The sequence below is a fragment of the Ostrinia furnacalis genome, unplaced genomic scaffold, assembly GCF_004193835.3.
Source record: "Ostrinia furnacalis isolate ACB-3 unplaced genomic scaffold, ASM419383v2 OfSCF0606, whole genome shotgun sequence".
NCBI lineage: Eukaryota > Metazoa > Arthropoda > Insecta > Lepidoptera > Crambidae > Ostrinia > Ostrinia furnacalis.
The window spans coordinates 522,834-667,012 of NW_021130845.1; the positions used below are offsets into that span (position 1 = coordinate 522,834).

At 37.3% G+C, this 144,179-nt stretch overlaps 6 protein-coding genes and 1 pseudogene across 20 annotated transcripts in view; 5 read left to right on the plus strand and 2 right to left on the minus strand.

Annotated features, from left to right (window-relative positions):
* The first annotated feature begins 7,804 nt into the window (after window positions 1-7,804).
* On the plus strand, window positions 7,805-10,006 carry LOC114366273 (splicing factor U2af large subunit A-like). Its single transcript, XM_028323103.1, has 5 exons — window positions 7,805-7,914; window positions 7,997-8,066; window positions 8,157-8,229; window positions 8,320-8,360; window positions 9,762-10,006. The coding sequence occupies exons 1-5, from the start codon at window positions 7,820-7,822 to the stop codon at window positions 9,942-9,944; spliced, it is 462 nt and encodes a 153-aa protein (XP_028178904.1). The 5' UTR covers window positions 7,805-7,819; the 3' UTR covers window positions 9,945-10,006.
* An 11,672-nt stretch (window positions 10,007-21,678) lies between these two features.
* Window positions 21,679-47,683, plus strand: LOC114366259 (zonadhesin-like). Of its 5 annotated transcripts, XM_028323085.1 has the most exons (18): window positions 21,679-21,834; window positions 22,382-22,579; window positions 22,956-23,153; window positions 23,451-23,648; window positions 27,111-27,263; window positions 27,623-27,814; window positions 28,333-28,533; window positions 29,200-29,388; window positions 33,199-33,342; window positions 33,685-33,873; window positions 34,381-34,578; window positions 36,232-36,429; window positions 37,430-37,576; window positions 37,998-38,186; window positions 43,999-44,196; window positions 44,591-44,788; window positions 47,523-47,556; window positions 47,595-47,683. In XM_028323085.1, exons 1-17 carry the CDS (start codon window positions 21,741-21,743, stop codon window positions 47,552-47,554), a joined length of 2,916 nt encoding a protein of 971 aa, XP_028178886.1. In that variant the 5' UTR covers window positions 21,679-21,740; the 3' UTR covers window positions 47,555-47,556; window positions 47,595-47,683. The 5 variants fall into 5 exon arrangements, with proteins under 5 accessions (XP_028178886.1, XP_028178885.1, XP_028178884.1 ...); XM_028323084.1 differs by having other exon boundaries at window positions 47,523-47,683; XM_028323083.1 differs by lacking the exons at window positions 43,999-44,196; window positions 44,591-44,788; window positions 47,523-47,556; window positions 47,595-47,683 and adding exons at window positions 39,572-39,769; window positions 40,156-40,353; window positions 40,895-41,117 and having other exon boundaries at window positions 21,682-21,834.
* Window positions 47,684-51,302: 3,619 nt separating this feature from the next.
* On the plus strand, window positions 51,303-56,999 carry LOC114366272 (venom peptide BmKAPI-like). Of its 2 annotated transcripts, XM_028323102.1 has the most exons (5): window positions 51,303-51,410; window positions 52,761-52,841; window positions 53,234-53,344; window positions 55,931-56,113; window positions 56,498-56,999. In XM_028323102.1, coding segments are annotated over exons 1-5 (438 nt in total). In that variant the 5' UTR covers window positions 51,303-51,349; the 3' UTR covers window positions 56,500-56,999. The 2 variants fall into 2 exon arrangements, with proteins under 2 accessions (XP_028178903.1, XP_028178902.1); XM_028323101.1 differs by lacking the exon at window positions 53,234-53,344 and having other exon boundaries at window positions 52,761-52,952.
* A 6,310-nt stretch (window positions 57,000-63,309) lies between these two features.
* Window positions 63,310-86,670, minus strand: LOC114366254 (zonadhesin-like). 10 transcript variants are annotated; one of them, XM_028323070.1, is made up of 28 exons: window positions 86,541-86,670; window positions 85,297-85,482; window positions 84,437-84,625; window positions 83,858-84,043; window positions 83,198-83,392; window positions 82,600-82,794; window positions 81,845-82,048; window positions 81,154-81,327; window positions 80,178-80,345; window positions 79,456-79,635; window positions 78,946-79,149; window positions 78,385-78,567; window positions 77,453-77,650; window positions 76,850-77,050; window positions 76,261-76,383; window positions 75,878-76,054; window positions 75,379-75,567; window positions 74,716-74,892; window positions 70,173-70,373; window positions 69,536-69,727; window positions 68,043-68,213; window positions 67,399-67,587; window positions 67,047-67,244; window positions 66,501-66,695; window positions 65,538-65,681; window positions 64,735-64,920; window positions 64,178-64,381; window positions 63,310-63,753 (listed from the first exon to the last, which is right to left on the minus strand). In XM_028323070.1, the coding sequence occupies exons 1-28, from the start codon at window positions 86,629-86,631 to the stop codon at window positions 63,548-63,550; spliced, it is 5,106 nt and encodes a 1,701-aa protein (XP_028178871.1). In that variant the 5' UTR covers window positions 86,632-86,670; the 3' UTR covers window positions 63,310-63,547. The 10 variants fall into 10 exon arrangements, with proteins under 10 accessions (XP_028178871.1, XP_028178873.1, XP_028178872.1 ...); XM_028323072.1 differs by lacking the exon at window positions 80,178-80,345; XM_028323071.1 differs by lacking the exon at window positions 76,261-76,383.
* A 16,512-nt stretch (window positions 86,671-103,182) lies between these two features.
* Window positions 103,183-105,155, plus strand: LOC114366268 (chromobox protein homolog 1-like; annotated as a pseudogene).
* An 11,584-nt stretch (window positions 105,156-116,739) lies between these two features.
* LOC114366264 (angiotensin-converting enzyme-like) lies at window positions 116,740-138,282 on the plus strand. Its single transcript, XM_028323092.1, has 12 exons — window positions 116,740-116,890; window positions 120,407-120,611; window positions 123,253-123,417; window positions 126,942-127,026; window positions 129,060-129,194; window positions 129,622-129,798; window positions 132,610-132,707; window positions 132,784-133,072; window positions 135,762-135,918; window positions 136,492-136,668; window positions 137,003-137,116; window positions 137,203-138,282. Exons 2-12 carry the CDS (start codon window positions 120,414-120,416, stop codon window positions 137,375-137,377), a joined length of 1,770 nt encoding a protein of 589 aa, XP_028178893.1. The 5' UTR covers window positions 116,740-116,890; window positions 120,407-120,413; the 3' UTR covers window positions 137,378-138,282.
* Window positions 138,283-144,157: 5,875 nt separating this feature from the next.
* LOC114366269 (cadherin-99C-like) overlaps window positions 144,158-144,179 on the minus strand; it is a 10,560-nt gene continuing 10,538 nt past the window's right edge. Inside the window, exon 10 of the mRNA XM_028323095.1 lies at window positions 144,158-144,179. This exon is cut by the window's right edge and continues 1,452 nt beyond it. The gene's annotated coding sequence lies outside the window, so the exon portion shown is untranslated.

The following is a 144,179-nucleotide window of genomic DNA, read 5'->3' on the forward strand; positions in this document are numbered from 1 at the left end:
AATTCTTTTCGCAAAGAAATCGCCATCGAGTCCTCCTCAGTCAAATTATGGCATTCTACTATTCCCAATTTTAAACATTTTATCCACGTACGGCCCATTAATGGCGGCCCGCCGTTTTCAATAACAAATAAATTTAACTTTGCTTGTTTTTTGCCACAACTAACGTTGACCATAATAAAGCCCAAAGTCTCAATGACGTCACCGGTATACGATTTTAAGGTAATTTGTTTCTGTTCAATTGGTAAATTAGAGAAATTTCTGTCATAAAACTTTTTAGAAATAACAGACAATTTGCTTCCGGTGTCAATTTCAAATTTACATAAAATGTTTTCTACTTTTAAATTTGCAAAATAAGGCCCATCACCGTCACTGCTAACTACTAAATTATAAAAATTACAACCTTCATCGTCCGAGTCCGATCCATTCAAAAAGAATTGATTTTTCGTTGCGTTCTTGCCACTCACTTTATTGCCTTTAACACACACTGCTTTTATATGGCCCCGTTGACCACATTCATCACAATTGTAGTATTTGAAACGACACTTGCCCTCGACATGCCCTACTTTACCACACCGTGGGCATGCGCGCTGCGGCCGGGGCGCTCCCGCGTTGGCCCGGGAGCCGCCGGCGCCGCCCGCGCCCAGCCGATGCAAGCCGTCGTCGCGCGCCCGCGCACCGGCGCCGCCCGCGCCCTGCGCGCTCGCCGTGGCCGCGTGCCGCTCCGCCGCCTCCAGCGCCTGTGCGAGCTCCACTGCGCGCTTGTAGTCCACGTTCCTCTCCGCGAAGATCCTCGATCTCATGTCTTCATTGCACAAACCCGATACGTACTGGTCGCGCAAGTTCTCCTCCAGCTTATCTCCAAAGTTACAGGTTTTTGCCAAATGTTTTAGCGCTTGCAAGTATTCACGAACACTTTCTCCTTGACGTTGCGTTCGCTGTCGGAAAATATGCCTTTCCGCAATTTCCGATCTGTCAGGTTCCAGGTGCTCTTTCACTAGCTTAACTAGATCCTCAAATGATTTTGATTCCGGGGTATTCGGGGAACACAAGTCGCACATTAATTCGTAACACTCTGCGCCTACAATGGTTACTAACGTGGCCACGTGCAATGTGTCGGCGATGTTATTTAGTGCTATAAACTGCTTCCTGTAGTTCTTCGTTTCACTTATGTTATTGCACGTTACGACGCATTATCCAACAATATCGGAGAACATTTCCTCAGTACGACTGAATCGCGACTAACCTGGCGTCGCGGGCGATGTTCGTTTCTGGGCATATCGCGGAGACACGCGCCACGCCCCCGTTTCACATCTATTCCCTTCTATGATCTGAGAATTCAACCAACTGTAACTTAACTCTGTGATTACTTAAATTCTAAGTTCTAGACCCAAATCTATTGTTAAGTGTAGATTCATAACATGGTCCCTAAGTAATCATTTCTCCATTTATCATCAAATATTATAGATCCAGTAGTAAATGGAAGAAAATACGATGGAAGTATTCTTTACTTTCTTTCATTGAAGAAAAACCGGGTCTCGCTAGATTTATTGGAAAACCAGCCAACCATGTCTAAAATGATACGATAGGGCTTGTTACGCACAAAAATCCATTCACTCACTAGTTTCTGTAGGTAATAATGTAATGTAATAACATTAAAAGTAGAATAAAACTGAGGGTAAAATACAGTTTATCTCATAAGTTTCATAACGTAGCTTTAGTAGGTAATGTAAATAAAGCTTTTAGCTTCATCAACAGCCCTTTACAGTCCACTGCTGGACTATGAGCCTCCTCCACTATAGTGGAGGGTTTTGCCATAATCTCCACGCTTGGCAGGCGGGTTGGAGATCGCAGTTTAAAAGATTGATGTTTTTCAGAGAGCGCTGCTGCCCATTCTCTGTTTGATGTGTAGTCCCTAAGTCGCCTCTTACGACACCCGCGGGAAGAGTAGGGGTTGGTGACAAATGTATTCTACTCTGCCGTCACCACACGGCTTTTAGCTTACTTGTAGCTTAATTTTCCATTGTGTTTTTGGCATCATTACTTAGTAACTCCAATACTTTTCCAAAACACTTAACTTTAGCCCTTTATAAGTAGTATTAATCTTGAGTTGGCAAAGAAGGTGACGTCATCATAGGTTCGTACTGTTGTATTCGCATTTTGACAGATAATTAATATGGCAAAAAGCTGTAACGCAATTCACTGGAGTCAATAGCCTATTGTCTAATCGAATAGTAAAAAAAACCATCCTTTTTCCAAAGAAAAGTCTGTAAATTGGTCAGTTTGTTTGAATATTTACAAACAATGTTGACTGGCCCGTATTAAGACTGTAACTTTAATATTTACATTTAATTAAAGGCTCCAGCCGATCTGAAGTCAAACAGGACGAATTACGAGCAATAAAAGCGTCGGCCGAATTTGTTGTTCACTTAAAGCTTAAGTATTAATAATACCTCTAACAGGGCTAGCTCAAGCCAGTTGAATCCGGATGAAACTAGTTCAGTGGCGCTAGTCTTTAATTGTTTCCGTGCGGTCCCTCTGTCTCTGTCTTTTGTACTTGCAACTCGCTTTAAATGAGAAGGATAGAAAGAAAACTGCTAAAATCAAGTAGTGATCGATGCCTCCTATTATGCTTAAAGAAGCCTGTGCCAAGAGACATTGCTTTTTCTTGGAATATTATATACCTACATCATCATCATCATTTTCAGTCATACGACGTCCACTTCTAAACATATCATAGATACAATATTATACATACAATGTGCTTCATTTTGTACAATATTTTGACAAAATAATAATTCACCAAGTGGTAAATTGCATGTTCTACTAGGTGTAAAGTAAAACATGCAATGCTATGAACCTCCCTCCACTCATGTCTTTACTTTTATTTTTTTATTCACAATCGAGAAGCTCTTGGCAAACATACACATGGTGATAATAAGACCGAAGGTGGAAGCGAGCTTCACCCGGAATCCTCAACGATAGAGGAACAGGCTATCTTCAAGTGACAGCCCTAACTGTAAAGGGTTTAAGTATTGTTCCCTCGTCCCTGCAAATGAGTTAAGGTCCAACAAGGTAATGTACAAGATTTAGTCCTTACAGCCGTCTTTGAAATAATCATTTGTAACAAGATATGAGGGTACAGAACACAATAATAATAATTAGACGCAAATAAGTTGTCTCAGTTAAAATTTACGTGATAAACCAACAAGCACTGACGGAAAATATTTTGATTAGGAATAAGTCAAAAGTTTCTTACACAATTTTTCCCTAAGTGTAAAAAATAAAAGCTGTGCATCATCATCATCATCATTTCAGCCACAGGACGTCCACAGCTGAACATAGGCCTCCCTCAATGATTTCCACATCGCTCGGTTCATCGGTTGGTAGCGGCCTGCATCCAGCGCCTTCCTGCCACCTTTATGAGGTCGTCGATCCTCATAATGCATTATAATAAAACTGTACAGTTACTAACGAACTTATGTTGTTTTATGTTATTTGACAATTTGTAGAAAAATAGAAAATTAACGCGCAAAGGTGGATTGCTGATGAAAATCTTGATGAAAGATAAAATAACATAAAAAGTTTTTCTATTCTCTTGTAATTATTAAGAATTTTCTTTTGCGAGATTGAAAAAAAAAGCTTATTAATTCAAAAGTCTGTTTTTGATGGGTCATATCATGCAGCTCAGTTCATACGAAAACGTATGACTACATTTTAAACACAGTAGCCCATAAAAAATTCATACTGAAAATGTTACCTTTACCATTTCATCGCATAACTTTAAATCACACTAAACTCTATTTACATTCACTATTCGTGAATTCTGAGCTTAAACTAATCCCACAGTTAAGTTCCAAATAAATCCACGCGTCCGTCCCATTCACACGATCCAGTACTTCAGGGATTCAGTTTTAATTAAAGCCTGCTGTTTTACCTCTAACATGACATGCAAAATGCAAACGCATTTTTACTGAATCGTACGTAGATCATCGAACAAAAGTTTATCAATATTCATACGTCCATTCACCATAATGTGCACACATATCCGGCTCGAAGGACCAAAAAAGTGGTGGCTCGAATGGGTCAGAGGAGTGGACTATAAACGGACTGTAATAAATATTAACGTTTACGTTTTCCAAATTTCCAATTTTCTGGATATTGAGTCATTAAGGAAGCTACTATAAAAAAGGTTTACCTACTCAATTAGAAAATCACCCAAGTCAGTCTCAGATGATTTTGGTACATTACATATTACATCTTAAAAATGTAGAGGATTTTTTCACAATATTTTTATGAAATGACCGCAGGCGGAATAACGTGTGCGCAAACTAGTGTATTCATGAAGCAATTTAAATAGCTGGCCAGCCACAACAGTTTATGAATAACACAAAATATTTAGACCTAGCACGCACGAATGTGCCAGATTGTAGTCACAGTGTTATTTCAAGCAGAAAATGTCTTTTAATAACGAAACTCTCGACACCAGACACCAGTCAGTTTAAAGTTTAACAGGATGGTGCAAACTGGCAAAATCGGATGTTGTCTACTTCACTGATGAAAAACAAAATAAAGTAGATACATACGAGTATTGAAAGAGCATTCAGTCAGATTTCCTATAAATTAATCAATGACACCTTCATAATTCATTCATTTATAATATTTATATACCTATCCATGAATTCATTCAACACTCAACAATATTTAAAAATATGAGTTTACTAGCTTTTGCCCGCGGCTTCACCCGTTTGAAATTTAGTTTGTCACATAATCGTCGTAAATTATAGCCTATGTTATTCTGAGTTATTGTAAACAATAATACTGTAAGGTTTCATCAAAATCCGTTCAGTAGTTTTTGAAAGAGTAACAAACATCTATCCAGACATCCAAACTTTCGCATTTATAATATTAGTAGGAAGGATTATACTACGACATAATACAGTGCAAAGATTGCTATGTAATCTTCTTAGATTTAAAAATGCTCAGGCAATCTGACACTCTTAATAAGCAAACAAAATAATGACAAACTTACGCGCCAGTCAAGCAAGAAAAATATTTCACCGACACACCAACTCCATAATGAAGAAAAACAATGTTATACGACTATCAATTTGCTCAAACAAGTCTCATGCCATAAAATAGAGTTACTCTTTAACTTTTCCTTTTATGAACGCGCGCCCATATAAATAATCCCCGTATTATAACAGAAGGGATATACGGAGTTTTACAACTTACTTTACGCGTTTGTAATAAAATAACAAGCGAATTCTTACATAAAGTTGCAATCTTGGAGAAGATGACACAATAATGGTATCGTAGGTATCACTTGGCAATTTCTTCGGCAAAATCCATTAGTGTTATGACAAACGAGGATTCAATTGTTACTGGAAGAGACCTGTCTAGTAGACGACTGCATTTTATTATCTCAATGGTTGATCAATCATCTATGAATCAAGATCATCAATCGACTAATCTACTAAAAGAAATCACAATCGAAATACATGCAGAGCATCTCATATAGTCCAGTCAATGAATGCCTTAACGACGGTGTAGAGAGAAATCCGTGGAACACAATTTCTGACCTCGGGACTTTGTTTAGCCTAGTTAGGTGGTGAATATAGCAAAAGTCCCCGCCCTTAGCCCTTGAGCCGGCGGGGAGAGGAGGGTTTAAAGGTACCACTTTTCGGTTTTTCGCTTAATCCTCGGAAACTATGCGTCCTAGTGACATGACTACTATGAACCAAAAAAAGCTTAATCAATTTGCTACAGGTGAGACCGTCAAGTTTTTCTATATCTTGTATAGTTTTTGCGGCATCTGCTCTAGAAGGTCTGTAAAATTGGAAATTTTATTGTTGTCTTACATGTTCCTTTGAGGAGAAAATTGACTAAATCAACATTGAGCAAACACTATAGACATGCGGGAGCATGTTAAGCCTAGTTCCAGGGAGGGGACTGCACCGTGCGTATATTTAGACGAACCAATTAGAGCCACTTTTGACTCCTCATCATTCAAAAACTGCTGTGCATTAACACTTCAAATTTGGCTCATGTATTGAGACTTGCAAGATATACATCAGCTTTAAATTTCATAAATATACCTCAAACGGTTATTTAGGTATTGACGTTCAAAAATCGATATTTAGAGCACTAAAACCTATNGCAATAAGACAGCGGTTGAACGTAAACTGATTTATTAGCGCCCAGCGGCGTAGCTGCGAGCCTAACTACATAGGTGCATAACTATACATACATAACAGTTGCAATAAAAATAGCCTAAGATAGGTAGCTAAGTAATACATTATTATTATTCTGTGATGATAACACTGAATGCCGCTGTTTTGGCATTGGTGTGTATTCGTAACGTATTCACAGTAGGTAGGTATTTCATTGTATTATTAACTTACAATTAGTGTTAAAAGTCAGAATACCACGTAAAGAAGTACGTAAGTGTAATGAAACACTTATTAGAACTCAAAATTACTTGAAATGTTGCATTAAAATGGTCTAAGTTAGTAATAATAACACTGGAAGCGTGGTCAAGGCGTGAGCGAGACAGACAGATCAATGTGCGAGCGCGTACGACTACTCTACTGAATGAACGAGCAGCGGAGTGGCCCAGCTGCGACGCGTAAAATAGGGACTAAAGAAAATTTAATAAAAAAATAAACTTTAAATTTTTTTTTACCTTATAATTTTCACACATTTCTACATAACCTGTTAAATTTTTTCCGGTGATAAAAAAGTAGGGGTGTATACTATATTTCGAGTAGGTACGGTCAGCCTCAAATAGTTCGTGGCCAAAAAGTTGACAGCACAACCTTATACCAACTGTAACAAAGACGTGTTGCGAACTTATTGGCTACTTTGGGTGTCACGGCCTATTTGGCGCTGACTGTATATGAGCTTAAACGGTTATTCCATAATGAAAATCGAAGTACCGTTTCAATCTTTTGGTTGGGACTAGGCATGGAACATTTCATGAATAGCAGGTGAAAAATCATATGAAATGAATTTCATTAATCACACCTGCTATTTTACTTCACATAGACTGCTATAATTTCACAGTCAACGAAATCACGAATCACATGAATTTCATTCATTCATTCGAGCGAAGTCCGTGAGCGCAGCTCTGCGAAGCGACCGAGCGAGTAAGAAGGAATGATTTGATCATGTGCGTGTTAGAAAAGGACGAGAGATGTGATGACGGACAAACTGGGCATTTTAAATATGAACTTTAAACTCAAAAAGGTGTAAGGTTTAGATTTCCTTGTCACGATTCGTATGATTTCATTAGATAGCAGGCAGATGAAATGAATGATTTTTCACTAAACGCGCGGTTATTGATTATTGCATACATATACTGTGCTGTAAAACTGTTTGTTTTTTGTTGTGCGACATAAAATGAAACAGATATTGTTACATTTCAATTTAGCTAATTAGCAATCGTTCATCATAATTCACACTTAATTGAAAGTAGCACATTATATGAAAGAGCTACATTATAACACTGCGAATAAAAATCATTGCCTGTGAAATTTCACATGTGAAATCATATGAACAAAAATCATCATTTCATACAATGAAAATGAATGAAAAATAGCAATCATTTCCATGCCTAGTTGGGACATCTCCACTCGCGTTCAGGTTTTGCGCCGTAAACTACTAAATTAGGTACTTGTTATCCTAGAGTTTTGAATTATCTAAAGAAATAACTGGCTTTCTAAGATAGTGATTGTTTGTTTAGTAAGACAAACTGATATTTGTCTATGTATGTAGGAAAACTTTAATACAGAATGGAATTGGCAAAATAATTTGAGGCACCATGTATTTTATAGATGACAAACGCGAAGCTCGGAACAGTGACCGGCGTAGAGAGGAAATTGAACGCGAAAAGGAGTCTAAACGGGAATCGCGAGCGTAAGTTCAAAAAACCTTTGTAATTTAATTACACTTCTACGCTTATCGGTTCGATATTTCTGTACTACAATTTTTTGCACAGAACTGTGAAGGAGCGCACGAAGGAAGAGATCAGAAGCAAAGACAGATCACCTCGAGAACGATCACACAGGGTAAATAAATTGAATAATAAACAAATGTAACAAAATGAAAAATCAAAATCGAGGACTTTTGGATATGTATTGATTTATTCCATGTTTTAGGAGGAACGTTACCTGGAGACCGTATCCCCTCCGCATGAGCATCGTCACCCCTCTTCCGATGACGTTGAGCGAGGTACAGATTGCCCATTCGTTTTTACGTAAAGTTCGTTTCAAAAAATGTATTGTTTTTTACAGATAATAATAATTAATGTTATCGTTACAGATGTGAAGCGTCGTAAAGTAGAAAACAGCGGCAATGGCAAGGTGAGTATCGTTGTAATAAGTCGCCGTGGCGCAGCGCTCGCGCCGGACTGAGGCTGGGCTGGATCGCGACCACGCACACGACGCTCTGTGTATCTGCTGCCAGAACACACTCCAACTGCGCGTCACTGTGAAAAAAGTGAATGGAAAGCGACAAGAACTCTAGAAATAAAACAGTGTAAAATTAAATCAAAACTTGATAACGACGATCTGATGAAATTATACGATGGAAATCAAAGCCAAGATTTATACAACTTAATCAAATGCACGAACTTGCTTGAAATCATAAAAGTGAATCGGGAGCTAAAATCTTATTTCTTCTACTGATTGTTGATTGAATACAAGGAAACAATGATACAAACCAAGGAAACAAAATTATATGGATGAATAATTATAATATGAACACCAGAATTTAATTAAAATGTTCAACATTCTCCCGAACTAAACACGTTTCTACTATTAATCGAAGAAGACTACTCTACCTAGCACATTAATCAACTAAGATTTCACAAAATTATTCCCAAAATATTTACATCCACAAATATAAAGCTTGCTGCAAATCATTTTAAGATACATCTACTTACTCATTTTGAGAAGATACTTTGGAGGAAATTCAGCTCTATCTATATCAACAAGTCAACTGAAACAAGAAAGAATTCAGGAAGATTTTACTTGAACAATACTCAGGAAATGGGTTCAACGGTGTGTTGGAAGATTTCAATGAAGAATTAGAAACTTGAAGACATGAAGAGAGATTTCAAAATATAAATGCATTCTGATTATCATGTATTTATGAAATAAAGTGAGGAATCACAAGCGTGTTGTGAGTCAGTTTATTCAGCCCAGTCCATTGTATTCGGGTAAGATTATTATTTCTATGAATCAAAAGCTGCACTGAATGAAGTTTAACGTAAGGACAAAAGGAACAGGCGATAATTCCACAATAGAGATGGCGTACAAGAAAGAAAAGGGAAACCACTGAAGACACAATCAAGCATATTATGTGAAGATACTATGTAATAAGATAATATTGAAAGTAAGAGTACGAGTGATGGAACCTTAGTGTTAGTGGGATATAAAATGAATTTAAAGGAAGACATCTTGCAGACATTACGACAAGGTTAGCTACAGAACAAGAACAGAAGTAGCCACATCAATGCATCTTCAGAAAGAATACTAAGACCAACTACATTGGATATTGTGCGCGTCAACCGTAGATCAAACGCCAAAATATCAAGAGCGAGCTGCACGTGACCTTACGTTATCTTCACTCGTTGTCTCTTTTGATTCTATTAATTGCGTAATCTTTTTTTTCTTAAATGTATTTATTTAATATCTTAGTGTTCAATTTGAATTTACGTTTTTTTTATATTGTATGCTAACATGAATTTTCTGCGTGAGCAGGGTAGCAAAGAAATAGAGGAACGTTCGCCTGAAAAAGAAAAGCGGAAAGCTAAAGTCCGAGGAGATGAACGTAAAGAGCGTAAGATGAGCCGAAAGAGGGTGAGTATTCACGCAATTGCTTTGATAAATATGTATTGTATAGATTACGACGGTTTCCGGCCGCTCGTTCAAAACATTTTGTGATTTTATACATGTCTGACTCATTTATTTTACACCTGTTGTAAACAAATATTTAACTTGACTAAGTCTTTCGTAATATCACCTTTTTAGGGTTCCGTAGCCAAAATGGCAAAAACGGAACCCTTATAGTTTCGTCATGTCCGTCTGTCCGTCTGTCCGTCTGTCCGTCTGTCCGTCTGTCNGCCACGTAATTGTGACAAAACACCACAGAAACAAGACTCGCAGAGCGAGGGCGATAAGCTCGAGGAACTCGGAGCGCAGCGAATGCGAGCGGGCGGGCGAGGCGGAGCGCACGTCCGTACCGTGCGAGCGATGCGAAGCGAATGATGCGAGCGATGCGAAGCGAAGCCTGACTTCTAGGCCGGCTCGCACGCCTTTTATAGCCAGCCGGTGAGCGCGTGTGACGTACGCGGCGGCGTGCGGGGTCTCGGGGCAGGGTAAACCGGCTGCGCGCGCGCGTAGTCCCCTCGCTGTGACGTAGTGGCAGGCTCGGCGCTTGTCGCTCGAAGTAAATAAAAGGGCGCGCCGTGTTACAACTGATAATTATTGGAACCTGCTTTGTAAACACAATGTCATAAAGGTCTTTGGTTTAAAAAAANTTCACCTCCTAACTAGTCTAAATAAAGTCCTGAAGTCAGAAATTGTGTTCTACAGTTTTCCATCTATAATGCTTTATTGACTGGACTAGACAAAAACGTCAAGTAATAATAGCTTGAAAGGTTTTCCCCATCGGTTCGGCACGTCCTGAAAAAGCATGTAGAATTTACCTAATAATAAGTAGCATAAGAAAAGCTCAACATTGTGTATTCTTAAGCCTTGATCACACGTACCGAGTGAACGGGCGAGACAGTAAAATGTTTACTCGATCGAGACAGTGATGTAAGCGAGTAGCTGTTCACACGTGTTTTGAAATTAGCACAGTCAGTTCAGTTCTATTGAGACTTTTCTTTTTCTCTAATCTGTGGACGTGACGTCAATCATTTGGCCGAGTAGCGAGTGGCGAGACAGTGCACGTTCAGACCTGCCGAGCGAGCGAGCGAGACAGTGCGAGGCAGCGGGAGCGTGGATACTCGGATACTCGGCCTAATAAGTTGAACGGGAGTCGAGCTACTGTCTCGCCGCTTTGCTCGGCCGAGCACTCGGCCGATCACTCGGCGCTATGTTCATACGCACCGAGTACTCGGCCGAGAGCACTGTCTCGCCCGATTACTCGGTACGTGTGATCAAGGCTTTACAGATCTTCGTAGCTGACGCCTATCCTGATAATGACAACGAAACTTTAAGGCTGGGTTGCACCATTTTACTTTAACTTTGACAAATGTCAAAAATCTGTCAAACTCGATACCATAAAACACCGGTTATCGTAATAGTTACGGTCAAAGTTAGGTGGTGAAACTCGGCCTAAGTGCAATTAACAATAATTTAATAATAAATGACTTCGTGTTTCTATTCACTGATAAACCTTTAACTAAATTTAAATCTCATCAGTATATTCACCTGCTTTCAACTCACATTGTACAATCTAGATTAATTTTATACTTACAATCATATAGGCATAATTATAGATTCTTAGTAACGAACTCCTATACTTCAAATTTCAAAATTAAACAAGTACGGTTTAGGCTGAGCTTAATTTGAGAAATGAGTAATACAGTAACTGCTAACTTTTAGAGTTATGTATCAATTTAAGTCACAATGTTTCTCATTATTCACGTTTACTCACCTGCGCCACATCTAGTTATATCTTATTAAAGTTCCATATGCTACAATTTGTCGCTGGTAGACGCATTAAAAGGAATATCATTTCACTAATGGACTACATGAGCCCACGGAAAGCAGGGTCCCACGGCGCTGTTTTGTTTTTGGGGCCGTGACGTGTGAGGAATAAAAATATGATGTTCCCGGCATAACTGTCAACATTGTCAGGTGTCAACGTTAAACTGTGTCGACGGAATTTAATGGAGCTTAACTAGAAGACCACGTTCTGCTTTCACGAAATAAAAGGTTGATAAAAAATGTTAAGGTGTTTTGATTGCTGATTTTTTATTTTTTTTGTACACGTATTGCCTCCCACATCTCGTCAAGAGGTTCACAGATCCCTGCAAGGATTCTTTGACTTTCTTCAGGTGTACGTTAAGTTGGATGACGGATTGGGGTCTGGTGCCCTTAGTGGATGGTTAATATTGAAATATTGACTTAAAAAATAATATTGTCAGCACTTCAACTTCTATTAGTCTAATAGCGTACAGTCGGGATAGCGATACATATTAGTAATAGCGTCCTTTAGTGGTAGGTGCCGGCATTAAGAACCATTGGCCCGAAATACCAAATGAACCACAATTTTACAGTTGGATTATTCTTAAGCCAACTTTAGGGTTGGATTGGGGCTAGTTATAATTAAAATATCCACATCCTTTCCTGGAAATTATTACCTTATCTAAACAAACTTCACGCAAGTAACGTATATTCCGTGGGCAATATAATTTGTCTTCATTACAACATACGCGGGAGAAACCGACATAATTAGGAAATTCTGCTCGATTATAATTATTGCGTAATTTCACAAATTATTTATTTATGTGCCTTATTCATAGAAGTTTACGTGAAAGTTAAAGTAAACTGAATTAAATTCATCGCTTTGACTCGACTCGGTGTTTCTACTGATGTGGAACTACTGACCTTTTTAAGTAAGTACTCGATTTTTTCAAGCAAAAGGACACTCAATTATTTACACACTCAAAAAGCTGCTTAGTTTCTATGAAATCTTTCATTGAAAGGTAAGGCTCGTAGGTGAGTGAAAATTGTGATTTTTAAATAGACATAAAGATAGATAGTAGTACATACATAGATAGATAAACCATTCAAAAAAAAATAATCAATAAAGAATGTTTATTAATTTATCATCTTTAAGTTTTTGGAAATCGCTCATTAGAAGGGGAAATTTTTCCGTGGTATCTAGAATAGTAAATAATAATAATGTATTTTATACATTCTGCAATGAACCACTCCACTTGCTCTTATTATAAAAGACACTCAAAAGCATAATTTTATTGTTGTTATTCTGATGACGTAGTTAACAACAAATGTCCCATCGGTATTGAATCGGCACAAAATTCTGCTTGTCTCTGTCAAAGCTTTGAGAGCCTTCCAAGGAGTAGCGACGCGACCACAAATAATTTACACTTACCACGGTATTCTCACCCTTATATCTTCGACGCTTAGTGTCAATTTCGCTCAGCAAATCTTAGAGGAAAGTAGAACATTTTGGGACTTGATAAAGCGTTCGTCACAAACAATGGCAGAAGAAGTTTGACAAAACACAAGATAAAGATGAAATATAATTTTGATAATGGAGTCAAATTTGTTAGATCTCGTACCTAGCCCTCGTATTTACTCGACTGCGCCAGAAGGAGGTTTATTGTTCATTATGTCCATTATACGTAGCTTAAATGCATTCAATATACAATTGAGAAAATATTAATTTAAACGCTAGTATCCCAAGTATATACAAAGAAAGCGTAAAAAAGAACGAAATGAAAATCTTAAGCCTTCTACTTTTCAGTTGAAAAAAGTGTTTTTTCATGACTGGAAAAAAATGCGAAAGTAATATAGTAAGAAAATTGTTCCCAACTTAAGTACGACAGTTCGTCGGACGCCAGAGACTAGTACGACGAAACTTTTTAATAAATCTCCTAAGAAAATAAAAGGGCACTAGCTTACCTTTTCAATTAGGTTTTCATTATACACTCCCTAAGGTATCCTTTGTTGGACATTAATATTCGTCATAAATTGTAATTTGTAATGCCTATTTTGCAGGTATATTAAAGAACTTGCCAATACATAAATAGGTAGCGTTAAAATTAATAACGCAATGGAATTATCGTATTTACCTACCTAAATCATTCAATATTTGAAATGCAAAAGAAATTACTCACTATAGTAGGTAAGTTTCATGCCTAAACTGCAAATTCAACCAGGTTTTAGTTGCTCATTGTTACATTACGAATATCTTAGGTAGGTATTCGTTCTTAGTAATTTGATTTGCTACAAAACCCAATGAAATGCTAGAAATTTGTTTGTTGTACCAAATAAAGAGAAAAAAAACCACTTTCAATATGGATTATGGATGTTCCTAATGAGATGACGCGAGACTGGGTGTCTCTCTTGCAATGGCCACGTGTATACCTTATCGCAATATTAGTAATAATAACATTAGCAGTTCATTCAGTTAAATAACAAAACAACATTCAATGTCTCATTGTGATTTCTATCCTCGTATTTAAATCAAAAGTAGTAAAGTTTATTTCTAAACTAGCGGCCGCCCGCGACTTCGTACGCGTGGATCCCGTTTTACCCCCTTCCTCTATCTTACGCGGTTTAGATTTTTTCATACAAATGTTTTTTCCCGGTAACTCCCGTTCCCGTGTGAATTTTGCAATATCCTGTTGTAACTAAGCTTTAAGTTTACTAAGGTACCTGCATGCCAAATTTCAAGCGTCTAACTTATACGGTATAGATTTTTCTTATAAAAGGATTTTCCCGCTAATTCCCGTTCCCGTGAAATCCTAAGTATACTATAACCTGCCCAGGAGTATGAAAAATAATTGTTCCAAGATTCGTTAAAATCCGTCGAGTAGTTTTTGTTTCTATAAGGAACATACAGACAGACAGACAGACAGACAAACATTTTACTGATTGCATTTTTGGCATCAGTATCGATTACTAATCTAATCACCCCCTGATAGTTATTTTGAAAATATATTTCATGTACAGAATTGACCTCTCTACAGAACAGATTTATTTATAAGTATAGATAAATATAACAATACTTAAGAGTCACTTTCCCTTATTTTTCCTGTAAACAATAGGTACATATTAAAGTGACGACGATGTTTTTGAAGAGGCGGATAGACGCAATCAAAAACAAAACTTATTACTGACCAAGTTTCAAAACTTTTTCCATGATAACACAACGAAATATTATTTCCACTTGCATGTCATGTATTTATACATGTGACATAACTGAATTGGGCACAGTAAGCTTCGCGTTGTAAACTAGTGAAATGCCCACTTATTACTTTCTACCGAGAATGGCAAGCAAAGCGTGGGACTTCCTCCTACAAGGTGGACAGAGGACGTTTTAAAGGTAGCAGAAATTAGCTGGATGCAAGCTGCTACTAACCGGTTCATATGGAAATCATTGGGGATGATCTACGTTCAGCAGTGGACCTCCTTTGGCTGAAATGATGATGATGAACCACTGTGTTCCAAAATCGCTTCATTGAGGTACGGAGTCTTTTTGGCAAAAAAATTGCTGGCACCAACTCCAAAAATAAGAATCATAGTAAATTATTGTTTAAAAACGCCTACTCTTTCATCCTCTATTGTATAGCTGGCTATCAAGATCCAAGCGCCCATATATTAGGCTTATCTAACATCATATCAAACCACAATGTACCCTGTTTATTTAGCCTTTCCACTAATCAAAATGAAACAATACCTTCAGAATGGGGAAGTTTGTCGCAAACCATTTCAAACCTAATCTTGGGAGTTATAGAATTTGAATTCATTTGGTAAGTATAAGCTGTATTTGTTTTCTGAAATTTTAGGAAAGAATGTTTTGTACAATTATAGTAAAAATGATTTGTTTCTTCGCTTTGTAAAAAAAAGTGCTCCAAACTTGTAAAAAAAAGTGTTTTAATGCCATAGAAATAAACACCAAAATACATTATGTGACGGACAGAAAAGGTAATAAGGATTTCAGGGATAAAAAAAATTAAAACCAAACTACAAACAAGGAAGCAAAAAAGACAAGACAAAAACAGAACTGTGGGCTGAGTGTGAGTTTATATCAAACTTCCTCACTAGTGAGCGCGTTAAAAAAATGTATGAAAATTTTAGTTCTTGAACGTTTCCGCTAGGGGCGCTGTACAATCCGTCATACATTTAATGTCATTTTCTGACGCGCTCTCTAGTGAGCGTGTTTGATGTAAACTCACACTAGGCCCTCTGGCCATAAAACAAATGAAAGATTAAAAATAAAGGAGGTTCATCCACGACAGATTACTTCTGGAATTAATTATTTACCCTTTTTGAGTTAGGGATGTTGGAATATACCTTCTTTTTATACTCGTGTAAAAACTCTACGAACAGCGAGGCATTTTCCAGACACCAAACGTTTCGTTTCAAAGCGCTAATTGGACAAAAACTAAGCGTTCTTCTTTCCCTTATTCTTAACAACTTGAAAGTGAAAAAGCTGGACAAAGATTTTTTTAATTACGTAGATACTTTATGAAACACTGCGAGCATAGGTAGCAAAACAGTGGACAATATTGCCTGACATTACTAGGAGCAATGGGAAACCCTTTGAAGGTAAATACTATTATTATTGAATAGTTCCATTCTGGGACTGGGTAGTCAATGCGAAAAAACGCTCAACGGTTGGAATGTGCAGGTGTCAAAATGTCCATACGGACCGGCTGTTAGTGTGGCAAAAAGTATGAACGTCGAAATGAGCAATGGTTAAAATGATCTGAAGTTAAAATGTCTTCGGGTTTATTTGAACAAGCGTCTTATTGTATAAATAGCTAACGTGAACACGTGTTTAAATGCATCAAGGTAAAAATGTCCAGAAAAACTTTATTGACTAGACTACAAGAACATTGAACATTTTGACATTTAATTTTATTAATTTATTCATGAGCACAATATATCAGATCATTTTATCTATCACACCTTTTGTTGTACTTGTATTTTGTGATGTGTACCATTTGTCACTAAACCATTGTAACCATGGTAACAATGAACATTTTGGCACTAGGACTTTTTGACGTTCATACTTTCTGCCACACTAACAACCGGTCCGTATGGACATTTTGACACCTGCACATTCCAACCGTTGAGCGTTTTTTCGCATTGACTACCCAGACCCTGAATGAATAGTTCATGTTTTAAGATATTTTTATACTTTAATCGATGAGATTAATTAGAATTATCATTTACTGGTAAAATCAAGCACATTCGTAGAAACAAGTTTGTATGAAACTCACTAAAATTAATTAACCCAAAGTACAATCATGCTATTAAGTCCATCTCAACTCCAACTGTAATAGGGCAATTACTTGAATAATTGCGGTCGCCTGCAGACCGGTGAGCTCGCTGAATTATTATGAACCACCCATTTTGGTCGGTTATTACTGCAGTTAATGCGTATTTTAGAGAGGGCTTTTGTATTCGTACATTTGAATGCAGCTGCAGAACCACGTACGAGGATATTGTAGTGCACAGAGGAATTAATTTGTGGCGAGTTTTGGGTCTAGGAACAAAAATACAGTTCAGATTTTAGACTCTCTGAAAGCAAGAGATCGCTCTGGCAATAATAGGGTGCGGATAAGTCGAGGACAGGGTCATCATTATCAGAATCATCTCAGCAATAGGACGTCCACTGCTGAACATAGGCCTCCCCCAATCCTTTCAATGTTGCCCGATTGGTAGCGGCCTGCGTCCAGCGCCTTCCTGCTACTTTTATGATGTTGTCGGTCTACCTTGTGGGTAGTGTCCTACGAGGACAGGGTAAAATGGACCATATTAAAGGAGGCCTATATCCAGCACTGGACTTCTATAATTTGATTATGATGTTTTAGCTCATTAGCAGCAGCAGCAGGGCTTTTATAGTGACCGTCAAAGTTATGCAACCTACGATGCATTCGTTAATGAATGGGGGATCAGTTCTAGAAACGTCGGTCTATATAATTTAAAAGCGACGACCAACTTCCATCGAAGCTCCATATCGTCACCAATCCCAAAAATCTACCCCAATAGTAATGAATAGTTAGCATTCTTCACCCAGAATCCTCGCAAACAAAACTTATTATCCGGTATGCAGTTAGTGTAATCGCCAGACCACACGAAGGTTGAACCACACACAAAAGTTCATTCATTCTTGCACACAAATTGTGCGGCTTAAACTTTGCGTATAATTACAGCGGGGAGCGCGGTTAGAACTGTTAAGATCCGTAATGAAATGTTTGATGTGGATAACGTTCAAAATTAAATCAACAAATAGATGTTTTAGTAGAAAGTTAGAAAGACTGCTCCAGTAACTAGATTTTTAGAAGTAAAATTGCATAGTAATTTGTAAGTAAATTGCTCTGCTGTATTTCTAGAAGACTATAATCCAAGTTTTTTCAAGGCGAGAGTGAATAGGTATGTACCATCCTAGACTGCATCCCACTTAACACCAGATGCGATTGTGGTCAAATCGTCGCTACATTCTTGGTAGAGTGGTCGTGGTCGTCACACCTGGTTTGGTGGCAAGCTTCACAATCCGTCGGCATTCCTCCAGTATTGCAGCCTTTCTTGTAAATTCGTGGAGTGGACCATTGAGTGTGGTTTTGACCAGATCGGTCCAACGCATGGGCGACCTGTCTCGCGCTTTTTGCCTTCAACCTTCCCCTGCACGACAAGTCGTTCAACATAGGGGTTTACGTATATGTGTGTGTACGCAATATTATTATGTAAATCTCTGTACACACTGTTTTTAAACAATGATTGATAAATCTGTAGGAGAGCACCAGTGTTCTAAAGAAACACTACATGTAATTTTGGCATCGTATAAACAATGAGCAGAAAGCGCCATCGATTAACAAGTTGAGCAAGAAATAACTAACTTGTTAAACGGAGTTACGAAGAACTACAGATCTAGTTACGGTTGTTATTCACCGCCCACCACTTTGAGATGAAGTCCGCTATTCAGTAACTTTGTGGGTCTGTCGAAACACACTGGCAGATTATTTGATTTATTTATTATTGTACTATTGATGGGAAAATGCATTAACTTCTTCTTGATATATGAAAAATATTGAATGACGTTCCATATGATTTATCTGATGCAATTGTCCGTTGTTCAGGAGTGACTTTAGTTTTTTTATAAACTCAAAATAGTTACATATAAGTTGTAGTATTTATTTGCGAATGATTGTTCTGACTGAGGCATGAATAACTCTCCTAAAAATATAAATAACGCTCAAAATGTTAAAAGTTACAAACATCGCTTCAATTTCACCCAAAAAGTTACCTCCATTCCACAACCAGATTAAAACATGCTTACGTTAAACCTCTACGAACCAAAAAGGCGGCGTGTAATTCACCCGAATTACAATAAAATCCAATATTCAACATCCAACTTCACAAATTCCATCCAGTGTGACGCAAATTTTCACCCGATTTGGACAGAGACGCCTCTTGTCGCGGGGGATTATTAAAACTTTTCATCGCTCATAATAAAGTTTCATATCGAAAGCCGAGTTGGATTTTTCGCTGCGTCGGATCCGTCTTTAATTGCGTCTAGTGATGCAATTTTGTAACGACCTAGTTTTGGAATAAAAACGCTGACGGAGCGCTTATGTACTGACCAGGTTATTCCAGTTGGGAAAAAGTTGTTGAGGGAAATATTCAGATGTGATAAAATATTACGTTACTGTGTCGTTTTGAGCAGTAGTTTTGGTTAGCAATTCGAAACTGACATCACTACACATCGTCAATTGATTAACATTTTATTTACCACGAACAGTGGAAATATACAGGGTGTCCCAAAAACAATGGATAACCCTGTAACCATCGATAGGCCTCGCCATGGTCTCCCTAATGTCCAATTTTGACCCCAGTAAAAATATCACCGTTTTCAAGATTTTTAAGTTTTTGTGCATTTTTAGAAAATTGCCACCTGCGATTACTTTTTCTCATGCCATTTCTACAAATGAGGATACTTTTCAATCTAGTTTTTTTCCTTATCTCAAGGGATAGTTGGGCTATCAAAAGAAAAGATTAAAGTTCAACAATCTAGTTTAAAAAAATGAAAATTTTAAGAAATTGCAGAGAAGAAGGAAAAATTAATTCATTGTCTTGCACTTTTCATCAGCCATCGTGTAAAAATAATGTAGGAAGACCATCGTGCCCATTACCTTAAAAACTTCCTTGGTTAATTGAGATTCTAAAAAGGTATCACAAGCCTATGTATTCTGTATTATTTTTATCTTATGGCTACTTGAATAGCAACTAGTATGAAAACTGCAAAAATGAGTTTTTCTCGTAATAGTTAAACTAGGACTGCATAGTGGCATTAAATACAAATGGATACTTTTTAGCGTAGGAATTTAAATAAAGCAACATTTTATCATCATCATCATCATCATTTCAGCCGTAGGACGTCCACTGCTGAACATAGGCCTGTACCCTAATGATTTTCATAATGACCGCTTGGTAGCGGCCTGTATACAGCACCTTCCTGCTTATCTTTATGAGGTCGTCGGTCCACTTTGTAGGTGGACGTCCTACGATGCGCTTTCCGGTACGTAGCCTCCACTTGAACCCTGTTGCCCCATTGGCCGTCCGTTCTGCGTTTTTGTGATTACTTATTTTTTGTTTTACACCTTATAAATGTGCCTATAGACAGATGCCCGTGATGATACACGGCTCGGAAACGTGGATTTTTTGCACAGCGTGCTATGGAAGGGGCTATGCTCGGGTTTCTTTACGAAACCGTATCAGAAATTAGGAGACCTGTAAACGAACTAAAGTCGCTGACATAGCCCGACGGATCAGCAAGCTGAAGTGGCAAAGGGCAAGGCACAGTAGTTCGCAGAACTGAGGCAGCAGGGTTCAAGTGGAGGCTACGTACCGGAGAGCGCATCGTAGGACGTCCACCTACAAAGTGGACCGACGACCTCATAAAGATAAGCAGGAAGGTGCTGTATACAGGCCGCTACCAAGCGGTCATTATGAAAATCATTAGGGTACAGGCCTATGTTCAGCAGTGGACGTCCTACGGCTGAAATGATGATGATGATGATGATAAAATGTTGCTTTATTTAAATTCCTACGCTAAAAAGTATCCATTTGTATTTAATGCCACTATGCAGTCCTAGTTTAACTATTACGAGAAAAACTCATTTTTGCAGTTTTCATACTAGTTGCTATTCAAGTAGCCATAAGATAAAAATAATACAGGATACATAGGCTTGTGATACCTTTTTAGAATCTCAATTAACCAAGGAAGTTTTTAAGGTAATGGGCACGATGGTCTTCCTACATTTTTTTTACACGATGGCTGATGAAAAGTGCAAGACAATGAATTAATTTTTCCTTCTCTTCTGCAATTTCTTAAAATTTTCATACTTTGAAACTAGTTTGTTGAACTTTGATATTTTCTTTTGATAGCCCAACTATCCCTTGTGATATGAAAAAAAACTAGATTGAAAAGTATCCTCATTTGTAGAAATGGCATGAGAAAAAGTAATCGCAGGTGGCAATTTTCTAAAAATGCACAAAAACTTAAAAATCTTGAAATCGGTGATATTTTTACTGGGGTCAAAAATGGACGTTAGGGAGATCATGGCGAGGCCTATCGATGGTTACAGGGTTATCCATTGTTTTTGGGACACCCTGTATACCTACGCCAAGTAAATAAAATACCAGTAAACAAGAAGTAATATGAACGTAAATAAGCGATATTATAACATGGATCCTTTGTAATAATGTACAATGCAGTGCAGTGTGTGTTTTCTATTGAACATGAACATACAAATAGCAAAATTTATTATACCTCTAAACGGGAAATACAATAATTTATAGTACATTAAATAAATACAGTGGCTTTAATAACAAAGAAGAAAGTAATTAACGGTTTAATTAATTCTTGGTAAATAGAGGTTTTTGCATATAATATGAACGAGCCAACATTGTTAGTTATTCTGAAGAACTGGCTGCATAGGTACCTAGTAACAGAACAATACGAGTGTAATGTTTTTCTTATTATCGTTGTTTTTCTACACTGTTGGTGCTGTCATTGTATCTCCACCGAAAACACCTACGCAAATATGTCCAGGCTCTAAAGGTAATTAATTATAACAATTTATACTTAAGCATCTTTTATTGGTACAATAAGCTCTTTTCTAAAGAGGTAATGAATGTAGGTTTTATACAAATCATATTATTCTTCAACCCACATTGTAAACATTGCAACAATGGTAATTTTTTTATATCGTTAGCTAACGACACATTATTGTTATTGTCTTATGGGAAATTAGGCAACATTTAAGTCCCCCGCAGACTAAAGACTCTATATCGATAGTTTGGTCGACTTGTTTTGGGTGAGTAACGTACGTAGTACATTATAACTCAATGTGAGTAACATACTACTTGTTCATACTTATTAATAGCCCGAATAAACTATCGGCCGACAAAAAGTATGTAATCTGTAGGGACTGCAATTTGTGTTATCATTATTCTTATTATTGTACAAATCAGTCTTCTTCTTAGTCGGACACTCTTGTCAGAGTGGTCGTGGTTGCGTTGACGAGGTACGAGGAGGTGATGTCATCTCCGAGGGTAGCTCTCCTGGAGATGTGACAAATAAAATTTATTAAAACTGTGTGTTACAGAGCTTATCCATCCTCCCTACTGTGGACCACACGCCCACTATGAGAAATGCCCAGATAGATGTCCCAAATTCTGTTCATCTCTTCTGCGCCAAAATGAAACTTGCTTACCAACACTGTGTTGTGCTCCATCCTGCCAATGCGATAGTGGATACCTGAGAAATGACAATACGTGGGCTTGCGTAAAGAAAGAGGACTGCCGTATGTATGCAGCTTTACAATAAAAGATCTAAGAAATATTCAACTACTTCTGAATTTCTAGGTCGTGAAACCCCAAGCCTCCGATTGACGATCGACGAGTAGGTCTAGGATGCGCGCCGCGATAAGCTTTTATCGCGCCGCTTTATCGATTTTACGTGATAAGCCCATACGTTTGTCGTCTAAATTCATCGATAAGATTTTATTATGGCGCGCATCCTAGCCTGGCTGGTGAAGTTTGCAACTAAATGCGGAGAGCGCAGCAACAGTCGTTGTCGACATATTTGGGGGAGGCCTTTGTCCAGTAGTATATAAAAATGTATTTTGTTTGAAACAACGAGGCACAATCTTTCTAAACATAATCATCTTCATCTTACAGCCCAATATAACAACATCAAATGTAAAGTAAACGAGCATCCAGTGGTCAACATGACAATCTGCCCGAAGACTTGCGGGAACCGGTTGCTTACGTACCCTATAGACCCTTGTGATCCTTTCACTGGGTGCGCCTGCAATGAGGGATACGTCAGACCGTTTGACAACGCAACTGGTACTTGTATACCTGTAGGAAAATGCCGTAAGTCTCTTTTTTATATCTTTTCCTTCTTCTTCTGTGCCTTGTTCTATTTAATTTGGGATCGACCCCCCCTCATTCTAAGGCCCCATAACATTCTGTATTGCCTCTTCTTATCACTCTGTTTTCTTATAATTTGTTTAGCCTATATTTGCTTAGTCTCATCAGTATCAGTTTGCTTACGTATCATGAATATCCTTATGGTGCATCTGCAATCAGGGATATGTCACTTCCATGTTCATTCCATCAAGTATTGTAATATTCTCTTCTAGTAGGTATTTCATTAGAAACTTCTTCTAGCTCCAATTCCAAAGAAGTGTGGCTTCAACGAATTGCCAACGAGCTGCGCGTTCGTGTGTCCGCCACAAGTTTGCGAAATAGCATACACCGAGTATCTATGTCTGCCACATGAATGCCAACCAGGATGCAACTGCCGGCAAGACTATCTGAGAGACTGCAACAACATTTGCATTATCAACACTGACTGCCCTTTGCCTGGTGAGTCTCCGAACGCTAATAGGTACATCCTAAAAAAAATTTGTCATTCCTCTGAGATACAAATGCTTGATTTTATAATTTTATGAATCTCTCAATTTCACTTTCATGCAGAATTGAATTTTCATTAATACGAGTAGGTATAAGATGTTTTTTATAACATAGGTACAATACAGAAACGATGCTTGCTTAAGTGAAGCAGCAAATCGAACGCACAGCGTTGAATAGAGCTCTGTGATTGGTTCATGTGTCACACTGTGCGTCCACGCGCACTGTGAGACCTGATACTAATGTTTGTGAATACGGGCGATAGGATATTTTTGTGTTAACTGAATAATTTCAGTTCCAACTTCTGTAGACAATTCATAAACCGTACTTACTTACATGTGAAGAAAATAATAAATAAAAACCTTTATTACCAAAATTGCAATATCTTACAGCTTACTAGTATTCCCCAAATTAGCTAATTCTGTGTCTTGGGGACTGAAGTAGACCTCGTAACTTATTTATTTATTATTTTGCTACGCAAGTGGATACTAAGAAATTTTGGGGAATTCCCTTAACGTTAAACTTTGCAAGGAAACTTAAGACAGGAATTTAAAATGTCATTGGACCCAAAACAAATTAAACTGAAGAAATCAGGAGGTTTACAAAAGTAAGGATCGACTTTATGATGACAAACAATACGATTAGGTTAGTTAATATAAGGAAAAGTTGTAAATAAAACAAAACAGTTCATACAGCACCATCTATACAGTGTGAGTCACGTTAAAAGGTACAGTCACGGAATGAAAAGGTTCGTCAGTTTTCAAATTGATTCCTTCAACGAATCGCGAGCACATATTACCTTTTGAAACTATGTTACAAAATAATCTCGAGTTAGAGAAAATAATCTTTAACTATTCGGCAGTAAAGTTCAAAATTATTCAGATCAAAGTTGTTTGACGATTTATCTTGTCAAGAAGATTATTATGATTGATAAACTAAAACCTTCTTGTTGGTTCAACCTGCCATTATTATTTCTATAAAAAAAAATCTATTGTCAATTGGTCAATGTCATCATTGCATTGCACTGATGGGATAGAAAAATAAACAAGCAAAACCTTATTCGTAAGCAAACGTCATATTTATTTAAATGTTAGCAGCACTGTTTCTTGCACTGTTATGTTGGCAGGTTTGACTCTTACAGTACCTAGTGCAAGCGAAAACCGACACTAAGGTGACGAACCTTTTCATTCCGCGACTGTACATATGAAAATAGATGAAACTAGACCTATTTTTGTCGACAAAAAAGAGGTCAATTTTTTTTTTTTCAGATTTTTAAAAAAAATTATAGAATTTTTTTTCTTCCAATTACTCATTGTAAAGAAAACGTAATAACTTTTAAACTAAGCGGTATATCCTGATAAAATAAAAACAGTAATAATGCTAAATAACAGGCGATACTAAAATAATACATAAAATACAAAAAAGGCCAACAAATAATAAAAAATGATACTTTTTGAAAAAAAGTCTCTATCCCTATCACAACATTTGCTATGATCGTTTGAACTAAGCCTCTCCGGGCGCGCGAGACATGCGATTTTTGGTTTTACAAAGATAATACGATAGAGAATAATACGAAGTAATAAAAACCACCTGTTATAGGGGCATTTTTGGAGAAATTTATCAAATAACCAAAAAAACATGAATTTAAAAGCAGATTTTTTTCAAAAAGTATCATTTTTTATTATTTGTTGGCCTTTTTTGTATTTTATGTATTATTTTAATATCGCCTGTTATTTAGCATTATTACTGTTTTTATTTTATCAGGATATACCGCTTAGTTCAAAAGTTATTACGTTTTCTTTACAATAATTAATTGGAAGAAAAAAAATCTCAAAATCTCAAAAAAAAATTGACCTCTTTTTTGTCAGTAAAAATAGGTTTAGTTTCATCTATTTTCATATGTACACTTTAACGTGACTCACACTGTGTAACATTCAACTACTCAATAATTTATTTAGGATCTGATTTGGATGCTTAGTTCCCTTAGTCAGTGCCTGAGGTATGGAAGGTTACGGAACTATTCCCACCTCTCGTTCCCACCACTGCGACTCCTGTGTAGCCAGGATCTACAGCTTGACCGCCATAAAAACCCAACCAATGAAGGTTAAGTTAGTCCCGGGGGAAAGTTAAACTGTTATTGGACCCGCAACGAAATTAATCAGAAGAACATAGGAGGAGTTCGAAGGTATGGAAGGTTACGTAAACGTCAGCGAGACCTCAGATTCTCATAAAATTTATATGATCTATCTTGTCATTGTCATAATATGTCAAAATCACCCCCCTCCAATATCTCAGGTACTGAATGAGCTAAGCGTTAGAATAAAGTAAAAATAAATTTTCCATAGGTAAATGTTTACGTTAATGATTACTCACCACTGTAACAATAAGTAAACAAGTCATGATCATCGTGAATTGAGGGTAATCAGAGTTTACGACTATTTTACTGCTCTTCCTTCCGATCCAAATGCAGGAGCAGTCCATGAATCCTCTATAGGTATTCATGTTTATTTCAACACATTAAATTTGTTTTTATTGCTTAACCATCAACCGTGTATAAAACTACATAACAATAAAAATCCACATAATGATAAATCAAAATATTTAATTCACACATAAAAAACAAGGTTGATTTGTCAACGAAAAGATATATCGATGTGTAAAAAAAAAATTGATTTGCATCGCTAAGACATTTACGCCGGTTTTTGCATACAAATGGGATTTTACGTAGTAGATACGTTGCATGGTGTTCTTTAATCAATCTTTGTGTGATTCGCTTTGTACTATTCTGTTTTAACTGTAGTTCTTTTAATTGGTTTAATTTGAATATTTTGACGACTCTACAATATGATTAAGCCCAAGTGGTTGGTCTAACTAAATAATATAATTTAACCTAATGAAAAGGACATGCACAATGCAAACAAAAAACAAATGACAAAGAATATTTATTTACTTGCACTAATGCCCTTATCAACATTTTGAAACACGTTTACAATAAAAACAATAATAAAACTAAAAAATATAATAAAATTAAAAAATATATCACGTGCATTTCTTAGTCAAAGACATACATTTGAACACCTGGCCGTTTGTCAAAGGCAGAGTAAATAATTATAGCGATATTGTTTTGAAAAACAAACTGTGTTGTCTCGTCCTTATAAAATAGGTTTTTGTATGCACAGTGGTTATTCTGCAAGTTGTTATCATGTTCTTTGCTACTTTCTTTGTATTATTCGCTGTGGCTTACGGTAACTTATCATCATTTTGTATTTTTTTCAAAACTTTAGAACTGTTTAAAAAAAAATACATAATTTATTTTAAGGGTTTCCTTGGAATTAAACATCAAAAAGTAAATTACCTTCTCATCGAAAAAAGGAACTCAATATATCAAATAGAAAATAATCAGTAAATCTTTTCCAGGTGAAAAATGTGTCCCCATCTGTAGGCCTACTTGTGCCGTCCCCAACCCTCAAGGCTGCCGACCTCCAAGTCCAAAGGACCCTAATGCATGTCCAGACGGGTTTGTTTTAACCGAAGAAGGAGGAAATTGTACATATATTGAGTCGTGTCCAGGTAAATATTGATACAGTTCAAAAAATATTAAAAAAATGTTTCATCATCAGATCATAGTTCCCCCAGGAGCAAAACCCTCTACTTCTCCAAATGTTGTCGTGCTAGCGATATCAGCAATAACTCTATTTTTGGAAAAACTATAGTGAGCTCTATTTCAATGAGCTGACGGGAGTTTTCTTAAAAGCAAAATATTAAAGTTACTGCTAATATCACTAGCACGGCACATGGTAGCCTACACTTCTTACACTACCCAATCGAGTTAGGGAGCCTGTACCATAACCTTTTTACGACACCCACGAAAAATTTGGAGCGGTAAGTAGTGAAATATTCTGATTGACATATTAAACTCTTGTTTCCAGAAAATCAAGGTTGCAATGGCGACCCCAATGCGATCATAAGACGGTGTCCATCGCCCTGCCCATCCACTTGTGATGCGCCTAATTCAAACCTGGCGAATTGTAAGAAAGAATGCCAATTGGGTTGTGAATGCAAGGATGGATACATTCGGCGAGAAGAGAACGGACCGTGCATCTTACCCGATGACTGTCCATGTAAGTTTTTTGACCATGTGACAAAGAAAAGTTTTACAATAACTTTGAGCAGTATTCAAAGTACTTACATTAACGATGCATGTAAATCTAGTAAGCATTGTTCATCCATACCATACATCATCCTTTAATACGTAATCTGCAATACCGTAACTATGAAACGTAACGTAACATTTTCGGTCTATGAATATTTTCCAGATATTTTCCTGCCAGGCAAGTTCTTAGAGGTTTTTGTACCATGTCTCTATTACGGGACTATTCCCACCTCTCGTTCCCACCACTGCAACTCCTGTGTAGCCAGGATCTACAGCTTGACCGCCACAAAAAAAAACCCAACCAATGAAGGTCAAGTTTGTCCCGGGGGAAAGTTAAACTGTCATTGGACCCGCAACGAAATTAATCAGAATGTCCATTCCATAACTTTTTTCACTAGGATGGTGCGATAAGAAAGATTTAAATTGAAGTTGAAACGAAAACAAGTAGACAAACAACGTTTCTTTAATATTAATCTTTGTTTCAAGGTGGAAACCCTTGTAACCGGCCTAATGAGGAATACTCATCGTGTACAGTATCGTGCACGGATACGTACTGCCCGACGGATGACGAACAAAGAATCAAAATTTGCGATTTCCCATCGCCATGCGACTCTGGCTGCGTCTGCAAACTCAACTATAGAAGGTTAAGCACCTGTAATGACACTTGCATCCTAGCAGAGGATTGTCGTAAGTATCTCATCATCATCATCATCATCATTTCAGCCACAGGACGTCCACTGCTGAACATAGGCCTCCCCCAATGCTTTCCATGTTGATCGATTGGTAGCGGCAGTATCCCAACTATATATCCCAACTAATATTATAAATGCGAAAGTAACTCTGTCTGTCTGTCTGTCTGTTACGCTTTCCCGCTTAAACCTCGCAACCGATTTTGATGAAATTTGGCATAGAGATAGTTTGAGTCCCGGGAAAGAACATAGGATAGTTTTTATCCCGGTTTTTGAAACAGGGACGCGCGCGATAAAGTTTTTCTGTGACAGACAAAATTCCACGCGGGCGAAGCCGCGGGCGGAAAGCTAGTCTACAATAAAAATATCAAGAACTCCAGTAATGCTACTTGATAGACTAATTTTGAATAAACTATGAGATCAAGTCCCATGAAATTTGATGACAATTACAAGTCAATATATCAAGATAGATTTAGATTATACAAGTAGTCCAACAGTAATAATATCAAACATTTTGCAGGTAGATATTGAAATTTTCAGGTAACTACTACTTTTAGAAACTACCCATTATTACGCCCTAATGAAATTAATGATACTAAAAATTATACCCTCCTTTATTTGAAGTCATTCGGGTCTTAAACTAACGTCCATATTATTATTTCAGCTCCAGTTGAGTGCACCAGGCCGAATGAAGTGTTCTTCGGGTGCCGTCCATTTTGTCCAAGAGAACATTGCTCTTTTGTCGGACAACCTTGTTCACCACCTTTCGTTAGAACTTGCGATCCTCGGTGCACTTGCAAAGATGGCTACTACAAAAACGATAAGGATGTGTGCGTGCCGGAGTGCGAATGTTGTAAGTGAAAAAAAAAAATGAAAAATATTTTATTGACACTTAGTACGAATGTTACAAGTAGTTGAGGAATTCCTCTCTTTAAGTTTAAGTAACCTGTATTGAGAGGAATCCACTCATTCGTTACATCCATAGATGTTCTAAACTAACATTATGAAAATATTACCCACTTAATAACAAACACACAACACAAAATAAAAAAAGGTTTACATTACCGAGGTTCGGGATAACACAAACGAAAATATCTAAACACATTACGAAACACCGCCACGCACTCCATCACATCCAATAATAAAATTTAAAAGCGATAAAATGGGTAGCAATGCCTAGTATGGACTAAAACACGTTTGACATTTTATACATTACACTATTACACTGCACGAAACATTTCTATTTTACAACACCACACCACATAGGGTACGGTAGGGCTAAATGGGTTAAAGACAAAAGACATTCGGTATCACAAGCGCACCAAGCGAAACACTTCAAGAGTACCCTCATTAAGCAATAATATTTATTCAATAATAAGTAAGTGAAGAATGAAATTCTTTTTCTTCTTTTGTTTAATGGCAATCAAAACAAAGAGGTTTATTTTGTGCCAGTGTCAAGTGGAAGAATATTGAAATTCTTTTAGGCTGAGTTGCACCACCATAATTTAACCGTAACAATAACCGGTGCTTTTTGTATAGAGTTTTACAGAGTTTTGACGTGTGTCAATGTTAATGTAAGATGGTGCAGCTCAGCCTTAGTCTGTAAATGTCGGGGTCAATTTAAAGTTTAATCTTTTACTTTTAATTAAAAAAACAAAGGCCGTGTTTTTGATGTTGTTCACATTCTTTTGCAGAAACCTTCCTGAAAGGCGTTGGTGAAATTTTGTAACATTTGATAAGAAATCATTCAATAAAGACTACCTATTTGGAATAATATTATGTACTAATTTATTTATTGAACGTACCACAACCTTATTTCACACACACGTGATCAGGCTTAAATAAAATAAATAAAAACCTTTTATTTCCACAGAAACAGTTTGGTTACAATAAATGAATTAATTAAAAATATTTTTTTTAATTTCTTGTGGCACCCTATGTGGGAAAAAGCCTCCTCCATTTTGCTCCACTTTTGCCTGTGCTGGGCTAGATCAAACTAATGAGGGTTTTCGCGATTGAAAAATCCGCCAGATGGCATTACGTAGACGCGAGGTCCAAATGCTGCATGATTGGTTATTTTTGACATGACATTGACAGATATGTCAAAATCCACCCATCACGCAGCATTTGGACCTCGCGTCTACGTATTGCCATCTGGCGGATTTTTCAATCGCGAAAACCCTCATTGTTGCCTGCTGTTCTCATTATGTCATCAGCCCACCTTTCCTTGGGCATCTTGGGCATTCTTGGGCATCAACATTTCTCTTCCCCTTTGGTCCTTTCCACTCTGTTGATGCTAGAGTCCATCTTAAAATAAAATATTAACTACTAGCTTTCCGCCCGCGGCTTCGCCCGCGTGAAATTTTGTCTGTCACAGAAAAACTTTCAAAAACTGGGATATAAATTATCCTATGTCCTTTCCCGGGACTCAAACTATCTCTATGCCAAAATTCATCAAAATCGGTTCAGTGGTTTAGGCGTGAAAGCAAGACAGACACAGACAGACTTATTTTCGCATTTATAATATTAGTATAGATGATCCTTTGAGTAAAGATTAAGTGGTGAAATATTTATTTGAAATTAAAATCTTTAAAATTATTCATTTGGGTGCATGAATTAGGTAGAATAAAAATATATTAAAAACAGAGTCATTTGAAGTTTGATAAAATAAAATATGATAGGTATCTACTATTAAGGTATTACCTTGCCTAACTGTTATCGAGATAAATGTGAACCACCTTCGTTAACATCATAGTGATTAATATATTTTCTCAGTAAAATATCATACTAAGACAATACTTATTTTTTCTTTTATTCTTAAAAGGACTACATTCTTAAAGGATGTATAATATTATGTATAATTTTGCCTGCGGCTTCACCAGCGTGAAATTAAGTTTGTCACATATCGCTATAAATTATAGCCTATATGTTATTCTGGGTTATAAACAATAATACTGTAAAGTTTCATCAAAATCCGTTCAGTAGTTTTTGCGTGAAAGAGTAACAAACATCCAGACATCCAAACTTTCGCATTTATAAAATTAGTAGGATTAATTGCTAAGCGTGGGACTTCCACCCACAAGGTGGACCGAAGACATCATAAAGGTAGCAGGAAGGCGCTGGACGCAGGCCGCTACCAACCGGGCAGCATGGAAAGCATTGAGAGAGGCCTATGTTCAGCAGTGGACGTCCTATGGCTGAGATGATGATGATGAAATTGCTAAACAAATGTGAACAATAAAAACTCTTCATGACAGTTAACGCCAGCAGACATGCGCAAGTCGTATGTTTGTATGGAAAAAAATGCCCTTGTCTAATGCCAAATCGTACCTACTTACATTAAATCAAAAAGGTAAAAATAAAAATATAACACAATAGTAGGTAGGTGGTACTTACTATCTTCTGAATTTCTACAGAGAAATCTTATATGAACAACATTTGCATCAAGTCAAGATCCTCTATTAGATTGAATCGTTCATGAGTCAGAATAATAACCAAATGAGTGACGCACTAGGTACTACTTATTTTTCATTTACATTTCAAAAGGCAATGAAAGGACACTATAAATTTATTGCTAAACAAACGTGAACAATAAAAGCTCTTCGTGTCAGTTAACAACAGTAAGGCTAAGAATTCACGGCGCGATTCTCACCCGCGCCCGCGGCGGTTGCGGGCCCGCAGCTTCTGTAGAATGCAGATAAAAAAATAATTCAAAACTCACGACGCGGTATGCGCCCGTAGCGTGCGCGGTTGTATGCAGGTCCCGCTGCACCGGCACGGGCCGCGGTAACCACAGCCTCGGCGGTTTTCGCCCGCGCGCTCTGCGATCGATCGGCGGGCGACCATTTTGTACCAGTGACTTTGATGGCGCATTTTTAACCACACACGCGGCGGCTGCAGGCTCGCAACAGCCGCAGGCGCGGCGCGGCGCGTGAAAATCGCACCGTGCGTTCTTAGCCTAACCGCGTAAATAACCGCTCCCGTGAGTTTTGAAATAAAACCGCAATTCCACAACCGCCGCGGGCGCGGGTGAAAATCGCTCCGTGAGTTCTTAGCCTTAGCCTTACAGTTGTTTGCAAAGCTGTTTTTCAACCTTAAATTGTTTTGAAAAAACATTGGTTCATCAGACAACTATTTGTCGACAGCCAAGACGGAGGTGTGAAGTAGGTTTCAAAAGTTTTGGTACCATGTTATTATTAATATTTTCTCTGTTAATAGCAGGGACGATAGCCGATTCACCGAAAGCAGGTATTTTTAATAATGGTTTTTTTTTCATTCTACTATACGACTTATTATTCTCTTTAAATTGATTTTTCCACGATTTTCATTTGACGCTCGTAGACTTTTGTGGACTGGAAAAATACTTTTTGATCTTTTTTAATTAGCAAAGAACGAGTATTTAACCCAAAAACGATTCTTAAAATATCCATTTTAATATAAAAGTAAATAACATTTTTGTGTTTAATTGTATTTTCAAAACCATCTTTATTGAATATAATTTTATATTGTTATTAATTTCCCCAACTGCCTGGGTAAATACGCTCCAACTGGCGAATTTTGTTCTTTGTTTTTGAGACGTCATCGCGTTCAGTGCCTATTTTCCTCATAGTAACTTACTTGTTTCAACTAACAACAGTTCATATGATAATTTATCTGTTTACAGCATCATGTCCCCTGAAATGCAAATCAACATGCCTAAATCCTAACCCCAAGAGCTGCAGTCGCTCCTACCCTAACTGCAACTGTAAAAGAGGAACGATCTGGTCATCGGATGGGAGCAAGTGCATTCCTATAAGCGAATGTCCATGTAAGTAACTTACTTTGCACACACACACAACGACGATGATGGGATCGCAAACAACTTGCCAAAGATTTTGCATAGTTTATATAAAAAAAAAACTAGACTTTTTTAATTCACCTGAGGGAATGAATAATCTATCATTTAAAAATTTCTGTTTATAAGCCACTCATTTGATTCAAGTTAATGATACTTTGTTACTCGTAAAAACTGTATAAAATGCCTACTTCTAGCCTTTATCATTGCTCTTTAATAAGACTCTTAAAAAAAGATTAATATTTTATCGTTATCATCCATCGAACGTCTGAGGCTTTACAACCATTAAAAAAACTTACTATAATACACCTTCAGATGGCCCCAGCTGCAATGGTGATCGCAACGCCCACGTTATGGAAAAACCGCCGGCTTGCCCATCGACATGTGACATCCCAAATGGTGCGCCTCTTTGTAAGAAATTGGGATTGGCTGTCGGCTGTGTCTGCAACAACGGATACATCTTGAATAGTAAAGGAAACTGCATCGACCCCGACAAGTGCCCATGTAATGATCTTTTAATGTTTCTATAGACCTGAATTTTCTATCAGCATTATCGAATTATAAGCCAAATCTTCTTTTTGGTTTCTGGTGAATTAGGTAGTTTTCTTCCTGCTGCGAAGACTAAGTAATCTGATGATGATAAAATTGGAGAAGGTCGTCCTCCTGCAATGGATACTAAATGACCTGAAGATAATAATGATGATGATGATACCAACAACGTAACAAACAAACAAATGTTCCACAAAATTCAATTTTATGCTATTCAACTGGCCTGTCTATCGTAGATGTACGCTCGTTACCCATATTCAATCCTTGTCAAATTTAAATCTGTTTTCGATCCAATTTTCGATCCAATATCCAAATTTTTGACACTTTAGTAGTTTAAAGTCTTTTATCAATGTGTAAAAACATCGAAAACCGTAGATATTTTATAACATATTTAAATAATTGACAGCAACGGACGGATTTGAATCAGGATTAAATATAAAAAAAATATTACTCACGTTCTAGGTGGTAATCCATGCGGTGTCAACGGGACGTTTGTGTCATGCAATGCCGACTGCCCTAACGATATTTGCCCCGTGAATGACAGTCGGGGCGTCATTGCTTGCGATCCTCCTTATCCTTGCCCTTCTGGATGCGCCTGCAAACACAACTATCAGTATAGGAGCGAAAAGGATCGAACGTGCATTTTGGGACAGGAATGTCGTAAGTACATTAATTTGTTTCTGCAACGAAACAACAAAGATTAAGGCTAAGTGAAGTTAGGTGGTGCAACCTAACTTTAGCCGTAACTATGACGAGAACCGGTGGTTTTTATATGGAATTTGACAGATTTTTGACGTTTTTCAAAGTTAAAGTAAGATGGTGCAACCCAGCCTTAGTGTAATAACATGACATTAAATTTTGCTACTGGAATTTAACAAAATTCTTCGCCTACACTCTTCAAAATTATCAATTTCCTCCTTTTTTTGCATAACAAGACAGGTATTTGACTTTTTGTACTCGTTGATGGTTACAAAAAGTAACAATTACTTATTATTTGTTCGTTGTTACTATCTTTCACTCGTAGCATGTCTAATTAAGCAAATGTTACTGCACTAGCAATCACCAAACATGAATAATAATTATAACTTGTACAGTACATACTCCCAGTTTTTTGATTCATAGTTAAAATAACAAATTGTTAAATTTTGTTACTAATGGTTAAATATTAACAGAATGTTAACTAATAGTTAAAAAATGTACTAAAAGTCAAGCTAACCATTGTTCGAAAAACATTTTTTTCTGATATTTAACCACTTGTCATTTGACATCTGTCAAATTTGACTATTGGTTATTTTAACTACGAATCAAAAAACCGGGCCTAAGTCTAATGAATCCAACTAAATTATTTTTTATTGGCGGCGGCCCGCGACTTCGTACGCGTGGATCCCGTTTTCAACCGACTTCAAAAAAAGGAGGAGGTTCTCAATTCGACCCGTATGTTTTTTTTCTATGTTTGTTACGCGATAACTCCGCCAATTATGAACCGATTTGAACAAATCTTTTTTAGGCGTATAGGTAATACCTCAAGGGTGGTCCCGTTTAAATTTAATAATAAAAAAAACAACCCCCAAGGGTGGAAAATTGGGGATGAATTTTTTTATACGCAATATCTCCGCCGATTATAAACCAATTTGAACGATTGTTTTTTTGTTGAATAGGTATTATTAAAAGGGTGGTTTCATGCGAATTTGAAGAAAATATTTCACCCCCAAGGGTGGAAAATTGGGGATGAACTTTTTTATACGCAATATCTCCGCCGATTATGAACCAATTTGAACGATTATTTTTTTCTTGAATAGGTATTATTTGTGTTCACGCATTTTAAGTCGGTTTTATTTTTAAAAAAAAGTTATACCCCCTTCATCTATCTTACGCGGTTTAGATTTTTTCATACAAATGTTTTTTCCCGCTATCTCCCGTTCCCGTGGGAATTCTACAATACCCTGTTGTAACTAAGCTTTAAGTTTACTAAGGTACCTGCATGCCAAATTTCAAGAAAGCGTCTAACTTAAGCGGTTTAGATTTTTCATACAAAAGGATTTTCCCGCTAATTCCCGTTCGCGTGGGATTTTCGGGAATTCCTTTCTTAGTGCACCTCTAAGGTACCTAAGCTACGTCCCTTCCAAATTTCAAGTGCCTACGTTTAGCCCTTTAGGCTGTGCGTTGATATGTCAGTCAGTCAGTCGGTCAGTTTCTCCTTTTATATATTTAGATACATTTCCGTCATACGTGATTTCTATCTAACTTTAACCATTAATGCTGCACACGCAACGGAAGCTTAAAAAAAGGAGTAACTTCTCCCGTTTTTCCCAGCTCCTGTAAACTGCACCAGACCCAACGAGGAGTGGAATATCTGCCCTTCACTTTGTTTCGACGAAAGCTGCAGCGCCTTCAACAGTCCACCTCCCGTTTGCGACACATTCCCTCTTCCAGAGTGCTTTCCAAAATGCACCTGCAAGCCTGGCTTTGCCAGGGATGAAAACGACGTTTGCATTCCTGGGGAAGAATGTCGTAAGTATGAATTTGGTAGAATAAAAATAAAAGAGAAAGTAATTTAGCCTAACTGATAACTTTTCATCAAACCCAAATAACCCAAACGGGTAAACCATCATAGTTAACAAATCATCTAGTAATTCATACATTCTCTCAGTAAAATATCGTACAACAATATTTTTCTTTTGCATTTAAAAAGGCAATGAAAGAACAACAAAATTAAATGTGAACAATAAAATATCTTCATGACAGTTAACAACAGATAACAGACTTGCAACGTAATACGTTTGCGAAGCTGTTTTTCGACTTTATAATCTTTTGAAAAAACAGTGGCTCACCAGACTAGTATTTGTCGGCAGCCAAGACGGAGGTGTGAAACAGGTTTCAAAAGTTTTGGCACCATGATGTTATTAGTGTTTTCTCTATTAATAGCAGACACGATAGCCGATTCGCCGAAAGCAGGTTTTTTTTTTTCATATTATAATCTCCTCTCTCTATGATCTCCTCTTGAAATTGATTTTTCCATGATCTTCTGACTCTCGTGGAATTTTGGTGGACTCGTGGACGAGATTCTTGGAGATTTGTGGAATAAAGTACTCTATTCAATACCGTCTATCTATATACTCGTATTATTAACTAAATATTCGTATAACTTTATACTATAACATAAGGTTCGAAGCCAACATACTGAGTAATTACGCTCTAACTGGCCAATTTTGGTCTTTGTTTTAAGACGTCATCGCGTCGTGCTTATTTACCTATTTTCCTCATAGTAACTTACGCCCGTATTCACAAACGATGCTTGCTTAAGTAAAGTAGCAAATATATAATAGCAGTGTTGAATAGAGCTCTGTGATTGGTTTATGTGTCACCCTGTGCGTGACTATGTGTCACCAATCACATATAAGTCTCATAGTGCGCGTGGCACTATGAGACTTCATAGTTATATTTGTGAATACGGGCGTTACTTGTTTCAACAAAACAGTTCATAAATGATACCTACCATATCTGTTTACAGCAACCTGTCCTCTGGAATGCAAATCAACCTGCCTAAATCCTAACCCCAAGAGTTGCAGCAGCAGCTTCTACTCAGACTGCAACTGTAAAGAGGGGACAATCTGGTCATCAGATGGCAGCAAGTGCATTTCTATAAACGAATGTCCATGTAAGTTTTTATGTTATTTACTTTGCACACATTTAACTATGAAGATAATGCAAAAAGTTCTTAGAATAAATATCCTAGCTAGACTAATCACTTAAGGGTATTAACCCATCTATTAATTTATAATATCACAATCTTTATTTTTCAGTTACCCATATACATAGTTTTTGTTTCTCCGGCACTCATAAAAATGTACAAAATGCTCTACATTTCGATTCATAAAAGAAAATAGTCAAAACGGGACTATTCCCACCTTCCATTCCCACTACTAAAAGGTGAGAGAGAGGTGGGAATAGTCTCGCAGTACACAGGAGTATAGCCAGGACCTACAGCTTAACCGCCATTGTAAACCCAACCAAGGATCAAGTTGTCCCAAAAAGTTTGCAACCATTGGAAGTATAAACAAAGTTTTTACGACCTTCAGATGGCCCACCCTGCAATGGTGATCCCAACGCCTACGTTATGGAAAAACCACCCGCTTGCCCATCGACATGTGACAGCCCAAATGGTTCGCCTCATTGCAAGAGATTAAGATTGGATGTTGGTTGTGCCTGCAAGAATGGATACATCTTGAATAGTGAAGGAACCTGCATCGACCCAGACAAGTGCCCAGGTAATGATCTATCAATAAGAATGTCTTTAAGAATAAGAATGTCTTTATTTGNTCAAAGAATAGACCGGTTGTGAGGCGATTTTTGTTAATATTATCTAAATATATAAAAGGAGAAACTGACTGACTGACTGACAGATCAACGCACAGCCTAAACGGCTAAACGTAGGCACTTGAAATTTGGAAGGGACGTATCTTAGGTACCGTAGAGGTGCACTAAGAAAGGAATTTCCGGAATTCCCACGGGAACGGGAATTAGCGGGAAAAACGGGATTCACGCGTACGAAGTCGCGGGCGGCCGCTAGTCTATTATAGAATCCAAGAGTGAAAAAGAAGCTAATGTCGTAGATTTCTCTTTTTGGAAACCGAATTGATCATTTGTTATGATCTCAAATTTAGTACAAAAATCTAGAAGCCTTCTATACATGCACTTTTCAAATATTTTGGAAAATATCGTAATAAGTGTAATAGGACGATAATTGTTAACATCGTCTTTATGACCTTTTTTGTAAAGTGGCTTTACCACCGACACCTTAAGTGCTTCTGGGAAAATTCCTGATTTAAAAGATATATTTACCAGATGAGTCAAGATGTCTGCTAATTCATTCATACTGGATTTAATTATGTTTGTACTGATCCCGTCATATCCTTCTGAATTTGTATTTTTTAATGTCAGTATTTCTTTTTTAATGTCATAATGTGTCATTGGTTTAAGGAAAATTGAATTTGATATACCATGTCTCTTTTTAAATTGATGCTGCATATTAATTGGCAAAGGTTTATTGGATATGTCAATGAAATGGTCATTAAATACACTAGCTATGTCACTTGGGTTTTTAATAATAATGCCATTGGAATTTATTGAGGAAATGTCATTAAGGTTTTTGTTATCAATTTCGTTTTTTATAACCGTCCAAGTAGCTCTACACTTGTTGTCACTTTTATTTATATACTGTATGTTACATATTTTTTCGATCTATATATACATTTTTTTAAGATTTTAGAATATTTTAGTATAGTATAGTATAGAGTATAGACCTAATTTTCTGTCAGAACAAACAAGTTCCGAATTTATACAACAATTTGGGCTAGCGTAGTAAGTGTAAGACAAATAATATTCACTTTGTCTCTGATGAATTATGGAGACCTCCTGCAATGAAGACTTAATGATTTGATGATGATGATGAAATCAGATAAGGTTGTCCTCCTGCAGTGGAGACTGGAGATGATGATGATGATGATACTAACGATGTAATTAAACAACAAATCAAAAGTTCAACAAAATACAATTTTATGCTATGCTGGCTTAATATGGTTAATCTAAAATTTGAATAATTCACACCTAACGTAAATGTAGTCATTAAAGAATTTAATACTCACATTTCTAGGTGGCAATCCATGCGGCGTCAATGGGACATTTGTGCCATGCAGTATTAGTTGCCCTGACGAATTTTGCCCCGTGGACGATATTCGGGCTATGATTGCTTGTGATCCTCCCTACCCCTGCCCTTCTGGATGCGTCTGCAAATATAAGTATCAGTTTAGAAGCCAAGAGGACAGAACATGCATTTTGGCACAGGAATGTCGTAAGTTCATATCTACTTACATTTGCTTCTGCGATAAAAATATATGTTACTGGAATTTAGCATGAAGCTTTGTGTAATGTTCAGGATGACAACATCAAGGTAATGCCAATGCAGAAAAGTTGAAATGTTTAAGCTTTTCAGAAAATATTTAGCAAGTGCTCTTCAAGTAGGCATAAAACAATTTACTACTAGAATTTTCCTTCTTTGTGTATTCGTTGATGGTTACAAACATGTACAAAGTCACTAATTACTTCAAATACCTTTTACTGTAAATGATTAATCATTTACCTATTGTGCAAATGTCTAATCTAACAATTACCAAACATTTAACTTCTACGGTACCGACTCCATTTACCCAACTAAAACCTCTTTAATCTCAACACCAGCTCCAGTGAAATGCACCAGACCCAACGAGGAGTGGAATAGCTGCCCTTCACCTTGTTTCGACGAAAGCTGCAGCGCCTTCAACAGTCCACCTCCTGTATGCAACACCCTCGTAGAGCCAGAGTGCTATCCGCAGTGCACCTGCAAGCCTGGCTACGCCAGGGATGAAAACGACGTTTGCATTCCTGGGGAACAATGTCGTAAGTAGCATAAGTCTTGTATTAAGTACAGACACCGAAAATAGATTATCTTTGACCAGTAGGCGTATTCACGTAACAAAACTTCAACGACATGCAAGCGATTTGTCACTTTTCGTATTCACGTGTTAGTCACCCGATTTTGTTTCGATTTCGTTTTTATCCGTATTCAATTGTTGCCTCCGCGGTGTTCACCTATTGCCTATTTTGAAGTTTGTTTCAAGACAAATCGCTGAGTGGCAATCCTATTGAGTAATCGTTCTATCGAAATGACACGTGAATATTGATTATGACCGTTTTTCAATAGGACGACTTCTAAACATCAACGACATTTTGACTGTTTCAAAATACGTGAATTAGGCCACATCGCAATGAAAACAAATGTTTCTAGTTCTAGTGTTGATAGGTAATGTTTTTCAACGTCAAAATGATAAAAAATTCAACATTAAAGCATTTTATGTATTTAAAACCTGCAGTAATTAGGAGTCATAAAAAAAATTTAAACTAACACTTTCATCACATTATAATTCCATTTTTGTTTCAGCTCAAAACTGCGGCGGATCGTTACCCCAATGAAATTTAAAATTCCAATAAAAATTGTAAACGTTTTTATTTAAATTATTTTTTCCAGTTGATTCAATGATTACTGTATTAAACCGTGGATGTTAATTATTCATTAATGAATCATTTTGTTAATGAATGGCTTGGAAACAAACTATTTACTTTATCATAATGTCAATAAAACGATTAATCTAGATCTGTCTTTCCTTTTGTAATTAAATGTTTTGATCAAAATACACAAAAGTTATTCTCTTTAGTTGCCAGTGACCCAACATTGTGTAAAGACAGATATCGTATACCTACTCTTATTCTAATATTTATTGATATCAATAAAAATAAGATTTAGTCTTAAAATTTGTGTCTGTAAAACCTTCATAAAAATTACATTAATCTAACCAGTCCCTAGAGGGTTCCGAATTGGTTGTCACCTAAAATCTTTTACCATTTTCTTGGCTAACGTGCAAAATTCACAAAAGTCTAAGAAACAAATCTCTGGGACAGCTTGAAATATTGAAAGATAGAGTGGGTGTGAAAATGACAATGTTGCTATTCTGACCAAATTTTATTTTTGTTAACCTTATTTTAAGCATCTACTGCTTAAGCGTTGTTTTAGAATTATATTGTTTTTTTCCTACAGTCAACACCAGATCAGACCATATTTTTTTGTTGAAAAGAAGCACCAGCATAGCATAAGTTAAAGAATATGTTGGTTTACGCCTACTTTAATCTACACACAAACGCCATCTAGCGCTAAAACTTACGCAGAGGGGAGAATGGGATAAGAGGCTTTCCGAGCGAAATCCGATGGAAGTCGAAAGAATACGGAGGCAGACGGGGAAAATTGGAGACGAAGCTGTAAGGGGCTTCCATAAACGAGATATTTTTCAACAACATTTTTTGCCAATAACTTTAAGAGGTACATCGCAGATTTAAAATTATTCATAAATCGGTCAATCATCTTTCCATGTCTAATACTAAAACAATAACTGTTCAGTTATTGTTCTTTGTAAGATCTTACATAGAGTGTTCGGTCAATGGTAGGTAAGCTAGTTGTACCTACCTAAGACTCTGTATAATTCAAATAAGGGCAAAAGCAATGATTTAAACATTCTAACTCTGTCTACATCCTTGATGTAACTTAAAATATCGTACAAAAATACCTACTTTTCTTTTGCATTTAAAAAGGCAATGAAAGAACAACAAAATTAAATGTGAACAATAAAATCTCTTCATGACAGTTAACAAGAAGGCTTGCAACGTAATACATTTGCGAAGCTGTTTTTCGACTTTATATTCTTTTGAAAAAACAGTGGCTCACCAGACAAGTATTTGTCGGCAGCCAAGACGGAGGTGTGAAACAGGTTCCAAAAGTGTTGGCACCATGATATTACTAGTGTTTTCTCTATTAATAGCAGGCACGATAGCCGATTCACCGAAAGCAGGTATTTTTAATGTTTTTTTTTATTCTCTTGAAATTGACTTTTCCATGATCTTCTGACTCTCGTGGACTTTTTTGGTAGATTTGTGGATAAGATTCTTGGATATTCGTAGAATACTCTTTTCAATACCATCTTTATTACTTAAATATTCGTATGATTTTATACCTACTATAAGGCTCGAAGCCAACATACTGAGTAATTATTACGCTCCAACTGGTCAATTTTGTTCTTTGTTTTTGAGACGTCATCATCGCGTCAGTGCTTATTTACCTACTTATTTTCCTCATAGTAACTTACGCCCATATTCACAAACGATGCTTGCTTAAGTAAAGTAGCAAATCGAACGCACAGCGTTGAATAGAGCTCTGTGATTGGTTCATGTGTCACCCTATGCGTCTACGCGTATTATGAGACCACATAGTAATATTTGTGAATACGGGCGTTACTTGTTTCAACAAAACAGTTCATAAAATAATACCTACCATATCTGTTTACAGCAACCTGTCCTCTGGAATGCAAATCAACCTGCCTAAATCCTAACCCCAAGAATTGCAGCAGCAGCTTCTACTCAGACTGCAACTGTAAAGAGGGGACAATCTGGTCATCAGATGGCAGCAAGTGCATTTCTATAAACGAATGTCCATGTAAGTTTTTATGTTATTTACTTTGTACACATTTAACTATGAAAAAAATTAATAATAATCCTAGACTAATCACTTAAGGGAATCAATCCATCTATTAATCTATAATATCACAATCTTTATTTTTAAGTTGCCCATAATATACATATACACACATAGTTATGGTTTCTTCGGCACTTCTACAAATGTACTTATAATGCTCTACATTTCGATTCATAAAAGAAAATAGTCAAAACGGGACTATTCCCACCTTCCATTCCCACTACTAAAAGGTGAGAGAGAGAGGTGGGAATAGTCTCGCAGTACACAGGAGTTATAGCCAGGACCTACAGCTTAACCGCCATTGTAAACCCAACCAAGGATCAAGTTGGGTCAAGTTGTCCCAAAAAGTTAGCAACCATTGGTAGCTTAAACAAAGTTTTTACGACCTTCAGTTGGCCCACCCTGCAATGGTGATCCCAACGCCTACGTAATAGAAAAACCACCTGCTTGCCCATCGACATGTGACAACTCAAATGGTTCGCCTCATTGCAAGAGTTTAGAATTGGATGTTGGCTGTGCCTGCAAGAATGGATACATCTTGAATAGTGAAGGAACCTGCATCGACCCAGACCAGTGCCCAGGTAATGATCTATCAATGTTTTAGTATAGTATAGACCTGATTTTCTGTCAGAACAAACAAGTTCCGAATTTATACAACAATTTGGGCTAGCGTAGTAAGTGTAATATAAATAATATTCACTTTGTCTCTGATGAATTATGTAGACCTCCTGCAACGAAGACTTAATGATTTGATGATGGTGATGAAATCAGATAAGGTTATCCTCCTGCAGTGGAGACTGGAGATGACGATGATGATGATACTAACGATGTAATTAAATAACAAATCAAAAGTTCAACTAAATACAATTTTATGCTATGCTGGCTTAATATGGTTAATGTAAAATTCGAATAATACACACTTAAAGTAATTGTAGTCATTAAAGAATTTATTACTCACATTCTAGGTGGCAATCCATGCGGTGTCAATATGACATTTGTGTCATGCAGTCTTAGTTGCCCTGACGATTTTTGCGCCGTGAACGATATTCGGGCTATGATTGCTTGTGATCCTCCTTATCCCTGCCCTTCCGGATGCGTCTGCAAATACAAGTATCAGCTTAGAAGCCAAGAGAACAGAACGTGCATTTTGGCACAGGAATGTCGTAAGTTCATATTATCTACTTACATTTGCTTCTGTGATAAAAAGATACTGGAATTTAGCATGAACCTTTGTGTAATGTTCAGGATGACAACATCAAGGTAATGCCAATGCAGAAAAGTTGAAATGTTTAAGCTTTTCAGAAAATATTTAGCAAACTAAAGTGCTCTTCAAGTAGGCATAAAACAATTTACTACTAGAATTTTCCTTCTTTGTGTATTCGTTGATGGTTACAAACATGTACAAAGTCACTAATTACCTACTTCAAATACCTTTTACTGTAAATGATTAATCATTTACCTATTGTGCAAATGTCTAATCTAACAATTACCAAACATTTAACTTCTACGGTACCGACTCCATTTACCCAACTAAAACCTCTTTAATCTCAACACCAGCTCCAGTGAAATGCACCAGACCCAACGAGGAGTGGAATAGCTGCCCTTCACCTTGTTTCGACGAAAGCTGCAGCGCCTTCAACAGTCCACCTCCTGTATGCAACACCCTCGTAGAGCCAGAGTGCTATCCGCAGTGCACCTGCAAGCCTGGCTACGCCAGGGATGAAAACGACGTTTGCATTCCTGGGGAACAATGTCGTAAGTAGCATAAGTCTTGTATTAGGGTCAGACACAGAAAATAGATTATCTTTGACCAGGCGGCGTATTCACGTAACAAAACTTCAACGACATGCAAGCGATTTGTCACTTTTCGTATTCACGTGTTAGTCACCCGATTTTGTTTCGATTTCGTTTTTATCCGTATTCAATTGTTGCCTCCGCGGTGTTCACCTATTNCACTGCTGTGCGAGGCGGCAGCGCCCTAACTCGAGGCATCGCCGCGTCGCACACCCGCGACACGGCCCCCCGGAACCACTCGACCTCTCTGTCTGGCTCCACATCGCCCACATGCGGTGACCAGCTCTCCACCAACGACGCAACAATTAGTGTGTCCCTATCCAGGCGTTTCAACGCCCATCTCGGGCCGATCTCCTCCGGGGAACGGCTTGGGCTATTCGGGGCAGACTGAGAGGAGGCGAGCTCGAATCGTACGTAACGGTGATCCGATAATGTCTCTACCTCCTCCAGCACCTCCCAGCTCTGGACACGGCGCGCTAGGGCAGGGCTCGCGAAGGTGACATCCACGACCGAGCCACCCTGCATTCGCACGCACGTGTCGACCGTTCCCTGGTTCAAAACCACCAGACCATTAGCCATCAGCCAGTCCTCGACCAACTCGCCTCGCAAATCCGTCAGTCGGGAGCCCCATGTCAGCGACTTCGCGTTCAGGTCTCCAGCCACGATTACAGGGTGAGTATGTCCCCATCCGGTCAGCAATGTCCCCATTTCCGCCAAGAACGTCTCGAACTCAGCTATCGAGCGATTTGGAGAAAAGTAGGCTCCTACCACGACTACCTCGCCGACGAGAACAGCGACGCAGCCGCGGCCCCTCCGGATCTTATTAAATGGCGGGGAGTCCGCCGCTGAGTTGGTGATAACTACCACCTTGTCCTCGACGTCCCCAGCCCAGTTGTCCCGTTCGTGTACGTAGTACGGCTCTGCCACTACACATATCTGGGTCGACCACTGTGCCATGCTCTGTTGCAATAAGTCCTGAGCTCTGGCACAGTGGTTGACATTCGCCAGTAGAAATTTTGTGGCCATATTATTCGCCGGCCATCTGCGTCTCCTCAGGCCCCGTGGGGCTGGATGGCTTTGGCTGGCCCTTGGCACTTGCCGCCGCTCTCCTTCCTATCTTCGTCCCCGGGGCTTTGCAGGCCTTACTGCCCACGCGGTGCCCCGCGGGTTTATCGGCCAACGCACAAAGTGTACAGTGTGGCTCGTTTTCACACTTGGCCGCGACATGGCCTAGCTGCCCGCACCGGAAACATTGCCGGCTGCGGTCCACGTCCGCCGGGCATACCGCCTGGACGTGTCCGGCCTCCAGACACCGGAAACATCTCAACTCGCGGTTTGGGAGAAGCTTCACCCTGGCGGCAACCCATCCAACCAGGAGACGGCCCTCGTTCACCTTTTTGGCCGCTAGAACTGGGCAACGGACCCAGGCGGCGAAAAGTCCCGTGTAGTCTCTACGGAGACCGCCAACCTTGACAGCCTCCACGGAACATCCTCCCAACTTGGCCACTGCGGCCGCCACCTCCTCAGGCGTTACCGAGTCGTCCAGTCCTGCCACTCTCAGTTCGGAGCACTTCGTGGGCCTAGACACTCGTATCTCCTCCTCCTTGTAAATTGCCCTCAGCTTATCGGCGAGGGCATCGGCCTTCTCCTCGCTCGCCACTCCCGGTACCTCAATAATAGTGGCACCTGTGAGGGCTCTGCGGAATCGGACGGCCTCAATGCCTAATTCGGCAATGTCCACCCGTCTCTTTGCCTCCGTGATGGCCTTTTCGTAGGTAGCGCCCTTCTCACTGCCCGCCGGCTGTATTGACAGCACTACAGCTGCGGACTTTGGTGGGCGCGCTTTCGGCACGGCGGCTTGAGCCGCCTTTTTCTGGCCCCTGATGGGCGCCTTCTTCGCATCCTTCCCATTCGTCTTGCCTCGTTTCGCCACTGTGCTCCAGCCCTCGTTCATTGAGGTCGGGGCGGGTGGTAGAGGACGAGGGACGGGTGGGGCAGTCTCTTTCGGGGGTGCCTTCGAAGCTTTCCCCTTCTTCTGCTTCTTCCTCTTGCCTTTCTTGGCTTCTTCGGTCTTTGGGTTGGAAGAGACCGAAAGCGGCTGGTCTGCGACCCTCTCGGTCGTGCTCCCTCTTGCCGCTTGCTTTGTCGTCGCCGGGTTTTCNAGGGTCAGACACAGAAAATAGATTATCTTTGACCAGGCGGCGTATTCACGTAACAAAACTTCAACGACATGCAAGCGATTTGTCACTTTTCGTATTCACGTGTTAGTCACCCGATTTTGTTTCGATTTCGTTTTTATCCGTATTCAATTGTTGCCTCCGCGGTGTTCACCTATTACCTATTTTGAAGTTTGGTTCAAGTGATAAACGTCAAATGACAAATCACTGAGTTGCGATCCTATTGAGTAATCGTTCTACCGAAACGACACGTGAATTTAAGACCGTTTTTCAATAGGACGACTTCTAAACGTCAACGACATTTTGACTGTTTCAAAATACGTGAACTATGCCACATCGCAATAAAAACAAATGTTTCTAGTGTTGATAGGTAATGTTTTCCAACGTCAAAATGATAAAAAATTCAACATTCAAGCATTTTATGTTCATTTTTGCGATTTTAACCCGGTAGTAATTAGGAGTCATAAAACATTTTTAAACTACACTTTCATCACATTATAATTCCATTTTTGTTTCAGCTCAATACTGCGGCGGATCGTTACCCCAATGAAATTTAAAATTCCAATTAAAATTTGTAAGCGTTTCTATTTAAATTATTTTTCCCAGTTGATTCATTGATTACTGTATTAAACCGTGGATGTTAATTATTATTAATGATTAAACGAACTTAAAAAGTGAAGTTCTATCATAATTATGCGAGGGCTTTGTCCGAAGAGATTAGAAATAAGAACTATGTAGTATCACGTACGGTGATGCCAGTTTACGCACTGTTAGTTGAGGATATTTTTTTTTTTTTTTGTGGGTATCTCAGTTTACCTACTACATCCCNGCATAATTCATTGATGAATCATTTTGTTAATGAATTACTTGGAAACAAACTATTTGCTTTATCATGATGTCAATAAAACGATTAATCTAGATTTGTCTTTCCTTTTGTCCTCTATTGTTTTGTACACTTTATCAAAATACAGTGTGAAGACAGCTTATCGTTTACTTTTATTTTAATATTTATTGATATCAATAAAAATAATATTTAAGTCTTAAAAATTGTGTCCGTAAAATCTTCATAAAAACCAGTCCCTAGAGGGTTCCGAATTGGTTGTCACCTCTAAAATATTTTACCATTTTCTTGGCAAACGTGCAAAATTCACAAAAGTCTAAGAAACAAATCTTTGGGACAGCTTGAAAGAAAGAGTGGGTATGAAAATGACAATTTATTATATATTTTGTATAATACATTGTTTTAGAATTATATTGGTTTGTTCCTACAGTCAATACCAGATCAGACCATATTTTTTTGTTGAAAAGTAGCACCCTATTGCAACTACATGCACTTGGTGTTATCATGGTGCCAATCTAGCCAATGATTATCTTCTACAGATTAGTTCCAAATTTCCTACGAGTTACCTATAATCATGTCCAAAATCGACACTACACGGTACGACGGCATTGGCCACCTAGACATAACTCACGTATGTCCAAGGTTTGTTCAAGATCGATCGATACATACAACGTTTTTGTCTCTTATAAAGGCTGATTTATACATAGGTATTACCTAAGTAGATAAGTTAACAAAATTTTAACTTAATTTTTCGACTAAATTGGTGGGCAGGGCTTGTCACTTGACACGTTCTGACAAGCAGTTTCATATAGATAAACAAGAGCTTGACTACTTAAATACGTTTAGACATAGACTTAAAATTAGGTTAAAATTTTGTTAACTACTTAACGTGTAAATCAGCCTTAAGACTATGGTAATACAACTAGTGATGGACATGGCATAGTGAGTGATAGAGTCTAGTATCCTAATCACAATCAGGCAACATCCCTTATGGGAAATGTTTAAATTTTCCTTATAACTTATAGAATTTCCTACATACCATATTACTACACACAGTATTATTTAGCTACACACTTCTTCAAGTATATCATGTTGGTTTACGCCTACTTTAATCTACACACAAACGCCATCTAGCGCCAAAACTTTCGCAAAGGGGAGAATGGGATAAGAGGCTTTCCAAGCGATAAGTATCCGATGGAGGTTGAAAGAATACGGAGGCAGCCAGGGAAAATTGGAGGCGCCGTAAACGAAACATTTTTGAACAACATTTTTTGTTAATAACTTTGAGGAGTGCATTGCAGATTTAAAAATATTCAGAAATCGGTCGATATCTTTCCATTTCCAATACTAAAATCTTATACAGGGTGTTCGGTAAATGGTTGGTAAGCTATTGTCGGCTTGATAATACCATTTACCTAAGACTCTGTATAATGAAAATAAGGGCAAAGGCAATGTTTTGAACATTCTAACTCTGTCTACATCCTCGATATTAACTTGACAGATCGATATTTTAATGTATAAGTAGATAATTTAATTGCAAGGGACAGTTTCAGTAAATTGCTATCACTGTTTACAAGATTGTTGAATTATACTGGAATGCATCATTAGTAGTCATCATCAGTATTCTGTATTGCAAAGAGCGTGGGAATAGCAAATTCCTATTCTCTACATGGTGCACGCGAGACATTGCACCGAAAGCTTTTCAACGTCCAGTGGACAAGTATACTCGTATTTTGAGAGATTTTACTATTTTAAGCAATATCTAAGCTACGACAACAGTAAGGTGGAATGGTATTCTGTAAAAAAAGTTGCACAGAAATGTGTTTTAATACTGCTCACGGGACTATTCCCACGGCTGCAACTCCTGTGTAGCCATGATCTACAGCTTGACCGCCAATAAAAATCCAACCAGTGAAGGTCAAGTTTGTCCCGGGGGAAATTTAAACTGTCATTGGACCCGCTACGAAATTAATCAGAAGAACATAGGAGGAATACGAAGTTAATTTAACACGTAGGCTGCCATGACAGTCACCGGTGACTGACAAACATGCAACCTATTCGGGCCATGTCAGTCACTGGAGCCTGACACTGAAGCATCTAAATCAAACGACCGCAGTAGGCCGCCTGGCACGTTTAATGCGTTACTTCCTATTTTAAATGACTGACGTGGCCCCCAACAAAGTATGTTCAGCATGGCCTGCAACTCTTGTACCTAAATAAAAATTAACACAGGTTTGAATGAAAATTTTAGTAAAAACACGACAAATATTTGAAATTCCTAATAAAATCACAAGTTTACGATATATTTCGGAATAAATTATTAAGCATAATTATTAAAATTATTATTTGTGTAAAAAAATTAAACATTACAGACAAAAATTAGGCTGATTAGGGCTTTGAAGAGAGTAAGTTATAACTTGCTGTCTTTCTCGACTTTACACGACCGAAATTTGACAGTTGACCGACAGCAACCGGACAGAGCGATAGTATTCACGAGGGCTAAAGCGAGGAAAGCGATGCGACACGGTAGTTCCCGCCAAAACGCAGAAACGTGATTTTGTTGTGCCTGACAAAATGCTTGACATGGCGCTGTGACTGAAATTTATACCATTCGGGCCGCGTCAGGCACGGGTGGCTGACAGTTTTTTTTATGGGTATAATATGTCAATATAAATAGTAAAAAAATATTTTTTAACAATAACTATTCATTTCAAGCCATTACACATCGATTAGCAAAAAATTCAATTTTGGCGAATTAGTAAATTTACTTTGGCAGTCAACGTGTTAAGGTTCGACTTTCCTCCAGTGTAAAGCGGATGACAGGTGACAATCAAAGGTCAATCAATACCTCAGATCATACAATACCTACAGCTTGTTAAAAGAGACCAAAGGTGGAATTGTGTAAAGCAATCGTTATCATATGACAGTTCATAACGTACGATAAAGTCAGTTAAACAAAGCGTTTGACAGAATAATCGTACGTTATGAACTGTCAAATGATAACGATTGCTTTACACCATTCCACCTCTGGACCGACAATCGGCATTTTTTGCTTTAAAACTGATTTGGTTAATAATAAACGATGACAACCTAACAGTATGGAACATTGTGGAATGTACAATTTGTAAATAAATCATTGACTAATAGTTAACAATAAAAAAAATTACGGGCACTACTGAGATTAAGTTGTTTCATAATATTATGACTAACAGGGGAAGGAACTAATTACTTTTTTAACACAATGTTTTTGTTAAAACTGTTAATTGGGATGTCACTTTGCCACGTCATGGTGTAATTTACTTAACTGAGGATAAGGAAAATTCTAAACAGAAAACCTTGTACATTCGACTCTATTATCCTTAAAATAAGACATATGTTTTGTTCGCAGCATGCTTGATGAATCAATGAATTAGCGATTCCAGTGGAAAGAGGAAAAAGTAAGGAACTGTATGCAAAACTTCTAGTTAGTTGGTAGAGTATTGTGATCGTGACAACAAGTGTAACATGACAAAATTAATAGTGCTAATCATAGTTACTTTTTGGGTTTATTTTATAAGAAGCGAAGGTAAGCAGAACATAATTTTACTTTTATTTTGTAATTAAATTAATTTAACATATATTTTTAGGTCAAAATAATGTAAAGGTGGCTCTGTTTTAGACCTTCTTCTGGAATCATTAAACTAATTCAAATTCAAACAGCTACGATTTGATCAATATAAAAATACTAATTTGACTTTCGCTTAATTAATGTTTTACAGAATGTGCTAGTAAAAACAATGGTAAAGTGCTAATTAATTTGTATTTTAAATTTAATTTTACAAAAACACAAAGTTCTGCCGAAACCAAAAAATACGGACAGATTGATCGATTGCGTTCCGTTTTATAACTAGGGGTCAAATCTGTAAAACAATATCGGTTCTATCAGCATAATTAGTATTAGGGTTATAGCTGACTCTATTACTAACACCTGCAATCCTGGTTGAGTGAGAGAGACGATTAGAACTTTAAAATCGAAATCGGTTTTCAAAGTTCGTCCCGTGTTTTTAGATGCACGTTTTTCGCCGGCATTGTATTCCCATTTCTCGTTTGAAGCATCGAATATTTATGAGTGATACTAATTTGTATTCAATCTTTGATCTCTTTTGTTCAGCCGAGATTAATAATACATCCAGAAAAAAACAAACGACAAAATAAATGTTTTAACTTTTTGAAAGTCGGCTGTGGTTCCACAAATAAATTGAGTAATGGCAAAAATGGCGTGTAAAATTGCATTTGTTTTGTTTCTGTATTCAAAATACAATTTATATTAGATGGTATTCTTGCGAAATAAGCTTTTACTTACTTAAAAGTCTCTCATAATATTGATTTTATATCTAACAAGATATAAGAATACCATCTAATATAAATTGAATTTTCGAATATCAATTCGAAAGGAATAATATTTTAGTTAGGCTAAAAGCTTGGTCATTACATTTCTATTTTCTTTATTTGGAAACCTTATAAACATAAAACATCGTTTTAATAGGCGGGTAAAATCTATCTTTTAGGTTATGAGTGTGTTGTAGCGTAGGTAGGTATGTTTATTTTCAACAACTTACCTACACAATTTTAATGACCAATTATGACCAATAATGGTCATAATTGGTCATTAAAAACAATATTAAAATAATTATTACTTTGTGTATTTGCTTTTTAAAAGATTTCTTGTTCCTGAAAGCGATAACGGCACGCCCCGATTAATGCTGAGTGGGGGCCATTTGACAGCAGGGCATAATTATTTTTTTATAATATTTAATTTTATTTGTAATTTATTATTGTCGCTCTTTTGTCAAATAAAGCATTTATTATAAAACTATCAATTAAAACCTTCCTACATTAGGTTAAACCGCTCATAATAATTATCGCAATATTCTAGTGGTGAAGCGATCATCATGCCCGGCGAACGAGATGCAAGTCGAATGCGCGCACTGCGGTCCTAAACGATGCGAGGAGCTAGGCGAGCCGGTGCCGTGTGCGGGTGGCACCGCGCTGTGCCGGCCGGAATGCGTCTGCATCGACGGCTCCGTCCGGGCCGGGAACGGCTCGTGTATAGTCAAGACCGAATGCCGTAAGTTTTGTCTGCATTATTTCTGTAATTTTTCCAGCGGGGTCAGCATCTACTGCCGATTCTAGTGGCTCGTTGTATCACAATCATAAAAGGTAGTTAATTCCTAAAACATCAAACACTGGGTCATCTTATGCAGTCTGTGTGTGTTGTCCGTTGTCAATTATACGGACGAAATATCTACTGATGTAATGGAAAAGACCGTGAAATGACGTCACAATATTTCCGTGCTGTGCCGCGCACTGCGGTCCTAAACGGTGCGAGGAAAAACTAGGCGAGACTAGGCGAGCCGGTGCCGTGTGCGGGTGGCACCGCGCTGTGCCGGCCGGAATGCGTCTGCATCGACGGCTCCGTCCGAGCCGAGAACGGCTCGTGTATAGTCAAGACCGAATGCCGTAAGTTTTTATCTGTTGTGGTAACAAACTTAACACAAACATAGGTCGTTTATGCCTAAAAATGTGTCAGCCTTTTTATACAGTCTAATATTATGTATTGTCAACTGTACTGGTTTAATAGAGAAGACCGTGTCACACTCCTAGTAGAGGAGAGGGAACAAAATAAAGAAAAGATAGACGATAACACGGTTGTTAGCTTTAGAGCCATGACAACCGTGAAATGACTTCGCAATATTTCCGCACTGTACCGGCCGGAATGCATCGATGAAGACGGCTCAGTCCGGGCCTAGAACGGCACGTGCATACCCAAGACGGAATGCCGTGAGGTTTGCTGCATGATTAATTACTTTACAGGATATTAAATTAAATAATACCCAGCCTACACGTGGACGGCATCGGCTGTTGACTAGATGCCTAGGCTCACTGGTTTGGTCTCCGTCGTCCGGTGGACTGCACCGAGCCTAAAAGTTAGCTTAGATGGAGGGAAAAATACCTTATTTACGAAGAGTCTTAGTCCTCTTTCTCTGTTTGACTGTGATCTGTATCTTTATGTTATTGATCTAAGCAGAGCTGTCTGTTTCTAAAAAAAGCAGTAAGAGGATAACTTAACTATGTTGCCCATCAACTAATCAGTTATTGCCCAAGGCCCGAAATCGTAACATGAAACCAATTAGATATGTCAGTCAAAACTGTACCTCTCCAAAATGCACGTTCATCTTTTGCCAATCCCAGGAACTTTGCTTTAGGAGTAGCGGGCGATTCAACAAGCCAATTACGCAGTATCTACCAATCTATTCTTAGGCTGGGTTGCACCATCTTACTTTAACTGAGACAAACGTCAAATNCGAAGATTTCTATATCTTCTTCCCTGGAGGTAAACGTCAATGTCATCTCTTCTCTAAATATAATGAGACCGCTCGGACACCGAGCCCACAGCGTGGTAGGGGTGGGGTTGCCCGCTCTTTTGTTTTTTAATACTACTACGCTGAATATTGTGTGCGGATTGGGTTGTCGTACAGGGGTACTACATGGTAAAATAAATCTCTTCGGCGAAAACAGGATAATTTAGATCGAACTTCACTTGGTAAGTTCGTTTGATCATTCAATTACTGTTTGGGTATTGTTAAATATGAAAGAAAATATCTGACGATAAAAATAAATATCTAGAAATTCTTCTGGCTGAAGAGACTTTTTATTATAAGCATTATAAGTGTAGTTGTCAAAGCCAATTAGTATTAATTGGAGGACACTCTAGTCTAGGGTACTTAATATTTCCAGTACCAAGTACCAACTTAGTTTATGAATAAAATTGGTATTGTCGTAGAAAACCCGATCGCTTACAAAACTCTCAAGCCCTTACGTACACGAGACTAATGGAAAAATAAACAAGTAAATAACAAGCCCACACAACGTCTTCCCCCAATAGGTGGACCGACGATCTGGTGAAGGTCGCGGGAGTACCTGGATGCGGTCAGTGCAGGACCGGTTGTAATGGAAATCCTTGGGGGATGCCTTTGTCCAGCATTGGACGACATTTGGCTGAGACGAACGAAAGAAATAAATAAGATCACTATTATTTTGTCAAAAATATATCTACACTAGCTTTCCGCCCGGAACCTACCCCGCGTGGAATTTTGTGTCACAGATAAACTTTATCGCGCGCGTTCCTGTTTCAAAAACCGGGATAAAAACTACCCTATGTCTCTTCCCGGGACTTAACCTATCTCTATGCCAAATTTCAACAAAATCGGTTCAGTGGTTTAGGTGTGAAAGCAAGACAGACAGACAGAGTTACTTTCGCATTTATAATATTAGTATAAAAACCCACACCACCAGCGAAACTTCCTCACCCTGCAGCACGACAGGGCATCACATTTTCTTCGGCNCGTCAAATATCTGTCAAACTCCATACAAAAAACACCGGTTATCGTCATAGTTACCGTCAAATTTGGGTGGTGCAACTCAGCCTTACTATTGAAAGACAGTGAGTTTTACCAGTAAAACTGCAAATCGAGACCTAAACTAAACTCCAGAGGTCAACACTCATGGAACTGGCGTTCCTAGAAGGCAGATCGGTGCCAATTTAACATGATCGATTTATGGTTACCTCTACAACTCAGGAGTTTGTACCCGTGAGTTAGACGTTAACATTTCACTTAATAGTTCTTCGAAGCCTATTAGAGCATTTGTCACATTGTGCACTGGATGGATTTTGCTGTCTGCGGTCAGGTCAAATTTAACGCAGCTCCCCGCACCTGTCAGTTTGCGTTTTTTGTTCGTGCCTGCACTACCAGATTAGGTATACTTACCTATCAATACAAAATGTATAGAGACCGATTATGTTGTTCATACATGGTACGGGTTGCTTTACTTTGACCTGACCTCTGACCCCAAAACGCTGGAAGCTGGAAACATTGAATTTTCGGATTCAGTTTGTAACCATTGGATATAGAGCTCGTGAAGCACTTTTAGGGTCAGTAACCAGTTTTTGGACATCTTGTATAGTTTAGAAACAATCGAGTGTGATCAATTATAGTTTGCACCCTATATTAAAGCTTTTAAAAATACTTAATGTCCTTCTTCCAGCCAGCTGCGGCGGTGACAGAAACGCCACCTCCGGCTGTGGGAACCACTGCGGCAACTCCTGCTCAGACTACAAGGAAGTCAACAAGACCTGCCTGACTGGTTGCCGGTACAACAGCTGTGACTGCAGAAAAGGATATGTCTACCATGACAGCCTGAAGAAATGCGTGCTGCCTGTTGATTGTTGTAAGTACATAATCCGTACAATAATATAATACTTTTGTGTTTAAAGTGGTGCAATAGATGGCGATCAGACGTAAACGCATTGATCGCCATCGCCATCGCGCACGCGGGCTGCACGCGTTGGTATGTTATGGTCGAACCTTTATATGTATGTCACACTTTTTTTGTTTGAGACTTGGGTAAAAACATAAGAACTACCTACCTATCTACATTTTTTTACATGATTAGCTACTTTTTAATTTAGGCTGACGACAAAAACATTGTTTTATTTTTACAACTTCAAAAGTAACTCATAAAATTATGGGTACTTTAACGTTTTCTAAAAATAAGCTAAGATCATTTATGGATGAAAGAAAAATATCTAAAATTGCTTTTTCCTTTTTCTAGGAAGAGACTGAACACAAGAAGACGATTCCCAGAAATTTGGACCTTAAATGGAAATATCAAAGAATGTCAACGTTGTTTCTTATAAGGTATCTTAATTTTATAAAAACACAATAGCTTTTTTATTTAAATTTGTTGGTGCGTGGCGTGTCAGTGATTTATTTTTGTACGAGGTTTGTCCTTAAGTTATAATATCAGCCAAAGTCACTGCTGGACAGAGCATGGTATCCTTACCAGCTTAGGAGCTACAGTTTAGTAGTTAATTATTATCATTAAGAATTGTGTAGCTAACACCATCAACAAAACATTGTTTTTCAAGACGAAGTGTTTACTTTAAAGAAGAAGTCTCGTTTTCAATTTGCTTTAAACTTTTAGTAGCTTTAAAATCAGTAAGTCAATACTTGCTCAATTTAGTTTAATAACTAGTGAAATGACATTAAAGGTCATGGTAGAGTCCCATTCTGGCAGCAGTATCAAAAAAGATCAGCTAAAACAAACAAAGTAATAATAAAAAACAATGTTAGAAACGATGCAGATAGTTGTAGTATAAAGTAAAATGTATGTGCAATACTTTCAGACTGTATTTTTAAGAATAAATGCTATAAAAATAAAATGTTTCATTCCTGTGGGCTAATACAAAGTCTTCATAAGTTCATAGCACCCCATAAACTTACATTGTCGGGCGTTAACTAAATCAGTTTTCTTAATCAGAACTGTAAAGGTGGATTCTTTTGTCTGCGAACTTGGTTAAGAAAATCTTCCAGAAAAAACAAATCAGAGAAATGCACGACGCACCACCAAAGAATACTAGTGTAGGTGATTAAATTAATCGATGTCGATACAAAAATAAATTTGGAAAAAAACTTTAGTAAAAAAAGTAGGTAGGTATTATTGTGTGAAGTTGAAACAACTAAAAACGTAGTGTTTCGTGCCCTTCATAAAATATTGATCATACATAATGGGAAAAATAAATAACCCAAAAGGTAAAATGACTCTGGATTGCAGTTTACTTTCAGTAATTGTAATTCAGTAAATTGGAACACACAATAATGATAATCTTGAATGGCGTTTTTGAATGCATGTTGTGACGAACGTAATTATTAGTTGTTGCTTGACTTACTCTTACTATTGATAAGATTAATGATGCACCATTTCCACATCACTATCCTGCTGATAGCAAAAAGTCCGCAAATAGTGATGAAGACGAAATATAAGACAAACTAGCCAGAACAAACACTGGCCAAGTCAATTACAGAACAGAATAACATTTTTCCTAACCAATTATGTAGTTCGGAACAACGTTTGATGGCGACTCGATTGGTGGACTAATAAGACAAATTGGAATGAGACTGAGTTGGGATTGCGGATTCTGTCGGTTTTATTTTGCACTACCTGTGAAACTTGTATGCGACTCGTACAGTCGGCGTCAAAAGTTGACAACACACAACCTTATTCCAATTATAACAAAGAAGACTTATTGCCTGCTTTAGGTGTCACGTACTATTTAATTTTGTCGCTGACTGTACGTGGAAATGCTTTTTCGAAATAGGACCTAGTTTAAAACTTCCAGATACACCTATCAATCAAAATATTTCATTTGCGGTAGGGTGAAGCTAGGTAAGTCTCAGAATCTACATACAAATTAATTCAGCCAGCCAAACTTTGTACTTGACAAAATATTTTATAGTTTTTGTAACCACTCATGAATTTTGGTAATAAACAAACATGCATATAAACTGTATTATTAAACTTTACGGCTCCTAAATTATAAAATTACCTACACTTTGTTAACCATTAAAATCATAGTCAAAGTCTACAAGAGGTGATATAGGTATGTTAAAGCCTTGGAGGAGGCCTTTGTCCAGCAGTGGACGTCATTAGGCTGAGACGAACGAACGAAAGCCTTGATAAACAAGAACCAAGTAAAGATTACAAACTCTTAAACTTTTTACATACAAACAGACAGCCTGAAAATGTTCTGCTGTAGTTCCAGCAAGTATCAAAGTTTTCTATTTTCAGCTGTAAAATAGTTCTATTTAAAGATTCTGCGCTGGAATAAAAACGGGTGCAAAAACTAAACGAATTTAAATGAAACTCCGCTTGTTTATTTAGGATTGGCATTAAAACTTTGCTTTTTGTCCTGTTTAAATATTCCCTTAGGCTTAGCTATTACTTACTATGATTTACTCTACAAGAGCTCGATATTTACTGCCTAAGATCGTATTTTACAGTTAAGTTAAACACCATTTACAAACAAAAAAGGTCTTTTAAATATAATATTAACTTGGCCTCAAACTAATAAGTAGAGCTTTAAATCCATCTTGATAATTATGAAAATGATAGGTACTAAAGTAGGTACCTACTGTCAGGCCCAGAACAGACTGGAATGAATCTGCAACCTCTAGTTACAGTTTCATTTGAGTTTCTACCATAGAGATTTAATCTCACTTAATCTCACGGAGGTCGGTTCGTATCTCTGTGAAATCACAAAATCCCGCTATTTTCCTTTTTGCGTTTTGCACTTCTTTTTTTACTTTTATTTATTTACAAACATGTTTTCTTGCCCCGTATAAAGTATATATTTTCTGTCCTCGAACCCTGACATCCCCATATTTTACTTTTTTTTGTACCGACTAACACTGAGTCTTCAACCTAATATGTATTCGACTTAGGTTTTGACTATAGTTTCTAATTATTCTAAGAGAGACCGCTCATGACGCGACCAATGCAATGCGTTTCAAACCGGTTTCAAAAAGCTTGGAGCTGTCAGTTGGGTTTTGCTGTGTTTTTCCCGGTGCAGCGGTCTCCAGTGATTCCCGGAGATTATTTTTATAATTCATGCTTAACTTATTAAATGCACAGAATAATAGCCGGGAATCACAAAAGACCGGTGTTTAAAGGTAGCCGTCTTCTTTATTTTACTTTATATAGATATGAGAGCCAAATGTTATCCTCATTCACAGATTGCATAATTTTATCCATTCACTTAACGGTCATAACAATCAAAACCACAGAGATTTTCCCAACGACACAAAAATATGCAATTGTTATTTTAATACTTGCACATAAGGAAGTAATGAACAAAAAGTATTTCGTAATCAAGTCTTAGTCGTAAGATTTTCCCAGTAAAGCTAAAAGTTGTGTGAATCATTAGAAGATTCTAGATGGAAACAAAATATTAATTTGGCATAGTAGACTGTGATCATACATATTGGCCTGCCATTTAATATGAAGGCTGGCTAAGTAATCTCTATGAAACTTTACATTCTTTATTCCAATAGTCCATTAAGTTAAGCAATGTAGAGACGGGGCCTAAAATCTTAGTTGTTTGGTGTTAACATAGGGGACACTTAAAAATTAGGGATTGATGGTGAAAACGGGCATGAGTCTCACACAATTTTAACATCTCCCTTTGTGCGCAATCCGAATCTCATCTAAGAGTTGAGAGCAGGCAGCAGTTTAAGTAAGTAGACAGGCTACCTGTGAAATAAAAAACTCATAAAAACTAATATACTCATTTATTTCTGTAAATAGGCTTAAAAAAAGCACTTTTACACGTCCCAGTGCTCAGGACAATAAATGGGCCAGTGCTGAGAAGAAGCAGCGCAAGAAACTCAGTCACTATTGTCAGCCTCTTTTTCAAAGGTTTACAGGCTTTAAAATGTACAAAGTTATAAATATTTATGCGAGCTAGGCAGTAACGCATCCCAAACATTTTTATCTTTTAAATAATCAACGACTTTATGGTAGCCCTTTTTCACTAAGGTACTTTTAATATGTTATGTAGCGTAGGAAAAAATACATCACTTACTAAGTTCGCACCTATCAAGTTGAAAAGAGTAGTTTTAGTTTTTATCGACTCAAGATAAATGTGGGTATCTGCATTTGAACGCCGTAACAAAAAGTTCGGGGAATCCCGGCGGCGCGAGATTGATTTATAGCTCCAATGGACGGGAACTATAGTTTCCTGTTGGCGGATAACTATGTTAACGTGGGTTATGTAATTATTTCCTTGTTAGGCAGAAAATGGTCAGAGGAATGTTTTTGCACGCTTCGCTAATGATCAGTGATTGTATTTTGTTTTGGTATCATTACGAAGTAGTTAACTGCCCGGCAATTTGCTTTAAAATGTAGTATTCTGTATTCTTTTTCTTCTCAGTCGCAAAGTAAAATGAAACTTCATCATATTGATAGGATTTCCAGACCTAGAAAAAGGTTATCTAATGCCAAAAATACTCAGAAAAAACGGAAAAAATATAAATAAAAGTAGGGGAGGTCGCATGTGGCCAACTTTTAGGCATTATGCGACATAATACGATCACAATATCTAATTCTTTCTGTTGTCGAGATATTTGCATCGGAACAATTTACCCCCGACACTTTCAGCCCCGCTCTCCCCTACATTTTGATTATGTTAGTTTTTAAAAGTATTTGCAAGGTAAACCCCCCAATTTCTTGGGGTGTACCGGACTGTTTAGTTTTCAAAGGACATTGGTTAGTAGTACTTACAAGTTTACAAGACAAACCCAAGTAAGTTTACGAATTAGAGCAAAGTTACGAATTTAGCGAACTTCTACACTGGCATTGCTGTATTCTACGACGTAGTCCATTTAGAGCACCCGTCCAAATAGCACCCGCACGAATAGCACCTGTAGGCCTAGGATGGGACGCAGTGATAAGCTTTTATCGCGCCATTTTATCGATATTTCGCGATAGGCCCATACGTTTGTCATCTAAAATCATCGATACAATTTTCCTATCCAATCCTAGCCCGGCTGGCCTAGTCCACGAAGAGCACCTATCGATATTCGTGCAGGTGCTATTTGGGCGGGTGCTCTAAGTGGACTACGTCGACTTTACGAGTGTAGTGTGAAATTACAATGCTCGCAGCGGAGGTAGACAGAGAAATATATCAATCCAAAGTATTTATGCCTTATTTATGCGAAAACTTGAACAATTCGAGTGCTTGCAAATTTGATTCGTCAACAAGGCGACATTAAAATACCCATTTTATGCTTCGCAGTTAAAATTTTCAGTTATTTACGATGAAACTTTAATAATTTAAGAGTTTGTGGAAATAAATCAGACGAAATAGCATTTTTTGGTATTGATAATTTCATTATAACTAATGTCAGTAGTTATTTTGAAGCTAAATAATATTAGTCATTGTTACGTTAATACTTAAGTTCCTTTTATAACTTGATATAGGTAGTTCGTTTCATCCACGAAGACGCACTCTATCAATTTTTGGTCGAGGGAATCGCGGGGTGCGGGGAGTTTGATCCGAGCAATCCGAGCGTCATTATTGTAGTGTGCGTGTGCATGGATGATTTAGCGTGTACAGATAACACTCAAACATTAGCGGAAGAATGGTGGGGTGCGTCTTCATGGTTCAAACGATCTATCTAATACATAATCAAACGAGTGTAAATCCCACTTGACTTTGATTCTGCTCATAGAAACATCGTGTTTTATTTCTATTTTAAGTACAAGCTAAAAGCTAATATTTAATGTAATTTTCTAGATAAAGAATAATAATCATCCACTAAGGCACAATTAGAGATAGAGCACAGAATGATAATGGGAAAGTAATGTAAATATAACAGCGGCCGCAGTTATTTGCTATTAACTTGACTTCCCCTCTCAACACTGCATTTCTAGAACCTCTAGTTTGTTGAAATAATATTTTTATGAATATTCCCTTGTTACAGAGTATTTTTGTGTTATAACAAAAACATTACGTTAATTTTTGTTAGAATAAAATTCAAAAATTTAAAGATGATAATACACTCGTACCTAGGTAAAGTACCTAAGTAAAGTTAAATTATTTCAATTTCTGTCAATAAAAATAAAAAAATAGACCTGTTCTTTAGTTATTCAGTTTAAGTTCTTATTTGTTATTGTGCGTCACGTGCCTATCAGAAAATGTCTCCTCTTTTGGTATAAAAGACAAAAAAACATAATTAACTAGTATCTCAGCATTGTGTCCTACTCCTAAACTACACAGGAGGTTTAAACAGTGGGTTTGTACTAACTACTTCAAGAAACGGAATTTTCAACATGGTTACAGTTAGAAGCATTTCCATGTAGAAAAAAATGTTGTTGCTTATGATGTCAGCAATCTAGTCCCGCGAGGTTGCTGGTATTTTACAAATGACCCTGTATAAGGATAGTTCGTTCGTTTCAGCCGAATGACGTCCACTGCTGGACTAAAGGCCTCCCCCCAGAAATGAGATCTGCAGGCGAACCAAAGTGACTGATATAGCCCGCAGAATCGCTATAATCAAGTGGCAGTGGGTGGGGCACATAGCTCGCATAGAGAAAAGTTGTCGAGTGGCGACCACGAGCCGTAAGACGTATTGTGGGCAGGCCTCCCACTAGGTGGACCGACTATCTGGTGAAGGTCGTGGGAGGTGCCTGTGGAAATCCTTGCGTGAGGCCTTTGTCCAGCAGTGGACGTATAAAGATAGAAAGAAATCAATTTAATAATTAGGTATGTCTACTGCATGTGACTCAGTTGTACCTAAGCCCTTAACAACGCTTGATTAAATCCAGAGCTCTTCAATAGAAAGCAATTTAGGCAGAATTTAGAGAAATACTTTCACGAAAACTGTACAATTCACACCATAATTGAATCTGACCACTAAATCTCGAAAATGAAGCTGCTTTAACAACTATTCACGGATATAGGGTAGTAATAATGAATTAGCTATTTTAGACCTTCGATTGATTCATTAATTAGTCATGCCTATACTTTATTAACTTACTTAGATTCATATAAAATGTATCATTTACCTGAAAATGAGACAAAGACATTGATTTTATATTAATTTTATAATACAAAGTAGAAAATTTTACATTGCAAAAGGTTCAATTTGGTTCATATACAAAGTTTACAAGCAGTCTTGGTAGAGTATTTTACACAAAAATATTTTTTTGAATACAAACAGCAAAAAAGTTCTAAACAAAAATTTACAAAAACTGATAAAAAATGATGATAAACAAAATCATTAAATGGATCTTCAAAAGAAAAACAGGGAAGGAAAGCAACAATTAGATGTCACAGTTGCATGCTGGCACGCATATATCGGTAGAGTTCCTGAAGTACCCCTTATTGCATACACATCTCGGTCGGCAGACGTTTGCGACCAAAGTGTTGCAAGTGGTCGGTTGGTTATTGACATCTTGACAGCCCTCGGCTAAGCAAGCCGATGGGCAGGAGTCCCACCTTTCATTTGGTCTGGTACATTTCACAGGTGCTGAAAGTAACATACATAGATGAGAAGGGAATTATTAGTCGATTGAAAAACCTAAGGCTGTCTGTCCACTAGAGTGGAAAAGAAGTAACGTAGGTATAGCGTTGTGCCAATATTAACCATTAGAAGGTGTGGTGCTAGAGCCGAGCGTTGGCATAGTTCTACTACGCTTCAGATATCCTAAAAGACACCATTGGTCTTTCAGAGCTCTGTATAATAAATATTAAGTAACATGAATCAGCCAGTCCGATAAAATAGTCGCTTGACTACGGACGGAGCACAAAAAGCACAATCTCTTGCTTTTTGTACAGCTAGCTAATTGCTTCATTGCTTGAGACCTTCGGTCTATCAAGCTACTCTAAATTTGTAGTTTCCATTCATAAAAACATCAGATAGGTAACTAGTTCTTAAAAACCCAGCTACTTACGGCACTTATTGGGAAGAATGCATTTGTCTTCTTGTCTATTGTTCTTTATGTATCCATAATTGCAGACACAACCAGAGTTGCAAGGAGCAAACGGATACGTTTCACAAATGGGCGTAACACGGCTGTCGTCTACTGGACAGTAGTCGGTAGGACAACTGTTCTTACATCCAACAAACATCCCATTGGGACCACAGGGATTTCCACCTAAAATTCCACAAGTATTTTCACTAAAGAAGAAGTCAATGTACCTATAAATCTTATAATAAAGCAAAGGCAATACACAGATTTGGTAACATAATAATTAAGAAAGAAATAAGAAGAAAAAGACAGTAATCTGGCCAGTGCCAATCGAGATTCGAGATGTCCTTTGCAATAGACCCTTAGCATTCTGTCGTAGCTATCAATAAATTAGAGCTAAGTACAAAACTAATTAGTAAACAGTGGTTTCAAAATAAGTAGGTATTTTAGTGTGAAAAATTAATATGCAGCCTAAAATAGAGTAGAAAATGTAAATTCAATTGTCACCGTTTGCAAATGATAGTTTTAATTTTTCTTACCTGGACACGCGTCAGGTTTGACGCATTTTCCAGCGTCCTCCGAATAAATGTATCCTGGGGCACACTCGCATCCGACTTCTATGCAAGCCTTCCTACACGGAATAGAATTTGGTCTGCTACAAGTAGAAGGGCATGGAGCTGGGCATGACTTAATTACTGCATTGGGGTCTCCGTTGCATCCCTCTTCTTTAAAGAAAAAGTAGTTTGTATTAAAAGCTATCATTGGTACTTCATAGGCACTCTATAAATTCTAGTCTAGAGTCTACAATCATGTCAAAAATTTGTGCTTTTTTCCATTCATCACTATTTATGTATAAACCTTAGAAGCTTTGGCAAAAATAAAATGTCGGCTGCAGATGTGGGTTCGAATCTCACAAGGGCCAATGTTGGTAGTTATTATCAATTTAAATAACATTATCAATCGATTTAATATAACACAAGCTTAATTTGGGGAGATAGTGATCGGTGTGAACTTAATTCCATCATTCAAACACTTTTTGCTTGTAAGCATAGAATGGTTGTTTTCAAAACAATAATAAAACTTTTTTAATTTTTATTGTCCTTATCTCAGACATTAAGTGATGTGTAGATCTATAATATTATTATGTTTATGTATTTATGTGTAGGTAATAGGTATGTCTATTATATTCTTATGTATTATTATGTAAGTAGGTATATTAATTTTTGCGCCGCCTTAGCTTCTCGTGATTGACTGGTAGAGAATGCTACTGACATTAAGTCCGCCACTGTACTCTACTTTTGTGCAAAAAGTTTAAATAAATATAACAAATAGTGAAACATACTTGGGCAATCCTCAATCTTGGTGCATTTACTTCCCTTGTGTAATTGAATTAAGCCAGGCTCGCAACATCGTGGTGTTTCAAAACAGTTTGGGTTTGGGTTGGCACACGTCGGTGCACAGTCCGAGGTACAAGCATTTGGGACATCTGGAAATTGCTTCAAATGTACATAAAATCATCAAAGGCGTCTCACTATAGGCCTTATACAGAAGCTCAAAGTTGCACAGCATGCTATAGAGAGGGCTATGCTCGGCGTTTCTTTACGAGATCGAATCAGAAATGAGGAGGTCCGTAAACGAACTAAATTCGCTGACATAGCCCGACGGATTAGCAAGCGGAAGTGGCAATGGGCAGGGCACATAGTACGCAGAACTGACGGCCGATGGGGTAGCAAGATTCTGGAATGGCCGCGTACCGGAAAACGTAGCTTGGGACGTCCACCCACAAGGTCAAAAGGTGGACCGACGACATCATAAGGTGGGAAGCGCTGGACGCAGGCCGCTATCAATCGATCAACATGGAAAACAGTGGGGGAGGCCTATGTTCAGCAGTGGACGTCCTATGGCTGAAATAATGATGATGATGTACATAAAATATTCGAAACATCACAACTTCATCATCATCAGAAGTTGCAGCTTAAGGAACCTACTTGAAATGGAAAATCCTCTTCTTCCTTCATATGGGTTGTAACAACTGAGATCATAGGCTTATGGTTATGGTGTCAGATTTAATGAATACCTAGGTATCTGACATGGCTCAATGGAGACAGTAACAATAACTTTGTCTTAACTCTTCTAGCTATTATAATAACGAATAACACGAACAACATGTTAGTTTTTACGCCGCTCAACCACCAACATTAACACAATTAAAATAAATACACAAATTATACTTCAACCACTTTATTTCAAATCATTAGTTACTTGACAAACGTTATTTCCAAGATGCCCAAACTTCAGTACTTACTACACTCGCTAGCAGGGACACAAATGTCACTGCCATTCCTGTAATGACCCTTCTTACATACGCATTTGGGTTGACAGTTGAGGAGCAGGGTATAGCAAGGGGCAACAGGGTTGTACGCGTTTGAACAGTCTTCACCAAGACAGTCTGAGGGGCAAGGATCCCACACTTCGTTTGGCCTGGTGCAGTCAACTGGAGCTGAAAGGAAGCAATCGATGGAAGATAGTTTAGAATCGCAAGCCATAATGATAAAAGTTTCCTTTAACGTAGAGACGCTATCGCACATGAACTCTAAGGAAATTATGCATTAACAATAATAATCCTAGAAACTATTTAATTGCACTAAATGAGTATCAAGTCAAGCAATCAAGTTTTATTTTAAAAATTCTGTCTTCGTATGGATGGAAGAAAACTAAGTAGGTAGTTCTCAATGTTTCTAAGAATTTAAAACAGAACAAAATATTACTTGATCGATTACTGATTTATAAGTTAAATATGTTCTTAGAATTTTACTTAGCTCCAGATCAATTGCAATATGACAATACTTACGACAATCTGCGGCTTCAATGCAAATATCATTTTCGTAGCTCAATCTCTTGTGGTTGATTTTGCAAGCGCAGCCTGGTGGGCATGGTCGGCCAGGTTTGCAGGCGATCTGGATTCTGCTGTCGTCTTGAGGACAGTATTGGTTAGGGCAACGGAATCCGCAGTCCACGAATGTACCGTTTACCCCACATGGGTTTCCACCTCAAAAGAAAAACATTTTTTAATTACTTCAGTCTTTAAAATTAAAAAATAATACAGCGACTGCACACTACAGATACAACTTTGTTGCAACATCGCACTTGTAACTACATAAGATGCCACAGAGTTTAGCTTGAGCAGTCTTTCCCTTCATTACCTGGACAATCATCAGGTAAAATGCACTTTCCGTCTTTCTTGGAAAATATGTATCCTTCTTGACATTCACATCCTACGGGTCCGCATTTCTTGTCACAGTTCGAAGCGTTTGGTGAATCGCAGGTGGCTGGACACGCCCAGGGGCAGGGTTTGATCCTTGCGTGGGGATCTCCGTTGCAGCTTTGGTCTTCTGCAATATAAGAAGAAAACTTGAATTGAATACTAACTGTCGAATGGTGTTTAATGAATTAAGTCAGGAAAGTCGATCACAATTTGGAAGTTCATGTAGAAATATAAACAAGTATTAGGTAACAAATATTGGTCGTTAAGGAATCTTGGGGATATCAATCCTTGGAGGTCATTTTTATAGATCTGGACGCAGGCCGCTACCAACCGGGCAACATGGAAAGCATTGGGGGCGGTTGTTAGCAGTGGACGTCCTATGGCGAGATGATGATGTTGATAGATCTTATACTCATCATAGGTAGCAGTAAGGTGCTGTATACAGTGCCGTTACCAACCGGGCAATAAATATGGAAATCATGCTTATGTTCAGCAGTGGGCGTCCTGTGGCTGAAGTGATGATGATGATGAGACGTTTCTGGTTGAAAAAAAAGAGTAAAATACAAAAGACGAATAGCTTACGTGGACAATCTTCAATTTTGATGCACTTTCCTCCAACTTCTGATAGAATGTAACCTTCTTGACATTCACAACCGTCTACGTTGGCGGCGGCTGGCGATCTAGATGGGCAGTTTCGTGGATTTGGCACTGCGCACGTCGGTCGACACTTTACTGGAGTCGAGCACTGAACAGCTGGAGCAAAAGTATAAGTGATCGTTAGAATTTTACATGCCCTTTATTATTTTTTCTCCTAAAATGTTTTCAGGTTTATATTTGTTTTTGTACAACTATAATAAGTAACTAAAACAACAATTACCGAAATAATAAAATTATCAGTAATATTCCAAAACTTCTTATTAATTAATTTTCTTTGTAATTGGTTGTAGCTTCAACTTCTGCTAACAAAATGTAACCGAATTTTCATCATTGTTCAAAATTAATTAGCAACGATCTACCTTAAGTTAATCATAAAATTACTATTAAAACATCCAACTTTTAGGCTAGAAATATCAAAACTTTGAGTCTAAAAGCGTTAAACATTTACCTATCTAAAACTCCGTTTTACTTTCTATTAAATTTACTCAACCATGAAAAAACTTCGCTCGGAAATTCAAATAAGCCTTTACATTGCGAACGTTGTAGATCCTGGATTTATTTCCACTTTTCAGTTCTGTGTAGTGCTACAAAGGATTCGGGGCATTTGGTACAATGGAATCCGAAGGCAAAGACATGTTTACCTGCTCTGTAGAGATAACTTGACTTTAAATTGTAACTACGGTATTTATTGTGACTTTTGCTTGGGACTTGGAATAACAACGACCCATTCAAATTTTGCTATGATCCTTATGGACTTAAGTAATTCGAATCACAAAACTGTAACGTCAGTAACACTGGTAATTCAAGTAAAAGTTCTATTTTAAAATAAGTATAAATTCATAGTCCATTTTGTCCAATTCATTATTTTATAGTGGGCTACCTGCTTATAATAAAACAATAACCGAAGTCACTATAATGAGAGTCATGCCTATTTTAATTCAATTTGTACAACAGTTTAATATCCTGAATAAAATAACAGAGACATGGCTTTATTGGAACTTCTGGAAACCCCACTTGCAAACACAGATTGTGAGATCTACGACCGAATACCTCTGTCGCGAGCCTCAAGACGATGCTTGAGACAATAAAGATAAGATTAGTCACGCCCTTTTCATTAAAGCCCATTTAAATGAAACAACAGGCTGATCGAAATCATTTTACTTGGTTCCCTATTGAATGATCAAGAAGAGGTTTGTCTGAATAAACTAAATATTTCTATCTTACCTTTCTTGGTAGTTAGATTTCTCAAATGAATTTAAAAGAAGCTAAGTATTCAGCTATTATAAGCTGTCCAGAAAAAAGTAAAAACGATGAGTCAATAATCAAAATACCTACTTAATTGTTATGTCGACTAGTCTTTTGAATAGTGGAACACAAAGGTCATTAGACCAAATTATGGAAAAGTTTCTATCACTTACGGCACTCAGAGCGTTTAACGCAGATATCAGATGCGTTCCTGTAGTATCCTTCCTTGCAGACGCATTGTGGCATATAGTTGGGGTATGGCCTGTTGCAAGGTTGAGGGTTTGTTGCGTCTTCGCACCTCTCGGCTATGCAGTTGGGTGGTTTAGGATTCCAAACTTCATTAGGTCTGGTGCAGTTGACGGGAGCTAGAACAGACATCTTCGAATGAGCTTCATCAGAGTGCTTACCATGAGTTAACGTTAGTGTGCTCGATAGCGAGTACGTCAAAAAATCTATGAAGATTTTATTTCGTGAAAGTAGCCGCTAGGGGCGCTGCACAATATGTCATACATTTAATGTCATTTTTTTACGCAGTCGCTAGCGAGCACACCTAACGTAAACTCAAGGTAAGCACACAGAATATCGTTCGTTCGTTCGTTTCAGCCGAAAGACGTCCACTGCTGGACAAAGGCCTCCCCCAAGGATTTCCACAAAGACCGGTCCTGCGCCGCTACACAGAATATACTAATATATTAATTGCAAATCATGAGAACCTATATGAAAATGAAATGAAATTCGTGAACCAAGATCTTGTAAATTTGAATACGCAAGATGGACCTCGATGTCAAAGACAACACTAAAATTACTTACGGCAAGAAGAATATTCAATGCACGTCCTGTCTTCATAGCTCTTCCTCTTGTAGCCAGCCTTGCAGGAGCAGCCGGCGGGGCAAGGGAAGGGAGGATCGCAGATGAGGATGCCCCGGTTGTCGTTCACTGGACAGTAGCTGTTGGGGCACTCCACGTGGCAGTTGACGTATTGCTCATTGGTGGGACAGGTTGGCGATCCTCCTGAAAAATGACATGAGTACATACCATATTAACGTGGTCCTCTCTCTGCTGTACCATCGATGAAGTCTATTGAACACATTTGTACCCAGTTTTTCCCAACTTGTATTTTTACAGCATTACTTGATTTTCGGTATGACCGAAAATCAAAATCAATCAAAATGCCAAGTCTTGGTCTAAATTGAATAAAGTTTTTCATTGCCAGCTAGTACCTTCAACAACTCTTTCTTGTCTTAAAAAACTATCTTTGTACCTTTTCTGGTCATTAGAACGCTATACGGCAAAAATAATTAATTTATTTATTTATTTATTTATTTATATTAGGGAAACAAACAATTTTGATATACAGACAAATAATCACACAAAAAATAGGACAGAAATCAGCAAAGTTTCCACAGTTAAAATTAATACAGAGTGCAGACTAAAAATTAATTAAATAGTAATAAATTATACATTAATTTCTAAAACCTCAGCGTAGTTCAGATCACCCTCAGACAACGCCGCCTCATAATCGCAAGTATATACGTCGAGCCCCGCGACGATGAGTCACACACCTTACCAAAGCTTGAATTGCTCCTGCAGTCCCGAAACGATGATGACATCATCATTGGAGGCGATTTGAATGGATGGCATCCCTTATGGGGGTCCTCAACATCGAATCGCAGGGGAAATCAAATAGTAAATCTAGTAAATTCTAACGGATTAATAATATGCAACACAGGTCTCACACCGACCTATGAAACTGTCGCACTTGGTGTGAGACGCACATCATTTATAGATGTAACGATGGTGTCGGATTCCATCGTCGACAAGATTGATAACTGGCAAGTAAAAATCGAAGCCTGTCCCTCTTCAGACCACCACGCGATAGAATTTACTCTGTTACATAATTTGTCTGATATTCAAAGAGTTAAGAGAAAATCCACTTTTAAGTATGATACAAATAACGCGGACTGGGAAGCTTTTCGCCATAAACTAGATCACTTTTTGAATAAGACGACGCTAATAAATACTTCTATCGAGACTTTAAACGAGGATGGTGTGGACGACTTCATTGCCATCCTCTACAGAACCATAACTAAAACATGCGACAAATCACTTCCCCGAAAGCGTGGCAAACTCGCGTACAACCCATGGTGGAGTGATGAGCTGGAAGAACAGAAACGGCTTGTCATCCACCTCCATCATAGAATTCAGCAACTGGCACGAAGTGGCCATAATCTGGATGAGGTGCTACGCGAACGAGCTGAAGCTAAAAATAAGTATGCAGAAATGTTGAGAGAAGCATCTACCACAAACTTTCGAGAGTTCTGCACCCGTCAGGGGAAGGAGGATGTTTGGTCCCTCACCAACCGACTTCTTACCCGAGCACCTCCACCTAAGCCCGCGGTCACTCTTTCCTTTGACGGTGTGCATACTGAAAATAGCGAAGAGACGGCAGCAAAACTATTGGAAAAATTTTATAACGATGATACGTCTGACAGTCTGGATTGTCACAAAATGACTAGGCAACAAAGTCACCACACTCCAAACACTCATAATGATACCCAATTTACAACAGAAGAAGTTATCTCATGCATTGATAGCATGAATCCCAAAAAGGCTCCCGGACCTGACAATTTTACCTCCGACATTATCTCTGCAGTCTGTCATACCTTTCCGGAAATGATTACCCGTCTTTTTAATCGCTGTTTAGAACTGGCATACTTTCCGACCATCTGGAAAGTGGCTCAAGTGATAGCTGTACCCAAACCCACCAAGGATGATTACAATGTGTCGTCATCTTACAGGCCAATAGGTCTTATAAATGTCTTTGGAAAACTGATTGAAAAGCTCATCACTAAACGGCTTACACACCATCTCCACACAAAAGGGTTCATGAACCCGAAGCAATTTGGGTTCAAAGAACAAACTTCTACAGTGAATGCTCTGAATCAAGCTCTTAAAGACATTCAATCAGCTCGACAGGACAAAAAATTAGTGATTGCAGTATCTATGGACATCCAAGGTGCCTTTAACAACGCCTGGTGGCCCAAGCTTCTACAGAGACTCCAACTCGTTGAGTGTCCCCAAAACATATATAAGCTCATTACAAACTATCTAAGTGATCGGACGGTTACTCTAAATTATGCCGACTCTAGCGCTTCTAAGACAATGACTCGTGGATGCATACAGGGCTCAGTCTGCGGACCGAGCTTCTGGAACATCATTTTGGATGAACTCTTCGAGCAGGAGCTCCCCTCGGGGTGCAAACTGCAGGCTTATGCCGATGATGTATTGCTGATCTGCACTGCCAAAGACCTAGTACAACTAGAACGCAATACAAACATCGCTCTAGAAACCATAACAGCTTGGGGAGAGAATGCAAAACTCACCTTTGGCCCTACAAAGACACAAATGATTGGTTTTACCCCGACTGCCCGTAAAGCTCGCATCACCCACCGCGGTATCCGCCTGCAATTTAAAAGTGACATAAAATTACTCGGCATTATAATCGACCAAAGACTAACCTTCACTAAACACGCTGACTACACCATTTGCAAAGCTCTTAAAATTTATCGTTCACTCTGCAAATTTGTTCGCCCCACATGGGGGGTTCATAGCCAAAACATCTCAACAATATACCAACAAGTAATACAACCCATTATAACGTATGCAGCTGGGATCTGGGGTGATGCAGTTAAATTTAAAAAGGTCAGCAGAAATCTCTTGTCTTTGCAGCGTGGGTTTGCTGTTAAGATAATACGTGGTTTCCGTACTGTATCAACTATTGCTGCCATTTCGCTTGCGCAGCTCACTCCACTCGATCTGAAAGTCCACGAGATCTGCATCACCGAACGTGCAAAACTTTCGGGATGCTCGCCATATCTCCCTTCAAACGTCACGCTGCAAAAACCCACACCACCAGCGAAACTTCCTCACCCTGCAGCACGACAGGGCATCACATTCTCTTCGGCATATACTGAACAGGATATTGACAGACTTTGCCCACCTGACGGCACTAAGATCTATACCGACGGCAGTAAATTGGAAGACGGTAAAGTTGGCGCAGCATATGTCGTTATGAAGCCTAACCAAACATCTGTAACTTGTGAACTTAAACTCCACGACAGCTGTACCGTCTTTCAAGCGGAACTATTAGCCATTGAACGTGCCGTCAGATGGATCACGGAATCCAACACCGTAAGATCAACTATTCTCTCGGACAGCCACTCTGCTCTTCAAGAGTTAGCAAATGGGCAAACCACCAACAGCTTGGCAGTAATGACTCACGATCATTTACGTCGACATTCGGGATGCGTGGATTTCGTCTGGGTCAAGGCGCATGCTGGACTTGAAGGCAACGAAACAGCAGATGAGGCCGCAAAAAGTGCAGCGTCTTCTCAGCGAGCTCCCGACTTTGCTAGGTTTCCGATCAGCCACGTAAAGCGCAGAATAAGGGAAATAAACCAACGCCAAGTGAATGATCGTTACATTAATGCTAACACTGGTGCTCTCACCCGCAACTGGCTCCCAAACTTGGACAGCATCAACCAACTCTTCGCTCAGGCGGAACACTCCTTCCACCTGACACAAATTCTTACCGGTCACGGCTATCACCGACAATACTTACATCGGTTCAAGATAGTCGAGACCGATAAGTGCAATTGCGACACAAATGCTGTTCAGGATATACTTCACCTACTCAAAGAATGTCCACGTTTTGCCCGGCAAAGAGTACAGCACATGGCTATATGCCAATACCTTAAAGTTAACCCCTTTGAAATATCGGACCTGTTAAAGAGGGAAAGCGCCATCCAATCATTCATCCAATTATGTAAATATATTGTAAATAATTTAAAAGAATACAATAGTACGTAAGTTAAAATTTTGTGCAATAAATGTAAGTGTACATAAAGTATATATGAACGGTATTTAAATTTATGTATATATTAAAACAAAATAAAAAAGAAAAAAAAAAAAAAAAAAATTTAATAAAAATTATAAAATGTCAAAAAGTTAAATATTAATAAAATTATATAAATTAAAAACACAATAATTATGTAGGTCAAAATTAAAATCAAGTTATATATTCAAACATTCTCTCAATTGTTTTTTATAAGATGGTAAGGAAGAATTAAAAATGTCAATCGTGTTAAACCTATTATTATATTCCTTACAAGATCTAGGTACAAAATTGTTGCTAGCATAATTAGTCCTAGTGAGAGAAATAGAAAAAAGTTTTGTAGAACGCGAACTCGTCCGAGGGCACCTAAAACTAATATTACTTAACAAAAAAGAGGAGTCAACATGGTTATTTAAAACTTTGTAGAGAAAGAAATGAGAAAATTAAGGCCTTAATCACCTGGACAATCCTTTGGCAGCACACACTGCCCATTAGACAGCAAGTACCCGCTATTGCACACGCACCCCTCAGGAGCACAGGCAGCTGGACACGGAGCAGTTTCGACTGGTTTCTCGCAGGTCAGGGGGCAATAAGAGGGGCATTCCTGGAGCGTTGCGTTCCTGTCTCCTTTACAACCTGAGAACATGCATTGCATTAGCCTTTAGTGGATAAAGATAAGCCTTCAAAGTTCATGCTATTATTGTCAATGGGTCTGCATAGGATAATGGGGTCTCTTGTCATTGACCGATTAAGTCTGAGGGATATGAGAAAGTCCGAATCTAACTACCCATACTGCCAAGGTATAAATGCATTGTTCATGATTTAATGGATAAGTTATATCAGTCTTTTTTTTTTAATATTCGCGGCAGGGGAAGACCGCCTAAATGGTGGACAGACGACATCCGGCAGCAGGCTGGAGTGAACTGGATGCGTGTGGCCAGGGACAGAAGTCGATGGAGGGTTGAAGAGGAGGCCTATGTTCGAAGGCCCCCTAAAGGCTGCTATGGATAGAGAGATAGACCGTAAACTAATTAAAGGTGACTATCATACAATTTGGACATCAATATTAGCTATCTTAACTTACTTCCTCTTAAAATGGGTATGGCTACACTGACAAGTTACCTGGACAGTCTTTCGGCAGAATGCATTTCTTTTCATCGGACAGCACATAGCCCGGCTTGCAGACGCATCCATCAGGAGCACATCCTTCAACGCATGCTACATTCAAAACTGGTTGCTTGCAAGTTGGCTGGCACATAGATGGGCACACTTTGTAAGTAGCGTTCCTATCACCGTTACAGCTTGGGGTTGCTGGAATAAAGAGTTTTGTTAAACGAATAAGTAGTAGCATACACTGGAACCCACTCTCTCTCTCCCTCTCAAAATAAACCTCATACTCGTGTATTTCTAGCACTAGTCTATATTTGGTTCAATGGGAGAGTCAAAATTATTCATTTCCTACAACAAACTACACTTGTTGCTTGAGTTGTTACTTTTTGCACTACTTGACCGAGTTCCTGTGTTACTCATAGACATATAATTTTAAAAAAGAGCCATAGAACCGTGACCTGATTTTGGTAGGTTGCCAATAAATTTCTGACCGCATTTAGCCTTCACTTACGTGGACAATCCCTTGGCAGCACGCACTTGTCCCCGGCTAGTATGTATCCCTTCTTGCACTGGCAGCCGGGGGGGCCGCATACAGCTGGACATTTCGAAGGCCCCGACGACGGTCCACATCGGGCCGGGCACTTGGATGTGCAGGTCGTGTAGGTAGCGTTCCTGTCTCCTTTGCAGGCTAAAATATAAAATCATTATCAGGGCGTTTCACCTCCACTGCAGAAGGACGACCCTCTCGAATTTACCAGAGGCAAGAGAGGATTTATTCTTAGCTCAGGCAAGATAATAGTAAAATAATAATTTCACATAATACTACAGTTAGATAAGCTGCATCTCTTAATCTAGCCGAACTACAGAAAATAGTTTCAATGTAATAGATGTAACCTTTAGGTCCAATTTTTGTTGATGATTTTGATGATGAATACGAGGAGCTTTGGGAACTCGACGAAGATCTTTCAGATCTTTCATAGCTTGATGATTCCTCGTCACAGGAAGGAATTGCACCGTCTGCAAACCAAAGTTATAATAATATTATATCAATCAATATCTATGTTTTCACTAAAAGAGGTGCGGTACACAGCACTGGTACATGTATCGTGTAAGTGCAATAAAAATGAGACAAGCATCTTTTCACCAAAGTCGTGTTGTGAGAATAAAATGCAATGAATCACGCACTACTTACACGTTTAAAATTTCGCTGGAAATACAAACACCACGCACGTGTAACCACAACAAATGTTAATTGTAAGTCCATATTTTCCCACTCTTAAACTAAACAAGTGTAGATCACACTGTTGCATTACATTGAAACTATTTTCTGTAGTTCAGTACATTAATTGTACATCCTTAGTATTCTGATAAATGAAAATGGTAAACCATCCGCCACAATGCGAAGTAGATATTTTATGCGCTTATCTATATTTTTATGTAGCACTACGAGAGATGACGTATTTTCTTTTGCTCTCTAATTTACCTTTAGGACACTGGTCTTTAGGGATGCACTTATTATTAGTATCTCTGTAGTATCCATCGATGCACTTGCATCCTTGAGTAGGCTCTTCAGCTGCACACTTGTACAGTCTTCCGATGCTTTCACAAGTCTCTGGCGGACATGACCTCTTGTTATCTGTTTTTACTTCATTCTCGCCGCACAAGACGGTAAACTGGATGGGACCTGGTGGAAGTTTACATTAACGTTTATTTGTATACGATGATTTGATACTTACCAACAATAATTAGTACATAACATAAATGAAATTCTTCATCTTTTTCGTCTTTCTTCTTGGCAGACTGGTCGTGGTTTGAGGCGTTCACGTCGAGAAATGAGATTAATAGTGGAAATATTCATGAATAAATAAAAGTTTGATTAGTCATGCAATAGTTATCTTAAATATCTAGCTGCGCTTCACTTTTAAGATGTTACTGTCTCTATTAAAGTCATCTGCCTCATTTGTTAACAGGACAAAATCGAACATATTGCCAACATTCATTCTACAAAACCTCGTTAACCTTCGTGGCATTGCCTGAAAGTAATCACTCAATCTATACTATCAAATACCAAATTAAACATTCCTACCTGGAGGACACTGCTTAATAGGTATGCAAACAGCATCATTTCCACTTCCATTTCGGAGATAATTGTCTTTACAAACGCATCCTGGTCTTGGCTCTTCCTGGGCGCAAAGGTAGTTCAAATATTGGCTGTCGCAGGATTGCGGGGGACATGTGTATTTTCTATCAGTATACACTTCATTTTCACCGCAAATTGGTGTGGCTGTGAATGTAGATATTAGGCTTTCTTGAATTAATGATGGAAGTGACAACTTTAAAAAGAAGACATGGCAACTTGGCCAAGCAAACTTGCTTGCATGCAACCATAAAAATAGAGCAAATTATGATCCATTTACATATTACGAACAATCCATGCAAACCACCAAACCCAATGCAAATAAGACACATAACGAAAATAGACGATGTGACCAAAACAATGAACTTTAAGTGGCGGTGGTAGAACACAATGCTCAAATAAAATAAAAATAAATGGACAAAGGATATAACAAAAAAGAATCCCAGATTCTAAATAAAAATAAAAAGACAAAGGCAAATAAATGTTCTACTGAGGCCAAAACATAACAACCCCACTACGGCAACGAAAAGCTTAGGAAAGAGTGGATGCAGCTGCTGCCACTTGTTAATAAATTAACATTAATAGCAATAATGTAACGGCAATGGTTATAGTAAAAACACAACCCACCTTCTAGCGCAGTCGGGTAAAAAAAGATGGTTAAGCCTGTAAAAACTAAAACTGACAATAAAGGCAATAAATACTTACAATAATGAAAAATTGCCATCTTATGATCCATGCAAGCAAACCCCTTCACCCGTTGAAAGTCCCTAGAAAAATGTTAGTTGGGCAAATACTAAAGGCAAAATGGTGGTAGAAATAGTTGAAACAATTTTAACACCTGTGCGTTATGTAAAACGATCCTAAAATCATAAAATACTTACATCCCGGGCATTGATCGCTAGGCACACAATTATTATTTCCATCCCTGAGGTATCCGTCGATACAGTTGCATCCAGGCTCTGGCAGTTGGAGCTGACACTCGTATGAAGTGTATATACTTTCGCAAGTTTGAGGAGGGCATTTTATTTTCTGGCTGGAGTATACTTCGTTTAACCCACATGGACCTTGATAAATGAGGAGAAGAGAGGAATGAAAATACCAAGGATACAAAAGCAAGTAAATAAGACATTAGGTATGAGGAAGACGAACCAAAATTAAGGACAAAGATATTGTAATTCATTTAATGTTAACAAAACCCAGGGATTCCAAGTGGTAGATTATTACAATATACAACAAAAGTGGTAGATGACAACCAATGTCAGAGACTCTGTTAGGGAAAAATCTGCCATAGAAAAATCTGAATAGTCCACGGATCATGGGCAAAAATCATATTTTATGTCAAATAACAGTCATACGGAAAGTACTACAGGCTAATAAACCAACTTCGACTAGGAAAGAAGAACATTACTGACGAATAACATACATCATCAAGGTAGGTATACCTTGAGGACAGTCTTCCTGAGCTATGCACTGGCCGTTGCTACTCGAAAGAATATAGCCCGACTTGCACACACATCCCCGAGGCAGACATGCGTCTATGCACAAGTATCCATCTGGAAGCATAGGCTCCTGGCATGTTGGTTGGCATGAAGACGGGCAGTCCTGACGAGTTGCATTCTTATCACCATCGGGACAGCTGTCGTCCACTAAAAAATGAATCTATTGTCATTTTACAAAAAGTAGTAGCCTAAGAATGGCGCCATCAGCATCAATGTTTCTCTTTTGCAACCTTCTTCTGGACAAACTTTCTTTAATGAGTCTTTATAACTGTACTGTTTAGCTTTTGTTATTTGTATGAATTACTCACCGGAAATAAGAATTTCCACAAAATATTTTTTTATGATAAGGTACTAAACTATCTTTTGGGAATCAATTTATCACATGAATTAAAACTCAAAATTCAAATCAAGATGCATTTATTGTGGACACATAAGTGTTCAAACATCACGTACTTGGGCAATTCTGCGGCAGGATACATTTGCCGTCTGACAGCACGTATCCGTATTTACACTGACAACCAGGTGGTCCGCATACGTCTGGGCATGCGACGTCACTCTGTCCACAAGTGGGAGGGCAGCCGGACGTACACATAGTTAACTCCGCGTTCGGGTCTCCGCCACATCCTGCAACATCTATAATTTATTGGTTAATTTTGTGATTAAAATGGAAAATCTAGTGATTTTAATGGAAAATTTTAGTGGTGTCTGTTACTTTTTCTTCTCTGCTGTTGTATCTGTTTTTTCATTTTAGAAAATTTCTCTTTTGACACAGTTGCATGCATATGATTGCGGATGGCTTGATGCCTTTGTAAGGATGTTATATCCTTCTAATTATCCTATCAAGGCATTATTATTAAATTCTGTCCTATTGTTAAAAAAATCTCTACATTTAACAATATTTTTGTCTGCCAGGTCCTTTGTTAGACAAATTGGTCTCCCGTTATCTTAGGTTCTGCTTACGGTTGCGGTGCATAAAAAAGGTATTTGCCAGATAAGACGAAAATTCGGTAAATTAGGACCTACAATGTAGGCTTTAATAAAGCGGAACAGTCTCTAAGAGAGAGTATTTTTGTGATTCGCAAAGCATGTTCAGCGATCAATACTATTGAGCTGTCAGACGATTAAGTTGACTCTTTTGGCCTGATTATTGGCAATTATGAGTTACTTTTGTATACCTGGGCAATTCTCCGGCAGGATACACTTGCCATTAGACAATACATATCCCGACTTGCACTGGCACCCGGGAGGCCCGCATACAGCGGTGCACGCGACTTCCCTCTCTTCGCAAGTAGGGGTACAGCCGGTACAAAAGGATAGTTCCGCGTTCGGGTCCCCATCGCAACCTATAATATCAAATCGTGACTATGTACCCTCGACTTACTTGCTTCAAGATCATAGAGCAACGATCTTTTCTAATAGCAGACACGCTTGTAAATGTTGTAGTACTTATCGAAAATTCTTTATTCATTAGGTACATTCGTGTTTCATGAATTTTGTTAATGTTTTCCTGCGGCTGCTTTTCTTCTAAATCCGAAATTTCGACTCAATTATGTAGATACGTTCATCTTGATCACAGGATCACGAACGTGGATTTTGCAAGGGGTCTACTTTCTCCCCCGAGTAATACGCCAACGTCATCCACCATTGATAAATAATAAACAAATTATTTCAACTAGGTACCTATCCCACCATGTCCCTAAGCCAACCAGTGATTAATCTAATGATCTATCTAAACAATAATGGATTAAAAAATTATGAAAATTTTATGTAAAATCATCTTCCTTGTGTAAGTTTTAGGTTAGCACAGAATCAAACTCAGCCTTTTGTTAGTTTTGGTTAGGAAACGCTCACTTGAAAACATACCTATCACGATCATTGTATTTATACAAACACATTAAACTGTCTCATCTGATTTTGAGCCATGTCAGAATAGGGAGAATATTGGTAATAGATCTTGATACTAAGAATTTGATCAAGCAATTAATTGACCTAGGTACTTCAAAGTAAAGGGAGAATGATGCTTGGAAGTCTTGGAACCCTAAGTGGTCGCATGAGACCGCGATAACACTTGGTTTCTATTGTGTATCTATTCACTGGTATTAGTACCAGAGTGGGTACCCTTCTAAAAGGATTAAAGTGACTTTGGCATACCTGGACAGTCCTCCTTTAGGATACACTTGCCCTCATCAGATAGCACGTATCCCGGAAGGCAAGCGCAGCCGATCGGTCCGCATACTGCTGGGCACACCCGGTCATTCGGCGTGCAAGTGGCCGGACAGCCTGTGGTGCATGTTGTTACCGTAGCATTTGCGTCTCCATTGCAACCTGAACACGTCAAATAATAACTATATTGAACTGATATCAACGGTCTGATTTTCTCTCAAAGCAGACACTTTAAATATTGCATGGTCCAACCTGTAGGACTGATCAGTTAGGAGATATTAAGGTTAGCAGCAAATGCGCACACCAAAAATATTAGAAAAGGCTTTGTGTAAAAAAACAATTTGGAGTCATATCATCATTTCTATCTATCTATCTATAGCAGCCTTTGGGTTCGCCTTCGAACATCGGCCTCCTCTTCAACCCTCCACAGACTTCTGTCCCTGGCCACACGCATCCAGTTCACTCCAGCCTGTTGCCGGATGTCGTCTGTCTACCGTCTTTCCATCACCATCATTTCTACTGCTCTTTTAACTGCTGCAAATAAAATCCTGTATTTCAAAAATACGTAGGTGACTTTGATACCTGCTTTTGTACGGTTCTTTTACGATAATCTCCACGGCTCCTAAACTTATTTCTACCAGGGAAACAAATTACGGAGCTAGATAAGTGTTCGCCTAACCTGGAGGGCAGTCTTCCACTGCTATGCATTTGCCGTCAGCCGACAGTATGTAGCCCTCCTTGCATACACAGCCGCGGGGCAAACACGCTGCAGGACAGATTTCTCCAAGCACTGGTCTTGAGCATGTTGGTTGGCACCACGACGCGCACTCTTGACGCGTTGCATTCCTGTCCCCGTCGGGACAACTATCGTCTCCTCCTAAATCTATTCATAAATCATAGATCGTCATTGAGACTATGGTTTCCTAAAAGTTATCAATCAAATGCTAGATTAAAGGTACACTTATCAACACTGTATCGCCTTCGTAAGGAGTTTCATAGAAAGAATATTGAGTTTAACTTTCCCCCCGGTACAAACTTGACCTTCATTGGTTGGGTTTTTATGGCGGTCAAGCTGTAAATCCTGGCTACACAGGAGTTGCAGTGGTGAGAACGAGAGGTGGGAATAGTCCCGTAAAGAATATTGACCGTCTCGAGTTGATACGGGTACGGTCCGTTTCCGGGTTGATAAGTGTGCTTTGTCCTTTATTCATACTTTACAACTTCACCTAACAGAAGTCAGAAAGTAAGAAATCCAAGTAAAGCTACATCAATGGAATAAATAAAGTAATTCAAATTGATCTGATGAAAGACTATCCTGTGATCCCAAAGAGTACATTCCATCAGTTTCAGTTAGCTCTGTTAAGCTTCAACTACACCAACGAGTGCAAACTTAAATGTCACAGAGACGTAAAGCAATCCAAAGTAGATTCTTACTGGGGCACTGATCACTGGGTATACAATCGCCAGTGGAGTTCCTCAAATATCCATCAATACAGATGCAGCCTGGCTTAGGGGGTGGTTGGTTTTCGCAGTTGTACAATGACAAGATGCTGTCGCAGGTTTGAGGCGGACATTCATATTTTTCTTGTACAGCAATTTCGTTCAGGCCACAGGTTGGAAGTACTGGTGCTAAAACAAAAATAGCTTTTTAGTGATGGATGTTCATCACAAACCCTACTTTTTGTAAACGCCCGTATTCACAAACGATGCTTGCTTATGTGAAGCAGCAAATCGAACGCATAGCGTTGAATAGAGCTCTGTGATTGGTTCGTATGTGACCCTATGCCTCCACACGCACTGTGAGACCACATAGTAATGTTTGTGAATACGGGCGAAAGTTTATAATTCCGCAGAACACACTTTGTGTACGTATTCCGTTTTTTCTGTAAAATTAAATGAGATTTGAGAAATTCTATCCAATAGTTAGTGGGAAATGTTGGAAATACATTAAGATTGATTTTCTGGTAAACCTTGCAACTGAATGATGATGTATGACCTTACTAATACCAAAAGTAAAACAAGAGTTTCTTACTCAAATCAGGGCACTGCTCGCTCGGTATACAAATATTGCTGCGGTTTCTAAGATAACCGTCGATACAATTGCAACCTGGCTCAGGATCACGAGGGGGGCAGTAGAACGAACCATAAATACTCTCACAGGTCTGGGGCGGGCATACTATCTTGTCCTTTGATGCTACTTCATTCAGACCACATTCTAAACTGGGCGCTTAAAAGGGCAAAAATTAGTTCAGATTACCCATTATTTTATTTATTTTATTTTGTTTAATTCAGAAAACAAACAGCTTACAAATATTTAAATTGCATAGATACGGTGTAGTTGGTCAAAGCCTATAGTTTTCACCTCTATATAACCAAGGGGTATAAAATTTAACAAATTTTAACTATACGTAGAAGTATTAGGTACGTTATTATTACCCAAATTAAAACAAAATGTTACAATTAAATGAATGGTGAAGTTTGCTTCTGACGAACGAATAAAGCCCCATGTTTCAATGGATTAAGAAATACGAATAATAATCAAGTTTTTGAACTATAGAAAAATTACCCTGGTCACAAGTCTAAATAGTTTCTGGCTCTTTAGAGTCCTCTGAAATTCGGAGATGTTGCCCATAATATTTTTGTATGTAGATTTGGATGTTTATTGAAATATGTTACATAACAATGGACTCACGACATTGATCTTCAGTAACACAAGGTCTAGTTGCATCATCATTTAGCCGCATGAGGTCACCCGCGCACATGCACCTCGAGTAAGGTTTGCATGCGCCCATTATATCAAACACCTTACGATTCGCACATGTCTTGTCGCAGGCGTTAGAGTCTTCCACGTAATACTCGTTTTCGTTACATGTAGGTGCTATGAATGAAAGGTGTTAAAATATGAGTGCACTGAGAGAAAGAACCGATACTATTCTAACCCCAACAATAATTAGATATATGTTTCGTCAGGAATGGCTAACGTATCGGCAAAATTACCTAGTACCAAACTCAAAGATATAGGTGGCTGTGCCACTTTTATAATAAAATCTCTTGTAACTGCAAATTTCTGCGGGCTGGAAGACGTAGTGTGGGCAGGCCTCCTACTAAGTGGACCGATAATCTGGTAAAGGTCGCGGGAAGAACCTGGATGCGGGCAGTGCAGGACCGTTCATTATGGAAAACCTTGGGGAGACCTTTGTCCAGCAGTGGACGTCATTTGGCTGAAACAAACGAACTGCAAATTTACTACATAATTTAACTATAAACTCACGACATTGATCTTCAGTAACGCAAGGTCCAGTTGCAACATTATTTAGCCGCATAAGGTCACCGTTGCACATGCATCTCGATGCAGGCATGCATGGACCCATCAAATGATAGATTTTACGGTTGGCACATGTCTTCTCGCATGCATAGGAGTCCACAACATAATGCTCGTTTTCGTTACAACATGAAGGTGCTATGAATGAAGTGATAAAACGTGCAATTAATAAAATCTTACGGTGAATGTTGATATGAAATGTTAATGGTAAAACAATACGTAAATTAAATTCATACGTTATTTACCTTCTGCTTTTTAGTTAAATAGCTTTTACTGCTGCTTTTCTTCTTAGTTCTTGCAACTCACGAAGGTGAGTGAGCTTTACTTGTGCGTGTACGTGTACATAACGATAGTGTAATGTCTATCAAAACTTTTGAAAAACGTAACAGTAGCGAGCTACCACACATGTAAAGCTCACTCTCCTTCGTGAATTGCAACAACTACTGTTTTTCTTATGAATAAGGGCGAATTATTCTCTTGAATCTCTCCGGAAAACGCAGCGTGGGACGTCCACCCACAAGGTGGACCGACGACATCATAAAGGTAGCAGGAAGGCGCTGGACGCAGGCCGCTACCAACTGGGTAACATGGAAAGCATTGGGGGAGGCCTATGTTCAGCAGTGGACGTCCTATGGCTGAGATGATGATGATGGTGATGATTCTCTTGAATGTGTAGAATCAAAGAATATTTACTGATAATAATGACTAGATTTATGACTCTACCTGACTCAAAAAAAAAAGAATTCCCAGCACCGAACATTATGTTTAATATAAACATCATGTATATAATATATGAATTATGAACTCACGACATTGATCCTCAGTAACGCAAGGTCCAGTTGCATCGTCATTTAGCCGCATAAGGTCACCCGAGCAGACACATTTCGAGAAAGGCCTGCACGCACCCATGGTGTCATAGTGCTTACGGTTCGCACACGTCTTCTCACAAGCGACGGAATCCACCACGTAATGCTCGTTTTTGTTACATCTAGGTGCTATGAATGAAAGGTGATGCAATGAGCGAGAAATTCCCCAGGAGTCAGTGAGTAGTAGAGGAAAATGCAAAATGAATTTTCTATGCAATTAATGTGAAAACTGATCTTTCTTCAGTCCATTTTTGTTTTTAACAAATCTTTAGCCAAGAAAAGAATAGGTAATTCAGTATTACTAAGTAGTTAAACTATCATGAAAATTTTAAAAGAAACCAGTTCGAAAAACAAGATGTTTTTGCAATGTAGTAGCTGTAAAAACATCTTGAAACAAACTGTTTAATAATGCAATTAGGTACTTCTACATTTTCCATTTTAATAGGTATTTCAATTGTTACCAAGTAGGTACGAGTATAATAGGTACACCTACATGGTTAACTTAATATAAATCGGTACCTATATAGATACATTTTCAAATAATACTTGTAATGACGTCCATAATTTTCACTGTCAGTAAGTGGATTATACAAAGTAAAGAAACAAATATTTGATTTGTACCCATTAAACATCTGGCGATTTAATTGCTGTGTTCATACTAACTTACCTATATTCGTGACTATGAAACGTGACTGGTAGACACACATGTTTATGATGTTCAAATCATTTAAAGACATTGAACAAGTTTGAATAGGTATAATAAAATCGTCTGATGAACATTTAACTAATAAGAAGCAGCCTGTGTTCAGCCGAGGGCTAAAGTAGTGTAGGATGATGATGAATTATTGAATAGCGAATAGCAAGTGTGTAGATGCGTTTTATTCGAATAAAATGTAAAATGAGATTAATCATAAATGAGATGGAGACAAGATTGCAATCCCGTGTCAATGGGATACACAGATTATAGTGAGCAGGTATGGTGAGAGAGGTAACCACAATAAGTTCAAATTTCACAGAATTTGTTTATGACATCTTGAATTTTTTTTTCATAAATAAAAAAAAACAAATCGACGTCTTCGAATAATCTACATTAAAAAAATAAGACAAAAATTGGAAGAGATTCTTAATTATCTCCATTTTTTGGAGTCGGTTAAAAAGAAAAAAAAATTTTATACATATATACTTACGTTTGCACTTCGGCTTTTTCTTCGGTGGCGACGTGCCAGCACAGAAGCTCAGTATCGCGAACAGAATAATCGTCTTCAGTAACCACGCCATGCTTGCGTCTCTCCTCTCCACACACTAAGTTTTTTCCGAACAACTAGTCGCCTTTATAATGTCGCCACTTAGCATAATCAAACAAAATAATAAGAACATAATGATAAAAAAATATCAAAGCAAGTTGAATGAAAAGAAAGAGCGCACTTGTGCAAATATTCAAGTCAATAAATTATTTACAACAATAAATAAGTACAGGTGGATTCGCAGAAAATTTTGTTTTTTGTTTTTAGCGTATTAGTTGATTAGCCGTGACCTCTGTTAAGGATAATTAATTGTATTTTCTGTACCATCTTAATAATAGAGCCGACCGTACCTAATTTATAAATAACAGTCTAGTTTTTAGAGCAACAAATTAGATCCTGGGTTCGGTTCTCTGGAGCAACAGAATAAAAATCTTTCATGAAGTTTTTGTTTATTTAAACATTATTAACTATTATTTACTATGTAGTATGTACGGTTCAAAAATAAAACTTTACCTACGAACTTCCACGTAGTCGAAGGGACATCCTTCCCGTAACTTGATTTACTATCACAGAATAAGTAATTATTAAAATATTTGTGTGATAGAATTGATTCTCACCAAATTGAACTAACTGAATTTGAATTTGAACTAAGGTAATCCGACCAAGCACAAATTTAAATACGGGGAATCCCAGCAAACCAGTACAAAAGGTGTTAGGTAATGAATGAGTCATCATACCTACATTATTTTACTATTATAAAAGGGGTTTCCCCCAGTTCCTAGCAAAGTAACATTACGTGCGACAAAAAATAATAAATTTTGTATGTGAGTGAACTACATAATTTAAGTTAAAATATTTTATGGTAACAACAGAAGAAAATGTTCTTAATTACCTATTTTGGTCCTTTGTTATTTACTCGTTAAAATTGTAAAGAACATGTTTTTCAACTTAGCATAACTGATGTATTTAATTAACTGTATCTGTTATTCATAATGCAAAAAACATCTGGCATCTGTCTGTAATAAATCAGTAGGTATTATTCGTTAGTAACTAAGGCGTGAAAATGCTTTCTTCTTTTATTGAAAAATAATAACTTGTGAGAGATTCCCATAAATAGATCGTTACATCCACGAAGACGCGCCCCACCATTCTTCCACTAATGTTTGAGTGTTATCTGTACACGCTAAATTATCCATGAGTGCACACGCACACTACAATAATGACACTCGGATTGCTCGGATCAAACTCCTCGCACCTCGGGCTTCCCTCGACCACAAAGTGGTGGGGCGCGTCTTTGTGGATGATACAATCTTTCCTTCCTGAAGCTTTAATTCAGTATTTTAAAGTTTAATCAGTGTGAGACGTGAAATTAGTTACACCAGTCCCAAGTACAGTTTCTTAATAGAAATCCGTCCTAGTCCTTTTAGATCCAGCTGCAGACATTTTATTGAGGCCTGCTGTTAATTATTTAAAGCGGTTTTAGGCCCGAAACTTGGGAGCGTAACCTCATGTTGCATCTTTGTCGTAAAGAGCTTAAAGTGTACCTTTTAGAAATGTCTGACCCATGGCTAGGGTTGCCGGATGACCGGGATTGATGAGATTCTCCCGACTTTTGTATTTACTTCCGTATCAAAGTCAAAGTAAAAATCTCCCTTCCCTGCTTTAGAAAACAACAATTTTAAACCAGGCCTGTTCATCTCTGCGAGTTTACATCGCACGCGTATTCTTGTGTATGATGGAAGAAAATAAAGATAATGGTGTACTAAATACTGTGCAGTATTTAACTGCCTAAATAATAATAAAAACACAGAATGTACTTTTTTAAGTTGCCTCAAGACACTAAGAGGTAAATAAGTAGTTAATATTATTCATGATAATTCATGCTAAATCAAGTAACTATATCCTCCGCCATTTTCCGCAGTTTGGCACCTCACGTCACATCATTTTACCGAAGTCAGCCCTATAGCTTCGGCGCAGTGCCGATCACTGACGTCTGTCAACAAAATGGTGCTTGACTCTTGAGACAGGCTAAATTACACCATATTGTTAAAGACATTGAGCGTACATTTTTTTAAATACCTTCGCGAAGTAAAACTTCTGTACGTAGTACTTATTATTATTCTGTGGTTAAACTAAGAATTACAGAATTTCGTCAAGCGAACGTTCTGCATTTTTTTTCGGGGAAAAAATGCATTGAATTGCATACCTACCTGCGGGGACAGGGTAGGTTATGTGGGGCTCACCAAGTCAGAAGGACAAAGACATACCCACTAAAAAGACCCCGGTGCTCCGTCATTCGCCTTAAGTGGGAAGGAACTGTGGGATTCCGGACAAAGCCTTCACTACCACAGTCCCTCCCGGCGATTGCCCGCCTACACGGCGGGCCCTACAGGCCCCCCAGGACGGGGGGCGATGGGAGCAGCTAGGAGCACACAGCTGTTCCTGCCCGACGGTGGTGGTGGCCTGTGCAATGCAGGCGAGGGCGCCCCCACGCCCCCGGCCCGCTGGCCATCACCGAGGAGAGGAAACTGGAGACGATCATACTGTCGCCTCCTCTGACCCCTCCGCCGTCGGCGGAGCGATGGCGCGTTTGGATCATCTTCGCGCTCTCGCTCCGCGGGAACGTTCTGCATCTAGCTTAACCTGTGAAAGAGAAATGTACCTAATACAAAATAAATGTGAGAAGTTAGAAAATTAACTAAATGCTTTTATTGTAATATCCTGGGAAAATGATTTTCCTTTTTTTTGTTATTTATTTTTAAAGATGTTTCTATCGGAAGCGCAGCGAAAATTGTAACAGTAATTTTAAATGTTGCTGTTGATATCTAAATTTAATTTGATTTTATTTTGTTCCCATTTTCCTGAGTCCCAAAATCCCGAAGAATTGTTTTTTTATACTGATAAATAAATAGGGTCATTCGATTTGGCAGCCCTACCCAAGTACCCACGGCCCTTCTAAAGGACCGAACAAGGTGGGTTATAGTTAATTATTCAATGGTCTTGCTTTATTCGCTCGCTCTAACGGTGCTTTTATTTTTGAGAACATATTTTAGATGATGTGGTCTTTGCTTCAATTAAATATGTTGAAAATTCAGTTACATGCTCTCACTGAAATGAGGAGAAGAGTTATTTGAAACTAAATCTTCGCCTTAATTAACCAGTATGAGTAAATATAAGTACTTAGGTAATTAGCCTATACCTTTTCCCTAAATTGACATAATACAGGAAATAGGTATTTTAATTCATCAGTCTCTTATCTACGCTTTAATTTGTAAACAAATTCGACTCAATTACCTACTCCAGATCAGTTAAATTAGGTTTTAATTAAGTGATTTTGGGAACAACTCGAATTCTTTTGCTACCGAAGGCAAAAGAAATACATGAAAAAATGTTTAGGTAATTTAAGGTAATTTCCCTTTATGTGGGATCTTCTAACTGCCTATTTTATTGACTTTGGAGGTCATCAGCCGTACTGTTTTGGGAACACTGTAGAACTGGATAAAGATATCTTAGGCGTTTTCTATAGGCCTTATCGCGTTTAGTTTATGGGTCCTATTTATTAGTCCTTCAAATGAGAAGGAGAAAATTATGAAAGTACATAATAATACTTAGAGTAGGCGCACACCGTTGATTTTTAGTTGGCCGATAGTTGTGCCTGATTTTAAATTGTATGAAGAATCGGCCAAATCGAATCGGCGTAGTGTGCGCACTCCCATACATGCCCATACTGATCAACTGCCCGACTAAACTATCGGCCGGCCGATAAAAAATCAACGGTGTGCGCCTACTCTTATAGTTCGATAAAATAACTGTACTGTCTAAATTATAAGAATTCTGGCCGTCTGCATTCGTTCGATTTGCCCATTTAGGCAGTGTCAAGTAAAATCTTTCCGAGTTTTTAAAACGAACTTAAACCTACCACAATTACAAATACATGTTCCTAGCTTTGTATCTTGTAGTGAGTATAAAATCTAAACATTGAAGCCTTTTTTTAAAACGGGTTACCGTCGAAATAGGCGACCTCTTTCCTCCAAACAATAGCCGCAGCGAGATTAAACAGCTTTTTCGTTTTTCCCAACTTGAGTTAGTACGTACGTTACGTAGAATTTTACATTTTCCGGCGTTTCTGTAATTTTGCACGATGTAACACTCACTCGGGACTCGCACAAAGAGATATTAAATTTAAAAATTCAGGGGGCGAGATTGCTAGGAGTTCCCGAAAATATTTGAGGAGACTTTCAAAGGGTTACGTGTTATGAGGTGGGTGCAAATACTTTTTGACAGAAGCTACTGTTCAGTGGTATTCTAAATAGTCAAACGTTTCTACGATCTGTATTGCGAGTGCTTATTTTAGATATTTATTTTGCGTTCTTTAAAAAGATGTAGAATTTGATTGATTTTTTCTTGATACTGCAGCTGCTCTACATTCTAAGCAAATAAAACTGGGAGTACCTACTTATTAGTGTTGAACCCATGCGAACAATATTTAATATCAAAGGGGTGCGTTACCTAAAGGTTTAGCGCCCAACTCAGTTGGTGCCTAAGGTATGGGACATATTATGACGTGACAGAGCATATAAATCTGAAGGAGACTTGAAGATTTTTTAAAAGATTTTTATCAATTTGTATTGTACAACACAACAATTTCATTGACGTTTGACGTAACAAAAACACCCTACCGTGCCGCTCCCATACGTGTGGCTTAACACTGGCCGAGTTAAGTGCTATTTAATACCATATTGCTATTTAATATTTAGTACCAATATTTAGTTAATTCTCAAGTTTAATTTTCAAGTCATTTGTGAGCGTTTGTTTCTCTAAATAAAGGAACAACACATTAAGATAATAATAAAAATTAATTTATTCCACGAAAATATTAACAATCTATTAAAAAAATTATATTACACATTCATTTTCACAGTGGAATAAAAATTATATTAAAATTTACAATTCATTTACAAAGGATAGAATAGGTAGGTAACATTTTTATTTATCTAGCCAATAAAATAATTACATACAAATGTTAAAAGACGTATCAAAAATCATTTTATAAAACTTTTGGCACAAATCCGCTTCTCAATATTTAGAAAAAAATAAAAAATGAGCATTCTTATTTTATTATGATAAGTACAAAACTGTATTCTTAAAGTTACATTTAACAATAAGGGGGCGTCCATAAATTACGTGAGACAATTTTGGCCACTTTTCAACCCCCCCGCCCCCCTTGGTGAGATTTGGTGAGATTTGGCCTGACCCCCTCCCCCACCCCCCTAATCTCACGTGATATTTAATAAAATGCCTATTTTGCCATGTCTATGCTTCGAGTCTATTAGATTTATATGAAAAAATCAGTAACCCAGTGTCGTGCCACGCGCAGTGCAGGGTTCCGTAGCTTCCAGTCGTTTAGTAAGACAAGCAATTGCTTACGGAACCCTACACTGCGCGTGGCACGACACGCACTTGGCCAATTTTTTACGCAATAGCGATTCCGATGACGTTTTTTTTTAAATTTCGAATTTTCTTAATTTCGACATTTATTCTGCATCTTTAGTGTTCACAAATGCTGATGGAAGCATTTTTAGTTTAATTTGATTAGACGGTTTAGAATAAATTGTCATTATCATCATAAAAAAAATCATTTTTTTTACTTCAATAACCCAGTTTTCTGGCAATTTTACTCTATTTCTTGTAGGAAAAATTACGTGATATTTTCCGAAACCCCCCCTCTCCCCCACGTGAGATTTTGTGAGGTTTTCGTTGACCCCCTCCCCCCCCTAAAAGTCTCACGTAATTTATGGACGCCCCCTAACTGGCACAAAATTCGTATAAAAACGGAAAATAAACGCGTTAGGACTGAACCACACATAGATCTTGAAAATATATTTTTCTATCATACATTAGGGTATTATGCGAACGTATTTACACGTAAAATAACATCTTACACGTAAAGCTCATGTACCGAAGCTATATTGATATATTCTCTACAAAAATATACATTAAAACCTACCTTTTGCTTCAACGATTAGCGTACAGTCATCACCTAAATATCAACGTACCAAAAAAATTTAATCTTCAATGTATTATGAACTTTATTTTCCTTTGCATAAGGTTCGAAATCAATTGAAGAACTCATACTTCTATAAAGGGTTCATATAAAGGCGATTGTACAACTATATGTGATACAGTCCTAACACTGGCAAGTATGTATGTCGAAACATAAACTGTCATCAATGTGATAGATACAATTTTTTTTTTCAAAAATGCAAGATTTAAATAGGTAACAAAGACTCGACAATGACATTTTATACAAAATTATTTTGTACCTGTATTTACATCTCAGGTACCTAATATACACTACTGTGTAATGCCTCAATTATATACACATCCATAAGTTATTACATTATGCACAATTTGTTCAATTATTATAAAAGACTAGCCATCGCTAAGTAAGTGCATACACAATTACGTACAAAAATATTTAAAAAAATTCGTTATTTACATCAACAGTATACGTTGAAGTATTTTCAGTCGGCGATATAGGTATCATACTTAAAATATATTAACATTCGTTGAACACATATTATGCTAACTAACTACTCAACACATAGTTTGTCTATGTGCTGTGTTACGGACGGAAAGTATATCACTTTTAGTCTATGTTATGCACTTCTCTAAAACAAATGGTAAGTCACTATCCATCGCCTTCACCATTTAAATATTGTTTTTCGATCTATCTACTCTCACTTTCTTAAAAGTACCGAAAACAGCAGATCAACCTATCACTCATCTTTAATAAGATTTTTAACTTTACACCATGAGAATAAAGGTTGAAAATCAATTGAGAATTTAAGATAGGTTGATGTGCTGACGACCGTTTGTCTTCATTTTAGACATATTCAATTTTTATAATAATGCTACTATATAAATACAGAATCTTATTTGACACAATACCTATCCTGTATAAAAACAGCAGAAAATGTTTAATAAAAGTAATTTATATTTTTCAAGTTCACGGAAAGGGATTAAAGGGAGCCAGAAAAGCCAAAAAACATGAGTAACAATAAAAAAAACTTTTTGAAAATAATATTTTATAAAATGATCTGAAAGAAAAGCAAATTTATGTTACCTATATCATTTCATTACCAATAGGTACCTACTCCAATTTCGTTAAAGTGTCACTATAGCTCCGTCGTGGTCTCCACCGGCGATTGGTCGTACGAGAAACCCGTGAAGTTTCTTTTGCCGAACGTGACGTTGTCGTTCTCTGATGCCCTGTGAAAAATATTTTTATCAGCAGTACAAGGATCATAAGTGTCACTAGTGGTCTAAATTGAATAAAATATTTTTGATTCGGGTCTGATGACACTTCCTGGTATAGATCGCTTGAGTAGAATTTTTACTCAAAAGTGACGTCACGCGACATTTCAACTCAATATAATACTGTAATTATTCGATTATGGAAAAAAATAAAAAATATGAGTCTAATATTTTTTAATTATCTGTCTGACGAACTAAATAGAATTTCGATTTCATTACCCAGTCATCATCCCTAATATGTCCCTGAAGATAATTTTATTGTCAGTCATCTATCTATACCATAAAGTTAATATTCCTTCGGAATAGAGCAACAATCACGAGCTGTCAAACGAAACCAAAAATGAGATGTCATATGTATGTGTAAAAATAAATATGTGTGCATGTCAGTGATGTATGTATGTCGTTACTTTTCACATGACGATATCGATTAAATATTAATTAACACCTAACAGTAATAATATAAATAGAATAGGATGGAATAGGATTGTAGGTAGGTATATGGGAATTGGGAGAGTGGCCAAAGAAAATAAAAAAAAACTCAGAAGATTAAAATTATTCAACTTATTTATTTGGAAGAATGAGAGTTACAAACATCAAGACATCCATACAAACTTTCGCATTTATAATATTAGTAGGAGTAAAACAATAATTAAAAAATGATAATTCTGACGATAACGTAAGAAAATAGGATTCTAACGATGTAATAATCGTTGTTGGCCGTATAGTGTAGTGGTTTGAAACGGACTACTATTCCGGAGGTAGCGGGTTCGATTCCCGCACGGTACAAACNCATTATACAGGGTGTTTGGCGCATCGTGTGCCAAAATGATTTGGCGGATAGAATGGGTCATTACCTATATTTTCAGCCCCCATAACAGGTTCCATGCCAGGCGGCTACTTTTAAATTATTATTTTTAGTAATTTCACCAAAATACCCAAATCGCATCATTTAATGTCGATTTAAAAAAAAACTACTAGGCGTAGCCTCAAAGTAAATATTTTGTTTTGACGTGCGTTGATGTAGGATTGCATCAAATCTAAATTTACTATCAAATATCGTCTAGTTTTTTTTAAATTCAGCTTTGAAGTTTTCCGAAATGTAAAAAATGGACTGAACATTTAAGTTTACATGGCTATACATTTTTTTTAAAAGAGATAGCGATCTTCGGATTTTATCAAAACTTCTCTAGTCTATCCCCATTCAAACGGTATACTAATCTTGTTTAAATAATAACAACAACTTCACAAATTCCTTAAATTAGTGAATTGACTCTACTCGGACTGATTTGCGAAATTTGTGTGTAAAGCCCCTTTTTGTGTGAATAGCACGTTAAACACCTAACAAGTAAAAATTATTTATCTAATGCAATGTAAAAACCTTATCCCTATCGTTTGTCAATGTGGATTTCTTGAAATTAAAGACGAAAATAATTATTTTGATCGTTTATTAATTATTACAAATTTTGTTCAAAATGACTGCCTCGGCAACGTATACACTCACGACATCTTCTAATTTCGACTGTTGTCGTATGCAGCCACATTTCTCTTTTTATTACTACAAAGGCGTTTTCTACTCGTGGATTGGAAAAGATGGCCCTATACAGTGGCCTGCACGTTCCCCAGACCTAACTCCGTTAGATTTTTACGTCTGGGGACAAGCTAAAGAACTGGTATACGTAACGGATTCAAACAATAGAAGAACTACAACAACGAATAGAAAACGCCTTTGTAGTAATAAAAAGAGAAATGTGGCTGCATACGACAACAGTCGAAATTAGAAGATGTCGTGAGTGTATACGTTGCCGAGGCGGTCATTTTAAACAAAATTTGTAATAATTAATAAACGATCAAAATAATTATTTTCGTCTTTAATTTCTAGAAATCCACATTGAAAAACGATAGAGAAAGGGTTTTTACATTGCATAAGATAAATAATTTTTACCTGTTAGGTGTTTAACGTGCTATTCACACAAAAAGGGGCTTTACACACAAATTTCGCAAATCAGTCCGAGTAGAGTCAATTCACTAATTTAAGGAATTTGTGAAGTTGTTGTTATTATTTAAACAAGATTAGTATACCGTTTGAATGGGGATAGACTAGAAAAGTTTTGATAAAATCCGAAGATTGCTATCTCTTTTAAAAAAAAATTATAGCCATGTAAACTTAAATGTTCAGTCCATTTTTTACTTTTCGGAAAACTTCAAAGCTGAATTTAAAAAAAACTAGACGATATTTGATAGTAAATTTAGATTTGATGCAACCCTACATCAACGCACGTCAAAACAAAATATTTACTTTGAGACTACGCCTAGTAGTTTTTTTTTAAATCGACATTAAATGATGCGATTTGGGTAATTTGGTGAAATTACTAAAAATGATAATTTAAAAGTAGCCGCCTGGCATGGAACGTGTTATGGGGGCTGAAAATATAGGAAATGACCCATTCTATCCGCCAAATCATTTTGGCACACGATGCGCCAAACACCCTGTATAAGAAAACTAATTTTCCAAAAATAAACAGGATTTTACGATATTTTTATAAAAAACTATAATTTAAAATTTTTTTTGTGCCTCTATGTGTCACTGCCTGTCAAATCTTTTGCAAAAATGGTTCTATTGACGTGACGATGATAGCATCACACATCTCTTTTTATCACACAGGGTTGCAGATAGTGACATCTCGCTCGCTCATTCTTTGTTGCTCTATTCCGAAGGAATATTAACTTTATGATCTATACTTATAATAAATCCCATCAAAAACAATACTTGTCAAAAAATCCAAGTCTCGCAACTCAGTTGTTCTACGGTAAAAAGTTGTGAGATCCATGTAATACCAAGTCCAGGCCAGGAAATCTTTAACGTTTTACATAAATTATTGACTTGGCCATCGCACTAAATAATTTAATTTACACGTGTTTTCATGCGATGGCCAAGTCAATATATTTATGTAAAACGTTAAAGATTTCCTGGCCTGGACTTGGTATTACATGGATCTCACAACTTTTTACCGTAGNTATTGCAAAATTCCTACGGGAACGGGAATTAGCGAGAAAAAACATTTGTATGAAAAAATCTAAGCCACGTAAGATAGACGCTTGAAATTTGGCATGCAGGTACCTTAGTAAATTTAAAGCTTAGTTACAACAGGATATTGCAAAATTCTCACGGGAACGGGAGTTAGCGGGAAAAAACATTTGTATGAAAAAATCACTGACATACCCCCGCACAGCCTAAACGGCTAAACGTAGGCACTTGAAATTTATAAGGGACGTAGCTTAGGTACCGTAGAGGTGCACTAAGAAAGGAATTCCCGAAATTCCCACAGCAACAGGAATTACCGGGAAAATCCTTTTGTATGAAAAATCTAAACCGCTTAAGTTAGACGCTTGAAATTTGGCATGCAGGTCCCTTAGTAAACTTAAAGCTTAGTTAAATAGGATATTGCGAAATTCCAACGGGAATGGGAGTTAGCGGGAAAAAACATTTGTATGAAAAAATCTAAACCGCGTAAGATAGATGAAGGGGGTAAAACGGGATCCACGCGTACAAAGTCGCGGGCGGCCGCTAGTCAAAAACTATAATGTTAATCAAGTCACCTGTAGTTAACAACTTTTATTTGATAGATAGCATTCTGTGTATTGTATTATTGAAAACTTTAACAGAGATCGGTAAAGCTGTTTGAACTTGATAACTGTAATCATGCATGCGACTGCACTGGCTGAACCGATTTTGATTAATATTAAGATAGCTAGGTGTATGAATTTACTAGCTTATGGTATAGATAAACAGAGTATCCTCTGATTTTTTTAAATAAATATTATAAATATAAATAAATAGAAAACAACCGGCCAATACAAAAAGATACATCGAACCCAGCTTCTGTCATAGTAACAACAAAACAACCTCTGCTTGTTCTGAAACTAACGTGTTTTCACTTAAAATAAATACTCTTTAAATTATTCGTGCACGTGATAGGGTCTCATTATAACGTTAACTAACATCAAAAGTAGAATGGATCCCTGTTTCATTAATAGCAGACCTAAAATATCAAAGAGAAACAAGAAATGGCTCGGCCAAAGCAAAACAGTAATAAACGTACTTAGTCACAGATAGCGACACGATTCGTTAATTAATTTTAAACTTTATAGGCCAGTAGAATTAAACACAAAAATTGATTAAATCGGAAATAATGTCCTACAAAAGATTTTTTTGCTTTAATGGCTTCATTGGTTGCCCATTAAGACTCTCCTAAGTTTTCGACTTCGACGGAGTTGTGCTTAAGTGGTGGGGGCCCCCGAAAGGGGCGTTTTTTTGGTTTTCCGGTTATACCGCGTAAAGGACTTACCCTATCGAAAAGTGGTCTTCATGACGGTTGAAGGGCACTTAATCCTGCATTGAATAAGACCAAATTCAAATGTTTTGGACAAACCGTTCCCGCGCTAAAGTTCGGAAAAGTAGAAAATATACGTATAACTAATGACCCTCTCCACGTCCAATGGCTTGTTACCCACAGGCTTCCAAGTCTTGAAAAGGGCCACCTCAACCAGTGTAACCCTATCAAGGCTTACGAGCTTGATGCGCCTATCCTTGTGCGTCCCAGCCGTTCCTTAACTGCGGTTGGTGCACCTCTTCCTTGCACTCTCCTGAACGACCCTGTGTTACCTACTGTGGCTGTCCCTCTTCCTTGCAGCCTCCTGCACGACTACGTTGCCTAGCCGTATGCCTGGTCCAAGGTTCGACGCCACAAAATCAACTTCGCACGCGTGAAAATAGTTTAAATACTATTTTCCGTGCTTGCAACATTTTTCTTTACTGCTTCGGCTCTATTAGTCGTAGAGTGATTGTATATATCCTATAGCCTTCCTCAATTTATGAGCTATTCAACACAAAAATTATTATTTCAATCAAACTAGTAATTCTTGAGATTAGCGCGTTCAAACAAACAATCAAAAAACTCTTCAGCGTTTTAATATGAACTTGTTGTTGTTGATTTTTGGCGTCAAACCTTAGACCAGGCATACGGCTAGGCAACGTAGTCGTGCAGGAGGATACAAGGAAGAGGGGCAGCCACAGTAGGTAACACAGAGTCGTTCAGGTGAGTGCCAGGAAGAGGTGCAGCAACCGCAGTTAAGGAACGGCTGGGACGAACAAGGATCGGCGAATCCAGCTCGTATGCCTTGATAGGGTTACACTGGTTGAGGCGCTCCTTTTCAAGACTTGGAAGCCTGCGGGTAACGAGCCATTGGACGTGGAGAGGGTCATTAATTATACACATATTTTCTACTTTGGCGAACATTTGCACGAGAACGGTTTGTTCAAAACATATGAATTTGGTCTTATTTAATGCAGAATTAAATGCCCTTCAACCATTAGGAAGACCACTTTTCGATAGGGTAAGTCCTTTACGCGGTATAACTGGAAAACCGAAAAAGCGCCCCTTTCGGGGGCCCCCACCACTTAAGCACAACTCCGTCGAAGTCGAAAACTTAGGAGAGTCTTAATGTGCAACCAATGAAGCCATTAAAGCAATAAAATCTTTTGTAGGAATTATTTCCGATTTAAAAGTTAATTCTACTGGACTATTATGAGAAAGACATACGGCTAAACATCCATTGGGGGAATTTATCATTCTGTAGTAAGTTTGACCTGACTGGCTGTACAATGAGTAAGGTGTGTGATGTGAACTAATTAAATAGTGGGTATGTTTCATGTAAGTGTTAAGGTTATGAAATAAGGTTGTTTAATTAAATTAAGAATTAAATATAACCGCGGAGACTACAGCGTACCTAATTTTTTCTCTATTTGGTTAGTAAAATTTACATTGGAGATACGATATTTTATTGCAAGTAAATTATGTGTAAAAGGTAGTTTTTATCATTAGTATTATCGTCATCATCATTCAATGTATGAAGCGGCAATATGTATTTCTACCTTTTTTAAAGTATATTCTAAGCACTATAACCTTATGCACATTAAATGTTATTCCAGAAAAAATAATGCATCGTTTGATATAGGGTAATTGCGCCGGTTTTCCGTCCAGCTCCTGTTTTCGTCCATTTGACCGACTTGCCACAAACAAATACGGAAAATTAGAATACAAACCTAACTTTCCGTGCAAGTTTGGACTTGTTACAATCTATAATATCTAAGTAACAGTTCTGCCTGCATGAAAATGTAATTTGACAAGAAATAACTCCAAAAAAATTTACGGAAGTTGCTGCTGCACACAGGTGAATGGAAAACGTCGTCAAGTTAGAAAAAAAACGTGCCGGTAGGGAACTTTCATGATATGTTTAATTACTGTTTTAGCTACTTTACGTCATGTTTTTGGCACGTATGTCTAATTATTAGCATAATAAACACTATTTTAAGGGTTTATCAAAGTTTTTGTATAGAAATCTTAGATAATTAAGTGGACTAATACTAGCATAACAATTTTGCAAGATTTTGGTTTTCGTCCACGTGGACGGAAACCCTGACACCTAGTTAATATTTTTAGTAATCATTTTACTTCAATGGACCTACAAAATACAATGTTTTTTCTTCCAATATGATCTTTATTGCTATTACATTAAACATTTTAGTTTACGTCCACTTTTTAACAGTGATAAACCCATAAAAACCGTTAAAAAGATGTGGACGAAAACAAAAAACAGCTTTAAACGTTGTTGTGTTTTCGTCCATGACGTCATGAGCAAGCACTGGGGTGGACGAAAACCAAAATTAGCTATTCCTGTAGATTAGTTTTCGTCCATTTGTCCTTCGACCTATTGCAATATTTTCCTAAATTTAGGTAAGAAACTTATTTAAATCTTTTTGATATCATTTGAAAGCTAACAAAATTACCTTTCAAATGATATACCACAATCCATAGTTACTGTATTGTAGAATTGGTTTTAAGTTAATAATTCAACTGCACCCTTTTTTCTACACAGTGGTCGAAAACTAGCGTACACTAGGACGAAAACTGATTTTTTTGGACGAAAACTAGTGAAATCGCATCTTTTGCATAAAATATTTTTTATAAAAAAACCCGTGTTATTTACTTATTCTCATATAATATTAACGTAAAGTAGACTATATAAGGACTAAAATGACATATGATACATATGAGTAAGGGTTTTTTAAGATATTCATTTCGCATCACAAAGTTGGCAACTCCGATAATTGGACGAGAACTAACGCACTTACCCTAGGTACAAACCGTTTTGATATGCCTCGTAGTTTAGAATTATTCAAAATTGACACTAAAATAAATCTCTTCTCCTGTAAAATTGTGTTTTGTCGATTGTGGCTTCATTCCCGGCACCCATCGAAATTTATAAAAAAAAACAACGGTGCTAAGTTTTTTTCATGTTTTTTTTTTTCAAAAAACTGAAAAAAAAAAACAATTTTTTTTTTTCATTTTACATCATTAGGACTTACCCTATCGAAAAGTGGTCTTCATGATGATTGAAGGGCATTTAATCATGCATTGAATAAGACCAAAATCATATTATGTTTTGGACAAACTGTTCTCGTGCTTATCTTCGACAAAATGGAAAATGTAAGTATAATTTAATAACCCTCTCTACGTCCAATATCTCGTCACCCGCAGGCTCCCCAGCCTTGTAAAGGGCCACCTCAACCAGAGTAACCCTATCAAGGCTCGCGAGTTGGATTCGCCTATCCTTGTTCGTCCCAGCCGATACTTTACTACAGTTGCTGCACCTCTTACTTGCACTCTTCTGAACGACTCTGTTTTATCCACTATGGCTGCCCCTCTTCCTTGTACCCTCCTTTAAGACTGCATTGCTTAGCCGTATCCGTATGTCTGGTCCAAGGTTCGACGCCACAAAACGATTTATTTTTGTGTTTAATTCTACTGGCCTACAAGAAATCAGAAACATTTTTTTCTCCTTTCAATCATCCAAAATCATCATGAATCTAATTACAAGGACATGAAGGTAGTTATAATTAATTGTTCTTCGGTATCAATTAATACTTGTGATGGTATTAGGTAGGAGGTTAATAAAATTAATAAGTTTTAGTTAAATGACGTCCACAGCTGAACAAAGGCCTCCCCAAGAATTTCCATAACGACCGGTCCTGCATCCCGCTCCAGGCTCTTTCCGCGACCTTCACCAGATCAGTGCCCAGTCCCGTGCCCACGCTATTCGCTGGGTGCGAAGTACTAGGTGGGGGTAACATAATCTATCGCAGCGCTCATGGTGGTCAAAAGTAGAAATAATGTAAGCTCTGTCATCAGATGTATCTGTCAATGGCAAAGCGATTCTACATAATACATTTTAATATCATTAAATAATCGCATGAAAAGGGTCCTACTGGGAACTAAAATAAAAGAGTGGACTGTATTTCGATAGGGCTGGTTTAATAGCCGTTTACAATTTGGAAATAACTACACTATACAACGTGGTAGTACAAAAATGAGTCACAGTAGTTGTTGTGCACAGATGTTTGCCTTATGATGAGAGCGTGAATTATTGAACTCTGCCCTTGTTTTGTTCCTAATTCTTCTACATCTCGGAATTGTCCAGCCAATACCAACAACTTTCCTTTAAATACGGTTTGTGGTTGGAATTTGATATTGTAACACTCACAAACCCGGTCTTCAAAACAATACTCATTTCGATCTGAAAACGATATTTAATTTATTACTAGCGATACAGGAACATTTAATTATATTTACTGTTATATAATGAAACCGTTAAAGAAGCTTTATCTTTTTGTTTTACTGTAAAACTACAACTATGAATCTAACTATGAATGAAGTAAACAAACCCTGACACAATCAAAATTAAACACACTTTTAGGACTTACCTCATTTGATTTGAATGACCAAAATGATTTCAAAACCTTTTTTCCACCCAAATCGTGATATCACAACAATTTATTAGTCGAAAATATTTGTTATTTTTTCATTTCGATATTTTTTCACAATTATACGACCTAAATGTCAATGTGACAGAGCCCACAAAGTTGTGGACGCTAGTTGGCGCTGTAATCGTGCACAGAGCCAATATCTTTCGGCCCTTCGTCGCCACTCGAGTATTTTTATGCCACGTAGTATCGATAAATTCAATTGAACATTCTAAAACATCGATATTGTAGAACGACATTACTGACATTGACAGAATGTCGGTTGTCCGATCCGATCGGTAAAATAGCCGGTGAATCCCAGTGAATCCGCGTCTGTTGTTGCGTTTGGAGTTGTTGAAATTGTTTGTTAATGTTGGTTTTTACTTCTACTGGCTGATAAATTAAATTAATCTATTATTAAAAATGCCAAGAAAGAAGAACGGTTTCGATCTTGCAGACCTTGAAGGCTCCAGGTATTGACAAAATGTTATCTTGTATTTACAGCTTTTTCTGTGCATTACTTACTCCTGTTCCACTCTACTGCTATTTTAGGGATTGAAAATATACATCATTTTCCAGCATCAACCACCTGTCTAAAGGTCCTTAATCAAATTAAACATTCGTATAGTCTCAGTCTTTATTATTGTTTTCATACCTAGTACTTCACTCAATTATGTTTCTGTATTTTCTTTAGTGACGATAACACTTGGGAGCCTGAAGAGAATCTGGGTGGTGCAGAATTGACAAATACTTACGATGATGCTCAGCAAAAGAAAGATAAAGATACTGCATCATCGGAAGTGTTTGAGAAGAGACAGGAAGAAAAGAGTTGAGGTAAGAAACTTAAAATTGAGATTTTTAAATAATTATTGAGTCTGTTACAAACTTTCAAATTAAATTCACCCTTATGGAGAAGATGGTCACTTTCAAGCTAGAAATCTCAATTCAAAAACTGAGTCTAAATCAAATTTTTTAGCATACACATTTTTTTCTCATAGTATGCCATGGGAAATTACCAACAGTCTATCTATATCATTGATTTACAGGTTCATAATTTTAATCAATATCAATGAAGTTTTTGTTCTGTTGATTTTTTACTAAATTTTTAGGAAATTGAGAAACCTAGAGGCATAGATAGAGGATTGCGAGGATTCCAGAGAAGATTTTAGCAGCACAACTGCATAATAGCAGTCTATTCTTTTTGGTAAAATGGTAAGATATTGCTTCATATCAGACTGTTTACTGTTAAGGAATCAGAGGCCTGTGAGCCTAGTGCAGAAGTTGTGGTTTTTACATCCTAGAAAATGATATTTGTGAATAAAGATTATTTCCTATTTATTTATTTTGTTGCAAAATTGCACTTAGCTTCAGTGTCAAGCTTGATGTGCCTTTCTGAAAGAAAGAAAGAAGAAAGAAAAAATGTTTATTCAGTATCATCGACAATACACTTACAATACTTAACATAATTTAATGAGTGAACTCAGCATGGTGTCATAGCATCTCAGCAGATAATGCCACGACGCTGGTCTTCCGTGGACATGCACTGACTGTACCTATTTCTTACAAAAAATCTGCCTTATTAAATATTAGTATCTGTTACTAGTGTTGTATATTTTTTCAGCTATAAACTATATTTTTAATGTTCTATTTATTAACGTTTCAGGCAAGGCTGCCCAGACCTGGATGTGGTGCCCAGAAAGGACTTGAGTCTGCACCATCCTGAATTTGTGATTGACTTGCCCTTCAGTGTGAGACTCAAAATTGGGAAGACACCTAGGATAGCTCCAGAGGTTTGAAATTTATATTATTATCAATTGTTTCCTATACAAAGGCTGTATTCAGAGACGCGGCGTGCAAATAATACGAGCTCAGTGATGCCTTGTGTTGTACCTACCATTTCACAGTGAAAACTGCCACAGTATTCACAGAATTCATACATCACAGAATGACGGAAATCCCCTTTTTCCACTTTGTATTATTTCTGAAATACAAGGTTCTCAACTGATGTTATTATTACTTCATTCATCAAATTAGTAATGTAATTTATTGACCATGACAAGATTATTGCCTATTCTTACATGAACTTACACACAATTTCCGAAATTCCACATTGTGCTTTTAATCGCACTATTGAGATGATATGAATTAACAAATTCAGCATGAAACAGCTGTAGTGACTTGGTATATCCAGATTGTATAAACAAGAAAATATTATCCACAGCTACCGCCAGTACCTGAGCCCGAGCCAGAACCAGAGCCAGAGCCGGCGCCAGAACCACAACAGACACCGATGGAGCCAATGGACGTGTCTAACACTGAACAGGACCAAACGGCAGAATCAGCACTGTTGAACCCAGGGGAACAACCAGGTTAGAAACACTTTCTAAGTATGTAATTTTACTCTTCATATGCAGATCCTCATTGATTATCTTATTATAGGGTGAGACATCATAAATATTTATTTCAATCTGAAAAGATTCAACAAATTATTCTATTCACACCAGTTCATAATACGCAGTCATCGATTTTATTTAGTTCTTTCTTAGGCCCCTTCCAGGCTGCTTATACACGTCCCAAATAGCTTGACTGAAATTGATTCCATTATGCAAAAAGTATTAATTAAAGTAATCATAATTAAGTTCTGAGATCCTGATCATGCTTTAAAGGGAGACATTGGAACGGTGATACTATACCGACCTATAACCACAGAATAATAATAAGTACTCTATAACTCACAACTAAACTAAGTACATACAAATTTCTAACTTTGGATCCCCAAATGTGCCCAAATTGACTGATTCAAGCATCATCAAAATATAAATTCTTTAATCTTAATAAAAAAACAAAAAAAGTACAGGTTACGATAAAATACCAATGACATTAATTAAATCCAGTATAGACTTTATAGCTGAACCTCTTGCCCATATAATAAACTTAATGTTTGAAACGGGAATATTTCCAGATGATCTGAAAAAAGCTCTGGTAAAACCTCTCCACAAAAAAGGACCAAAGGATGAACACGAAAATTACAGACCTATAGCATTATTACCTAACTTTTCTAAATTATTCGAGAAGATAATAGCAAAAAGGTTAACAGCGTATCTAAATAAAAATAATATCTTAAGTACTAACCAATTTGGATTCCAAAAAGGAAAAAATACAACAATAGCTATTTGCTGGGTGCGAAGTATAAGGTGGGGGAACCACGAAACGATCGCAGCGCGCGTCATGGCCAAAAAAGGAACTTTCTGTGGCGGACCCGTTTTTAGTAAATAAGAATGACTGAGTGAGTGTGTGTGTGTGTGAGTGGGTGTGTGTGAGTGTGTGTGTGTGTGTGTGCGTGAGGCATATGAGGTGCGTATCTAAGAAAAGGAAGGGTGAAAGAAAAGCTCGCTGATGGAAGTGAGTAGGAAGCGATAGTCCTACTAATATTATAAATGCGAAAGCCTGGATGTCTGGATGTTTGTTACTCTTTCACGCAAAGAACTACTGAACGGATTTCGATGAAATCCCACAGCATCACTGTTTATAACCGAGTATAACATATAGGCTATAATTACGATCTGTGACAAACGAAATTCCACAAAAAAAGCTTTTGGGCAAAAGCTAGTTTGTACATAATGAAAACTCGATAAACAAGACAGAGGTAAATTATAATTTATGATAATTATCATTTTATCGTATTAGCTTAGACCGGGATATTGAGCAAGTTCTCAGTTGCATAGTAATCTAGCGTGTAAAGATAGTTGGTTATTGCGATTTTACAACTATGTTTTGTGTACGAGTAGAAATTTAGGGAACTGTTAAGTTTGTTGTATAAGTAGTCACCAAGAAAACAGAAAAAGTTATGTGATTTAGCGGTTCTGTATAGTTTTTTCGGACAGACTTTGCCTTTTCTGCGTTTGTCTTTTTAACTAGATCCGGGTCATACAACAGCTGAGAGTGCTTTTTAAGGATTGTTTGGAGGATGAAGGACTGCCTGACTGAGAGGACGGCCCAGCTCTTATACAACTCTTCAGTGGAGTAGCGGGGTGGAAGGCAAGCAGCCACTTTCAAGATGAGACGCTGCGCTTTTTCCGCTTCTAAAAGGTGTCTTTTGTCAGTCCCACCCCAGGAAGATATGCAGTAGTTGACAACCGACTGGCAAAGGGCAGTATAGACCATTTTTATCACCCGACGATCGGCTACGTGTCTGAGAGATTTAAATATGTAAATGAGTTTGCGCAACAGAACGACGAGTGTATCAATGTGAGGTTTAAAGGAGAGCGACTGGTCTATCCCAAGGTATTTAATTTCATTTGTTCTAGTGAGACTGGGACAGGAACAAGGATCAGCAGCAGCACAACTGTGTACGAACAACTTTAGGTCATGACTCGGCAGTAGGTTAGTGCGGAAGGCAAAGGTAATATATTTTGTCTTGTCAATGTTTAGGGTAAGAATGTTCTGTCTGAGCCATTCCCCCGCCAAGTTTAGTCCCTGTTGGGCATGCATAAAGACGTCATGCCAAGATTTGCCACTGAAGAACAGGGCAGTGTCATCCGCAAAGGTAAACAAAGTTCCATTATGCAGGGGCAGCTGGCACAAGTCGTTGATATACACCAGGAATAGCGTTGGCCCAAGAATGCTGCCCTGGGGGACGCCATAAACGATATCGACCTCCTCACTAGTCCAGTCATCAATTTTGACACGTTGAGTTCTGTTTGTTAAATAGTCCTCGAAGAGTTTGAGTGGAGTACCACGAACTCCGATATTCTCCATCTTTGACAGAAGGTGCGGAAAGGAGACCGTATCAAAGGCCTTGGCTAGATCGAGGAATACTGTTAGGCACTTTTGTTTCGCATCTAAAGATGTTATGACAGAGTTGACAAGCTCATGAACAGCGTCGCTCGTAGACTTGCCACGACGAAAACCATATTGGGCAGGCGACAGACAGACAGTAGGTTTTTACTCTCCAAGTACTTAATGAGTCTATCGTTCATAATACGTTCTGCAATCTTGGAGAAGGTAGGGAGTAAAGAAATTGGCCTATAATTATACACGCGATCTTTAGGACCCGATTTATGAATAGGTTTTAATAAGGCCACTTTAAAGACCGATGGAAACACTCCATTGGTAATTGAGAGGTTAATAATGTGGCAGAGAGGAGATGTTAATAGCGCCGCATACCTTTTCGTGATCTTAGAAGATATAAGGTCAATTCCCACCGCACAATTATCCCTCAGACCCATAATGAGTTTTAAAACCTCATCTTCGTCCGCTGGCGACATTACAAGCGAGAATGGGACGGCACAAGACATTTTAGGGACAGAAGAAAACGTTGTTTGGTTTGAAGAGTCAATTTTTTCAGCCAGATTTTTTCCTACATTAGCGAAGAACTTATTTACTTCNTTACGACTACATAAGGTTTGACCACTACAGTTTGCAACAGTAGCCAGAAAAAAAATAAAAATGATTTTTCTCCATACAAATTTTCTTGTCATAATTTTTTTAAGCATGAAAGGCTCGTTTTATCGAAAAATGTATAATGACAAATGTTGATCAGCATTCAAAATGCTATCCAAAACAATTTTTGTTTCGGTGAAATTATGACTTTCGATCGTATGTCCACCTATTTTTAAAATCAAACTACTGTGTGCCGGGTCGAGAAGTTGAGACGAGTGATTGACATTTTTTTCTGAGCCGGTTACTTTTTTACGCCACGCCATGTGCCAGAGGTATTTCACATTATTTAGGGCCGATTCCAACTGCGACTTTTCGAACGCTCTCTTAGCTTTTTTCAGAGAAGATGTACAAAAGTTCCTATAGCGTTTGTATGTTGTTTTAATAATCTCGTTAGAAGGATCTGATTTGTATTTTTTAAATATGTTGTCACGGTTTCGCATACATCGCAGCAGGGCTTTGGTTATCCATGGCCTGTGAATGAATTGTCTTTTTGGAGTTTTTCTAGTGGAAGAGCTTTCCAAGATAGCTGTGTTTAATCGCTCAACCAGCAAGCTAGCCGCGCTGTTAGGGTCCTTGCACATAAGTACGGAACCAAGATCAATCTCCTGGACCAGTTGATCTAATTTTTGGAAGTCGATGTGAGATGTATACTTCTTATGGGAGCTCAGTTGGGTTTTGAGGTTTATGCTTATAGCTACCGATTGATGGTCAGTGATAGAGGTCTCCAGTGCTATACAGGCAGCTTCAAGTTTGGACTTTATCATTATGTGATCGAGACAGGTTCGAAAGTGAGTAATTTCGGAATGCCCATCGAGGATCCCATGGGCAGCCAGCATATTTAGATAATCATTGGAATATTTCTCAGAACTATTTGGTGAGATATCAATGTTAATATGTACCACAAAGGAAAATATTTTTAAAAGTAGTTAATTTAGAGAGTAAAGCGTCCATTGAGTTGATGAAATTGGTAGGGTCCTTGTAGCCTGGAGGTCGATAGACACCAATAATACAGGTCCCATTGTTGAATTTTAATAGTAGGCAGTTACAATCCTCGACTTTCGGTTCCTCGAAGGTTCCTTTTAAGTGGTCTTTGAGATATATTACAGCTCCTTCGTTTTGTGTGAGGTTGGTTAAGTTGGCTGCATGAACATAGCTATTTAGACTAGGTACAATATTAGTTTTTGGAAGCCAACATTCCGTCAATACCAATACGTCCCAGGCCACTTCAGATCTTTGTAGGAGTGTTTCGAAGTTATCTAGGTTACAGTTTATACTGCAGATGTTTTGCATTAGAACATTTAAGGATAATTTATCAGTAAATATCTTTTCCTTAACGTCGCCGACCCCACACGTAATCACACAGGAGGGAGACAGGGAGTCCAGATCAAGGTTTAAGGTGTTAATATTTTGCATTATAGGTGATTTTATTGAAACAATGTAATTGCGTCACGAACTTTACGTGACTGACAGAAATAAATAGAATGGTTAGAACCGTGATCAGGACCCCCTCCCTCCCCGCATGAACGAAATTTGTAGTGTGGTGTTTATTGAGTGAGTTATGTGAGTGTGTGTGTGTATGTGTTAATACTCCTAGCTTAAAAGAAATTGTTTTGTAAAAACAAATATGTAGAATACCAATAAGATACGTGCAAGACAGCAGCAGTATGTTGAGATGACGTAATTCTGCAGATCATTATACAATAAACATAAATCAGAAAATTATATTTGGTGAGGCATACCTCGGAAACAGTATACAAGTAGGCCATGTACGGCTGGCATATAACAAACAAGACTGAGAATGGCAAAAGAATTGGTAGCCAGCTTCGGAATGTTTGTAAACATTGAAATACATTGGCAGAAGTAAAAAAGAAATATAAAATAGACAAAAAAATATCATAAAAAAAATTTTGGAATTTCGCTCTCTTCATTCACTCGTATTGGGGGTTGATCTTCGTCCTTCTTGATGTATACCTTCCCAAACGAAGTCCAGGTGGCCGCAATTTTACGATCTTTAACAGCTCCCTTGTGAGATAGAATACTCGACGGGCTTTCGCTGTAAGGGCTTCCGATAAGAACACAGTTTTGCTTGGACCTGGAAGCTTAAGTGCTTGTTCACGTAGATACGCGCGGGCGCGGGTGCGGGTGCGGGCGCGGGAAACGTTGCGAGCTCGTGTTCACATTAACCACCAGGCGTTCGCGCGAGTGTGACGTACTATCGTTTCTAGCGACAAGTTCAAACTGGTTGAACTTACCTGACGTCGCGAGTGAAACGCGCGCGCCGCGCGCCGCTAGTTTGACATGAACACACACAAACATCTTCACGCGTTGAAATTACCGCGAGCGCTCCGCGCGCACCAGTCGCTAGCTTGCCCGCTAGTTAGACCGCACCTGCGTTTCGTACGTGAACACTTGGAATCACTACATATGTTTGATATTTCGTCACCGCGCCCGCCACCGCGCCCGCGAGTCAACGTGAACAAGCACTAAGAGTCGAGGTGTTAATCGTGGCTTTATTGGACAGGCGTTTTTCTTTATTGTACTCCCTGAATCTTCGAACCAAATTCTCCTTCCTTGACGTGGTAGTGAAATTCACTACTTCTGTTTGATTTTTCATACGAATAATGTCTCGGATCTCGGAGTCTTGAACTTGGGGAGTTAAGTCTATGGCCGAGGCCAAGGTTTGTACAATGTCACGCAGAGATTTCTTGTTTTCCTGGTCAAGTTTCGGGATGTTGCGTATTTCCACTGACGCAGACTTTGAATCTCTCTCCAACATATCTATTTTAGTTTCAAGCTACTTGATATGAGATTTATATAGCTGATTGTCCGTTTCAAGTGACTCAACCTTGTTAACGAGAGCATCATATTGGGACGACATAATGTCCATTGACTTTTTGATTTCGGCATTTTGTTCAATTAAGGTGTTAATTGATGAGTTAAGGGAAATAAATTTCTCCTCCTGATATGAGTGCAGCCTGTCGAACATTTGTTTGAAGTTTTGAACTCGCATAAAAATTCATCTGGGCGGTCCGGCGTGTCTGCGAGCCTGCGCTTCACTCTTTTTGAGATATTTACCGCACTATCATGCCTCACTAACCCAGATGATGGGACAAGTTTAATTCTGAGTCAGATCCGTAGTGAGAGGGTGGTTTTTCTGGTTCGACATTGATAGCCGAAGCGCTGTTAAGAGGCGGTTAACGTTGAACTCTCGGCATTGTTAGATGAATAATTTCTCGTAGGCCTAAATGACGCACGGAGCCGACGGCAAATGAATTGGTGAAGGGGCGGGGCTTGCTCTAGCGCACACCCACTAGATGCGTAGGAGTGGTTTGAACGGCAAGGCGATGTTATGTATAGCGGACGCACTCACGCACATAGGGATGTTTCACTCACCCAATGCGCGGCGATCTTCACTTGTTGCTGCGCTCCTGGTAGTTCGGCCGGGTTAAACTTAGCAAAAATTAAAATATTATTTTAAAAATTTCTTGACACTAACTAAACACACGTCTGATCGCCTCAGAGGTCCGGAGGGAAGGGGGAATGAGTCAGATGAGTGAAATCCTTTTTCGCGCTAGACCTGCATACCAATTTTGTGATGTATCGCAAACACTTTCTGCGGCACGCTGTTTGCAGCCCTCTCCCATGACCGATTCCATCTGTCGCCTTTGTAGCCGGACAAACTATCACAACTGTACCTGTAGCACGAAAAACTTATCTTCGAATCGTTTGCTTATTCGACAATTCGATACCCAGCCTTCAAATTCAACGATAACGCGTGCGTGACCATCTCGATTGTCAAAATTAGTTTCGTGCTACTATTTCTCATACTAAGTTCGATTTACGTCATATTCACAGGGGCGCTGTTTCTAAATCTTTTGATGTCGATTTAAATACGCAAACAATTTGAAGTCGAAACTTTTTCGTGCTAGAGGTACTTGCACGTTGCTTTAACTTGCAGTTTTAAATTCGAAGTTTTCGAAGTGAAATCTAGTTCTTAGAGTACAAGTATGTGTAACTTACCATATCGATGGTAAATAAGTGTAAGTTGGAAGGTTGCACCTTGGGTTTCGGTTTTCGTAGAACTCCTATCGTTCGATCTTAGAACTTAGAAGCATTTAGGTATTAGATTTAACGGTTTCACGTTTTTGGTTACTTGCCTGAGTCGAGGCTTAACCTTTTGTGTATCTAAACCGCACCTAATAACTAGTACTGTGTATATGTTACAGGAAATGTATGAAATCCGTCATTGTATACAATTCCCAGGAATTGTGTATAAGTCCTAAAATCACCCGGAAATGTGTGATGTAAATTATATTAGACACATTTTCTAGGAAAATTATACATTTCCTAAACAGCAATCGGAAATGTAATTAAGATTTCAATGAATACGCGTGGACATGCGGTGCGAGGGGAGGATATTGCATCATCCGATTACGCGGGGTCTCTATCGAATCGAATATGCTTATCTGAAATTTGTGGTTATTAATCAACCGGATCCTAATTTATTAATTACTAAAAACATCAATAAATGTACTTGTGATGATGAAATTCTTATATTGCAAAATAATATTAANGAAATGTAATTAAGATTTCAATGAATACGCGTGGACATGCGGTGCGAGGGGAGGATATTGCATCATCCGATTACGCGGGGTCTCTATCGAATCGCCAAATTTTTTGTACGCCTAGTTGAAGAACTTATAAATTTTTTTTCTAAATACGGTCAAGATATATTGTATACATTATGATTTTATTTTAAATACAGAATCTAACACAAAGGAATCGAGACTTTGGTACTTAATTGCTTATCTGAAATTTATGGTTATTAATCAACCGGATCCTAATTTATTAATTACTAAAAACATCAATAAATGTACTGTAATGTAGTTCAACGTAGAATTTTAATTTGGAATGAACCAAATTTTGAGCCTGGATCTGAAGAGGTATTGAAATTGTTATTTGGAGGAGATACATGTCTAGCAAGAATTAAATATGAGGGTGATGCAAGTATACAAAGAACACCTATTATTGTTCTATCAAACACGGATGTTATACCTAATACTTCAGCATTTACAAGTCGTGTTTGGAAGTATACTTGGAGACAAGCTGGATTTTTAGAATTTATAACAAAAAACCTCACTCTTTGTGTATGTTTTATATTATGTTAAAATATAATATCCTTAGTCGTAAGAATTTAAACTTTGAAAAATGGAATTGGATTTAATAAATAAAGCTTGTAATAAAAAGAAATAAATATGGTTTAACAAGTATATTATTCGTTTCATTTACAAAGTGTTTTTCACCTCCTTATCGCTAGGTCTTATCGTTATGTTAATATTTTTAGCCTCGTTACTTGAATCGCTTATCTGACTTGGTTTCACGCTAGGCACGTTATTATGCACAACAACAGTGTTATCGTATCGAACTTTTGGGATATTCCGTTTGATATGAAAATCAAGACTTGCTGTTAGAGTTTCGACTTTATATTCTAGTAACTTAATATTATTTTGCAATATAAGAATTTCATCATCACAAGTACATTTATTGATGTTTTTAGTAATTAATAAATTAGGATCCGGTTGATTAATAACCACAAATTTCAGATAAGCATATTCGATTCGATAGAGACCCCGCGTAATCGGATGATGCAATATCCTCCCCTCGCACCGCATGTCCACGCGTATTCATTGAAATCTTAATTACATTTCCGATTGCTGTTTAGGAAATGTATAATTTTCCTAGAAAATGTGTCTAATATAATTTACATCACACATTTCCGGGTGATTTTAGGACTTATACACAATTCCTGGGAATTGTATACAATGACGGATTTCATACATTTCCTGTAACATATACACAGTACTAGTTATTAGGTGCGGTTTAGATACACAAAAGGTTAAGCCTCGACTCAGGCAAGTAACCAAAAACGTGAAACCGTTAAATCTAATACCTAAATGCTTCTAAGTTCTAAGATCGAACGATAGGAGTTCTACGAAAACCGAAACCCAAGGTGCAACCTTCCAACTTACACTTATTTACCATCGATATGGTAAGNAATTATGGTAAGTTACACATACTTGTACTCTAAGAACTAGATTTCACTTCGAAAACTTCGAATTTAAAACTGCAAGTTAAAGCAACGTGCAAGTACCTCTAGCACGAAAAAGTTTCGACTTCAAATTGTTTGCGTATTCAAATCGACATCAAAAGATTTAGAAACAGCGCCCCTGTGAATATGACGTAAATCGAACTTAGTATGAGAAATAGTAGCACGAAACTAATTTTGACAATCGAGATGGTCACGCACGCGTTATCGTTGAATTTGAAGGCTGGGTATCGAATTGTCGAATAAGCAAACGATTCGAAGATAAGTTTTTCGTGCTAGAGGTACAGTTGTGATAGTTTGTCCGGCTACAAAGGCGACAGATGGAATCTGACTCATTCACTCATGGCGTGCAGTCCAGTATAAGTGAAAGAGATAGATATTTGGTATCTAGATAGAATGTCTAATCTACTTTAAATTTTAAGACACCTAGTTAGAGGTGTTCTTGTCTAGACCGTCGGAAAGGTCAACAACAGTCAAGTTTCTAATTCTAGTTCTTACTAATAGATTTAAGCTACGCTCCACATAATATTTACTTAACACCTTCGCTGCCAGCCTAAAAATGGCACTATTCCGTTCGGGCCATGGGGGACAATGATGGGCGACACTTTAACTTTCCGTTCGGGCCGCATCGGACAATGATGACCGCGAGTCAGACCTATGTTCAAACCTCTGTATTGAGCCGATGGACAGCATTTCTTCAATAATTAATACATATAAGCTGACCCGCGCGGCTCCCAAGATTAGTGTACGTCACGTGGTTCTCAAGTAAAGCTCGGACTTAGAAAAAAAATGTGGATAACGGTAGCGCAATGAAACATGGTAATTATACAATGCATTTTTGCAAATGTATCAACTTTTTAGCAAGATAATAACGGTTTATTAATTAAAATATATATCGTTAACTTATTTTACATAATTTATATTATGCAGGACAATAAAAAAACACTTTCATTTTTGAACAACCACTTTGTATGAAAGGTTTACAGGTACTAAGTTCTTTGTACAGCTACAAAACTTATGCCATTTAAAACCTTATTAGTGGCATAAATTATTGTACTTATTAGATGCTTACACCTAGCAGGATTGTCGAGAAAAACAGATTTGTTTAACGTATGAAAAAAAAATCTCTTATCGATACTCTATTTTAAAACTTTTTTTATTCTTCATGTAGGTCAAATTAATGGCATGTTAAATCAGCTATGTCATTTTATTTATTTTTAATTTTAAGTATATTTTTAAAGATTATTTGTAGATACTGACAAATCAATATTGTTTTGACAAAAGAACCGATCGAAAGTGACACAAATGGCCACAAAGGGGTCGGTGGCCACAACCGGGTCACTTGCCCTATATCCGTTAAGCTAGGAACCATTACACAAGCATATTTGTTGCTTATTTTATGGCTAAATGGCGCTGTATGGAATTGCCCAACGATTATTTATTTTTATTATTATTTCAGCTACACTTATGGCGTTCATAGCACATAATAATACTGCTGAGCATAGGCCTCCCATGATTGCGAGATTAACTGATTGCCATTGCCACAACCTCTATAAGCTCATCTCACCTTCTTCATCTTGGGGTGGACGTCTTAACAACGATAGCTTGGATAAGTGATACAGCTCGGTAGAGTCATCTAAAATACCTTAGTGCCATAAGATGAAAGTCTGTTGTTCTGAAAAGCGGCCTCTCACTATAGGCTTACGAACCACAAAATTGCATACCATACTATGGAGTGGACTATGCTTGGTTTTTTTATGCAATCGAATCTGAAATGAGGAGATCCTTATACGATCTAAAGTCGCATGGTGACATAGTACGATGTTTTAGCAAGCTGAAGTGATAATGGGCAGAACACATAGTAGGTACGGGACTATTCCCACCTCTCGTTCCCTCCACTGCAACTCCTGTGTAGCCAGGATCTACAGCTTGACCGCCACAAAAACCCAACCAATGAAGGTCAAGTTTGTCCCGGGGAAAAGTTAAACTGTCATTGGACCCGCAACGAAATTAATCAGATGAACATAGGAGGAGTTCGAAATTAAGGTTCGCCTTCCCTCCATTTGATTGCAAAGCGGATGACATGTGACAAAAAAAGGTTTAAAACCTTTAAGAAAAGATTATGCACCACGGACAATAAATAAAAATTAAGGGGGCCTATCTTATGAGCAATTAGCAACTACCTGCCAATAGTATTTTTCACAAAATCGCTTAAAAGCACGGAAATTTTTCATTGTCGCGACAAGATCGGTGTAATAAATTTCGGAAACTGATGTACCTATGTTGTATTGAATTAAGCATTATATCATGTTCATGTTTCCAAAGATCACACTCCCACAAGATGTGATGGGCAGACTATGTCAACCAATCGAAACGTTTGAGTTCCCGCGATTTTTAAGAGTTTATAAGCGGAGTTATGGCCAGCTTTCGCTTCTTCTTGTTTAAAGAGTGAAGTGTGCTAGACGTAAGGATTGTTGTGTAAAGTGCAATAAATTATTATACTTCTACCCGAGTTTTATATTCATCTGTGGTGTCGAGTGGCCGAAATACCTGGACGTTATTATACTGGTATGTAAACTGTCTACTAATATTTAATTAGGTATATTAAAAAACAAAGCTAGATTTCTAGCTATTTAGTAATGGCGAATTATAATAAGTCAAGCCGCAGATACATTTTTTTGCCACGGCATCTATCTATCCTCAGATTGTATAACTAAGCCACGGGATATTAAAAGGCTTCTAATATATTAATTCACCTTTTTTTAAATGCCACCTAAATATCCCAAAGAAAGTGTCAAATGAAGAACAACAATTATTATGACAAATTTTACAACATTGTAACTTTGTTTGGATTAGCTAGTTAGAGGATGGACAATTTTAAAAGTTCTCCCATTTTTGGGTTTTTCGCTTATTTGTCAAAAACTAACTAAATAAAAAAACAAGCATCTCCTAGCGATATGAATACTTGAGAATTAAAATTGATTTAATTTGTAAGTCAAGTTTTTCTAAATCTTTTATAGTTTTCAAAATATCTGCTCTTCAAAGTTTTGTAAAACATAAACATTTTGCCTTTTTTTTTTTTTTTTTTTATGTGATAGGAGGCAAACGAGCAGACATTGCCTTACAAACTATGAGGAAATAGTTGCCATAATTTATTATTAGATGACAAGTTTAGGTTAGGGTTAGGACAATGTTGTTTTACTAAGTTTTAAAAAAATTGAATTTGTTTCTACCCACAAAATTTTATAAAAATTAAATTTGTGGTTTCTTAAAAATTCGCAAAAAGATGTTAGTATGGAAATAATCAATTTTCGTAAAATTCTGCATACAAATCGCTAATTTCATAAGTAAGGACCTAGTATAAATAATTGAGAATGTTACTAGGTATGCAAAATCACTTGAAACCTATGTTACAGTTAAGCTTTTACATATACAAATACATTTGTTTTTATTTCATTCAAAAATACCAAGTACTTAGTTATGATTTTATAGGCATTCAAAGTTCGCTTAAATATCGAGATCCGCCGACGGTCACGTGACCCCGCGTGACGTACATTCACAGTGGCCGCTCACTATAAAACGGATATAAACATACTTAAATACATTTTTTTTGTAAATACATACTTATTATACATATTAACACCCAGACCCATCACAGAAATTAAAATTGAACCAAACCCAAACTTGATGCGATTGTGTCGTTTTATTGCGAATTACCTTCCAGCTCCATCATCAGACCCTGATTACTATATAGAATTAAAGTACTCATCAATACAAAACTAACGAGCCCAAACTTGATGGATTTAAGTCGTTTTATTATAGAGTTCCTATGGCCACCTTCCAGCTCCATNTCATTCCTAATATAAACCTATTTATTGCAAACTAGCTGACCCGGCGAACTTTGTTCCGCCTTAATGGCAATAAATAAACAGACTTTTTTTTTATTTCGAACGGGATAAAAAGTATCCTATGTCCTTCTCCTGGCTCTAAACTACCTCCCTGATAATTTTCAGCTAAATCGGTTCAGCCGTTCTTGAGTTATAAATGGAGTAACTAACACGACTTTCTTTTATATATATAGATAAATAATTTGAATTTGAATATGTACCTAAATAAAATTATAATATTGGTAGAAGAAAAAAGAGACACGAGTTTCATACATTTCATACAAAAAAAGTATTTAAGTATGTTTAACATAAAACTTTCCGACAGTTACGAAAATATTACTTTATTACAGCTGAATTTCTACAGAGAAGTGATTTATAATGGAATAGGTCTCTGCTCGCATCTTGGTTCGCGTGGGTTTCGTTAAATGTAAATTAATGATACTAAGTTTCGAAATCCATCTTGTAGTTTTTTCGTAAAGGAGTAAAGTTATCAATCCATCGTCATCTTATGAATAAGTTGTAGATCATATTGTGTAGATAGACAGACATTTAAAGTTTTTTGCGCCGCGCTGCCTCTTCTCAGCAATGGCATAGGTTTTACGCCCGTATACACAAACATTATGAGGCTATGAGGTCTCACAGTTCGCGTAGACGCACAGGGTGACACACGAACCAATCACATAGCTCCATTCAACGCTGTGCGTTCGATTTTCTGCTTCCCTTAAGCGAGTTTAAGAATACGGGCGTTAGTCTCGAAACTGTGACAAGATTAATGTAATCCCATCAAAAACAATACTTGTCAAAAAAACCAAGTCTCGCAACTCAGTTGTTCTACGGTAAAAAGTTGTGAGATCCATGTAATACCAAGTCCAGGCCAGGAAATCTTTAACGTTTTACATAAATTATTGACTTGGCCATCGCACTAAATAATTTAATTTACACGTGTTTTCATGCGATGGCCAAGTCAATATATTTATGTAAAACGTTAAAGATTTCCTGGCCTGGACTTGGTATTACATGGATCTCACAACTTTTTACCGTAGAACAACTGAGTTGCGAGACTTGGTTTTTTTGACAAGTATTGTTTTTGATGGGATCTCATTAATCTTGTCACAGTTTCGAGACTAACGCCCGTATTCTTAAACTCGCTTAAGGGAAGCAGAAAATCGAACGCACAGCGTTGAATGGAGCTATGTGATTGGTTCGTGTGTCACCCTGTGCGTCTACGCGAACTGTGAGACCTCATAGCCTCATAATGTTTGTGTATACGGGCGTAAAACCTATGCCATTGCTGAGAAGAGGCAGCGCGGCGCAAAAAACTTTAAATGTCTGTCTATCTACACAATATGATCTACAACTTATTCATAAGATGACGATGGATTGATAACTTTACTCCTTTACGAAAAAACTACAAGATGGATTTCGAAACTTAGTATCATTAATTTACATTTAACGAAACCCACGCGAACCAAGATGCGAGCAGAGACCTATTCCATTATAAATCACTTCTCTGTAGAAATTCAGCTGTAATAAAGTAATATTTTCGTAACTGTCGGAAAGTTTTATGTTAAACATACTTAAATACTTTTTTTGTATGAAATGTATGAAACTCGTGTCTCTTTTTTCTTCTACCAATATTATAATTTTATTTAGGTACATATTCAAATTCAAATTATTTATCTATATATATAAAAGAAAGTCGTGTTAGTTACTCCATTTATAACTCAAGAACGGCTGAACCGATTTAGCTGAAAATTATCAGGGAGGTAGTTTAGAGCCAGGAGAAGGACATAGGATACTTTTTATCCCGTTCGAAATAAAAAAAAAGTCAGTGAGTGACAAAATTAAGTAACTTTGACCCGTTATAATTCTTAAACTACTGGTTCAAATTGAATGAAATTTTAAATATACCGTGTCTTTACAATGCCTGCATAGCTAATGAAAATTCAGCCTTCTAGTTTTATCCACAACGAAGTTACAGGCAGTCGAAAATGGCCTGAATTGCTTCGAGAAAAGGATGGTACGGCCGTGCCGCTTTTTTGCTAGACTTGGTGGGGGCACTGCCGTGCCCCCAGATAATAGAACCTGCGTTTTTTAACATCTAGGTACCTACTTCCCGAGAAACTACTTTTCATGAGACGATTCACATTATTATGAAATCATCAAAAATTTTAATGTGTTTTTTCATTGTCCACAGACCAAAAATGAGGCTGACAATCTCACTTCGCTTCTCCCACTTCTTCGTGCTGCTTCTTTCTGCAACGTTGTCGAACGGCAACGACAGCGAGCTGTTGACCTCTGTAATCGATTTAGTCGAGTTCGACTACACCGACAACTGTGCCGACAGGGCGTCGGCAACGTGGGACGCGCTTATTGGCAGCCCTAAGGGCTTGCAAACTAAGGTTAGTGACACACTTTTTCTTTGAATACTATTATGCCATTCATGAATGTTCAAGTTCACGTGATTACCAAAATAAACGTAGCCTAAAAAAGTTTATTTATTTATTTAGGTACAGCAACATAATACAAAATAGATTTTACAAATAATTTAGATTACAAGTTATAAGAAAAAATATTAATTGACTAAATTAAACTGTATTACGTTTCGCAGGAAATACATAAGTATAATTTAGTACAAATCTAATATTAAACTAAGCTAAATCAACTTATTTGGAAAAAAGTAACACGCTATACTAATAATTTATTTTTGCCATAAAAAGTCTAGAGAGTGGTACTTTGACAATAAATAGCTCTTTAAGGCTGAGTTGCACCACCTAACTTTATTTTATTTTATTTTATTTATTTAATAGGACAACCAACAAGACATACACTGGTAGATAATCAATATTTACAACTTTGACCGTAACTATGACGATAACCGGTGGTTTTTGTATGAAATTTTACAGATTTTTGACGTTGGTCAAAGTTAATGTAGGATGGTGCAACCCAGCCTAAAGTGTGACGGTTAAAATGTATTAAATAATGTCAATTCACATGTAATCATATAGTAGATTAAACTGAAACCTAATATGAATATTAAGCGTGAATACACTATCAAATAATATTGGCATGATAATATTACACACTGAAACATCACGGATACGAAACCATTTAACAACTTCTCCGAATTTCGTTTAATAGCAACGTTTATGTTTCACTATCATTAACGCGTGGCAAACAAACTGAGCGTTTTAGGATCGCATTTCACTTCCTCACAGCCTAGTGTTGTAAAGGTATCGATATTACGAGGCTGCTTGAGACCTACAGAGACTTGAGTCCTGAAGTCTTAAGACTGGAGACTTGAATCCTTAACTCGTGGAACCCTAAGTGGTCGCATGAAGCCTCGCCAACAATAGTTTTCTATTGTCCCGATTCGCTGGTACCTACTTGAAGTCATAAGACTTGAGACTTGAATCCTGAAGACATTGCCAGTTTGAACATTAAACTCTCGACTGCTCAAACAAGGTAAACTCGTGAGCAGCTTCGCAGTATTTACAATATACACGCCTTTATACTAATGGGACTTAGGGTGGTTTCGACCAAACAAGAGTCGTCAGTTTTGACATATTTCCCATACTGAAACTGTCAATGTGCCAGTTATACCAGGCCTGTTCATCTCCGCGAGTTTGCATCGAAAACAAAACACGCGCGACTACCCCTCCTGAGGTACCAAATCGACAGGACAATCACGAGCGAGTATTGACGCACGCACGTATTTTTCACCCATTTGCATTGTATAGCCTGACCAGGAACATAAAAACCCTGGCATAGAGGCGCGTCAATTGCATTTGATAGTGCAACACTGAGTACAGTCGTACCTGTGTTAAATTAATAGGCTAACTTTATGTATCAGGATTCAGGATTACGGGCTAATTTGATATTTTCATAAATTAACGAAAAAATATTATTACAGGTAACCTGGTTTAAATAAATTAAATGAAACCATCAATCGAGGTAGTAAGATTTATTTTATTATTCATCAATAATCAAATTCAGAACTTGAATATTCAACTGCAATGTCTGCTCATGAACGCTTCAAACTCGGTACTTCTTTCCCAATTCCATAAAATTCAACACTTAGAAAGTGACAAAAAACTTTAAAATAGGTAGTTGAAACAAACCACAGCTAATTTTCATAGTGGACTGTACTATACGATAAACATGTCAGTCAATTTGACAACCTTTGTTGGAAACATTATTCAATGAAAATATTGTCCGAACCCTTGGTATTTCTCTTCGACAAATACTTTAACACATTGTGAACCACTTTTCTTTCACGACTATAAAAAGATTTTAGCAATTTCATTCACAAAATCAATTGCGCACATTTAAAATAAAGTTTGTTTACACTTTGACAGCAATAGACTGACATGCAAGGTGACATGTCAATGAAGTTTTCAGTTACTGTTGCCATTAAAAGAAATTAGTACCATTAGTTTTCCGCAACATGGCGAGGGTTTTTATGTTCCTGGTCAGGCTATAAAGACATTAAACCATATGTAAAAACGGTGGTGCAATTAATACTGTGCAGTATTTTTTAACTGCCTGAATAATATTAGAAACACAAAATATAATTCATGCTTATTCATGTATTTCCTCCGCCATTTTTTGCAGTTTGGCACCTCACGTCACACATCATTTTACCGAAGTCAGCCCTATGTCTTCGGCGCAGTACCGATCACTGACGTTTGTCAACAAAATGGTGCTCGACTCTTGAGACAAGCTAAATTACACCATATTGTTAACGACATTGAGCATAATTTTTTTTAAATACCTTCGCGAAGAAAATCTTCTGTACGAAGTACTTATTATTATTCTGTGGTTATACCAAGAGTTATTTTCGGATAAAAGTTTGGTCGAATCGGGCCTTAATCATAACTACGAGATGTCCTGTTTTGCTTTAAAAAAAATCAGGTAAATTTAGTAGATAATTACTAAAAAAATACTTATGAAATACGACCAAAAAGCTCAGTTATTTTTATACCTTAGTTACTTAACCCTATGGGCTAAACTGTATGATTTATAAATATTTATTTTTCACAGTTGGAGCGCGACAAAGAATACAAGACCTTCGTAAAGCAGAACCTTGAAGACCTCAAGACTATCACGAGGCATTCGTGGACACAGACTGATGATTTGCTGAAGCGTAAAGTGCACCTACTGCTGCAGCCCGGTGATGTTTTGTTGGACAGCGACCAATGGATAAGAGTGAGTTATAGTTTTCGTACGCTAATACTTATTTTCCGTCCTATAAGTGAATGATACCTGATCTTATAAAGGTAGCAGGAAGGCGCTAGATGCAGGCTGCCACAAATCGGCCATTTTGGAATTCATTGGGGGAGGCCTATGTTCAGCAGTGGACGTCCTATAGTTGAAATGATGATGATGCTGATGGAGTAAATGATACCAGCACGGCTTCACCGGCAGGGACTTCTATCAATTAAATGTATGTCGATAGATCAGACAGTCAGTAACAGTTGCTTTTTAAAACTATTTATTCTAGATAGTACCTATACGTACATTAACGTATCTACATTTCACATGCAGAAATTTTATAAATTGGAATTTGAATTTATTTTACTAAAAGAGCAATTTGCAGTTAAACATCAAAGCTACAAGAGCTGTTCATTTTCTGCCATTCGCATGTATTTTCATCTAAAATTCAGATCAGCATTTCAAAATTCTGAAACCGTTTCATTTACCTGTGATAAATATTACGAGTACACGGTCTTACAATTAAGATGGGTTCAGTAGTCTTACTTGTGAAGGACAAAAAGATTCAGGTTTCATGTATTTTTAGCTTTGGTAGACTTACCTATTTATTTCTGTAAAGGTAAAAAGTTGTCCACATATTATGAGTATGTTAAGTAATGAGATGAACCAGTTTAATCTTGGAGGAGTATTTCAAAATAGAAATAAAAGTGATACTAGTGGTTAGTTAGTGGTACCGTGGTTGACTGGCAGAGAATGCCATCCGGCATTAAGTCCGTCACAGTGCATTATATGTATGTATGTGCTAAAAGATTAAATAAATAAATAAAATAAATACTATGTTATGTATGTAGTATGGAAACCTGATGAGTAAGTTAAAATGTAGCCAAATTTTCAGTTAGTTAATGTGCTATCAAACAATTTAAACCGGGTCAGTAGTTATTGAGTCTTATTAAAGTTAGGTTATCTACAGCCACAATAAAAGTCTAGTATTTCTTTAACTAATGCAACTTTCATAAATTTCATTGACCTTAAATCAGACTTCTACTGACTGCTACTTAAATTACATCATGCTGTGTAACAAATCTACTGATTACAATTTCATTATGATCCTGTAATAAAATGATTTGGTTATTTTTATTGCTATAGATAGGATAACGTAATTCCACATAAATCCTGCGTTTTATTTATGAGATGGCAGCACGGGCGCGTCCCGGGGGATATATTGCTTTCCCGTTACCTTTACACGTACTATCGGTTGGTAATTGCTTTAAAAGTTATTAAAGCCTGGTCCGTGATCACGTAGAATCCCGTCCAATGACCCCAAGCTACCCTGTTGCTGTCGCGCTCGCACACTCACTGCGGGCGCCCGTCGCACAGTCGCGACAGCAATATAATTACGCGCGAGCGATAGGGATGGGTAGCTTGGGGTCATTGGACGGGATCCTACGTGATCACGGACCAGGCTTTAATAACTTTTAAAGCAATTACCAACCGATAGTACGTGTAAAGGTAACGGGAAAGCAATATATCCCCCGGGACGCGCCCGTGCTGCCATCTCATAAATAAAACGCAGGATTTATGTGGAATTACGTTATCCTATCTATAGCAATAAAAATAACCAAATCATTTTATTACAGGATCATAATGAAATTGTAATCAGTAGATTTGTTACACAGCATGATGTAATTTAAGTAGCAGTCAGTAGAAGTCTGATTTAAGGTCAATGAAATTTATGAAAGTTGCATTAGTTAAAGAAATACTAGACTTTTATTGTGGCTGTAGATAACCTAACTTTAATAAGACTCAATAACTACTGACCCGGTTTAAATTGTTTGATAGCACATTAACTAACTGAAAATTTGGCTACATTTTAACTTACTCATCAGGTTTCCATACTACATACATAACATAGTATTTATTTTATTTATTTATTTAATCTTTTAGCACATACATACATATAATGCACTGTGACGGACTTAATGCCGGATGGCATTCTCTGCCAGTCAACCACGGTACCACTAACTAACCACTAGTATCACTTTTATTTCTATTTTGAAATACTCCTCCAAGATTAAACTGGTTCATCTCATTACTTAACATACTCATAATATGTGGACAACTTTTTACCTTTACAGAAATAAATAGGTAAGTCTACCAAAGCTAAAAATACATGAAACCTGAATCTTTTTGTCCTTCACAAGTAAGACTACTGAACCCATCTTAATTGTAAGACCGTGTACTCGTAATATTTATCACAGGTAAATGAAACGGTTTCAGAATTTTGAAATGCTGATCTGAATTTTAGATGAAAATACATGCGAATGGCAGAAAATGAACAGCTCTTGTAGCTTTGATGTTTAACTGCAAATTGCTCTTTTAGTAAAATAAATTCAAATTCCAATTTATAAAATTTCTGCATGTGAAATGTAGATACGTTAATGTACGTATAGGTACTATCTAGAATAAATAGTTTTAAAAAGCAACTGTTACTGACTGTCTGATCTATCGACATACATTTAATTGATAGAAGTCCCTGCCGGTGAAGCCGTGCTGGTATCATTTACTCCATCAGCATCATCATCATTTCAACTATAGGACGTCCACTGCTGAACATAGGCCTCCCCCAATGAATTCCAAAATGGCCGATTTGTGGCAGCCTGCATCTAGCGCCTTCCTGCTACCTTTATAAGATCAGGTATCATTCACTTATAGGACGGAAAATAAGTATTAGCGTACNTAAGTTCTTCGCTAATGTAGGAAAAAATCTGGCTGAAAAAATTGACTCTTCAAACCAAACAACGTTTTCTTCTGTCCCTAAAATGTCTTGTGCCGTCCCATTCTCGCTTGTAATGTCGCCAGCGGACGAAGATGAGGTTTTAAAACTCATTATNGGTCGGGCTATAACACAAATATTCTGCTTTATCATCTTACATTACAATAATCTCATGAGGCTTTTATTCAGGACAGGCGCAACCAAAAAAATAAATATTACATGTCAATGTTATCAATATTGAAATTTAGATTGAGTTATACATAATATTTAGCGCTAAACTCTGTGTGAAATTGACATATTAAGATTTGACAAGAATACTTATCTTAAAAATCTGAAACATATCTGAAGTCTCGCTGACGTTGACGTCTCAAAAACGCCGTCTCATGCCGCTCCTATACCTCAGCCACTGAGTCAAGCGTTAGACCTTCAAAGTATATTTATTTACAAGAACTTATTAATATAAATACTAGGCACTCCCATGACTCGTAGCCACGAAATTATGTGACGCTTTTTGCGTCCTAAATCATGAAGCTTCTATACTAAATATTTTTCATTTGTCTAAGAACCTTAAGTTTCATACATAAATTATTAATGTTAATTCTAATATTAGGCTAGACCCCTTGAGAGGATGCGGTCGTAAATATTATATGCCTACGTAGGCGGGTCAACTTAGAAGAGGAAATCTAGTAAATCTTAGATGTGGGTGTCGAAATCAATAATAATTAATAGAAAATGTTGGTTACAGCTGGTGACGTTTGCGGATAAGGCGCAGAATAAAATAAGGTTTGCGACCAACTACGACTGTGGGTCGAGAACTTGCGCGTTGCGAGGTAAGATTAAAACACTGCGGAACAAAAAAAATAAAAAAATCTGCGGCATCTATTTTGTTAATGAATTTTGTAAATACTTGTATTAGACATAAATGGTGTGCATTTACTTTCTTTGGATTGACTCTGGTTCTTGAGATAAACGAGACACAAGAAATCAATGAAAAAAATTAAACGACCCTCCCTAAACTTATATTAATTTGATTATACCCACAAAGTTTTATTTTCTACTCATGTATTAGTGTAGTTGTAGTTACAACAATTTAGTAATCAGCTACTAGACCTTGAAATTAACAGTTTGTGTGTTTTAAATTAATTTTTAAAGAGCTTTTTTGTCTCAAAAATTTGAGTTCATTATGAAAACCTTGCGTTTACAATCCCAACAGTTTTTGTTAATACTTGGCTTCTAAAATTACAAAAGCAAAGAAATAAGATCACGGAGGTAGTGATAAAAACCTACCAAGCATACTGTCTTATAAAACTTCCATAAAATAACAAATATTGGAGGTCCAATATCGTCTGCAAGACTCGTGAAGACTCTTTGCCATACTGGAGTCAAGCTGGACGTAAAGGACTTCAATTTGGAAAGCCAAAGATATGAACTGAGCTTTCTAATCACTAAAATGATCAATAGTCAGCCAAATTAAAGTCCTGTACGTCCTGAAACGTCCGTTTGAATACGGAAAAAATAAATTCATTGACCGCAAATCCGTACTCTTATTAAGACACTGTATTTGTAAACCACATAACACAAATTGAATCTGAAGCATGGCTAAGCTTTGTTTTAGTAATCAAACAATATTTGGGGAGTCATAGAGCACCAGACTTTTCAGAATTGGTTGTTTGAAAAATTTAACACATAAGGATCTAATTTGAGTATTATTTTTTTTTAACAATAGCCATATGGACACGTTCTCCCATAATCTGGGTGATTACAGTGAGGAATAAGCAGAACGGTTCTACCAGAACATCAGGACAGTGGAAGAATGATATCCACGGTCAATGGGACCGCCAGATGATGGCTGATTACTGTTGCCATAATTATGGAATTTTCCTGACCAAAACCATAACATAAAAGCTTACAGAAAAAGCTTTTTGTAGTTTTTTTTTCTTTTATTTGATGAAAAGCAAATATATTTTTAATTTTTATATCGTTCTTAAATAGGATCTTAGTGTAAATATTTTTTTTATACAGATTGCTATTTTTATTTGGGTTTTTTTCATATAAATAGTTAATAGTATTTATCTCAAGATCTAGAGTCAATTTGACAAATCTAATATTTTTCTAGTATTCAGCACACTAGTCGCATACAGAATTGACTCTAAACTACCATGCCGCAAAATGACTGTTCCCCAGTGAAATTAACCTTTAACATGAGCTTTTAGAGTTCACTTTAGATCAATCATCTACGAAAGTGCTAAAGCACATAAGTAAGCTCGCAGTGCTGATGGCCGCTGGGGCATAAAAGTTCTGTGTGTGAGTGACGACTACTGGCCGGAAGACGTAGTGTGGGCAGGCCCCCTATCAGGTGGACCAACGACCCGGTGAAGGTCGCCGAAAGTGCCTGGATGCTGGTAGCGCATGACCGGTCGTTGTGGAAAACCTTGGGAGAGGCCTTTGTCCAGCAGTCGACGTCATTTGGCGGAAACAAACTATTAATCTGGAGCCTCAATCTATGAACAAACTAAGCATGTATTACGGATATAGAATGGACGCATGTTTATAAAACACTTTAGATATTGTTTTTAAAACGCGCGCTATTTCACTTCACACGTAGTAGGTATCAATAAAATTAATCACGTTGATCAGTAATACAAATATTTTTATATTCGGTTATCCGTCACTAAAACACCCACGAATCCCAAGAGACAGCACTTTGATTACACTCTATTCACAGTTATTACAGAAATTCATAAAATAAAATCTACAGACACGTTTCAATAAAAACAAACAGGCCTCTTTTGAAGCTGTTTCTTCAATCTCTTTGTTTTTAAATGTCTGATATCTTTTATGATATAAATTCTATCTTTGACAGAGTTCCACAAAAGTTTCGCGAAGAAACAATATAGAGCAGTGTTGAAGAAAATGAAACAATCATGGGAGAGTAACCTGCCAGACATCAACGAATATGTAGAACAAATCCTGCCTATTCTAGGAAATGCATCGAAAGGTACAGAAAAACAATAACTTTTACAACTTGTAGTTACCATTACAGCAATTTTGTAACTTCTGAAAGTCACAAATATTTGGGGAAACATTTCCAATGATTACCAATTTAGAAGCTAAGGTTGTTTTCACTGTTCATGACACTTAAATTTTTCCTATATACGAGGATAAAATTTATCTTGAATTTCTTCCTACATCATGTTCTTTTAACACCCTTTATTTTACTTCTATGTAATCTAAGAAGTCGGTTAAAAATACGTACCTACTGTTGATTTTTATGTAAAGCTAGAAGCTTTTATTTAGCTATACCACATGTTGTCATAAGTTTTTTCAGTTTTACCATAATGTCGTTACATTCCGTTGTTTTCTTAATAAACCAACATAAATAGTAAGACACAGACATTATTTATTAACCAAGCCATTATTTCCAGATTACAAGACTGTGGAAGAATACTGGGACTCCTTAGTAGAATACGAGGGCGCCATACAGAAAGCCCGCGAGCTTTGGGAAGGGGTGAAGCCTTTGTACGTAAAGCTACATAAGTACGTGGCCTTGAGCTTATTGGGCGACAAGGGGGTTGGGGGCAACTTACCGGTTCATTTGTTAAGTGAGTATATAAAAGACTAGCGGCCGCCCGCGACTTCGTACGCGTGGATCCCGTTTTACCCCCTTAGGGGTGGAGTTTCGTAAAATTATTTCTTAGCGGATGCCTACGTCATAACATCTACTTGCATGCCAAATTTCAGCCCGATCCGTCCAGTGGTTTAGGCTGTGCGTTGATAGATCACTATATCAGTCAGTCAGTCCTTTTACTTTGTACTACTACTACTAGTACCTTTGAGTTTTATTATAATATAGAAATCGAACTTTATATACACTCGCGAGCAAAAGTATGGAATCAATTACATGAAGTTGTTTCCACGCGATCTTGTGTACTAACGAATTTGTTAGTAACAAAAAAGTGGCACCATTTTAAAGATTAAACTTTTAACTTTAAATTGATACCAAATTCGTTGATTCATACACATCTCCGCTTCTTTTGACACTTAGGTAAAGCGCCAAAAAAGCGGAGATGTGTATGGATCAACGTGTGAAAGCAAAAATCCGAAAACACGTGCTTTTATAGAGGGTAAATAGGCCGCAACTCGCGACGTTCAAACAGTTGATACTTGTCTTTTTCCGTACTTCTTCACATCAGCGGGGATACCTTTTTAAATACTGGTGTGATTTAAATGAATTTGGTATCAATTTAAAGTTAATAGTGTAATCTTTAAAATGGTGCCACTTTTTTGTTACTAACAAATTCGTTAGTGCACAAGTTCGCGTGGAAACAACTTCATGTAAGTGATTCCATACTTTTGCTCGCGAGTGTATTATAGACTTTCCTTCAAGGTTTATTGCCGTAGCTGCTAAACCTAAATAATTCTAGCATGTCATCGTAATGACGTGTGGTGTGATAATGGCCTGCCGGTGAAACACACATCTCCCAAAGTATAACTAGAAAAAAATAACTAATTTTATACGTAGCTCATTCGTTAGCACAAGTTCGTGTGTTAACACTGTTTTTTTTATTTTTTAGTGCTTCATGTAAAAATTATTAAATGGATAAGTTAAATCTCCGTAAAAGATAATTACCTAAGTAACAACCCAACATAATAAAACAATATTGATATTTGATGCTTAGTTTAGCTGTAATTAAATTAACCCATTACTAAAGCTTTATTACTATTTTTTGATGTTTTGTTACGATAACCTTAGAAATCTCAATTATTGTTACTCATACACTTAAAATTCCTATCAGTCCCACTTACATAAGCGGTATCATCAGATCAGACTAAAGATCAGACAGCGAATTTTGGCCGTTACCAAAGAAACTAGCAGTAACGATTTTCCATGTCAAGCATAATATAGCCGGACCAGGAACATAAAAACCCTCGCCATGTTGCGGAAAACTAATGGTACTAATTTCTTTTAATGGCAACAGTAACTGAAAACTTCATTGACAGGTCACCTTGCATGTCAATAATTAAACTGTCTATTGCTGTCAAAGTGTAAACAAACTTTATTATAAATGTGTGCAATTGATTTTGTGAATTAAATTGCTAAAATCTTTTTATAGTCTTGAAAGAAAAGTGGTTCACAATGTGTTAAAGTATTTGTCGAAGAGAAATACTAAGGGTTCGGACAATATTTTCATTGAATAATGTTTCCGACAAGGTTGTCAAATTGACTGACATGTTTATCGTATAGTACAGCCCACTATGAAAATTAGCTGTGGTTTGTTTCAACTACCTATTTTAAAGTTTTTTGTCACTTTGTAAGTGTTAAATTTTATGGAATTGGGAAAGAAGTACCGAGTTTGAAGCGTTCATGAGCAGACATTGCAGTTGAATATTCAAGTTCTGAATTTGATTGATGGTTTTATTTAATTTATTTAAACCAGGTTACCTATAATACAATCTTTTTCGTTGACATATGAAAATATCAAATTAGCCCGTAATCCTGAATCCTGATACATAAAGTTAGCCTATTAATTTAACACAGGTACTACTGTACTCAGTGTTGCACTATCAAATGCAATTGACGCGCCTCTATGCCAGGGTTTTTATGTTCCTGGTCGGGCTCTAACTGTCACTAACCCGCCCCAGGGATGTTACGCCGTTTTATTGCCAAACTTCCCTCAGCTACGTCCTATCCCTAATTTTCTTGTGCCAGGGAACGGTAACCTTTGGCACACAAATAAGGATGCCGCTAATGAATAAATGGTACTAAATGGTTACTAAAACTTGTATAGAACGGGTAGCATGAGCGTGAATAAATGAATCGATGCATAATGTTGATTGGTTTTTGTTAAAGTTTAAAGGTATATGCGCACCATTACCGTGCTTTCGTGGGGCGTGAAACCGTAGTGAGGCCCGGTTATTTGTAATCCGTTTCATGTTTCATACAAAGAGCTCATGCCACGTAGCGTAGTAAATATGTATACAGGGTGAGGTTTTGTAAAACAACGCCGCCCATCACAGGGGGGGGTGGTACATTTATGAAAGTAATTACAAGAAAAATATATCAATAAAATTTTATCTATTACTTTATTAGTAAATAAACTTATTCAAACATCTAAAACTTTCGAGACGGCGCTTGTTACCGCCCGCACCACCCCCGCGTGCCCCGCTTCACCACCGAGCTCATGCGGCCGCCGCTCCGGGAGAGCGGGGAGACTGGCCGATAGCTCGCCCGCGTAATAATACCATTTCCTGATTTCATCGAATTTTTCATGAACATTTAAAACATTTTTTTTGGCATGAGTGTTGTGTATACCACCCCTGAGATGGACGTTGTTTTACAAAACCACACCCTGTATATTTTTACAACATCGACTAATAAAATACGTATCAAAATAATGTAATTTCTTTTACAGGGTCGCTAAATGGTGACGACTGGTCCAATGTGATAGACAGTTTGTTGCCCAAGCACCCAGCAGTTTACCGGAAAGTTGCTGCGAATCTGCAAATAAAGGTATGCCGAAGTCAATTTACTTCTTAATCTCAGTAAAAAAAAATAGATGATTAATTTAACTGTTTTCTTTCAACAGAATCTCGGCGGAGAAAACGCTTTCAAAGCGGCAGCTAACCTCATCAAAGAACTGAACCTTGGTGAGATCAAGCCAGAGATATGGCAGATATCAGTGTTCAACAGTTCCTGCCCTCCCGTCCTCGTTGACTACTGCAAACCCAACAAAATGAAGGTGGTCACGTGTAAAGACGTCAGTATAGGAAACTATTTGGATGCGCACGAGACTGCCATGAAGATCGCTTACAAGCAGCTCACTGCTTCATACAGTAACAACACTTTTATCCTGAGGGAAGCCCCACGTTACTCGGGTAAGTGTAATATAAATCCTAAGGACTCTAAGTTATTAAGTCCCTTTACAATTTAGTTTCTCATGCATTCGTATTCGTAATTCGACAGACAACCTGAAAATTCCGGTTCTAAAATTGAGTAAAAATTATGTTAAAACAACTTCATTTATCTTAAATTCATGCTATTAACTAGTCTAATAATGAAATTCAAAATCTATTTTGAACTTATAGTAATTTATTAAACTTTTAAGTAATTTCCCCAACTGGAGCTTTTAATGGCAAAATTCTTATTTGTAGTAAAATAGGTATTTAAAGTTTAAATGTACCGTTTAAACACCGGTTCAGCAGAACTTAATCTAAAGATGTTTTAGGTGTTTAAAAATGCTATGAAGCTTATAACATTTGCATGAAAGCGTAGAACGACCCGGCTAAAAACCTACCCGTTTCTTTAAAACGTACGACCCGCGCACGCCCCATAGCAGTGTACAACTACCTTTAAGCTTTCAAATAAAGTATTTAGATAGGTATTTCAAAGAGGTTAGCGTTGACAGCTGTACCACAAAATATAACAGAAGGTAAACTCATGTATGTACCTCGCTTTGCATACCTCGCTCGCTCGCACGCTCGGCCGTCGCGCTAGGGTTGTCTTGTCAGGTGTTGCGTTTATTTCGTTATGATACAAAAATCTAACTCTTAATACTATAGAAGAAAGACAATAACAGATATCCACGTATAATTATGTAGTTATATTTAGTACGTTATTATAGTAATAGTTTGCAAACAAATACACGAGAAGGAGGTAGTATGTAGTTGAGTGGTTGACACTACTATCCAATAATTCCTAAAACCTCTTTAAAACAATTCGATATTCCTAATAATTGAGTTGGCTTTCAATTTGTCAACGTTAACTATTGAAATACAAATAAATATGTACCTTACTTACCTCCCAGAATCAACTGGTAGTTTAAAAAACGAAAATTTAGTTTTTAATGTTGAGTGTAAGCAACCGTCTACTTAACAAATAGTTATAATACCCCTTTTTTGTTGTTCACTCATTTTCGCACAAACAAAATAATTTCACAAACGCGTGAGCAGCGTCACTCAAGCGAACGCAGTCGCGCCTCGCATTCGTCCAAGACAGTCTTGATAACGCGTACGTGAGCGGTATCTATGTGTGCGTGGCTCGAGCGCGCTTAGTATGGAGTTTACCTTCTATTATATTTTGTGGCTGTACCTACTAGTATACACTGTGTCCACAGCTGCCAGCGTCGCGTCTTTCCGTTCTATACATAGCCAGAACGCAAGGGTGTGAAACTAATCGAGTATAGTTTGGAGATGACTTTTTTTACTAAGCTCCTCCAAACTATACACGACCAGTACGCATATGCTGCGTACTGCTCGCGTATACTTTGTAGTGACTTAGGTCAATTATCTTGCGCCAAAATATACATCGCCAGTACGCATACGGACTAATCATGTATGTATTGTAATAAGTGCGTGATTACAATTTATACGCGAGTAGTTGCATGCTAGTCATTTTGTCTTAATGACCTCTCTTTCTATTACTTAATAATTCATATCTGCGTGTCTACTTTAAACATTGAATCATCTTTTCGACACGTATTCTGCCATAGAAAAAATATTTGTTTTGGGGCTGATATTTAATTTTCACCAATTCTCGAATAACTCTTAAATTAAGAATTATGTAGGTATGGAAATATGTCAAAATGATTTTGTTCTTGAGATAAAAGTTAATAAATAAAATAAATAATAAATAAATATCCTTAATTCCTTAGACATTTTACACTGCGCTTCTAGTACCAAACTAAGCAAAGCTTGTACTATGGGTACTAGACAACGGATATAAATAAACATACATACTTAAATACTTTTTTTTTTGTAAATACATACTTACTATACATAGAAAACACCCAGTCCAATACAAACAAATATGTTCATGCACACAAATGTTTGTACTGTGCGGGAATCGAACCCGCTACCTCCGGAATAGTAGTCCGTTTCGAACCACTACACCAAACGGCCGATAATACAAACCTAGCATTTAAAGTCTCGCATAATGTATTAATAATGCACGTTGAACTTTCTTCTCTCACTCTCTCTCATTTTAAATGAATTTATGATTACACTAATAATTGTTATTTAATTTGAAATCTACCTAATCAATTTAATTTCAAAAACCACTTACAATAGTGTTAAAAATCTAGATTTATTATAGATTCAGTAAAATAATAATATTTTATGTAATAATATCGAATAAATGTAATTTTAAATATAATTACATATTTTACTAAATCAATATCAACTAAACACACTCTAGTCAAGTGTAAGTGGTGTAGTAGAAACTAATCGAGTATAGTTTGGATATGACTTTTTTTACTAAGCTCTTCCAAACTATACACGATCAGTACGCAAAATTCGTGTATAGTTTGGAGTAACAGATTTACAAACGGGCACTACAAAATATACACGAGCAGTTTCCTATGGGTGCGTTCTGGCCATGTATAGAACGGAAAGACGCGCCAGCGTCTTCCACCCTAGGTTTATAACTATTTCAGATGTTGTTACATAATAATTATAATAATAATTTTGAAGTTAAAGTTGATTAAATAGCCTTTGTTACAACGAGATAACTCGCCACTATGTTTAGCTTGATGCAATCGGTTCGTGCTAATTCTTATATTTTTTACAGCAATATACGAAGCCATCCCAGGGTTCTTATCGTTGCTGGCATTGAGCCCGCACGCTTTGGCGAGGAACGACCTGTTTAACATCGAGCTCTTCAATCGGAACAGCAACCACCATCGCATGGTATTGCAGCTAATACTCGCCCTAAGGGACTTAGCTAAGTAAGTAATTTGTGACGAAAATTGCATCAACATTACACACACTGGGTCATTTTGAAAATCGTTTTCCCACAGCTGTTTATAATCACCAGTAGAAATCTCTGAAAAATTTACAAGTGTCTCTAAAGAAATAATTTTTTTTTCTAGTTTGGTTTGAGATCATGACAATCTCTTATTTAGAAACAACGAATAAAAATAGTGGATTTTTCATTAAAAGTGAACTATTCGACACCTAGTCCAAAGAAAAATCAAATTGATAGATAAGTTGTATGTAGGTACTCTCAACATTCACGTTAATTTAAAACTCGATTCTGAAAATACTTCGCTCACATTATTGGAACGCGTGCGACATCATTAGGAAGAGAAGCAGTCATGCATTCAATTATAATGATTCCAATAATTATGTAGGCAATAGTAACAAAGGGCTTCGATACAATGGTAGGTATTATGCCGTATGAATTGGTGTTTTCGAAGGAAATTCAATACGTGCTTTCAATACAAAACGAATGAAACACTTTTCAGAAACCTTTGATTAAGTGAAAAGAATATGGTTTTAAATTTTTACTTAACTTGCAGGTTAAATTTCTACCTGGCAGCTGATGAATGGAGACTCAAAGTACTGACGGGGAATACGCCTTCTTCGAAGACAGCTGCAAGTTGGAGCGAATTTAGAAGAAATTTCTCCCAACTGGAAACCTTGGATACAGATTTATTAGGTGACCCCTACGTTCAATTCAACAAACCTTTTATTGGGTAAGCGTGCAACTAGAAACCTTGTTGTTGTCTAAAATTTTAAAATCAAAATCAAAATTATCTTTATTTGTTTAGACTAATTAAATTAGTACTTGCAAATCGTCAAATGCTCTTAAAGAGCATAGGCTCCTTAGAATGAGACATGTATAGCATGTCTCATTCTCATCATCTTTTTTTGCTCTACCAGCGCTTCAAGACAAACATTTGGCAAGTGCTGAGAAGAAGAGCCGCAACAAACTCAGTCACCACTGACTGCCGGTTTAAAAATATAAAAAAGTAGGAAGTTACAATACATTACTATACATACTGAGGAAAAATTATATTTAATTTTCAGGAAATTCATGGGTCTCATCCTAAAATATCAGATATATCATTCATTCGCTGAAGAACTCGAGTCTGATGATTCTGATTTGATCAAACATATAGCTGAACACAGTAATCGATTAAGGTACGAAGACATTTTACTACTTACTGCATTCAATTTACAGTTTCGTTTACATTGCGTGATTCATGATACTGAATTATTTTTTCCAGTGACGTAATGTCCCAAGGCTTCAGTATTAAATGGCCTGAACTCGTCAGAGATCTGCTATTCAAGAAACAAAATGGCCTGGAATACACCGGTCTAATTGACTACTACCGATTGTTAGAAAAATATTTAGACGATCAATTCGATCCTGTGATAAACAATGGCATATCATATAAATAGACACGTTATACGCCTACATTATTGTCTTTTAAAATGGCGCAAATACTCCTATTTTATGACAGCTATGCGTTAAGACATTTTGCACAGGAAAGGAGAATGGGGTAGAGTGAATTTTCGAATGAACTATCAAACTAATATTTAAAGAAAAGCAAGACAAAACGTAACTTATTATTTTCCCTCAAACCAACTTAGGTCTTATGCCTTTTTTTATCTTAAAAAATGAGTTTTTAAATCCGGATTATTTTTATGTATAGCAACGTGCAAAATTTGTGAGGTGTACTCTGAGATTAAAAGTCGAATTATCGACATATAAATTAACGACAAAAACACGTCATTGCGATTTTAAAAAAAGACTAAAATTCGATTCTTTATACATAATTGCAATCTTTTTGGGGTCGGGAAGTAGAATTATATTTTACCCAACCTGCATTTTTAGCACTTTCGTTTCCGCTATAATTTTGTTTCTCAAGTGAGTCTTCTTCGTTTGATCATAAATTAATTATTATAATCATACAGTAATAATAGCCATAGCATTGATGGATTTCTGATGAAAACGTCAACACAAGAATATATTCTGTTCTAAAGAAAAAAAATTGCGTGAGTTTAAAATGCAGAGTTCATAAGTGAAACATATTCGCCCAACTTCCCCTGGCAGTGGCCACTAGATTTTAGGTCACATGTCAAATTCAACCGTCAACACTTGTCAAATTGAATAAAATTAAATACATTTAATATTTTACTAAAAAAACTGTATTTACGAATGAAATGACACATTTTTCTGGTACATAATAGTGGCAGTGTAATTTGTACACCAACAAAAAACGCAAGAAAGCATATTAACAAATATAGCCCGACCAGGAACATAAAAACCCTCGCCATGTTGCGGAAAACTAATGGTACTAATTTCTTTTAATGGCAACAGTAACTGAAAACTTCATTGACATGTCACCTTGCATGTCAGTCTATTGTTGTCAAAGTGTAAACAAACTTTATTTTAAATGTGTGCAATTGATTTTGTGAATTAAATTGCTAAAATATTTTTATAGTCGTGAAAGAAAAGTGGTTCACGGTGTGTTAATGTATTTGTCGAAGAGAAATACTAAGGGTTCGGACAATATTTTCATTGAATAATGTTTCCGACAAAGGTTGTCAAATTGACTGACATGTTTATCGTATAGTACAGTCCACTATGAAAATTAGCTGTAGTCTGTTTCAACTACCCATTTTAAAGTTTTTTGTTACTTTCTAAGTTTTGAATTTTATGGAATTGGGAAAGAAGTACCGAGTTTGAAGCGTTCATGAGCAGACATTGCAGTTGAATATTCAAATTCTGAATTTGATTATTGATGAATAATAAAATAAATCCTACTAGCTCGATTGATGGTTTCATTTAATTTATTTAAACCAGGTTACCTTTAATAATATTTTTCGTTCATTTATGAAAATATCAAATTAGCCCGTAATCCTGAATCCTGATACATAAATTTAGCCTATTAATTTAACACATGTACGACTGTACTCAGTGTTGCACTATCAAATGCAATTGAAGCGCCTCTATGCCAGGGTTTTTATGTTCCTGGTCAGGCTATAAATAGGAAGGCAATCGGGAAGTGCATTCGTGGCTGTTCGCGGCAACCGATCATGCCCGACTGAATGCAAGCAGTACAATTGGCTTACTTTTGCATTGCCAGTCTTGAGCGGGTATAACGTATCTATACTATAAAAACATCTTAGGTGTTAAACAATATCGAATCAATAGACGCTTGATCGCTATGATCCTGCTGAACTTAACGTAGACGAGAAAGACCTTACGTACGATTTCAATGCAAATTTTGACGAAAATAGCGCTGTCGAATCCGATGAACATTTATTTTATACCAGATCTATCTGAATCGCCGAAAATCAATATTATTGATACTGGGGATGAGGACGGGGTAGAGACAACGACTGTTAAAATTTTAGAATCAAAACCTAACCTGACTGAATCTTACAACATGTATTGGTGGATAGGTATAGCAGTCGCGTTGGCTGTTGTCGTGATACTAATAGCAGTAATCGCAAGGAAAAGACACAACCACAGAAAACAACTGGAAAAGCAAAGAAGAAAGAACTCGCGTGCCTGATTTGAAGAGTATCGGTTCTACTAACCGATATGAAAGAAACAGTTTTGTGAACTGGTGCCAATACTGTGAAGTGAATTACATTCTGAAGTGTTGTATTTCTAATGCTGCTTTTACACTATGCGGAAATTAGCCGAGTCAAGTCAAAAAAACAGAGGAGTGGGGATGAAATTCATTCATAATTCATCCCCACTCCACTGTTTTTTTGACTTGACTTGGCTAATTTCCGCGCAGTGTAAACGCAGTATATGTTTCGTGTATTCTGCTTAGTTATGATTACTAATTTGCACGTTACCTATTATTTATTTTTAAGGTTAAATGCTGCATTTTAACTATACGATATCATCACAGAACAGCATTTTAAAAGTTTTATGCGTGTTCATTTTTTGTATGTTCGTTTTTGAGTACAAAGTTTGTATTTATTACTGAGCTAGATAGTAAAGAAAGATGGAATAAATATTTTTGTACATATCACGATTTGCAAGATAGTTTATAAAATATTGTTACCAAGAGTGTCTATTAGTTGTAATATTATCTACACTAATATTATAAAGAGGAAAACTTTGTTTGTTTGTTTGTTTGTTTGTTTGTTTGTTTGTTTGTTTGTTTAGTTGTAATGGATAGGCTCAAAAACTACTGGACCGATTTTAAAAATTCTTTCACCATTCGAAAGCTACATAACTCACGAGTAACATAGGCTAAATTTTATTTTGGAAAAAAATAGGGTCCCGTAAAATATTTGGGATTTTCATAAGACGTGGAAAAGCGCCATCTATCGTCATTGGTTAAAATCTTCTTGCGCCTGACAAAAATTTTTGAGGTACGTAAATATTCATGAAGGGAAAGCTGTCAAACGCCATCTATCGACATCATTAGTAAATTAGTAACTAAATATTACATGTACTATGAATAGCGCTGTTCGTAAATAATATTGAAAATTTAATAAATAAAGATATTTTATGTAACTGAACCATTCACTGTATGTACCTATTTGAATCATTCACTGTGTTTAAACGAGCAAATCAAAGTGTTAATTAGTGACTTTTTACAAACTTCCTTGCAAATTCTTACTATGTGCCGCCATCTACCGAGATGAATATTAGGGTACGGTTCAGCGGCGGACAAATGGGATGGGCGCGTGGGCGATTGTAGTTAAATAGGATAAGAATTACCTACTTCGTTTTTATTTTCTGTATGTAATTTGTTAATTTTTTGGTAGGGTCTTTATTTTAATTACTTAGGTTGGTAGGTACTTACTTATTTGATTTTAATGATAATTACTATAGGTACGTATAATTTTAGTAGAAAGAAAGGTCATTGAATGACTAAGTGACTCACTCACTCATCACGAAGTCTCAGAAACTACAAGCACAGTAGATAAATCAAACAGTACGGAAGCTTCATACAAACGCTCGAAATCAGACTCACGCACACAGACGCACGCTTTACACGAGCTCTAAGCGAACCTCGCAGTCCATCCGTCGCGAGTGTCGCGCGCGTTGTGTTTTTAATAATAATTTTATTGCATGCGCTGTCCGCTGTATTTTTAAAAACATGCCACGAGTGTATTGCGTAGTATACGGCTGCTTGAACTGGGCATCTTCAAAACCAGAACTTTCATTTTTTAAACTTCGTAATAATTCTGAGTTGTAAAAATGATTAAATATTACTTTTTAAATAAAGTGCTTACATCTGATTTTGTAATAGATCTTTTTAAATTACGTAATTACGCTTTTTAACAATTTATGTGTTCTATTTGATAAAGTAATTTGCTCCGCACGCTTTTGTACTAAGTGATGAACTGTATTTAAAATGAGGCAATAGGTATGTGAAAGTAAGTATCCGGTATTTTATTTATGAGAATAGATCTTCTAACGGCCTCTTATAATACTTAATCAATTTATTCGATTATGTATTCGATCATTATAGAACCTAATTAACGTTTTATTTTTTTGTTAACTACTTAGTCAATTAATTTATTCCATTAGGTATTTGATAATAAAAAAACCTAAATAAACGTTTTAATAAATAAGTAAGTAAGAACCTTATTATTTTATAAAGATTAAGAGTGCCAACCCTAACACTCAGTTGAAGTGTAGGTATTTAACTCGCCGAAAGGGCTAAGCTTCCGTACTGCTTTAGCTCATAAATATACTGTGCTACAAGTCTCAAAAGAGTTCTCAGGGGTTAATGGTCTATTCCACCTGGCTTTGATCACCAAGATGATCAAAGTGGACTCCAGTTAAATTATATTTTTAGTGTTCTTTGATCACCATAAATAAATCATACCTCTGAATTGTCACATACATGTCCAATTTGTTTATTGCGGTTTTTAGAAAATATCAAAAATGTTACAAAACAAAATATGTAGTACAACAATGAAGAATGTTCACTAATTTTGTTTTTTAGCTTTCTGTATTCTCTGTTAAAAATTAAAAATACACGTGAATGAATTATTTCGATACGTCAATTAGTTTCCAAGATATTGAATTTTAAAAGTGCAGGCGGCGGCCGGCCCGCCATTTTATGCGCGTGACGTCATATTACAACGACTGGCTCATATTTGTATGGGTGGAATCTTGCAAACTGAATTAAGACCCACTTCCAGGCAACCGATTAAGCTGAAATTTCGCAAACACATGTGATTTGGATGACCATGCAATATTATGATGACATGGAGCTGATCTGATGATGGAGCTGGAAGGTGGCCATAGGAACTCTATAATAAAACGACTTAAATGCATCGAGTTTGGGCTCGTTCGTTTTGTATTGATGAGTATTTTAATTCTATATAGTAATCGGGGTCTAATGATGGAGCTGGAAGGTAATTCGTAATAAAACGACACAATCGCATCAAGTTTGGGTTTGGTTCAATTTTAATTTCTGTGATGGGTCTGGGTGTTAATATGTATAATAAGTTTGTATTTACAAAAAAAAAGCAGAACTGATGGCCGATGGGGCAGAATGGTTCTGGAATGGAGGCCGCGTACCGGAAAACGTAGCGTGGGACTTCCACCTACAAGGTGGACCGACGACATCGTAAAGGTAGCAGGGAAGCGCTGGACGCAGGCCGCTTCCAATCGATCAACATGGAAAGCATTGGGGGAGGCCTATGTTCAGCAGTGGACGTCCTATGGCTGAAATGGTGGTGGTGGTGGTGGTACATATACTGAAAATTTATCATTAGAAATCAACTACGGGGGCTAAGGAGATAAAAGGAGGGTTGGAAGTTTATATTATGAAAGTCATATGTGTTTAAAGTAAGAGAGTTGAAATTTTAAATGTATGCGCTATAGATGCTAAGAGCGGATTTTACGAAACTCCACCCCTAATGGAGTAAAACGAGGTCCACGCGTACGAAGTCGCGGGCGGCCGCTAGTGTAATATAAATAGATGTAATTTCGCCGTGCCTTACGCGTCTCAATTTCTAAAGTACTATTTGAATTTTTATTTGTAGTTTAGATCATTTAATTTCGATTATAAGAATTTTAGACTAGGAGCCTCTGATTTGTGCACTTATTGAATAATAACCACTTATTGAATATATTTTGTTAATAAGTTTTTGTTCTGATCACTCACATGGACTTAACTAATAAAATAAATAATATGCTGCGATAAAATTTCATCGAGGCAAAGATGTATTAGCGCCCTCCTATAAATGCCATAAATAGATGAACTAAAACGAACTGTCCCACCCGTAACACTGACAGGGGGGCGCCACCATCATTACCGAAGTGCTGGTTCCGATTTTTAACACTATTTGTAGTAAAGTGTATCTATTATAAGGTGTACCAGAATCTCATGGCAAATAGGGAAAATAAACTTTGTTGAGAGCAATACTGGGGAAATTGGACTAAACGATCTTGATACTGTTTAATTTTTTACTTTTATGACTTTAATATTAATGAACATGAAGTACGAATACACATTTTAGGTATGTGTAAGAAGAATGTGGTTATACATCGGGTTTTTAACATAGAAAAATGTCTTGAAAAATAAGTAAATCGTATATTACTTTATGTAACTAATTTTATTATGTATCATACTTATAACTTATCACTTCATTCAGAACTAGAAAACGATTCTAAGAACTCCACTTGCATTTCTTGTTCTTCAATAGATGATAAAGAGGTATTGTAAATAAATTGCTCTTCAAGCATTTCAATGGAGCAGTTTCCTGATGTTGAAAACATTATATTATTATAACGTGACAGAGAATATAAATCTGAAGGAGATTTGAAGTTTCACTGACATTTGACGTTACAAAAACACCCACCCGTGCCGCTCGCGCTGCTAGATCAATATTTAGTTAATTCTCAAGTTTAATTTTCATATCATTTGTAAAGGTTTGTTTTTCTAAATAAAGTAACAACACATTAAGAAATAATAATAAAAATTAATTTATTCCACAAAAATATTAACAATCTATTTAAAAAATTATATTACACATTCATTTTCACAGTGGAATAAAAATTATATTAAAATTTACAATTCATTTACAAAGGATAGAATAGGTAGGTAACATTTTTATTTATCTAGCCAATAATTACATACAAATGTTAAAAAACGTATCAAAAATCATTTTATAAAACTTTTGGCACAAATCCGCTTCTCAATATTTAGAAAAAAAATAAAAAATGAGCATTCTTATTTTATTATGATAAGTACAAAACTGTATTCTT

Excerpts from the sequence above, each read along its gene's own strand:
- LOC114366254 (XM_028323070.1), bottom strand. The coding sequence starts at position 86,631 with ATGGCGTGGTTACTGAAGACGATTATTCTGTTCGCGATACTGAGCTTC. Across the intron at positions 84,626-85,296 it reads CGTTACTGAGGATCAATGTC|CACCTTCATGTTGTAACGAA; the intron begins GTGAGTTCATAA and ends CTTCATTCATAG. Across the intron at positions 84,044-84,436 it reads CGTTACTGAAGATCAATGTC|CACCTACATGTAACGAAAAC; the intron begins GTGAGTTTATAG and ends TTTCATTCATAG.
- LOC114366259 (XM_028323084.1), top strand. The coding sequence starts at position 21,741 with ATGTTTTTCTTATTATCGTTGTTTTTCTACACTGTTGGTGCTGTCATT. Across the intron at positions 27,815-28,332 it reads CTTACCCGATGACTGTCCAT|GTGGAAACCCTTGTAACCGG; the intron begins GTAAGTTTTTTG and ends CTTTGTTTCAAG. Across the intron at positions 44,789-47,522 it reads CATTCCTGGGGAACAATGTC|CTCAATACTGCGGCGGATCG; the intron begins GTAAGTAGCATA and ends TTTTTGTTTCAG.
- LOC114366272 (XM_028323101.1), top strand. The coding sequence starts at position 51,350 with ATGACAAAATTAATAGTGCTAATCATAGTTACTTTTTGGGTTTATTTT. Across the intron at positions 51,411-52,760 it reads TTATTTTATAAGAAGCGAAG|TGGTGAAGCGATCATCATGC; the intron begins GTAAGCAGAACA and ends GCAATATTCTAG. Across the intron at positions 52,953-55,930 it reads TATAGTCAAGACCGAATGCC|CCAGCTGCGGCGGTGACAGA; the intron begins GTAAGTTTTGTC and ends TCCTTCTTCCAG.
- LOC114366273 (XM_028323103.1), top strand. The coding sequence starts at position 7,820 with ATGTATTTTATAGATGACAAACGCGAAGCTCGGAACAGTGACCGGCGT. Across the intron at positions 7,915-7,996 it reads TCTAAACGGGAATCGCGAGC|AACTGTGAAGGAGCGCACGA; the intron begins GTAAGTTCAAAA and ends TTTTTTGCACAG. Across the intron at positions 8,230-8,319 it reads TTCCGATGACGTTGAGCGAG|ATGTGAAGCGTCGTAAAGTA; the intron begins GTACAGATTGCC and ends TTATCGTTACAG.
- LOC114366264 (XM_028323092.1), top strand. The coding sequence starts at position 120,414 with ATGAGGCTGACAATCTCACTTCGCTTCTCCCACTTCTTCGTGCTGCTT. Across the intron at positions 129,195-129,621 it reads TCTAGGAAATGCATCGAAAG|ATTACAAGACTGTGGAAGAA; the intron begins GTACAGAAAAAC and ends CATTATTTCCAG. Across the intron at positions 132,708-132,783 it reads CTGCGAATCTGCAAATAAAG|AATCTCGGCGGAGAAAACGC; the intron begins GTATGCCGAAGT and ends TTCTTTCAACAG.